A 144,179-nucleotide genomic window follows, 5' to 3' on the forward strand; every position below is an offset into this window, starting at 1 on the left:
TTAATTTTTGTACGAGTTTGATTTCTATGGACTAATTCCATCGAATAAATATCTAAGTAAATAGAAAAACGAGAGCTTAATCCTCACTGGGAGGAAGGGGTAATTCTTGTTAAAGGTGTGCCGCATTTCCTTGAAACAAGTGGGAAATATTTGTTGTTCGCACGAAATAATTGGCTTTATTGTGAAGCGTCAAGAAGCTATTCTGCTAAATTAGTTATTAATAAATACTAAGTAGGAAAGGAAATATAATTATTGAGGTAGATTCCATTTTTAAATTATTTTGCCTTCACTTCCTAATCAAGTTCAAATCTACAATCTGCCTTCTTAATTTTATCAATTTCAAACTCTAAATTCAACTACAAAATCAGGTGTTCAAGTATAAACTTATCTATTTAATTATTTAATTGTTCAATCTTCTAATTTATCTTAATTATGATAATGAACACCTAAATTTGAAAATGAAAGCCATATAATTTATCCTGCTTATTTAATTTAATATATTACACACACACACTATACAAAAATTTATCTCATTAATTTAAATTTAATAGTATCATGGTTGTATCGTAATCTGGTAGAGAGGCGATGAGAATTTTACCACAATAGTTATTATTAAATAAATAGCTAAATTATACACGCCATTTTATGTGTGATAATTGTGGTTTTGTTAGTTAGTTGCAATTATCGTTTTTCAAACAATACACAAATATGACTAATTATTATGGTTAATTCACTATAATATATACCTTTATTGTATTCCTATTTAAAAAATATGTATATATATTATATATATATAATAATATTAATACCTATTTTATACGATATTTTATTTCCTGCTACTTTCATTTATCATATGGGTTCACTAGATGAAAGATACCTGGAAAAAGGAAGGAAGGAAGGAAGGAAGGAAGGAAGGAAGGAAGGAAGGAAGGAAGGAAGGAAGGAAGGAAGGAAGGAAGGAAGGAAGGAAGGAAGGAAGGAAGGAAGGAAGGAAGATAGGAAAATAATTTTTATTTGTTTACCTTCCTCTGAGGAAAAGGAGTATTGCCCAAAATGCAACATATGTTAAATACGAACTGGTAAATTTTTTTTGTAGCATTGAACCCTAAACTAAAATTTTGATTTTCAAAATACTTTTGAATTTTGTTTACTTCAATTCCTAATTTTCTAAGAATTTTTTTTCTCCAAATATTTCTAAAATTTCATTTTCAGAAAAAAAATTTTTTTCCCTTTGAATATACCTGATCAAGTCTTTGAAATATACATTCAAAAAAGTTGCTTCCGTAGACCTATTTTCTTTAGGGTATTCAGAAAATAATCAACAAATGTAACGACAATCTTAATTTGGATATTATTGCTTACGTGTACCCTTTTCTAGAATTAACAAAGTTTAGATCTTTAGTCGAAAACAGTTTTCACACTGAATATCGATAATTGTGTACCATTAAACTATTATCTATTAAGTCTCACATTCAAAGTTATTAAAATGAATACCTCAAATCATTTAAGAACCTATAGATGGCCCATGTGTTACATGGACATTTGTCTTGCATGCACCCTTTCTAAAATTGACAAAGTTTTATAAGATCTTTGATTTCGTCAAAAAACAGTTTTCACACTGAATAACTATTACCTATTAAGTCTCACATTCAAAGTTATTTAAATGAATACCTCAAATCATTTAAGATCGACCTATAAATGGCCCATATGTTACATGGACATCTGTCTTGCATGTACCCTTTCTAAAATTGACAAAATTTTCTAAGATCTTTTATTTCGTCAAAAAACAGTTTTCACACTGAATAACTATTACCTATGAAGTCCAACATTTAAAGTTATCAAAATTAATGCCTCAAATCATTTAAGATCTACCTATAGATGGCCCATGTGTTAGATGGACATCTGTCTTGCATGTACCCTTTATAAAATTAACAAAGTTTTCTAAGATCATTGATTTCGTCTAAAACAGGTTGAATAACTATTACCTATGAAGTCCAACATTTAAAGTTATCAATGCCTCAAACCATTTAAGATCGCCCCATAGATGGCCCAGATGTTGTTAACGCTTTTTTCTCTTAACCTTAAATCGTTGCTTTCTTTAATTTCTACGCATTATTCTCTTCGAAAATCAGATATTCCTATACACGCAAAAAAAAAACATATTGGAAGCCTTTCCTCTCTAATTTACTCTAATCCAGCTAAATTTCAACAGCTGATCAAAATATATGAAATATTTTAATGAGATCGATGGGCAGGGTCATCGCTAACTTTAGCTCCCTTCACCCCCCCCCCCAACTATACCACCATGGCCTTCAGCCCGCTCTTACCCTGCCTTCGGTTAGGTTTATGTCCTTAGATTTGTAACTAGTGATAACAAATAGATTATATGCGATTTATTTTCATATAGGGGAGACCGGGGTAGTTGTGAGCCATAGGATTTTCTTCTAGAATATACTCAAAAACTCTCATGTTTAATTTTTTCTTTCAACCAAAATCTGTGCAACTACATTACGCATATGCGGCTATAAATTTTTTAATATCGGTTCATCGCACATAGAATTCGTATAACACAATGTACGTTTTATAATACCCTTCAAAAGTAACTGTATAAAGATTTTAGTTAATTTTTCCCAAATAACTATCTTACATATATATATAAAAGATTAAACCCTTATTCTATATAAAATTCAAATAAAAAATAAATTACGTTGAAACTACCATAAAAGTTTAATTTTTAAAGATATTCAGCAGGATACTGAGGCTACCTTTTTTGAGCAATATTTTTGAAAATATTTGAATTTTTTTGGCTTAACCAGTATTTAAATACGCTAGAAAATTATATTAGAAAACCTTGATTTGTTCATTTTGTAACCTACATTTGTTTATTGGAGAAGTATCCTAGCACCCGGCTGTCCAAGCCTGTCGGTGTCTTTGCACATCAGTCATGGAAGAAAAACCCGAAAATTTTTACGGTTCCTTACCAGGATCGAAGCTGAAACCTTCGGTTTTCCAAACATACGTCATAACCCACTAGGCCACCCCGAGAAGAAAAAAAGGAAAAAAAAAATACCAACAAATGATTGAAATCATTAATATAATATATTTAACGAAAATTCCATAAAAGAAAGAGAGAAAAGAAAGAAAAGAAAAGAAAAGAAAAGAAAAGAAAAGAAAAGAAAAGAAAAGAAAAGAAAAGAAAAGAAAATATCCGTTATGGAGAAAACACACTTAGATTACTGCAAGAGTGGAAAAGATAAAATATAAATCTAGATAAAAATGAAACAAACAAGATTTTTAAATTTGCCCACGTCAATCAAAAACAAATAGTCATGAAGGTGAAAAAGAAACTATATTATACAATTATCAAATCGATGCGGTAAGCGGAGAAAAAATATCCCAGGAAAAAACATTCCACGAGGATCTATTTTCCTGGGATTTTTTTTTCCAGCGGAATTATTTTCCAAGATTCAATTAAATGCATATAAAATGTTATTTTTTGGGGGGAATCTTTGTTCCACCTAAACGCTCTTCATCTTGAGCACAGGGATCCTGTTGCAATTCTGTATCTCTTCCTTTATAATTGTTTAAAAATTATCGATACATTTCACCGATTTCTGTTTTTATTAAAATTAATTGTAATTATAGTTCGCAATTTTTTAAATAATTACATTTTTTTTAAAAATTCGTTTATTTTATAGTTATTTTCATTTTGCTAATTGGAATGATTTAATTTTTTTTTTTTCTTATTTAAACAACGAGACGGTTAATTTAAATTTAAATTGCATACAATTTATCTTGATATTGACAAATATACCCGCGTTTAATTACCTACCAACATTAGTCTATTCCGGTTGGTGTTGTTGAACGGCAACTCAATATTTTAGCCAGAAAAATATTGCCTAAGCATAGAGATTTCGATAGATTATGTCTAGACCTTCGTTCCTTCTATGAGCAAAATTTTCAGGCTTGCGTATTATTTTTCTGGATGAAATGCTGAGTTAGCCGTTCTTAATAATCGGCTCAAAACGAGCCCCTTAAACAACACTAATTCTGGTCTAATCGAAACCCACCATCCTAATCCCTACGAAAATTATTTTTCATTATGGCTTATTATCAATAGAAAGTAGTCGCGATAATATATATCATTTTTTTTAATATTATTTAAAAAGAATCAATATTTAGCAAAGTTCAAAAGGGTCTGTTTGGAAAGCTCATCTTTCATGTACAGCCTAAAGGTTAATTAAGTGGAATAAAATGGCGATATTATTTATTTAATATTATCAAGTTAAGTCTTAATTTTACTGACAAGGAAGAAGAAAGGAAGGAAGGAAGGAAGGAAGGAAGGAAGGAAGGAAGGAAGGAAGGAAGGAAGGAAGGAAGGAAGATTTTAGGACTCGCATTCTCCCCGATCACCCTATACTATATTTTCGATTTTTTTTAATACTATTTATGTTGTTTGTTCAAGGCGTGGGAGGGGAATTATATTATAAAAATGATTCATTACTCATAAGAAAAAATAATTATTTATTTAAAATAAGCCCCAAAAAATTCGCAATAAAGCTATTTAAATGTTAACATATTGGTTTAAATGGGTGCTAAGGCTAGTTTCAAACAAAAAAAAATAAGGCGCGAATTTAATTTTCAAAATTAGCGCCAATTTTTTGAAAATGACGGCGGTGCGTTAGAACCCAAAAGAGCCCGGATAACGATGCCACTTGTCAAAAGGTTTTATTTTATATACAGGGTAGCAGGTGTTTTATTTGGTGAAACATTAAAAACAAAACAAAGTTTCAAGTGTTTAAAGAAAGGAAAAAAATAGTTTAACTGAATTTTTTTTCTCAAACCTTATTTTAATTTTTTTTTTAAAAAAAAAAAATACTAGGATGAAATTTTTGAAAAATAAAATTTTTTTTTTAAAATAAATGTAAATGTCATTCTCTTCCTATTTTTTTCTCTATAGAATGGCGCCAATCGGAAGAACGAAATATAAAAATTAAAAAAAAACCCAATAAAGAAAATTTAGTTTACCAATCCTAAACCAATCGATGACGATATTTTCTTTGATTTATGGAAACATAAATTTCAAATATCTTTTTTTCTTTTTCAAATATTTGTCGAATATTTTGATTTGTATATTATAATATTATAATAATCTATCATTTACAAGTACAACGCAATAATAATAATTTACATTAGCGATCTGCATCGGACCCAATTTTTCAAACCCGGCCCGAAATTTTTTTTTCAAAAATATTTAGCCGACCCGGCCCGAACCCGAATATTTAAATTTTAAAAATTGTAATCTCGTTTAGTTTTGAGTTTGAGTGTTTTCCAAAATTGGCATCTTTTATTTTTATATAAATGAGAGGAAAAGATAAAAATATATTTAAAAATAATATTATATAAATTTGTATTACCCTTTAATTGATTGGTTGTCCCCGAAAAGCAAGTTTCCAAAAAAAAAATCATGCATATGATTATAAAAGTTTGTAAAATCGTACGGTAGGTACCGATTTGATATCGAAGTTACATTATTTAAGATTTGATCTCTACTGTTAGGCCCTGGTATAATAGACCTTATATTTGTTTTTCATGACCCCGAAAAAGAATTCAATAGGATTTAATTGAGGTGATGAATGGCGGAAGATATACGATTCCATTTTTATAGCTATCAATAAGATGAGACTTGTGTATTGCGGCATTATCCATAATGATAATTATCATTTGGAAGAATTGTTATTAGTTCTCTCAGATAACCAAGGTAAAAGCAACCCCATTATAGGGACCCTTCAATAATTCGATAGGTTTTATAAGGCCACCAATTCCTATTGTTATATATAAAATGCTATAATTCTTGCCTTCGGAAGGTGAAACTATCACAGTTGGTGTGACGTTGTAGGGGGCCCAAGCATACACAGATACAACATGTAGGTAATATGCCTGTTTCAACCAGAAATAACTTTTTCCCATAGGAATGTTTCACATTTTAAGGCTTATAAGCCTGGCGAATGCGAATTGCTCCTGGTGTATTTAGTCGACCGGGCTCTTTTCAAGCCCTTTTTTTTAGACCATCCTATTTTTTTTAAAATATTTTTGGAGGGTCCCCTCATTTTTTTGGGAAATCTGGAGACAAATTTTCTATGATATCCTTGATAGTAGACGTGTCGTTATCCATTTAAAAGATTTATAACCTTTATTTCGATTTCGGATGTATCTTTTTTTGTATCTGTATCACTTTTATTTGGATTTGATATTGCTTCAATGCCCCCCCCCCTATAAACTTCTGGAAAGGTTTATTGTCTTAGTTTGTTAACCGAGACTATTGACTTATCAATATGTTTGGTATTGTCCTTTATTTTCATTCTTTCCATTTCGGGCTGGGATAACAATTTGGTTATTATGTCAGTTTTCTCTTTATTCCAACAATTATATTTTCTATTTTGGGTTTTGAATGTGCCTGTGAGTTTGTAAGGTTTATTATAGTAGAATTGGCACTTATGGCAGATTGCGAAAATGATGTGGAAAAAGGAATGATTAGTTAAAAGGGAATTATTATTAAATAAAGAAGAATTTCTTAAACTATTATTGGGTATTTATTGGATAAAATATTTGTAAATAAATATTAAACATTTAAAATTTTAAAAAAAATTAATTTTTTTTGTGTAAGTTAAAAAGTTTTGTGATAAATTTTTATTTAATTAAATAAATATTTTTCCCAATTCATAAATGAGGTTTGTCTGTTTTTTAAGCACTTAAAACTTATTATACCACCCACTTAATAGTCTCTGTGTTTAATGTATCGACAAAATAAAACACCTGCAACCCTATATATATTAATTTTTATTAATTTCCAATCACTATGAAGTATCCAAGAATTCTTAATATTATTAGAGATGATATATCATTAAATTTCTTTTTTGTAAACTCAATAGGTATTCGAATCGTGTCTCATTATATCCGCTATAAATGCAGTTTAAAGCCACATTTAATTGTAGGTGCGTAAATACCGCCGCCATTTTTACTTAAGCCAAGTAAATTTAATCGCTAAAATAATGGCGGAGCTGTATATAATTCTAAACATGATTTATTTCGTAAATTACTCGTCGCTTAAAACGATATCATAGTATTTCTAGCCAAAAAAAAAATAAATGGGGGTCTTATTTTTGGAGGAATATCTTATGGAAATCCTCATATTCTTTCGTCCCTTATTATTTCAACCCTTTTAATAGCACTAATCCCTCACATTCACTTAGAGAGAGACCCATGGAATTACTTTTACACACTTATTTATATTTTTTTAGAGAATAAATTACTAATCAAACTGTGCCTTCCAAATCATCTAAATAATTATCAGTAGGCATCACAAGTCATAATGGCCACATCCATACTAAGCAAATGTCAAGCGTTTTGCTTCCTAAAAGAAATCGGGATGAAAGTCACAACACTTTCTTGGCAGTGTCGTAGTTAGCATCTTTCACTTAGGCGCGTTCCAAAGGAATACATATGGAATTATTGAGGAGAATCCTTTGATGTTGTTGATGCACCTGTTCAGCTTCCAGCCAATTTTGCTTGGTCGATAAAATTTACTACCCAATTTTTTTCTCAGGCCTGCTCTGAGCACGAATCCTGAGCACAGACCCTGGGTTCAGACCTTCAGACCCGCATACACAAAAGGGAGGAAGGTGAAGGCACGAAAATATGATTTAGTAAAATGATTGTTTTCTTGATACTTTTCTGTTTGATATCTTAGATTAAAAAAAATCCTGCTTTTAAAATTGACAAAAACCTCCTTAATCATTTTCTTAATTCAATAAAAATAATATATACCATTGAATTTCTTCTTCTATTTGTGAAAACGTGGATGAAAGGATCTTAAAAAAATTAACGGATAAGCAAGAAGACTACAGACACACATGTTAGAAAATTATATAATTTTTTTAAAGTGTGTATAGGATGGGCTTTTGGCCTTTTCTATTTTCATTTGTAATGTGTGTGCAAATTAGACTTTTACTAATCGGGCATTACTTATTGGCGCATCTAGATATTCAGTGCACAACCTTCCTTTTAGTATGATACCTTGCCGATAACGCATTTTTACTCACACTCACTATTAAACCTTACTAGTTGAAACGCTAAAATGAATTTAATACGCACTAAGGATCGATATGATATTCAGAGTTAATGCTTCTAGCTGCGCTTAAGACCTGATATTAATAGTTTTTTATTTTTTTTATTTGGGAGTCTTAATTCACTTCTTTAGCGGCTGAGCGAAATTGATTACTGAAGAAGAACGCAAACTAGAGATCCAGTTCTTCCATATTCTCCATTCCAAGAATGAAGACAATTTTGGGCAATCTTTTCTGTATTTTATCTAGTTCTTGTTAAAGGGCTCGAGTTGTAAACCGATTTTTAAAGAAGGGCTCTAAACTCAATATTTTATCCAGAATAATATTACTCAAGCCTGAAGATTGTGCTCATGGCATAGCATGGCACACAGGGTCTAGATATCAATTGGCGGAATTTATAGGCTTGGCCAATATTTTTTAGGCTAAAATATTGAAGTTAGCCGTTTTTAAAAAATCTGGCTCAAAACGTGCCGTTTAACAAGACTAATCTTATCAATAATTTTTTTCCCCTTGTACACTGTTCCTAGCAAAATGTATTTAAATTATTTATATAAACTAATCATTAAAACATAGATTAAAATTTGAGAAAAAATGTGTTTTCAGTCACCTTTTAAATCATATGGAGGTTGCTTCAAAGATTTTGTTGCTAATAATTACTTAACCACTGGTTACTACTGGTTAAAGCAATCATGGGCACCATATGAAGCCCGAAGCAAAAGAGTTTGCAGAATTGGACGTCAACAGAGATAATACAAATTCTATATATCTTAAAAATCAAAATAAACTCAGTAATATCTAAATTACAGATTTCCACAGGAGGAACTTGTTCGAAGGCCTGGCAAATGCATCCCTCGACAAATACTGTAGTTAGAAATCTTGAAATCTCTATTTCCCAACCTCATAAAATTTTCTATCTTAAAGCTTATCATTCCTTTCGGAGTTTGATTTGCAAATATAATAAAATTAATATTTGAAGCAAGATAATACAAATAAAAGAAAGAAAGAAAGAAAGAAAGAAAGAAAGAAAGAAAGAAAGAAAGAAAGAAAGAAAGAAAGAAAGAAAGAAAGAAAGAAAGAAAGAAAGAAAGAAAGAAAGAAAGAAAGAAAGAAAGAAAGAAAGAAAGAAAGAAATTTAAAAAACGATTTAGATACCTAATTTTATATATAGAAAGGAAAGCAAATATTTTATTTTATTATATGTAGGACTGAAATGAGAAATTTAGGCTAACCCAAGTAGGAGAAATAGATAAGCACTGGTTATCCTTATGTACCCCTACCAGAAGCCATAGCTCTCTGGTAGATACCCTTTTATTAGAACCTCGGGCTTAGTATATTCTTTAGATAATTTAAAAAAAATTTTTACTTATCCACTGCTCAATTTAGTCAAAAATATTTATCTTTAAAATATTTTATACGTAAGATTTTTAATAAACAATTTATTATATATAATTTATGAATGTTCTTAACAATTTCAAAAAAAAAAGAAGATTTTAAAAAATATTATAAAAAATTATAAAAAATTATAAATGTTTAAATAATAAATTTATTTGATTGGACGATTTTTACTTTCGATAATCACAATTAAAATCATATTTATTAATTGAAAATGTTTAAAATAATACATATATAATATTTCAATAATTTTCATTTTTCAAACAAATCTATCTGCAGTTTGACTTATTTAGCTTTCTGATAAAATGTCAAAGTAATACTAAAATTATTGGAATTAGTTAGCTACCTACTATTATCACTCATATTATCCTATTTTTTTGTCAAACTTTATTTAATTTTTTATATATATATCTCGCATCCATAATATGATAAATGCAAAAAAAAAGATATAATATTTGTCAATTTTCCTTAAATTGTAAATTGATTATTTATTTTATTTTTTGAACAAAATTACGGTATTTTTAAGTTATAATAATATCGCGTTTTAATATTATGAAAATTAAATTATTTTATTTTTTTTGGTGTGAAACCGTCAAATTAGTATTATAATCAGTTAAAACTTGTGTCTAAAAATTTTTGAAAACCGTTTATTTTTTCCTAAGAATTATTTTGTCAAATTTATGTGTCCTTTTTGTCAGGTTTTTTTGTAAAATTAATATAAAAATTAAACTAATTGTAACATAGGAAAGCCATCGTTATTAAACTGAAAAATAAAATGATAAAAGGGGCTCTCTGATTTTTATATACTGTAGTAGGCCTAATGTAGGGTTAAGTAAAAGTCCTTGCTTCCTTTTACTAAAGGCCCCCAGGTAAATTTGTCACTTTACCCCCATGCCATATAACCTAAGGAATAGTGGGGTTTTTGACTAAATGTCTCTAACAATTATTCTAGTTAGGCTACAATCCTATAAATTCCATATCATTCAAAAAGTACTCTTCCTTTCTTTCTTCTCTCTTCCCCCTTTCTTTCTTTCTTCTTTCTTTCTTTCTTTCTTCTTTCTTTCTTTCTCTTCTCTTTCTTTCTTTCTTTCTTTCTTTCTTTCTTTCTTTCTTTCTTTCTTTCTTCTCTTCCCCCCCCTCTGCAGAAACAAACACCGAATGAAAAAGTTGATGAAGAAGGAGTAATGAGTGTCTCTCAGTTCTGAATAAGCAAATTGTATAAATATGTATAGAAATTACATCTTTTGATCAAATTTGAAGCAATTCGTCCATGCCTTTCTACCCCATATGCCATATAACCCCGGTTTCCCCTATAGAGAAATTATTATTAAAAAAAAGAAAGCTTTTCAAATTTAAAAAAGAACCACAAGTTGTTATAGATGATTTAAGTTTCTTAAAATTTTACTTAAATCCTTGATCTATATGGAACATAACCAGGAATGTACTATTAAATTCTTATGATATGATGTTATTATATTGAAATACAGGAAATTATAATAGTTTTATCTCTATAATATATATAAATATATATTCATTCAACGCATATTATATTATAAGTTACAATACCGAACCTTGATAAAGTACACATCTTTAATGTTAAGTTTTGAAATAAAATGTAATCACATTTACGAAAAATTATAGCTGTTCCAACTTCTGAATTAGATCAAACTCAGACATCTGTCAGATTTGGAACAAAAATTTAGAAAACAAAAATATATTTCTTCTAAATGCTTGAATAAATTTTTTTTTTAATTTGCTTTCCGTAAGAACGTTACTTTTATCTCGATCCGATACTTTTCTTTAATCTTTTTTCCGGAAAGGAACAAAACTATTCCGATGGTAGGAATTAAGAATAAGATAAGAAAAAAAAATGGTCATTCTAGAGGAGTTGGACGAAAAAGAATTTCTCAGATTAGGTTTGGACCTAAAACACTTTACTACATTACACAAACATATTTTAATCATTAAAATGATCTTCATGATTGCCTTATTATGTCATAATTACAAAAAAAATCCGACATAATCATTTTGAGAAAACACAGCTGTGTGCCGATGATTTGCCGGCCGAAGCGATGTTTAACTAAAAGTGTACATCAATGAAAACAGCTGGGGAGGCCATTTTGGTTACCTATACCATTATCGAAAATTTTAAAACGAGAGGCCAATTTATTCCCTAACTCTAACGCAAACCTTTATTAAAGAGATGCCTGATCGTCGAGATAAATAAGGAAGCAAGTTATCAATTTAATAAGTAGTGTCTAACATGAGAATCATTACTATATTGGTTACCAAAATGTCGGCTCCAGCTGATTTGCATTCAACGACGCTTTCTGCATCGTCAGTCTAGGTATTATTGTCATTGGTCGGCGTAAAAGATATTTATTTTATTTTTTTGATTTAAGAAAAATGCTAATTATAATAAAATATATACATTTATTTATTGAACAATTTTTGTTAATTTTATTCAATGGTATAAAAATAATTTTATTGAAATTTGAGAGATATACGGAATAATCTCTTTGAATTCAATTGTTCAAAGCCAGTGAAAGAGAAATAATTTTTAAACTAGATGTGTGCTAGTTTGCTGTAACAGAAAAATAATCTCTTCTAAGGATCCATAGAATTCTCGTTCCAATTCATTCGTATTTAGAATCACTATTCCTATTTTGATATATCCGGCTAGTCCTTTATTTTCTTAATTGAATGTAATCACTTCTCTAAATACAGAAAATATTTTATAATAAATTCAGTCTATGATATATATTTTGATCGCAAAGTTTAATTTTCTTAAAAAAATGTCTAATAAAGAAAGTCAACACACCCACATAGTTTATGACGTGAGAAAGAGAATCAAAAAAATCTTAAAGTTAGTTTTATTATTATTTGTATTTTCCTTGAGGTAATATAAAATTGCGAACCCCGTGATCACGAGCATGTGCTAGAACAAAAAAAAAACTTTTTTTGGCGCAAGCGTGATTTAAATAATCGGTGCTGCACATTCTAGGTGATAAGTAAGCTGAACGGGAGCCAACGGCCAGCTGACTCACATCTCTCTACACAAAAATTTAAATCAATAATTTATTATACCTTACTTTTTTTATTTTTATAATATATATTATTAATTTTTTTGAAAATATATTTAATATAATATAAATATTTTATAATAAAAAACACGATAGCAAATAAAATGAATTTCGAAATGTTTTTTTTTAAAAAAAAAACGAAAAAAAGGCTAAAAAAACGAAAAAAACGGCATTAAAAAAACAAAATCAATGTTTTTTTATCTTCTCAAAATGGAAGATGAGGTAGCAGCAATGTTTGGTGGATGATAAGAAGAAATATAAACCTTTTCGTTATCTTTATATTAATAAATAATCCCTTTTTTTTTCATTCGCATTAATTATTAATTTTTTTGTATCTATTTATTAATTTATTTTATTTTATTTCTATTTTATATTCTCTCTTCTTTTTAGTTTTTCCCCCGCCGTAGATTATAAATAAATGTATTTATTGTATATATATATATATACAGATACAGATACACTATTACAAGTTTATAAATTTACTTCGTAACTGATTTTATGACTTTATGAACATAAAAAGTTATAGTGATAAAGATGAACTAGGAAAAAATGTAAAGGAAAGATGGTTGTTTAGGTGTTAGGTGTTATCGATTTATTATTGTTTAAAACACACACAAAATAAAATTTACATAAGGTCATCCTCAATGGATAGAAAATAACCGAAAAGGTATATATATATATATATATATATAAAATACAAACATTTTCCTTTTTTTTTGAAATTTATTTATATCAACCTACTATGTTTGTAAAAAAAGCTAACATTTTAAAGTTTTATTAAAATATATATATCAGAGACCCTGCAGGCCAGGCCCGTGTCCACGGGCAGTGCCGTATTTTATCGCTATCATTAGCTATAAAAAAAAATTAAAAATTAAATATAACATATTTTTAAAAAAAATCCGGACCGCGCCGGGTCGGGTTTGAAAATATTTTATAAAAAAAAATAAATATTCGGTCCGAGTCGGCATAAATATCCGGTCCGAGTCGGAATAAATATCCGGTCCGAGTCGGTATAAATATCCGGTCGGAGTGGGGCCATGTAAATGGCACCCCCCTGAAGGATCTCTGATATATATATGTATATATATATTATTATAATTATTATCTTATCGATATCGAATAGTCACACGAAATTTCTTTTCCACCGGAATCTTTTAAGTATACATAAATTTTACCGATATTTTGAGCACTAGGAAATTTTGGTTTAATTTAAACATTATATATATATATATAATTATATATATAATTATATATATTTTTAAAACTTTTATTAAAGGAGTTTATTGAATTAAATTTTTTTTTTTGGGGGGGGGGTGTTTAAATCGTAATTCCGATGAATGCCGTAATTTATAAATTTCGACGCGGATGCGGAACTAAATTTTCGCGTAGACGATAATCGTTAAAGTCGATGAGCGACGTGGATCTCAAAGGAACGCCTTTCTTATAACAACTTCTCCGAAAGCTGTGTCTAAAACTTCCCCCCTTTTTTCTACGCTGAGCGAATTTCTCGCGGCTTTTATCGTGGTCATCGAGAAAGGTACAGTATTCGTCGTGGTAAGGAGGCTGTATCGCGTCTTGGGGGCCATATTTATCAGCTGACACCCCACAACACAATTTTTCTACCCACTTTGGTCCTAACCGACAAATCATGGCGATTAGCTGTTTGTACCCATCTTTAAAATTGTCGGAAAGGAGGGAATACAAGATGGGATTGAGGCAGGAATTCATGTAAGCGAGACATTGAGTGACGGCTTGAATCATGAGTATCGTTTTATTGTGGTAACCTATCACGTGAATGACGAAGAATATGATGTGAATGGGAAACCAACAAGCGACAAAAGCTAGAACTATGATTATCACCATTTTGGTCACTTTTCTCCAGCTGATCGCTCTCTTTCTTCTCAATTTTTTGGTACTAACGTCGGGGGTCAATTTGCAATTCTTGCACCCTGGATACATTAAGGGTATCGTGGGAAGGATATGGCTGGGCGTATTCGCGAATTGACAAAACAAACTTCCGTGTTCGATGATATGGTCGATGGTACAATTATTGACACGCGTGGCATTAATTTTGTAAGTACCGCGATCGATAAAATTTGTCGCGGAATTTTTGTTCCATAAAACTTTCAACAGGCGTAGATATAAAAGGGAAATTATCAGCAGCGGTAGAGCCAATCCAAATACGAAAAAGGTTAGAAATAACACCTTTTCCTTCCACGGATCGAGCATCAAGCATATGGTTATATCTTCAAACTGAAGTATCTTAGATGATGCCGTATTTTTGAGTCGGTTACCGGAATATCTACCATCCATATTCGTAGAAAACTGCCGCTCCATATTCATGCTAGCACTAATAGGGGTAACCCTTTTATCGGATAAGGTTTGAACAGAATTCAAATAATCGTAATCGTATTCAATCGGTAAATAACCTTTATCGTCTAAACGAGTCGATCTATTCGAAAAAAACCGTTTGTCTCTACCCCTGACGAGATGATGTTCATGCGTGTGGAGATTTAAAAGCAAATCGAGGATGTTATCGACATAGTTATCCATGCCATCAGGGCCGCCGTATTTGAAGAACCTTTCAGTTATGGCTTGGTAGGACACCAAAACCTGGATATTACCGCATAGGATGAGGATCCAACACACCACTATGGCTATCAGAACATTTTTTTTGTTCCTGTACCTGACGGAGAGGGTGAAAGGATGCACGATGGCCAAGTACCTATCCATCGACATGAGAACCAAGGTGTATATGCTGGCGTACGCGGTGGCGTAGATCAGGTACTGCACTATTTTGCACGCCGGGCTTCCGAAGGGCCAATTCCCCAAATAGTAAGTGACAGCCGTCGCCGGCACGCATATCCCCAAAAACAGGATGTCCGTCAACGCCAAATTCAGGATGAGAATATTCGTGGGCGAATTTTTGGTGCCCGCGTTTTTGGGAAGATGGAAGTACAATTTCTTCTTCTCCCTTTTAAAATTTAATTCCTTCAAGTACACGACCGCCACAACCATCAGGTTCCCTATCAGGCCTACCAATATGATGATCCCGAAAATGATAGGCACCACGTAAGTCATAAATATTTCGAAGTGCGACATTGCTATAACCCCTTTTAACAGCGGATTGTAAAAATTGAGTAACTGATAGTGTTAATTTTTTTTTTACCTTATCGTTATGAATAGTATCCACAAATTTTTTTTTAAAATAATATATGAAAGGAAGAAGTAAAAAATAAATAAAATTAATTAAAACTTTTATCATTATCTATTTTTTAATATAATACAATATATAATATAGATAAAATAATATTTATTTTTTTTAAACAATATTGATTTTAACTTTTATTCAGATAAAAATAACATTATTTTTTAATAGGAATCATAGCATTTTCTTTCACAAATTTTGAAGATTTGTTCATTCTTATCTTTAATCCTACGTTGATCTTTATTAATAGTGTGTATATATAAAGCGATTAGATTTATTAAAATAATTTTATTAATTTAAAATATTATTTTTATAAATTTTTTTTTAAAAAAAATAAAAACAAATATTAATACCACATCATCCCAGATTAGAATCTTTGGATGGGGATTAACACGGAATTCTCAAGAATCCCTTAAAAAAAATATAGCAAATTGAATTTAAAAAAATTTTTTACCAAAAAATTCTTCTTTTATTGATTTATTTATATATATTTTTTAAACGTTTTTTTTATATATTAATCAATCATTTGAAACTAAATTATAGGTTGGTTTATATATTATATATATATATTAAACTTAAAAGTACAATTTATCATTGTCCAAAATTGAGAGTCCGGAAAAATATTTAGGTAAGCCTGAAAATTTTTTCTCATAGAAGGAACAAAGGTTCTAAGACATATATCATGGAAATCTCCAGACTTAAGGCAATATTTTTCTAGCTAAAATATTGAGTTAGCCCGTTGGAAAAAAATCGTCTCAAAAATAGTCCGTTTAACAACACTAAAAATTACTATCATTTGATAAAAAATTTGTATATTTTTAGGATGTATAATTCAACGTTTTTTAAGGTATCACTTTTCAAACTGGTTTAATCTCTTTTAATTTTTTCGGATTTTCTTTCTTTCTTTTTTACTTTCTTACTTTCTTTCTTTCTTTCTTTCATTCTTTCTTTCTTTCTTTCTTTCTTTCTTCAAATTATTAAAATCAAATCACATGTGTGTCGAATAACTTACCCACAATTTCGGATATTTTTCCATTGCGATTTTGAGAATATTTGAAGAAGTGTTTTTTGGTAAAAAAAGACGGAAATAATTTCCGAGATAACACATGATTTTGAGATAATACGGAATGATTTCCGAATCACGTGAACAATTTCTAAGAATTAGATCCACCCAATGAAAAAACTAAAATGTGTCGCAATAACTTTTTTTTTAAAAAAAAAATTATTTGCTTCGATGCCAATTTTCAAAGAAAGAAAGAAAGAAAGAAAGAAAGAAAGAAAGAAAGAAAGAAAGAAAGAAAGAAAGAATATTTTGAATCTCAATTTTTCCAATGGTATCAAAAGTTATTTGCTATTTGCCAAACATATATAAAAGAAATATCTATATAATAATATTAGTGTTGTTAAATTAACTCAATCCAGAAATGCCCTAACCCTTGAGATTTTGGATATTATATGTAGAGACCTTTGTTCCATCCTATGACCAAAATCTTCAGGATTGCGTAATATTTTTCTGGATAAAGTATTGAGTTAGAGCCGTTTAAACAACACTAAATAATAATATACCGCTTTGTAAAATATTGGTTTTTTATTACATTATTTACTTTTTGATAATCTATTTCTATATCAATATAATTATTAGTCAAATTATTTCCGTAAAAATTGGTAAGCATTATGACATTTATCATTTTATAGCTGGACAAGTGCTATTTTTAAAATATATAATAAATTATAGATGAATTTTGTTTTGGCGGAAAGCCCTGTCCTTCAGTTTCACTCATACTCATTTGATTTTAAAACGTTTTCAAAAGGGTTTATTTATATATATATATATTTATAGAAATAAATTAATAATAATGATTTTTTTTTACCTATTAATTTTTAATTTATGCTTAATCTAAATTTAACAACCAAAATTTTATTAATAATTAATCTAATAAATTAATTATTATATTTATATTATATATATACATATACACAGTATATATTATATATACTATTAATAACAAATAAAATATTTTTTGGCAATTTGACGAATATAAATAAATTATTTAAAGGGAATAAATTTTTTTTTTTTTGCTAAAATTGTGCCATTTACAGAGTGGGAATAGAATATAAAATACTTTGAGTTATCATGTTATGTTGGTGCGCCGAGTAGAGTTCGTAAAAATTTCCAGGGATCATAGGGGTCACAACAATTTTAGGGATTCAGGTCTGCTTCAGATTTATGGAAAATCCCATGATGGATCCTTTGTTTTCTGATAAGTTTTTATTTTCCAGTTTTTATAAATTTTCTCCTCCTACCTATATATTTTTCTTACTTTAAATATATATATATTATTGTGTGCGTCTCAGGAGTGTTGTGATATTCAAATGAATTCCCTTTATACAAAAAATGTCTTATGCCAATTAGAAGAATTATTACGACATTATTCGGGAATGTTGGTTAATTTCATATTATAGACTATGTAACTGACGATATTTCTAAGTTGTTAATCTTAAGAAAATTTTATATAGATATTGTTTATATAATTTTCACTTCTTTATTTTTGTAAAAAAAAATTTTTGGTTATTTTTATTTTTTTATTTTTTAACTTTAATTTTTTTTATAATGTTATTTAATATATTTTTACTTTTTTATTATTTTTTATTTATTGGAGATGAATAAAGGAAAACTTAAATTATTGTTATTAAGATTTTTGTTTCAATCTTCATACTCAACCCTTCATTATTCAATTTATCATCTTTTTTATTTTTATTCAAACTATGCATTCATTTTACACCCAGTTTTTAATTGTGATTGAGTTGATGATTGGATGTTCTAATTTTATTTTTGTCTGTAGTATATTTTTTTTTACATACATTTATTTTATAATTAAAATTTGAATAATTATTTAAAGTTCTATAATAAAGTTTTTAATTTAAATTTAAATAATGTGAATCAGACGATAGTTAATGATGCAATTTATAATTTTTGGTGTAATTGTTAAACAGACGATTGTTTTTATGCAATTTATAATTTTTGTAATCAGACGATTATTATTATTGCAATCTATAATTTTGTATAAATAGACATTTTTTTTTGTAATATGATAATATTTTCAGTTTTTTAAAAAAAAAATTATTTTTATTTTTCGGAAAAGAAAGAAAGAAAGAAAGAAAAGAAAGAAAGCAAATAAATAAATTTTGTAAATTAAAATTAAAAATTTTTACGAGGAAATCCAAAATAACACAAATTTATGTCAGATTATAAAGAAAATAAAGAAAATTAAAGATCGAAAAAAATCCCATTAAGTAAAGTGCATCATTATTCAATTAAAACGAAGTAATGTAATATATAAATAACAGTGAAATATATATTTATGATAAGTTTAATAATAATGATATGGCTGGTCTCTTGTTATTGAAGCGTATGTTTTTCTTTTTTTTACAAAAAATAAAGAAAGAAAGAAAGAAAGTAAGAAAAATAATAAATAGATTTTACTGATTAAATTTATTATTATTAATTATAACGTTTTCTTGTTTACAAAAATTTACAATTTAAAAAATACAAATTCAGATAAAATAATTGAAGAGTGACAAAGAAATAAAAAAAAAATCTCGTTCTTAAAATTCTTCCGAAATTAGTAGCGGCTTAAAATGTTGACGGGATCGTAGGCGTAGCCTAAGCGGCGAGAGAAACGGATCCAGCGGCTCCGCCTCCCCGTAAAGTTTTTGCGCAAATGAAAAAAGAAAAATTAATATACTCATTTCCCTCCGCCATCTTCCCTATCGCATAAAAAAATGATTATAAAAAAACGAACTATAAAATGGATACCAACTATTATGAATATTGATTACACCCCACGAGGTACTTCCCTCACCCCCTAAGATTTTAATGACGTAATTCCCTTCACCCACCACATCCCTTCCATGTGCATTGGCTGCGCCCATATTTTGGGATTAATTAGGGAATAAATGTTTATAAGAAATAGTTTAGGTGAAAGTTAATTTTAATTAAATAATATAATTAGCCGACTCTCACCTAGAATACAAATTATTGGCATTAACACAATCATCAACAAATAACGTTTTCGCGCAATTATAATAGTTATAATTATAATTAAGATAAAGAGAATTGAAAGTTAAAAAAAAATTCCCAAAAGAATTTCCATGTTCGATAATTAAAAACGGCGACATTTTTGCCAGTGAGATTTTAATTAAGAATATTATTCAATTAATCTTTGTTTTTTGCGAACTCTATTTTTTTTTAGTGTGGCTTCTTCCTTTTGGTTAATTGAAATATTTAGTTTGTATATATATATATATATATATATATATATATATATAAATATATATATAATAAAATATATTTATATTATTTATATGTAATTATAAATTTCGAATTTATAAAAAGCAAATAAATAATCAAATAATTCCGATAATTGACTTTTTTTTTGTAAAGTTAAAATATAAGTTTTAACTTTTTAGCCAGGAAAATATTCCCTGAGTGTCGAGATTTTGCCAACAGATGTTCGATCCTGTGTGCCATCAATGAGAAAAATCTTCAGGAGGCTTGCATATGATTTTTCTGGATAAAAAGGGGACAAGACGTGAGTCGGATCTAGAGAATAATCGGGAGAATTAATTATACTGGGATATATCTTCCTTATTTTTGGTACTGAGCTAAAATACTGTTTAAGTGATTATATTTTTTCTTAATCGTCTAATTACAATGTTGTAAAACGAAAATGTGACAATATTTTACCTTTACTCGACTGGGGAGATTTAGATCTTCTTCAGAGGATATACTACGACATAAATTTTAGGAAGCTCCTGTTACACGTCTGTGATAAATATTCCTCAAAACAGAGAGAAGAAATGAGCTCCTTACCTCCAACAAGATTAAAACTCCTAATTAATCTCTGTACCCCTTGAATGAAATACTGCATCTATCTTAGGGGGGAAATGAATTTGTTGTTAGCACAACGATAAATAATTCTAATTTCTTTCGGTGTATAAAATGAAAGCATACCACTTCATTTCGTTATTCAAAGATAAATTTGAAGGAGGATATTAGAGATTAGAGATCGAACTCATATTAGACCTAACCCGTCAAAAAAAATTTGCGCGGTTGTAAAAAAAACATTTTAGCGTTTGTGGCCCAACGTACCCCGGAGAAAAATCGTATATTTGAATCTCCAAACTTGATTTATATGTTACACGAATCTATTTGATATGTAAATATAGATTTTGAATTTTTTTTTTAAACCCTCAGTTTAACAATATAAAGTTACGCACTACCTTATTCTACGTTCACTAAAATGAAGTTTAAACGTAGCTTAAACTATTTTTTGTTCATAAAATGTCTCGAATTTAAGAGACGCGTAGTGATAGCGGCAATGTGCCCGGCAATGTTGATTCAATTTTTGAGCGTGTTTATTTAAATTTAACAAATCCGACGTTACCGGAAGTGTTTACCGTCATGTTTAAAATACCTACCCCTTATGATTTTCGTACAATTTATGCCATGAACATTTGGACTCAATAAAATTTATATTCGTTTCACCGTATGATTTGTTTAAATATAAATTATAAAATGACTCAAAAGTTAACTTCAAAAATTATCTACGAATCGAAGGAAAATGAATTTTTAACGTGCCCGCTAAATGCATTTCCGGTAAAATTTATGATTTTTTTCCCGCTCAAAATTATGATTTAAAAGTTGAAAAATAAAAAATAACACATTTGGCGATTAACGTACATTCAATAACGGATTAAATTTTCATCAATAACCTTTTTATAAAACAAAATTAGTGTTGTTAAATTAGCTAACTTTGACCATCTTTATAGTGTCTTAGTCAATCTTTTAGACTAAAAAATTAAGCTTCTAAGTCGAGCCCTCAACTTGAAGATCGATTAGAGTACTTCTGGATAAAAAAATATGGCTGCGCTTGTTTTATAGTCGAATAAAGGTAGGTTAGTTGTTTAACAACGACTAAACAAAATACACAGCTAAAATAAATAAAAATAATTGAATTATTCTTTTATATATAGAATTATTAGTAAATTGTAAAAATGAAGATAAGAAATTTAAAAAAAAAAAAATTCCCTCTAAAAAACGCCATCTAGCGGATATTAGTTTATACGTTTTTAATAAACATTTTTTTTGACAAATTTAGTTATGGAAATATATTTTCGATATTTAAATTTTGAAATTAATTAGATGCAACACTTTCGTATAATATATCCTTTTCATTAAAACTGGAATAAGACACATACCTTTAATCTTCTCGTCAACATTTTAAATTGCATTTCAAATCAATACTTAATACATACTAATAATTAAATTTTATTTAATAAAAAATTTACCCTTCCAAAAGATGAGCTTGGAAAAATATTCTTGGGAAACACCAATTTAAAAAAAAAATTTTTTAATAATTCTTTAAGAATATTTTCTTTCATCTTGAAATTTTGAAATAAAAAGAAATTTTTTTTCTAATTTTGTATATAATGGACTGATGGATAGAGATATGAACGGTTTTGGTAAAACACCACATACCAGTAGTACATGAGCAAATGGAATTTTTTATCATTTCTACAATTTTAGGAAATAATATTTCCTTAAGCACCTCAGTAACTTTGGATAAGTTGCGGCTAACTGTTGTAGCACAAGGGACGATCTTATTAATAACATCCAATTTACCATATGTTGCCCCTAAGTCGGCAAATCTTTGTAAAATATTTATAAATCCAGGTCCTTGAACTGCTTGAAATGGCCTAAAAAAAAGATAAAAGAATAATTTATTAAATTAAAATACATAATGTCTCTAGCGCAATATTCTACAAAATTCGCTATTAGACCAGATTTTATCGTTTTGTTTAATTGAGAATTGTCTTTTTCAAAATATCCAGTTATTTTTTTATTATCTATCAAATCTTCAAAATTTGCAGATGAACAATGATGCCGAAGGAAGATTTGCTATTATATTTAAAGATGGACTCGCAATCATTGCAGCAAATCCCATCTAGCTTTTTGTCATTTTCATCAAAAATAATTTTAAATTGTTTCCACATTGACAATTTAAGTTTATTATTATTATCTTCATTGTTTTTATGCTAGAAAGCATATCTGGATTAAATAATAATTTAATTAATAATGTTTTGAAAAGAATTGGGAAGCCCTTTCTCAAATCATGAATCTGATCTGGTAGAAGAACTATTAGCATTTCTTTCAAAATTTAAAGAAACTGTCGAATTTCTTTCAGTACTAAAAGGGCCTACTTTAAACTTGGCGTTACTTTTTAGAAGTGAAATTGAAACACATTTAATAGTAAATGATAGTGATAGTTCTGAAATTATTTCACTTAAGGAAAATATGCTAAAAAAACTTGCGTTACGATTTCCGGTTTGCAATCTGCAAGTAATATTATATAAGTATATTCTTTTATTTTTTATTTAAAAATATCTAGGTATTGGCTTCTCTTTTAGATACAAGATTTTAAAAATTGACAATTGTGTCAAAGTATTTAATAGAGCAAAATTGCTCTGCTTCAGAATTTATAATAAAACATCTTAAACTTATAGAAAATGATGATAATCAGGTAATAAATATAGCTAATGAGGATGAAGATGAATTATTAAATTCAAGTTATTTGACAAAATTGGCAAATAAACATTCAACAAATATAAATTATGATTCAAAGTTAGATGACTTAGAACAAGAATGCCACAATTTTTTTGGAAAACGACATTCACAAGATATGGACGTTCTAAATTTTTGGAGAGAAAAAAAGAGTGAACTTTCCAATCTTTCCAAGCTCGCCAAAAAAATTTTTGCATTCCGGCGACTAGCACACCTAGTGAAAGAGTTTTCTCTGCCTCTGGATTGACGTTAAATTCAAGGAGATATCATCATTATGTCCAAAAAAATTTTAAATAAAATAATTTTTATACATGATAATTAAATTTAGGAAATCGATTTTGGATACAATAAGTTTTATATTAAATGAACATTAAAAAAATATGCCGAGATATCTGTAGAAATAGCGTATATTTATTTGTTTTAAATTAATAAGCAATTAAAAAAGTTTATCTCGGCGGCTAAAATCGGCGAGCCGCTGGCCATTTATTAGAATTTTTAAAAATGGCGCCGACCGCTGATATTTCGTCGGCGCACAGTTCTAAGTTTATATGAACATTTATAAATATATAATAACTATATATAGGCATATCCCTTTTTTTTTTAATTAAAATTAGCAGTTGGCCAGTCAAGAATGACGGGTTAACTAAAAAAAAAACTTTAATTTATAAAAATAATGCGTTAAAATAATTTTATTCAAAATTTTTATTATTGAAAAAAATTATCCTAGTAAAATAATAAAGATGAATTTTAATAAAAAAAACCTATTAAATATCATTCAAGTGTCTAAATGGGAATTGAGCGGCTCATTAAATTCCATCATCTTGTTAACCTATTCCTTACAGGATGTTCTAAATAAAGTAAATTAATCGACATACTTTCTGCATTCACATATTTTACGATTCCCTTGGATTGGTTTCAAATCCAAAAGACGGACAATGCCCTAAACGCATATAGCCATTTCTTATGATAGTCTGCACAGATCGCGACATTTTCATTATTCGACTCGCAGATCATGTGATTTCTTACTGCGTCATGGCCATTTTTTTAAAAAATATGGCCCGCTATTATTCTTATTCTTTTTTAATTCAAGCGCGTAATTATTTTATAACTATGGCTACCTCCTTCGAACCCAACGTAACATTTTTATTATTCGACGCGCAGATCACGTGATTTCTTACTGCATATGATTTTGGCCATTTTTAAAAAAAATTAAATATGGCCATATATTCGCCCTTTTTCTTATTCTTTTCTAATTCAATCGCGCAATGATTTTATTACAATGGCTACCTCATTCGAACACATTGTCGCTCCCGTATCATCAGACACAGGCAATGTTATTCAATCATCCAACATGCCTTTAAATCAGCACAAATTCCGTCCATATTTGAACCCCAGGATCTTTTCAGATTTGATAGTAAACGACCAGACGGCATCACTCAAATTCCGTGGAGGAGAGGCCAATTATTGGTATGGGACTTTTATTGTATTGATCCCCTTGTCCCATCTAACCAGGCACTCAACATCATTGACCAGAAGGAATGAAATACACAGAAATTACTAATGACCATTGTTTCATTTCAATTATTTCAAACTTGCCACCTTGGGCAAATTTGCCTTAGCTTTTTTCAAAAATTTAGTATCTCAAATCAGCAAACACTCGGAAGAACCTCGAGAGGAGTTTTTTCTTCGACAAAGGGTCGCCATAGCAATCCTTAAAGCCAATTACATCAATGGCAGTCTAATAGCCAAAGAGCTATCCTAAATCCTTTTTTTTCCTCGCATTATACCATCCCCGTTCTTCATTGATATTTTTAAAAATTTTTAATTCATATTCCTTTTGTCGCATTTTAATATAGACCCTATTTATACGTTCATATATTCATTATTTGTTATCATATTTTATCATATACATTTGATTTGTAATTTAAATATATGTGATTTGAATTTGAAAATTCATATATATTTTTTAAAGTTTTTTTATATATTTAATATAATATTACAATATGTATTAAAATAAAAAATATATATATAATTTAAAAAAAAAGATTATTAAGGTATTGTAGACCTAAAGGGGCAATTCGATTCAAGCCCGCTACGGGTCTTATTCCACCTAATTCCCATTTTGGAATTTAGGATGATGGACTTTTCTTTCTCCTGACTTTTTTCTCAATATTTTTTTTTTAATATATTTATAATGGCCAAATTTATTTGTGTATATGAATTATAATAAATGTAAATGACTCGAGTGAAAATTTCAAATTAATTCAGAGACATGGTGATTCTTTTTCAGTATAGTTTTTCCTTTTCAATACCAATTAATTAATCAATTGACACTAAGTTTAAAAAAAAATTATATCACCGATTAAATGCACCGCGAATTACTCATTATCATTTAATTTTAGCATTATTTATTTATAAAACATTGTCCAAAAGTTATGCCAAAATAATATTTTTTTATTTTTATATAACTATTTATTAAATGAATGTTAAAATTATAATTAACATACTATATCTATATTTCTATATAAAAATATATAATTAAAAGATTTTTTTTAAAAAATAAGATTTTTTTCTCTAAAAAAATATATAAATATAAAGGGCCATCTAGCGGATATTAATTTATTCATTTTTATTAAACATTTTTTTTGCAATTTTGAGTTATAATGAAATATATTTTCGATATTTAATTAATAATAAAAAAATAATAAATTAAAAATAATTAAATGTAACACTTTCATATAATAAATAAAAAAAATTAGGCCTTCATAGGTGATAAAAGTAATATAAACATTTTTTAAATTTATATAATAACTAAATTACGGCATTTTCCATATTTTTTTTTAAACTAGCAGATAGCCAGTCAAGAATGACGGGTGAATCATAAAAACTTTTTAATTTATTTTCTAAGTAAAATAATTAAATTTTTTACGCAAATGTCAATCAATTCCTTAGAAATCTTGAATTCATTAGTAGCGCAGGCACGATTTAACAGCTGACATTTTTTTCTTTATTAAAATCATTATTTCTTAGATCATTATTTATGATTAATAAATATAAAATTAATTTGTAAAAAATGATCAGCTGATAAATCACGTTCGCAGTAGCGCCACCATAAATTCAAGGTAAAGATCGAAAAGATTGAAGATTTTTTTTTTTGAGAATTGCTCAATCAAGCACGATTTTTGATCAAATTTAAAATTCCAGACTTTCTTTATAAATAAGTCTGTCGCCATAGTTTTTGCATAAATATTTTAAAAAATCAATCTTTGATGATTAATCGTAAAGGTTAAATCTTCAATTTAGTCGATGATAGAAGATTTTTGATCAAAATTCGTTAAATTTTGTTCTGACTAAAAAATTAATGTTTCAAAAAATTAATATATGTGCAATTTTGTTTTCAACTTTAAAACATTATTCTGGGCGCGTTTTTTAAAATATCTATTCTACAGAAAATATATTCCAGCATGCTTAGAATTCCTATCTTATAAATTGTAAAAATATATTACAGTTAATTTTTGACTCATTTAAATAAAATGTTGTCCATAAATCATATTCTAAATCTAACGAGGGAACGAGGTTATTACGGTATCTCGTCCTATAAATCCCGCCAATGGAATACGCTGAAAATAATAGAGCTCTTAATGTGCGCGAAATTGCAGATTACATTTGCCTCAAAACTAATATGGGGGAAAATCATGGATGTGCTCACATTTTAACTTTGGGATCAAAGATTCCAACCGAACCTATTATAATGAATCGGTTATTATTCACCAAATCAAACCTAATCTTTTGTTGAGCATAAATAAAAATATTATTTTGACTTGTAAAGCTCATTCCAGCCAAAAATAAGAATCTGAAGACCCCAAAAATTTTAGCTTTCAACTTCCCAAATGGGTTAACTTGACTTGAGGCTATATATATAACTTAAGTAATTTATTACATTTTTGTATTTCAAATCTTTTTTTGAATCTTTATTTATAAATATGTACACATGATTGGCAAGATTTTATTTAAGAAAAAAATTATTCGAATGCAATTAATGTTGTGTATATTTTATAATTATAAAATGGAAATAATAGGTAATAAAAAGTATAATACATTTTCGATAAAATATCACGTGATTTGTGGAAGGCTTATATATTTATTATTTACAAGTAAATTACTATGGGGGGCGGATTATTACACCAGCGATGAAAAAAACAAAACGTTTATTTCGCGAAATTATCATATTTTTCGCGGAATTCTATATTTATTTCTTTCGTTATTCTTTACTCACAAATTATTACACAAAGTAAGTATTTTTCAATATACTATATAATAAAATATATTTTTTTTAAAAAAAATTAAATGATTTTTAACGAATATGGCATTTAAAAGGAGATTGCTTTAAAAAATAAAATAAATTAATACTTGAAAAGTAATTATATTATATTTTTTTTAAAAAAATAAATGGAATTATAAGTAAAAAATATAAATTGTTATTTCGCTTATATTAAATATATATTCTTTTTTAAAAAAAAGTAAGATAATAGGTAATATAAAATATATGTTATTCAAATAATATTTTTGAGCATTTGTTAGGAGGGAAAATATTGTATATTTTTTTTTCTTTATTATTTATAAAAATATTAATTTTTGAAAATCTTTGAAAATAAAAAAAAAATGATAAAAATATTAATTTATTAGAAAAAAATTATATATATATTCAATTTTATATAAAATTTATGCCAAAATTCTTTCGGAGCTTTTTTGAAACTAAGGAATGTTTGGGATATGAGAGATTTCTACGAAAGCCAAAATTCTTTCGGCGCTTATTTGAAACTAAGGAATGTTTGGGATATGAGAGATTTCTACGAAAGCCAAAATTCTTTCAGCGCTTATTTGAAACTAAGGAATGTTTGGGATATGAGAGATTTATACGAAAGATTCACTGAGATTCGGTGGAATGTAAAGTGTATAATGACGGTCCCTGGGTTTGTCGACGTTCGGATTTTGAGACGAATATTGATAGCCGGGGTTGGTGGCGGTGGCGACGTCCTGATCTATCGCCTCGGCATAGTCACCGCTCATACTTCTAGACATGCATATATTAAAATAAATTATTCTAAAAAAAGGCTCTCTTTTAAACACTAAAAAAAAGGACATCGTAGAACCTTTTCTCAGCCTCGAAATTCCTTCAATATAATTATATTAGCAATATACAAAATGGAAACTACCTGTAATACTGCGGATCAGTCTGAGCAGAGTAAGGATCATAGTAATCGTGGCCATCCACGATTCGCTCGCCGTCTAGGTAGTGATAGTGCGAGGGAGGAGAGGTAGCGTTACCCTCGAGACTAGTGAGCAACGAGCCGCTAACCGAGTTTAACGGACCACGTTGATCTAAGCGATAATTCGCGACATGTTGAGGATTGGCGAAGGCCTCGAATATTCCAGGCAAGAAAACCTTTAAAAACATTTTTTTTTTATTTAAAAAAAATACAATATTTTCTTTAATGTAAGATTTGCAACCTGATTTTTAAATAGTTAAACTTTTTAAAAGGGGGTATATATCATTAAATTATTTTTTCTGGCATCCCCTGGTTATTGTAATAACTTACACAGGTGGTATACTAATTTTATTTTTGTATGCATGCGGTTTGTCTCCAACCCCAATAACCAAGGTAAATAATAGATAAAGAAGTTCCTATATAGTTATTAAAGACTATTAAAATACCTATGATTGATAGTATCTCTATAAAAAAGGGAGTATATCATTAAATTATATTTTCTGGCATCCCCTGGTTATTGTAATAACTTACACAGGTGGTATACTAATTTTATTTTTGTATGCATGCGTTTTGTCTCCAACCCCAATAACCAAGGTAAATAATAGATAAAGAAGTTCCTATATAGTTATTAAAGACTATTAAAATACCTATGATTGATAGTATCTCTATAAAAAAGGGAGTATATCATTAAATTATTTTTCTGGCATCCCCTTCCTTTGCGATAAATGAAACGCGAATATTTTTTTAAAAACCTGGTCAACCCTGTAATGCTTGTCGGGATGTTTCGCGTATTCGATCAAAGTTTTATTTATTTCTTTGAACGTCGGTCTTATTTCTTTGTATTGTAACCAACCTATAAATTTAACGACACATGTTTAAAAAAAAATAATTTTAAGTCATTACGAAAAAAAGAAGTTTATCTCTTTTTTTTGGGCATAAAAGTTGGCGAAGAATCAAGTAATATAAAGCATAAATAAGGAAATCAAATCACCATGCACTAATGAAAAGATAAATTTGAATCTCGATATATATATAATTTTTTTCGGTAGTAATCTTATATTTTAATATGAGACATCGAATCATGAGTTGGTAAAGATTGACGCCACAGAATATGGGTTGAGGTAATCGATAACCGCCAGCGATTTCTTCGTTGTAGGCCTCCACGTTTTCCATGCCCAGGTAAGGAACTTGACCGAAGGATAAGATTTCCCAAATTGTCACCCCTATTTTTTTTTATAATTAAATTATTATTTTTAAGGTATCGTCACTACCACCACCCGAATCACTCATATATATTGCCTATTTTTTTTTTAAAAAAATGAAAATTGTAATGACCGACTTTGTGAAAACCTAGGATTCTAACAACCAATCCGCGGAGGTATAAGAAAATTAGACTAACCTAATCTACGAGCAAACATGTACAAAAATGGGTTGTGAACAACCAGCGGTTATGCTTGGTTAAAAAAAACAAGAGTTTGGGTTAAGACAATTTTCGGGTTCGTCAAATATTTTCCGGAAATTACTCGGTTTATTCTAGATTTTTTTTTGTGGCTAATGAATAAATTTTTAAATGTGCAAAAGTCATCTTTCAGCGCAAACAATAAATTTGCTTAATAGGATTTGTGATAAGGTTCTACCATGGTTGGCCGGTCACGTGACCGGAGGTATTTGACCTGAAAAAACGATATAAATACACGTGATCACAAAGCTGCTTATTTATTGGGTGCCCAATATCAAGAGGGGCATCTTATTAGTAGTGAGTTTATAAATGATGTGCGTGATATACATATACATAATACAAGAATTCGGCATTTTACGAAGGTTGCAATCAGGCGATGCCATAAATTTCAGAAGTAAAGGCGGCACCTTTAATTGCAGATTTTGTGAAAAAGCGGTAAATTCCATAAGAAGCAATCAGATTCCAAGCTCAAGTTAGTGGAATCGACTTTGCTCACCATTCCCATTAATAGAAGTGGCATTCTTCTAACGATTCCTATTTCTACATCTTCTTCAAGAAGGAAATTGGTTAATTTGGTTTAATATTCTCACTAAAACAATCGACTGAGGACCTCGACAAAATATTAAAGAAAATTATAATGTCGAATAAGAATCAGAACAATTCCCTGCCACAGAGAGCGAAGCATTACTTATCGAATGACAAGTTAATTTTCTTAAAAAAAAATTAAAAGGTTAATATTGTCTTTAAAAAAACATATATTTGAATTTGACCTGTCAAAAATTGGTCAATTGAAAGAATGGTTGATCGGTCAATACATTAACTCTGGGGTGCACATATAATTAGAGCGTTACAACTTGAAGAACGCCCCAAGTGCAAAATATTGATATTTCTTATTAAATTCGAATATAGTAAGTAAGGGTCCCAATAAGATTTCGGTTTTAGAAAATTTTCCAAATACCAGGGCTGGGATCGAAACGCGTTTTATATTATTACGCGTATACGTAGTGAGTGTCAATTAGATATCGACATTAGTCCATAAAATAAATATATTTTTATACTTGAAGCAAAGGGGAGATTGTTATTATTTAACTCTTTGTTTTCAATTTGTATAAAATAAAAAGAAAACCAAAATTTATTATTTTTAATTAATTGACCTTTTTCAGAGTTTTGAAAACTATTTTTTTATTTACTTATAATTTTCGATTTATAAAATTTTTTGGGGCTTTATAAACATTATTTATCATTCATATATATTTTAAGGGCGATGAAATTGATTAATGGGAATTTCGATATCGAAACCAACGAAATATATTGGAAAGTCATCTAAATTAACTCGACATTTTAAAACGTGAGATCATTTCCTACCTAAGATAAACTTCATAAAAAAAATCTCCCGCGAAAAAACTTTTTCTTTAATGAATGAATAACTAAATTACCAAAGGCCCAAACGTCGGACTCGTGGCTTAGATCGCATCCCGCCAAGCTCTCCATAGGTAGCCATCTGTAATATTCCTGTAAATTTTTTTTTACCAAAACATAATTAACCATTTAATTATTTCTAATTTTTTTTAAAAAAATCACCTAAAAAACGATAATAAAAATAAAATTATTCATCTTTTAAAAAGCCATGAAAAAAAAATTACAACATTTTTTTTTAGATATATATCAGTTCCAAAAAAATATAATAAACTTATCGTCGGCCTAGAATTGGAGTGTTCCACTTGCACAAATGTTTAAAAATGAGAAAATCAACATCAAAGTTTAAAAATCAAAATAATAGGAAAAGCTTAATTAATCAATTTTGAAACAGAGCTATTATTAACTTTGTTTGGTAAAAATTCAATATTTTTATTTTTAAAAATCTAGTTTTTACATTTATATAATAATATTGGGTTATAAATAAGTTATTTATCCACTTCTAGAGTGGATTATGAATATATAAAAGGAAAAATCATTTTGGTATAAACTTGTATATATTGATGACGAAGTTGAGAGGACTTAAAATCGACGAGAAGGTTGTAATAGTAATCATCGATTTTGATGTGGTCTACGTTATACACTTTTTTCGATTAGGTTTTGAAAACATGAAAAGATATATAAAAATTTAAAAATAAAATAAACTTTTAAATATCCGGCGACAAATTTGCAATATGTTTATAGAAGTTAATATTGGCCTGATTATTCAAGCCCGGCCCGATCCTACTTTTGCAGATCTTCAGTTATTATAATATCAAGACCTAGTGTGTTGCTAAACGGCTGGATTTTACCTAGAAAAAATTATTACGCTAGACCGAAGATTTTGCTTGTAGATGGTACAAAGGTCTAGAACCGTATTTTTTTTCTGGCTAAAAATATCGGGTTAAACGGGTGGTTTAACCGAGCGAGACTAAAAGCTAAACGAATATTTCCTAAATCTCGCCGGTTTGGCTAGAAGAGGGCCAAAATCTTTCCCCCATTATTTGGCGATATATCGGACTTGGTTAATATTTGTTTGAGCGGTGTTTGATAACATTAATAAAACTATAAAAGCAGCGTTAAAAACCAGAATCCTAGGGAACAAAGTCAAACCTAATAACAGGAAATAAAAAATCACCTAGAATTTCTAGAAACTGAAACGAGACCTCTCTTTTAATTCCAGGAACCGATCCTAGTTTGGAATCGGAATTAGGAAAAATTTAAGATCTGGAACCTTTTTAAAGAACAAGAAAAGTGTCTGGTTTATGATATACGTTATTTATTTTAAAAAATAAGTACTATTGACTGACTATTGTAAAAAAATATGTGCACGTGATACACTTCGTCGAGAATGTCTGTAATAACTAAAGTATATAGGAGACTCACTATAAATGCACTCGGCCCTCAAGCAACCGTGGATGATCCCTTTCCGAGCCAGGTACTCCATACCGGAGGCCAGTTGGGAGAACCACTTGGGCATGGGATCGGCTAAAACATCGCGGGCAGCGAGCTTCCGCATGTGGGAAGGATCGGTCGAGCGCGGCCCACTGCACAAACCGAACCGACGAAGAAAAGGTCCTAAGGCCGGTCCGTTTCCCTGGCAAACAAAGGTTATCGGGATTAGTGGGTCGAGTAATTTTTCCGCCAAATCAAGATTCCGAATCGATTTTGTGGAGCGGTCATGCTTACCTATTTTTTGATAGTTGCGCGAAAATAAAAAGGGGAACTCTTCATCAAGTTACAACCCAAGTAAATTTTAAGGTAACGTCCTTCAAATTTCAATATGGTGGTGGTGGGGGGGGGTAAATGTCGTTTTTCTTTCATTTTACTTTAGATCATCACATTCCTTAGAATTTTATATTAATGAAATAAATTTCAAAAAAATAAATAAATATGTGTTCCTCCCAAAAAAAACGGGAAATTCCATTTTGCGAGAATTTTGACTAAAGTTTTTTTTTTGATAGACGTATGTCATTACTCTTATTGGAGGTAAGAAGGGGTCCCTCGATTTAAGGTCGGGGAACCACGTGAATTATTTTGGTGTAAACGCTTCCGTAATTCTCCTATATTAAATATTAAACACAGAACACAACATATATGTATAACTATAATCATAAGGTACTGCAAAATGGAAAAATGGCGTAATAGGAACGCAATTTTTTTTTTGTAAGTTATCCATACAAAAATGCAAGAAAGGACTTTGTTATAATGCATCGTATATTTAAATATGCGAGAAAATTTCTTTCCGGCGCATGCTCGGGTTTGACCCATAGCTCACAAAGGCAGGAGTGATCAAAATGACAGACTTGAAATAGACGGGCACCCGTCACGACATCTCGGAATTTCTCACCGATATAAAGACAAATTTTTTTTTAGTTGTTTTAATTTTTATAATATTCTTACTTATGATATTTGAGCCTCATAAAATGTATATTTTTAGAGAGAGAAAAAAAATTGAAGGAATTCCTCCGTGGAAAAAAAAGTACTATTTGAAGGTTACCTTGAATTTCGCTATTTAACAGCTGATAGATTTTAAAAAATCTGTTTTATGAGACCAATTTTTTTTTCAATATTACTTTTTTATTTTAATTTCAATTCATAAATAATAAATCTAAGAAATACAGATTTTTTTTAAAAAAACTGTCAGCTGTTAAATCGCCCACACTATGAATTTAAGGTCACTCATAATGCCATCCATAAAAAAATGCTTAAACAAGATAAGATGGCGCTGCCTCAAAGTATTCTTTTTTTTTGGTAAATGACTTCAGCACTTTAAAATCAAGACACGGAATTTATAAAAATTATGCCAATAATTAATAAAATGATAATAAGCCATTTTATACAACGTATAATTATAAGAGACGGAATAAATAATTTATTTAAAAAAAAAATATCATACAAAATATAGATCGCATTTTATAAACTTTTATTTCCTTCTTTCTTTCTTTCCTCATCTCTATGTTAAACAGAACTAGCGAAAATTTACATTGCAATTGTAGGCTAAGATTTAATTTTTAATTTAAATGTTTAAAGTACATTATATTATTTCATGTATTTGTTAGTAAAAAAAAATATAAAACGATATGGCCATTTATTTAAAAAATTTACGGGGAACAGATATAAAAAAAAAATTAGTGTCAAGGCGGGAGCTTGCTCCTTTTGAGAAGGTAGGAACACAGCTAGCTACTTTTAAGAAGGAGGGTTAATAAGTCTGAAAATAATGTTTTTAATAGAAACCTCACCCAAAAAATGTTAAAACATTTTTGGGTTTCTTCGGTTTAATATCCGTTAAATTTGAGACTCGTAGGCGTAATTAACGCGATTAGCCGTCGATCCATTAAATTTCAATAAGTTTTAGATACATTACAATTTTGATAGTAAAAATTTATTAATGTAATAAACATATTTGGATGAGCGTGAGATATTTTCCGGGTTTGGGGCATGATGGAACCCATCCAGATGGTTGTTATAGTGCGTGGTCCCACTTACTCTTTACAGCTAAATTAAAAACATATATAATTTAGCATCTTTTATACCATTGACCATATTTTCTAAGGAAAATAGTGGTCTATCTCCGAGCCAAGTTGTATCCATGTAATAATTGCATAAAACTTAGTAGCAAAGTATCGTTAGCGCCCATTAGTCAAGCAAGCCGAATGCCTCGCGTACGACCCTGATAAGCCCAATGTTTGGCATTTGCGCCATAAAGCTTGTGGAGATAAAATTAGAACCTTTTATGGCCATTGTCGGAAATACATACTTAAGAGCAGAAATGGCTTCGATTTCAGAATCCGCCTGGGTCATAGAAGGATTGAGCCATGTATTATTGTCCGCACAAAATTATACGAGCACTCTTAATACCTTTGCATATGTCTCCTTAATTTTTGTTTGGCAAAAAGGGCATAAACAATAGGTATCATGACCTTGTGATACATTACACGAATAAGACTAGAGTTGATAATTAAAGGCTAGGAGCAGAATAAAATGTTATGTTCATATATACGTTATCAGCTCTCTCGGCTAATATCAACATACAAGCTGTTCCTAACATGATTAATTTATTGTTATCAGTGTGAATTAAAAATTGTTTCCCCCGGCTTAGTTAAAGTATATTTGAGGGTTAAATAAATATCCTCCATAGAATGAGGTTAATAAAACACGATATTTTTTTTAAAATCCAATCAATTGTTGGTTTTTAATAGAAACAAATGAAGGAATAGCTTTTGGATATTCTGCGATATCCACGCTATCCTAGCATTGAACTTCCATGGCCTTTTCATAAATCGTCACTCTCGTCTCTCCGGTGGGATTTTCTGCAACTACAGTTTTTTCGATAACCTCTCTAGTCCTAAGTTTTTCAAAAAAAAAATGTCACATGTTGATGCCACACCTTTTTCTACAAGTTAAATAGGCAGCATTCTTATCTTTCTAAAATGTCCTTTTTGAGTTTTCTAATTAAAATTGTCTTTAAAATTTTCTGCGACTGTTGGGATTTTCGTCGTAAAACTTAACGATTTTCGCTATAATCGTGGCCTGGCCGGATGTATACTATCACGTGAGGGTATTCTCATCAACATGAACATAATTTTTTTTTGAAAAATTTAGGACTTAGAGAGGTCATCGAAACTGTAATTTGCCGAAAATTCACTGGAGACGAGATTGACGATTCATGAAAAGGCCATGGAGATTCGATGCTCGTTGAGCTATATCGCAGAATATTCAGAAAGCTATTCCTTCGTTTGTTTCTATCAAAACGACAATTGATATGATTCTAAAAATATATCGTTCCTATATTACCTCATTCTGTGGAGGATATCCATTTAACCCCCGAATAATATACCTCACAGCGGGGAGAGCCGTTTTTAAATATATAATGATAATAATAAAATAATCATGTTTGGGACAGCGTGTATGTTAAGATTAGCGGAGAGAGCTGATAGCATATACATGGACGGAACATTTTATTCCGCTCCTAGTTTATATTATCAGCTCCATGTTATTCACGTGATGTATCACGAGGTGATGATTACCCATTGTGAATGCTCTTTTGCCAAAAACAAAAATAAGGATACATGCGCAAAGGTATTGAAAGTGCTTGCAGGATTTTGTGCCGACAACGGTATAAGGTTTAATCCTTCTATGGCGCAAACGGATTTTGAAATTGCGGCGATTTCTGCTCTCAAGGATGTATTTCCGGGTTCATTTAGTTTAATATATTAATATACATGTATTTTAGATGTTATTTTCACTATTCACAAGCTTTATGGCGCAAATGCCAAACATTGGGCTTATCAGGGCCGTACATGGGGCATTCGGATGTTCATAAAATAGTCCGAAGAATCAGCACCCGTCCATTCTGCAAGGAAGAAAATGTGGCAGTGGCGCGTTTTACTTGTTATCTAATGGGGCGCTAAAGATATGCTACTAAGTTTTGTGCAATACATGGATTACAACTTGGCTCGGGGATAGACCACCATTTTCCTTAGAAAAATTTGGTCAAAGGTATAAAATGTGGGAAATTATACATTTTTAATTTAGGCATAGTGTAAGTAGTACCACGCAATAATAGCCATTAACCGGAAAATATCCTACGTTCAACCAAATATTTATATATAAATAAATTTTAAATAAACTATCAAAATTGTAATGTATCTAAAGCCTATATTCAAATAAGTAATGGATCAACGTTTAATAGCGTCACTTATGCCTGCGAGATAAAGGGTTGGAAGATCGCAAATTTAACAGAAAAACCGAAGATGTATTTAACATTTTTGGGTGAGGTTTCTAAAATCGTTAAATTAAAATCTTAGAATTTTTTTTTTATATTTTATTTATAAACATTATTTTCCGTTATTAACGCTCCTTGTAGCTAGCTCTCGTTCTCCCTTCTCAAAAGGAGATAGCTCCCACTTCCGCTACTGAATCAGTCAGTTTTTGAAAAAGTGTAGCGGAGCGCCGCTCTTTAATAGCCCTGACTATTTTATATATATATATGTAAAATACGAATATATATTTCGCAATTTATCCAATTAAATATATTTTTTTTATGTGTGTGCCCGTGAATTTTTTTAAATAAATACCATCAATTATTAACAAATACATATAATATAATGTAAAATAGACCTTTAGACAATTAGCCAAAATAAAATCTATGCTTACAATCCAGATGTAAATATTCGATTGGTTTTCTATTAAACATCTTCATAAATATCGTTGTATACGCGATCTATTATTTTGTACGATTATTATTTAAAATAAATTACTTGTTCCGATTCTTAATTTGTACATTATAAAAACATCGCTATAATTATTTCATTATTAATGGCATAATTTTAAATATATATATATTTACTATGCAATAGAGATATGAATCATGTCTATTCGATGTTACCAATAGGAGGTCGCCAATTTATACCCTAGTTTTAGATATTATTCTGAGCACAATGGCCAACGAGACCTTCAGCATCTCACTCGTCCCCAGAGGCCCCTCCCAAACGTAGGGGAGCATGTGTCACCATAACTCCCCTTCCCCCTTCAACACTACCTGATCATTTGACCTTCTGTTAAATAATTTACAATATATATATACCACCACCCCCCAATAGACCAGTTGGCCCCTGTATCATAAATATTCGTTAATTATACATATACGTTTTCAAGGTTTAAATAAAATAAATATTGCCAAGGTTGGCGCCATATTACAAATAAAATTTTTAAAAGTATCAAACTCAATCAAAAATTGGCGCCAGAAAGAAAGTCCCACACATGAATATATACATGATATGATGCATAAAGACGTCCATTATTACCATTATTTTTATAGCTCACAAAAATCCGATCTATTCACATCCTTACTCCCATCGCACTTATATTATAATATTTTATGATTGTTATACATATATGTGCCATGCGTTTAATAAATGGAAGCCATGGAATGTTCACGCAAAAATACTCGGGGTACCCCACCTCCTTAAGATTAAAAATTTAAGATGAAAAAGGTTTAAGAAGATATTGATTTCTATGGAATCATCGTTTAAAAAAATTAGGAAATTCAAATTAAAACATATTTATTATTTTTTTAAAAAAATGAATTTCGACTTCTTAGGGAATGTAAAAAAAACGATATAAAAAACAAAACTGTTTTTTTTTTGGTCAAACGTAAAAATGAAACAGGTTTAAAATTTATTTTAACGAAATTTAACACTCAAATATAAAATTTTAAAAAAATTTTGGTGGATTATATTTTACATGAGGAGTGATATAAATATAATAATAAAAAAAATTTACACAAAAGAAAGTTTACTATTTCCATGAGGTTTTTAATTTGGCTCTACTACCAGCAATGACATATAATAATACCTAGACTGATCGATGCATTCGATAAAAGTGTACGTCAATGAAAAACAGCTGTGGACGCCATTCTGGTTACCCATATGATTATTAAAAAAAATTTTAAACGAGAGGCCAAATTTATTCCCATGTCTGACGCAAACTTTATTAAAGAATTGCCTGATCACAGAGAGATAATAAGGAAAGCAAGTTATCAATTTAGTAGTTAGTAGATTCTAACACGAGAATAATTGCTGTATGGGTTTACCGAAAATGGCGGGCCCAGCTGATTTGCATTTCAACTACGACGCTTCCAAATGCATCGTCAAGTCTAGGTATTATTATATCTCATTGACTATTGCCGATTATATTAATATATTTCTTTCTAAAAAACCTTTCTTAACCAATATTCCGTACACATGAACCAAGGAGGCCGATTGAGAGTTATTCGCGACATTTTGCTCCATTTTTTCGATAACTAAAATAACACGGTAAAAAAAAAAAATCATTAAATTATCATAAAAAATATCTTGTGGAAATATATCCCTTATCATAGAAAACTGGAAGTGATTTACTTGGTGTCAAAAAAACGAGATCACCTCATAAATATAAACAATCAAAAAAAAATTTCCTAGGTTTGCTAAACTTCTAAGGTATCCGCTGGGAACCCTGGCCAAGGTATCGTTTCTATCAGTGCCGTTGATTTGATTCAGGTTACCGTTGAAGTGGCCCCTTAAAAGACTTTTCAATGTCTTTAAAAAACGATATATAAAACAAATCAATTAAAATTTTTGGGGGTGACAAAAGTAAAGTTACTTAGCAAATTAAAATTACTGTAAACGATTATTACCTCCCTAAGCTATGGCCAAAAGAAGTAAAACACTTCTGACCTGTTTTGGTCAAATCTTTGGGGGTTAAGAATATTTATTTGGCACAAATTTTATATTAGCCGTGAGAATTTAAAAGCTACTTAAAATTATTAATACAAATATTTTTGATAAATCTTGGCACACTAAGAGGGTTAAAAAAAAATTTTCAAAAAATAATTATAAACCATCAATTCCGTTTTGAGATGAAGCGGGACCGTCTTGCGGAAAACTTTTACGCCAACTTTATGATGGCTTTTTACCAAGGAAGGATAATACCAAGTCGCCTTAAGTGAAAATATTCGTACAATCGCGTAAAATGAATTGGAGGTGGGAGGGGAAATGAGAGGCAAAATAGCGGAATAATGGGATGAATTATTAAACAATTTATAATTTTGCAACTCACTTTCTTTTGCAATACCTTTTAACTGGAATCTTTCATTTTCCCTGACATTTATAATTTCTTAATTTAACTTAGATTTTTCAATGTAGCGTCGTTTTCTTAGTGTCGTTTAAACGTCTCATTTTGAGCAGATTTTTTTTAAAATGCCTAACCCTCGAGATTCAGATAATATATATCTAGACCTTTGTTCCTTCCACAAGCAAAATCTTCAGGCTTGAGTAACATTTTTCTGAATGAAATATTGAGTTAGCCGTTTTAAAAAATCGGCTCAAAACGAGCCGTTTAAACAACACCAAATTTTCTTATTCTTATTTCTTTTACGAGGCAGTCTCTCTTATTTTATTTTATTTTCATTTTTTTTTCTTCTTTGAAATCTTATTTTTATTAATTTTTCTAGCAAAACAAAAAAAAAGTAAAAAAGTCCAACACATAATTTTTAGCGATCATTTATTATAATAAAAAAAAATAAACAAAAAACACATTTGTTTTTTATTATTCTATACAAAAACTCTTTCTTTTTTTTAACAACTATCAAAAACTCTTTTTTTTTAAGAATAAATAAGCGAGAAAAATAATCGTACATTGATAAGAAAAATAAATATATAAATCAAATTCCTGACAAGCCCTCCCCGAAAAAATCGACTGCGCCCAACAAGAAGCTCCTCCAAAGGACACCTCTTATGCAAGTTCCATTAATTAGGTAGAGATTTTTTTTTGCCAGATGGATTCTCGTTTACTAACGCATGGTTTGGAGGTCTCGCTGCTATGTTGCTTAACGGTTACGACTCCATTATGACCGCCTTCTCTAGATACTTTCTCGTCACTGCTTTGTCTACCGTTGTCAATCCGCTCTCGCTTGTTCGATAACAAGGACAGATGCCCAATATGCCCTGACCAGGGAGGTCCGTCGATAACGACAGATGCATAAAATTCCCCAAACAGGAAGACCATCTCAAGATATAAAAATGGCTACCATTGTCACGCGGATTACCATATAAACAAATAGTCCCATGCAGGGGAACAGAATAATAGGCAATGGCCCCAGCACGAGGGGTAATGGCCACACTGTAACAAATAGTTCCAGTACAAACAGGTAGGTGATGGACAGTTCATGACAAACGGCGCAAGTGCGAGCGACTGACAGCGATAGACAAGGCAGTGACGAGGATAGTATCGAGAGAGACGGTCATGATGGAATCGAAACCGGTAGACAACATAGTAGCAAGATCCCAAACAAGAATACCTCCGGTAAAAATCTCTACCGAATTAATGGAACTTGCATAAGAGGCGTCCTTGGAGTAGCTTCTTGTTGGGCGCAGGTGAATAAAAGTTTCTTTAAGGCTTGTCAGGAATTAGATAAATTATTTAATCATCGTAGATTTTTTTTTAACTTCTTTTCATGTAATTATTTTTCTCACTTATTTGTTGTAAAAAAAAAATAAAGTATTTGATAAGTGGTGAATATTTTTTTTTGTATAGAAAGAAAAACAAATGTGTTTTCTTTATCTGTTTTTTATAATACGAAACCCGATAGCAAAAAATTATGTGTCGTGACTTTTACTTTTTTGTTTCACGAGAAAAATTAATAAAAACAAAATTTAAAAAATATATAAATCAAATTCCTGACAGTATACTTTAAAAAATAAACATATTTAAAGTTTAATCACCTATATTATACTATGATGTGATTCTAACATAATATAATTTGACCTTGTAATTAATTTCAAACGTAACAGACATGTATAACTAATCTCTACCAAACCCAACGACATTAATACTAACCTAGATTGATGATTCATTCATTAAAATGCATTTAAAAAGTGTGCATACATTGAGGGAACCATAATTGAAAGGCATTTAGACGAAATGTCTTTCAATAGAAATAATACAGTCAATGACATTTTCTACAACTGATTTCAATGTACGTAACACGCTTAATGAATGATTTTTCAGTATATGTCAGTACTAATGTCATTTATCTAGACTATCTATTAACACCGACTAATCCTAAATCTTTACAAAAAAAAATGAGGTTTACTTTATAACAGTCAGCGAGAAGGTCGCGCGAAACAAATTTCATAGACTTGACGTGCTTCCTTAATATAGGACAGATGCAAACTTCCCGGGTCGGGTCTTGGGTAGGGGATTGAATTTTGTCCTTACGGCTAAGGTAGTCATCAACCGAATCAATTTCGTCCATCCCGTACGTAGCGGCGACTTTGTCCAGCATGAGCGCGTCCTCGTTTAAGAACGACTTTAGAAAATGAGAGTAAAATAATTCCATAATAATAGGATATAATAACAATAGCCTCCTTTTTTAAAGTCAAATACTGGAATAGGATTTGGATTAAAGATAATGTTAACGCTATAAAGTAACGCTATTAGAGTGTATAGACGTTTCTTTTTTTATCCGCGGAAAAAATATTAAGGGCAGACAGCCATGACAATTATATCGGTTATTCTGTCCAGCGCGGGTGGTATGGTAAAACTTCTCGATAAGAAAAGTTGTGAAATCGATTGATATACCCTAAACATGATAGTTAAATGCAAATAAATGGTCACCACAGTTAACAAGGTAAAACTGATAGATAAGGATGAATGTATTAGACATTTACGTCAATTTATAATCTCTGGGATATATATTAATCGACCTGCAAACATTTTCTAAATAAATAGTTTTTATGTTGCCAATACCTTTTTGTTAAGTAATTTCAATTACGTATAAAGGATATAGATAGTTTTTCAAAAAATTTCGAAACCGTTGCGAATCGGGGTAATTGACTCGTTTCAAAAAAAGAGTGACTTGCTGTTATTTGATTGATGGGATTATACAGCTGCAACTTTTAAACTTGTGATAGTAATTAAAACTTTTTCAATGTCGATATTCCTGCAAAGATTTGGTTCATTTTTCTTGACTACTTTTTTTGAGAGATATCACAAACTGATTCTCGATAAATCTCGGTCGAATTCATGTACATTTAAAAATCGATTGTTAAACAAATAATGTAAATTACTTCTTTGTTCATCAGACTGTCAGTTGTAATTCGTTTCTTATAACGTCTCCAGATGAAGCAAGTAATGAGAGTCAATATGAGGATGGTAAAGAGAACCGCAGCAGAGGAGTTCAGCAGAACGGTAGATGATCTGGCTTCGGCACTCCTATATTTTAATTATAAACATTTAATTTAATTTTAAAAAAAAAGAAGTAAAAATCACTATTTTGCAGGGAGCACTTTCGACAAATACGGCTGATAGAAATCCTTGTTTCCCCAACCTCATAGGATTTTCCATCCTAAGATTATCATTCTCTTCACCTACCTTGTTAAGAAACTTAAAGTGGAGGGGGGGGGAAATTTTGATATGCTAATGACAATTATTTTTAGTAGAATCCTTAATCCACATCTGTTTGTAATTTATTTTGCATAATATAATTTATTTTTTATTTTAGAAAAATTTTCGACACGTGTTATTCGATTCGCACGATACGAATAGAACAATTATTCGAATTATTCTTTTTGTTGTAGGCCAAGCCGTATAGACTTTCGGAAAACTTCAACGAGCACTATTCTTCTTAGAAAGAAATATAGAAGGAATTATGCTAGTGTTGTTAAAAGACTCTTGAAAAAGGGCTAACTCAATATTTCATTCAGGAAAATATTACGAAAGCCTAAAGATCTTGTTCCTAGAAGGAAAAAAAAGGTCCAGACATATACTATCGAAATCTCGAGGTCTTAGGCAATATTTTTCTAGCTCAAATATTGAGTCAGCCGTTTTTAAAAAATCGGCTCAAAACGAGCTGTTTAACAACACTTGGAATATCTATAATTTCCAGTAATTCTAAAGAAAACTTTTTTCTTCCTAACCAAAACACTGGCCTATAAAGATATGCCAATCTATTTTTTCCAAAATTTATTCATGGTTCTGTAGTTATTATATAAACTCATTTTCCTTTGTACTTTAAAAAAAATATAATTAACTGTCATATTTGTTAAGGTTAGTTGATTTTTTATAATTTTATTTATATTTTACGCAATCATTTGAAATTACAATTAGTAATTTTAATAAACTAATAAAGGTTAAACTGACAACGCCAAAAAACGTCTCAGGATTAAAGTATTTATATCATATCATTCAAGTAATATATGAGGGATACATGTTCGTAATAATAATGACTTACGATAATCGGCATATAAATCTATCGCCCAATGTTTCGATATCGTTCATCCAAGGAGGACAATCGGAAACGCATTCGTACTACAATTTCCAAAAAAAAAGAGAAGACATTCATAAAATAAATGAAATAGTAAGTATTAAAAAATCATTGGATTTGCATGGCTTTAGTTATAATTAAAAAAACTAACGAACACCCTTTCTTCTTATCATAACTAAGCTATAACTGATAAAAAGGAAGGTGAATCACTGATCAAACCTGCGAGCTGGGCTAATGGGCCCTGCAGGAACTTTAATCGGTGGTTCCGAGTACTGTATCGATGTCGGTTTGGGATTGGCATTCGATTAGGGTTAAGGTCAAACTCTATAACCCGATGATTCCGGAATATGGAAAGAGCTTAAAGTAATCATAAATCACGTTAATCTGACAAATGAAAACTCTCCATTGTCGATTGAAAACGTGATGGAAATTAATGATAAAAAAAATTATAATAGACTTTGTGTAGTGAGTATATAGCGGATTCATTTATTAATTGTATTTTATTATTAATATTCGTAACTAAAAATAATTAGCCAGCATAGATCAGTATCTTTCTGCAATATTAAATATGTATAACCTGAGCCATTGACTGTAGACTGAAATAATCGTCATAACTGGCACCAATGCCTTCATCCGATAAGCTCGTATTTGTATCGTTCTTCCTAAATATCCGCACCGAGAAATGGCTACAAGTCTGGCACTGTTTCGGGCTAGGGCCAGTACACACCTGGGTCCCGCACTCCTCGTGACAAGCGCACCGACTCAGCCTCTCGAGCTGGCGACGGGCTTCGTACCTAAATTGAGTATTCAAAAATTATGGGCCATAATATTAAGGGTACGTTACAACTTTACAGGTATATTTATGTCCGAAATTCCAATTAAACAAAATAACCAAACATAATTATTCGATTAGCAAATGGGTTCAATTTCGGAATAACATATATCGTCGTAAGCCATTTAGAGATTTGGAGAATCAAATAGTATATAAAAGTATAAATAACAATTGAATTTGAATTTAATCGCATCCCACTGGCATCGGAGTATTTCTTTATTTGCCTTACCTCCAATAACATTATAATAATAATAATACCTAGACTGACGATGCACTCGTTAAAAGTGTACATCAATGAAAACAGCTGGGGAATCCATTTTGATTACCCATATCATTATTAAAAATTTTGAACGAGAGGACAATTTATTCCTGTCTGGCGCAAACTTTATCAAAGAATTGCCTTATCATCGAGATAATAGGGAAGCAAGTTATCAATTTAAATGGCAGTTTTTAACATGAGAATAATTACTGTATGGGTTACCAAAAATGGCGGGACCAGCTGATTTGCATTCAACAACGACGCTTCCAAGTGCATTATTATGAATGCATCGCCGTCATTAGAGAACTGCATGGGCTGTCCGTAGCCCGACCCGACCCAAGCCTCGGGCCGGGTTCGGACATCAAAAAAAAATTTCTCGGGTTCGGGCTCGTCGGGTTGTAAAAGCTGTCTGACCCGAAAATAAATAATAATATTAATATCTTAAATAGTCAGTATAATTTATAATATTAATTATAAAATCATATTATTTAATATTTATCACATTTTAGGATTAAAATGTCAATCATATTAACATGTCATGTCATTATTAATTATTATTTTATAAACCTAACAACCGGATACCAAACTATTTTATCCCTAAATTGTGTGTTTCCCGTGAATTACAAGATAAGACATATTTTATGTACTAAAGATAAGTTTTATTCATTATTTATTATTTATCTAGCCTATACATTGTCTTTTTTAACATTTGTTTTAAAAAATTTCCATATAAAATTTAAGATTGGGATTTGATTCAGGGGAACTTATTTCTATAATTTAAATTTCACTACCATAAATGTTAATCATCCTAGAAATTAAAAAATATTATATAAAATTGGTAATGATATTCTAAGTTACATTTATATATAAAATATAATCTTTACTTATTTCGTTTTGGTATTATTATTTTTTTATCTATCTACCTTAATATGAGTTGTAAATTTTCCAGCTAATTTTGGTTGTCAATATTTTAAAATATGGCAGAAAAAATTTAGGAAATTAATACAAGATTCTCAAAGAAAATAAGATGTATAATGTGATATGTAAAATTTAAAACATGAATATTAAAAAGAATCTGTATTTGTATCTTTTGTCAAGAAAATGAAAAAGATACAAGATTCTTTTCAGAATTAATTAGTCTTTATTAGTAAAAATAAATGTTTGAATAGATATAAAAAATTATCTATTAAAGATTTTAGATTCAATACTTTTATAAAAAATTTCAATTTACTTATACCCTTTTTTTAAAATATTTATAAATGTAGAAAGATAATATTCTATCCGCTAGATGGCGTTTTTTTTGCATTTAAATTAAAAAAAATACCACGATATAATTATCCACGATAAACCCAAATAATTATGTTATTTTTAATATTGGTATTGGTATTGGTTAAAATTGTATATAAACAATATATCAAAACCAATATATTTAGGTAATTGGTATTGGTTGTAAAAGCAATACCAATATTTAAATATATATTGGTTTTGGTTTATATTGGTATTGTAAACCAATATTATATTGGTATTGGTCCCACCCCTACTGAGTACAAGATATAAAGGGATCTTGTATCATGTATCTTAGATACAAGTATTCGGCAGTACTGCCCAACTCTGTTTATTTCAATCTAATTGATTAAAGTCATTTTAAATATTTTTTTTAGATTTTAGACACAGCCATATTAAAAAAATTATCTCAATGGATGCAAAATTAAAAAGAATTGGTGAAAAGATTAAGACAAAAGAGTATGAAGTAAGGGAGAATCTTAATGGAAAATCCGATGTATGGAAGAAATTTTCATTTATATATGATGAAAATAAAGAAAAGCTTAATTATGTCATTTGTATTATATGCAAATTTATTTATGTATATAATTCAATAACAATAGGTTAGATATTTATACATAAAATATGATCTTATTAAATTATTTACAAATCAACTTAAAAGACATAAATGTGTATATACAAATACAAGTACAACAGCAGAGAGTAAAAAGACACAATTAACAATTGATAGTCTTTTTGGTACTGATCCGAAAAAACTCAAAAGTTGTACAAAATTGAAAAAAGAGTACACAAAGGTGCTTACTATGTTTTGTGGACGTGATTTGAGATCATTTGATACAATTCATGGGGAAGGCTTTGTTGATTGTTGCCAATATTTTGCCAAAATTGGTTCAATATATGGAAATATTGATGTTAAAAGCATCATTCCAAATCCTACGACAATTTCTAGAAATTTAGTAGATACTGCTGATGGTATCCGCAATAAATTATTTCCTATATTAAACTCATATATGAAAAAGGGTCGATGTGCTGGTAACAAATTTATGAAAATATGATTAAATTATTAATAATTTTTTATAGCCACCACAGACCTTTGGACTGATGATTATAAAAAAATATCATATGTAACTCTAACAATTCATTTTATAAATGATTCCTGGAAACTAAATAAAATTGTATTGTTTACATGCAAATTTGAAGAGGAAAAAAAGACAGGGGAAAATATCAAAAAGGAAATTATTAGAAATTTTACCTTGTTTAGGTATTGATTTCATTAAAAATATTTATAAAAATCCATGTATTCTTTGTATCAGGATACAGCAGGGCCTATTTATCGGAAATTCCAATTATTACCGACCAAGGAGCTAATATGGTTAAAGCTTTTGAAAATCATAAGCGTTTAAATTGTGCTTCTCATCTATTAAATACAGTATTGAGAAATACTTTTGATAACAAAAAAATTGAATCTTGTTCGTAGATAAATCAATGTTTTAATGACTGTAAAAGTTTAGTAACGTATATGAAACAGAGTGGGTATGTTAAATTAACTTTTTATTAAAATATATCATTACATTTTAGATTAGTTAATCGCCTCGATAAAACTCTCCACATGTGTGTTGAGACTAGGTGGAATAGTAGGTTGAATATGATTGAATCGATCTTTAATCAATTTAATGACATATTGGAAATCCTCAATTCCAGAGGAGAGTCGATTAGACTTGAAAATATTGATTTTGAAATGATGAGGGATCTGATCAAGTGTCTGACGCCTTTTAAAATTGCGAGTGATGAACTTGAGAGTGATTTAAAACCTACTATTCACAAAGTTATTTTATGTTATCATAAAATATTGAGTTTTTTAGCTAATCCTAGCTTTAACTATCAGCTAAACCAGCTTTCATTAAGATGCCGGGAAATATTGGTGGATAAATTTTAAATAGATTTATTCCACCAAATTTCGACGTTTTTGTGCCCAAAATTTGGGAATATGAAAATGTTATCCCGGGAACATTATAAAGATTTGTGTCAACATATCAACACGTTGATTAATGCAGAGAAAATCAACAGAGATGTGATTGAGCAAAAGTCTTTAAACAACTCACCATCTAACTCGTGCTCAAATAATAAAATTATTTATTAAAAAATAATAAAGTAAATATATATCTTAATATTATTAATGAATATTTTTTTCTCAAGAAACTACAGAGGTGGTAGATACGTTTTTGGACTTCTCTCTATGGGAGGCTGACAATGCGTATTCTGATGCTAGCGCCGAAGTTGACGAGCTAAAAAAATACCTAGATCCGAAATTATGTATTGATGACGATAATATTTTAAAATGGTGGAAAACAAACCATTATGAGTTTCCAAATTTAAGTATTTTAGCTCTTAAATTCCTGGCTATCCCTGCTTCGTCGGCTAGCAGTGAAAGGGCGTTTTCAGCTGCTGGTAGGGCCTTTGAGGAGAGAAGGACTCGTTTAAAGCCAGATAAACTGGACGCCTCTTTATTTATATATCATAATTATTCACTTTGTGATAATTTTGATAATGATATTGATGAGGTCAATATAATATAATATGTTCATTATATTTTGTATATATTTATTAACTTTTATATCATATCTATATTCGCATAAATGATGCTTATTGTATTATATAATAATTATAATTTTTAAATATACTTGTATATTAATCGTTTTATAATATTTTTTACAAATTTAATAAAATGCAACTTAATATATATCTTGAGTAGATTATGGCCGTCAAATAAACTTTTATTTAAGGTGGCTAAACTGAATAAATACACATAAATTTTTTTTTGGTTATTATAATATTAAAACTTAAATTGCAAAATTTTATTCGGGTCGGGCTCGGGTCGGGTTCAAGTTGCGAAAAAATTACTTTGCAGTTCTCTAGCCGTAATTGCTTGCCCCACAAATTTAATCACGAAGGTCGAAGCAAGCCACGCCAATCAAAGAATTTTTTTTTTAAAAACACGTGCGAAAATCTCCTACAAGCAATCATGGATCATGGTAAAAAAAAAACTCTTATCAAATTTACTTTAAAAAAAAAACCTCACGAAATACTTTGACCACCTATTTAGGACGCCATATTTTATCGATATTATGAATATTAAATTTAGGAAATATAATAAAATTCTGAGAAATATTAAGCTATCGTGCTTTCAAAAAATTGGACATAGCTTAAGTTAAAGCTAAAGTGGAGACGTTGGGTTAAAATGTGGGTAACGTTTGATGTTTCACGGAAAAAAAAATTCAATATGAGAATGAATTTTTACGAGTTTTTACCCTGTAGCCTGTTGGACCGTCTCAACGATATGCCGTTCTTTATCCGTTACATTAGGTAACCCGCTAACACCGTAAACGTTAAAGGGACAGCGTTTGGTGCAAAGAGCGTCATGGGGGTTGGTGTAGTAATCGCAAAGGTTGCAGGCGTAAGGACCAGGTCCACGACAAGTGGCGCAAACATCTTCACACGGGGTGCATACCTATCATGTTTAAATATAAACAAAAAAATGATTTATTTTAATCAGAAAATAGACATAGAATAAAAAAAAAAAAATTTTGTTACCCTAGGCTGTCTGTCATATTTTTCTACGGAATCGAGTATAACCTTGTCATAAAATCCATCGGGGCACAAATCCTTTATACATATCTTTCGAAAAAAAAAGTGTTAACAAATTATATTAGTCATTAACGCATTATTTACATGATTTATATTAAACATCATTGAAAAAAGATACATTCGAATAATGAATTTAATCTGTTTCAAAGAAAATGGGGGGTTTAAAAAGCATTTATACCGTATTATTATTAGGTAGGGTGTAGGCTAACGCACAAACGTGACATCCATTTTCACGCATTTGTGGCAATGATCCGTTGCATCTATTTATTTATTTTGCATTTTTGGATTTAAAAGTTTAAAACATTTTAAAATTTTATCATTAAATACTTGATGCAGGTTTCGTGACAGGGCAGGCACACATTTGACGGACCTAAATACGACCCAACCGGGCAGACCTGTACGCATTCACCACGCCAGTTAAAGTATTTGCAGCTAAAACAGGAATGCGGGCCTTGTCCGCTACACCCACCGGAGCATTGGCTGTGGCAAAGACGGCATACGTGACCATTTGCGGGGTCTAGTTATACGTTTCAATAAAATTATTTTCACATTTATAAATCAAGTCAAGGTTACTATTGAGAATGCATGTATCTCGTAGGGGGTTTTAAAAATATTTAAGTTTTGAATTTTTAAAATATCGGGGGTTATTTTTATTTTCGTAGACTAGATTCTGGCCAGATCACATAAATTCCCGCAAATTATGTTTTTTAAGTTTATTACAATTTAATCTGATATAAGGCATATTCCTGAAATCCCTACTTCCCAACCTCATAGGATTTACCATCCTAAGCTTATCACTGGATTCTTATTCCTAGTAATTAACAAAAAAAATTCCTCTCTTCCATATGCTAGTATCTGTAATTGTATAGGGCTCATGTTGAGCTATTTTAGCCGATATCAGTGGCCGACACCCAAAAATGATAATTAACAATCATAAATAAAAAATTGGAACATTAAGTTGTAATATTATTGAATGTACAGGATAGAGGTTCTGGGATTGACTGGTGGCCGAAATGTCCTCCCGTCCAGTGTTTAAAAAATGATATGATTGGTGTTGCTTGTGCGCCATTGTATATTTAAATACTTAAATAATTCAATTGTATATTTAAAGTTCAGTGAAATTTATTTGTATATCTCCAGGCAATTAAATATATATATATTAATATATATTTTCATTTTAACGAGCACTTGTTTTGCTTTTTGAATATATAAAAATATATTGTAAATTACTTGAATAAAAATCGTTCCAAATTTAATCTTCAAGACTATAATTTAATCTTTTGAATTCCTCCGTAACTTATTCAATACAATCACACATTTTATTCTATTCTTTATTACCACCATATCCATTAATTGGTATAGAACAGAAACTAGGTAACGATTCGTAACAGAATTCGTTTAAATAATATATCGTATCTTATATTTTTTTACCCATCAATTTCCGCGATGCCTTGGTATCCATGGCACTATTGTAATTCTTGAGGGTGGCATAGGTGTATATTTTGAGTTCGTCGGGAAACGTGCCGTCGTCTTGTATAAGGCCCAGATTTCGACCCAGAACTTCCTCTATGTGGTCTTGAATGTGGAGCTTCATGTCAGCGAATGTAAACTCTTCTCCTTTTTTGACGGTAACCGTATTAGTACATCATAATAAATTAATAATATCGATATTTACAAAGTATGGGTATTTATAAGTTTACCTAAACAGCTGGGTAATTAAGCAGTAAGCCTATTATCTTCGCCGCAAGCAAAAAATAAGGATAGAAAGCCTTTACACGGTAATTAACGCCACAAAAATAATTTGGTGGTCTTATTTACAAAATCGTTTTAAATTTTGAAGAAATGTTATAAGACAATTCTGGAATTTACTGAAATAAATACCTGGTCAAAATATAGAACTGTTCCATATTAAAACCTCCTCATTATATATCACATTAATATTACGAAACGAAGAACTTTAGGCAACATTTATTTTTAAAAAATTGTGAAAAGGGACAAAATTAAAACCTGATAAAGATGGCGAACCGGTCGGTTTTATCTGTTCTATAACGGTGAGAAGGGACCGATAAACGTTGAGCCATTGTTCGGTGACTCGATTTCGCTCAATGTGGTTGGCGTCGTAGTATCCTCGGTTATTAACGGAGAGGTCTCCACAATGCGGCACGCACACGTCCACAAAGAGCCCGTAAAAAGTGGGCTGCTCAAGCGCGGTCTCCAAATTTAGTAGGACGGTATTTTTATGAGCGTCAGGCGATGATTCGTTTAAAATGGAGCGAACGTGTCGAAAAAAGTTTGAAAGATGGGCTAAGGCGTAAAGGGCGTCGAGAGGTAGCTCCAGGCCTGGGGACATCGATTGATGGACTAACTCGGCCCTAAAAGGAATGGAAAGCACGCTATGGGTACATTTAACGCAGTTATGAGGTCCGGGGCCCCAACAACCTTTGGGTGTCCCTTTTGGATAATTCCCGACTTCTAATTGAAACGAACATTCGATATCGCAAATATGGTTCTCGCGAACGCAATCGGATGGCGGTTTATTGTCTATAAATTCCAGGGAGTTGGGTCGCCCATCCTGAGTAATGAAACGCGGCTCATTAGGGGTGGAGTTAAGAAGACCAGAATGCGCGTTTGTCAGGTAGGTCCAAACGTTTTTCGGGCTTGTTGCGTTTAGCGAGTAATCACCGACATCTAGATAACATAGATGCTCATTCTCCATAAACCTTACGCCACCTGCGGGCACACTCCGCAAGGATCGCAGACCGAGAGAAATCAATTCCGTTTTGAAGACAGAAATTGAGTACTTATCAAACGAGAGTTTGAACCGGCCTGCCACCACCTCCAAATTGTCAAAAAAATTTAAATCATGACCTGCTTCATCGGGTAAAAGCTGTAGTCGTAAGAAACCCGTAATAACCCGGATGGACCTAAGGGCGTCCAGCTCAGCCCGCGTAACGCGTCTAATCAGATAGCTATGAGTGTTGTTGTGCCGATGACGTCGGGCCGTAAAGGTCACACCGAGCAGGTTCAAATCGCCTTGGATGATCTCGCATCCGGCCAACTTGGCTAGGTTGTTGGACAAAACGTCCGTCACGGTTTGGCAGACCTTGGGACATTTGAGCGAACGCAAATGCGGATTAATCGAAGTATCGGAGCATTCGAGCGGTTCGCGTATGCAAGTGCCGGGCAAGTCCACCGAAGTTCCTTCGGTTTCGATAAACCCCGGGGAGCAAAAAGCTACACAAAAGTAACCTAGAAGAAATCAATAAAAAGAAAGGTAAAATAAGTAATGGTCTCTGTTGTGTTTAAAGAAATTCCTTTTGTTTTTGTATATCACTGTTCTTTACATTCTTTTTTTTTCTTTTCTTTTTTTTAAGAAAACTATTTTATTAAATTGAGAATGAATAATTACATCGGTGTTTTTTTATATATATATATCGAAAATTTCCACTTTATATAATATTATTTTAGAATATAAATGTGAAATATTTGGAACAGTGATCGTAGGAGGTTCAACCGCCGAGGAATGTAGGGGGGGGGGGGAAATCGACTGAGTTCGATGGTCCGGGATTTTCTGGGAGGGTGACATGGGGACAAGATTTGGCGAGGATTTTGTTCATCGTACTAAATACTACAAAAAAAAAGGAATTCATTATAAGGTGACCGCAGTCCTATCCACTTGAATAAAAAATCCCTCGCATTTTTTTTATAGTAATGTTAGCATTTACGAAATTAGGATTGTTTAAATTTTCTATACATGACCTGAAAAAAATATAAAATTTTAAAATAGACAGATGAATTCCAATTTCAATTCCCATTCTATTTTATTAATAAGGTAAGGAATAAGGATTGTATGCAACAATATATACAATAAATTTTGGAAAAAAATGCTTATATTTAAATTACAAAAGTCATAAGTATAGTACAGTTTTAGCCAAAATATAATTATGCAAGCTTCTAGATTTTACAGAGGTCTAGTATATTGTAACGTTTTCTAATAGAGCAGGAAAAAAAAGAAATAAAAATATAGCGTGGCCCAACCTTGATCGACCAAGTAATGTGGCGGGCACTGTTCTACGCACGCGAACCCCATGGCGTATGTGCGCGCGGACGTCCTGTTAACGCCTCTATCAAATGTATCTTCCGCCGGTAACCTAGAGCCCGCGAAAGAGCATCTTGGAAGGCAACGACCCCCATCTTCCGCGTGGTGACGACACATGAAGCAGTCTCGGTCAGTGGGTCCGGAGCAACCACCAGCGCATTCCAAGTGGCAGCAGTCCTTTAAATATGGCCCCATGCACCGGGGAGAGATGCGTCCAATTAGTGGGCAATCTTTGTGGCATTCAAGGCCAAAGACCGTTTGACAATTATTCCAATCCCAGCATTTGCTGCTCCTGCATTTCAGGGAGCAAGTCGAGGAGCAAGGAGGACCGGATATAAGAGCTTAATTTTTTTGGCGTATTTTAAAAAATAAATTATTTTGCAAAGTATAGATTGTAGGGGTGTACCGATACCACTTTTTGGAGGCCGATCCGATCCGATATTCCAGATATTAAATTGATATCGGCCGATAACCGATCCGATATCATATCTAATTTTGGTTATAATTTTTAATATACCTTTTAGTAAAACATCTATAATTTTACTATACCATAACATATGTCATTTAAATATATTATAATGGTCAGTTATAGTTTATATTCAATTCAATTGCAATTATTTATATAATAAGTAATAACAATAATCTATTTACATAATTAGTAATAAACAAATATATTGAAATTTAAAATTAATATATCGAAGATTTCTTTTTAGAAATACCAAAATTTTCAATTTATCAGAGATCGGTCTGCGATGATGGGGCTGTTAATATCACTAGCATCACTAAAAACAGATTCTGAAGAGATTAATGAACATTTTTTTAAACAGAATGCGAAAAAAAATAACTATTGCAGAATGTTTATTAACTAATTATTACTATTAAAAAAATTAAACAAAAATGTATTTCGATTTTATTTATAAAAATAAATGGTTTTTTAGATATAACTTTTATTAAATTTTGTTAAAAGCGCCATTTTATATCGGATTGGATCGGAAAATTTTATAAAATTTGCCGATAATCGATATTTTAAAATGGGCGAAATATCGGCCCGATCTGATCCGATATAAAATATCGGTACATCTCTAATAGATTGTGGTTCAGTCACCTTTTCCTCTCTCTGTATATGAAATTAACTCGCATATAAAATTTCCATGAATAAACCTTGTTCCGGAAATTGATCCTTGAAGATGTGCAAGGGCGAAATTTCCAGGTTACCAGTGACTATGTCGGACCAATTAACCGTCGTAGTCAGGTGACAAAGACCGGGATTGTTGCCTATGAACACCCCACCGCGAGCGATTTCTGTCAACGAGTAAAACTGAATGTATCGGAGAAAATTGGGACTCGCTGGCACCGAAGGAGTCGTGATGGATTGGGCCACCTTGGGAGACGGTTTGAGGATAGGGATAGCGCCGCCCACCCTTCGAATAATCTCCATCTCTCGCGTGTTGTTCGTTAGGTACGGGTCACGTTCAACTAAATTTACATCATACGCGGATAGATTTATGAGAGATGTTTTTTTTAAAAGGGTATGTTAACATGCGAAAGAAAGAAAGAAAGAAAGAAAGAAAGAAAGAAAGAAAGAAAGAAAGAAAGAAAGAAAGAAAGAAAGAAAGAAAGAAAGAAAAGAAAGAAATAAAGAACATTTAAAGTATGTCTAGTGAGAAGGGGAAGCATTTAAGGCCAATTTTTTCTTTGTCCTTTAGCTCAATCAATAGAATTTGTGTTTAAACCCGATACAGAATATGGGTTAGTAATTTGCAGAGTTTGAAAAAAAAACAAAATTTGCGATTATTTTAATGCATGAAAATTACAAAATATTTAGATTATAAATATTCACTATTCTTACTTTAAATTTTACCATTTCTAAGGCCTTTCTTAAATTTTGATCAAAAATCTTTCCCAAAATTCCCAATTTATTTTTTTTCCTGTAACAAATCTTTTATAAAGTAACTCTGGTATTTTATTATATTTTATTTTTGAATGATGGGTAAAAAAAAATTTTTTAAATATATTTTTTAAGCAGAATTGTCGGGATATACCATCATCATGGAAAGATACGAATAATTTTAATTTTAATATACAGTTTTTACTAAGACAGCTGTCTCCACTCTTTAGAAAAACTATGAGTCCCCCCTATTAATTCTAAAAGGTAGGAGATATATCCTAACCTAATACTAGCGCAAAAATCAAAACAAAAGTTAAGTATTACTTACCCAAATTTTAAAAAAAATTTAAACAGTATATTTATATATATAAAGTAATCCTAAACCATATCCGTCAAAATCTTAACCCGCACCACTCTCCTAAGTTATCGGGCCGATTGTCTCACGCTTAGGGGGTTTATTTCCCGAACAATTATATTTCATAAACCGATCATGCGTTTCGTATGATTTTTTTATTGAACGTGGACATCGCGTTCGACCTCATTCAAATGACAATCCAGGGGGAAAAAACGTAATAAAGGATATTACCTTCGGAAAAATCGTGGAATATATCCGACTCGCGACCATTGTAGACGTTGCCCTCTATGAAGAGGGCGAAACCCTTTCGCTTATCCTCGTACGGGTAGTAGAGATCGTTGCCCCTGATGACCTTCAAGTTGGTGAGCGGTATGACGGGTGCGCCGACGGAATGTATCGAAAGGTAGCCCTCTATGATGCGGATGGTGCTGAGGAAGGAGAGATCATCTCCGGGCTGGATTTTGACCAGGTTTAGGCTGCCCATGATGTGGGTGCAATTTACGAGATTTTTTTTGAGCAAAAAATACTGATTCGGGTAATTCCATTGAAGACCCTGGCATTCTATTTTTTTTTTATAAAAAAATGTTAAAATTCTTCTTCTAATAAGAGTTAACAGATAATTCTTACTAGAAGATTATTATCCCTAGTTTTAAAGTTCAGCAGGACATGGGATATCTTTAACTCTATATTGCAAGTGATATCAAAGAATAGAGTAAATAATACCTTTCAAATAGCCTCGTGCTAATTGGCAAAAATTACCGTTTGGCGTTAGCAACCATTTTTAAAAAAATGCAAACAGGTTTTGCTTTTTCAATACTTCATTTTATTCTTCGTTTTGTAATGTTAGATAAAAATGTAATATAAAATAACTTACTTATAATCCTTGAAAAAAAGGAATAATTAGAAATTAAAGAAAAATAAGAAGGCAGACGATAAATATAGTTTTCGAAGACAAATCCCTTTTTTTGTTAGAACTTATTTAAAATTTTGAATGACAGCCTCAATTTAAACAAAGGGACGCGTTACGTATTTTTTTTTAAATTTAAAAAATTAGGGCGATAACATAAACGCTCAATTTGTGCGCACATAAACGATGACAAAACTAACCATGAACAAATAATATATTTCAATTATTTAAATATATTATCATGAATGAATAATCATTCCAAATACAACCTTTAAAAATATTTACGAAAATTTACATTCGAATTCTGAAATACTATAGTAGCGTTTGCTAAATCTTAACTTTGACCATTCTCTATAGCGGCATGTAGCTAGAAAAAATTGAATTAAGCCTTTGAGTCACAACTTAAAGATTGTATAGAATATTTCTAGATAAAAACAATGGCTTCATTTTATGGTTGACTAAAGTTACGAAGTTTAACAACACGATACACAGTTTAAAATATATAATAATCTCTAATAGATACTTTTGTAAAACTTTTCCAGAAACACATAAAAGAATCTTAAGCCGCAAAGAACCATGGAATAGTAACAAGAACAAAAATTTAGTCCCTGAAAATTTTAATCAAATGAATTTTTAAATATGAAAAAACATTAAAAAAAATTAACATAATTATTAACAAAATATTATAAAAAAAATATCTCTCTCTTTTATGTAGTCAATTATAAAAAAAAAATTGAATAAATTATTTTAATTAATAATTAATAAATTAAAAGAAAGAAAGAAAAATTAAATTATGCATTATAATATTAAAAGAAAAATATTTAAAAATTTTTAAAAAAAGAAATTACAATAATAAATATATTAAATATGTATATAACTGGCGGGGATTAACGCTTCCATGATTTCTTAAAACAAATTATGTCTATTCTTCTCATTCATTAAAATAAAAGATGAATTCATTAATTCTTTTAATTTTTTTTTGTGTACTATAATACACCGATTCAATTAGTTATATTGTTTTTTTTAGATTCGGGGTTTAGAACCGAACCGAACCGCCAACCCGGACTAAACCGTTATAATTTTCTAAACCGTAACCGAACTGTTATAAACCGGGTTTCGAACAGTTAAGAATAGCGGTTCGGTTCGTTTTTTTTAGTTTGAAATTTAATAAATACTTTTTTATCGTGCTTAAGCAAGGGAAGAGGGGGGTGGGGATTCATGATAAAAAAAATCTTTAATAGAAAATACCAATTTTTATATACTACATTAACAATAAGGTGATCTCTATTCCAAATTAAATATACAATTATTAAAGTGCGAATTCGATTTTTTGAAGGTAAAACTATTCCATATTTTAAAAAGCATGTTTAGGAATAAATCTTAGCAGCTTTGTGGAATTTAGGGAAGATTCTCTTTTCCTTTCCAAGTTCCCGCTGATTTATATAGGCACCAATACTCAGTCAGGATTAACCAATCACTTTCCGTGACCACGATAATTCTAATTCAAAATGAATTGATAGTGTAATATATTCCTCAAGGATCGTGAGAGAATCTTTGTCGATATTGATGTATTCAACGAATCACGAAAAATCATTGCTATCATTCCAGGATCCAGGAATTTTCAACTCTCATTTAGAGGAAATTTGAATAACAAGAAAACTTAGTCGAAAACCGATTTTCTAAAAGGGGTCGAACCCGCCCCGGTAGTATTTTCTTCTTCTACGAGAAAAATGCCATAAATAAGATAATCGAGGCTTTCTGATAAGGAACTCCAACTTTAAATTATTGTAAGGCGTACAATTAAATTTAATTTATCAGGATAAAACAGCATGAGTTGCACAATATTATCGTAAATCGCTGACATAAATGACCTTCCCAAAAAGCCCCGGACAATAATACCCCCAATTTTAGAAAAAAAAATTATGAACGGATATTTTTTTTAAAAATTTTTGATTCTTTTCCTAAGAATTTGGTGTATAAATGTTAAATTTTTTATCTCAATTAATTTTCCACGACAAAATGTCACATATTTTACCCCCTTTTCCCGCAATTTAAATATTTTTTTGGCGCGCTATTAATAGTGTGGTTACACAGCTCGTTTTGAGCCGATTTTTAAAAAAAGGTTAACTCGATACATCCGCCAGATAAATATTGCCCAAGACTCGAGATCAAACCTGTTCCTTCCACAAACATAATCTTCAGGCTAGCGTAATATTATTTCTAGATGAAATGTTGAGTTAGCCATTTTAAAAAATCGGCTCAAAAACGAGGAGTATAACAACACTGGCTATTAGGAGTGAGAGGGGGAGGGGGCGTGAAAATGCAAACAATTTCATATAAATTTTTTTTTTAAACTATTAATAAATATATCTTATTTTTAATATACCGCTTTAAAATTCAAAAGAAGAAAATAAAACAACTTAATAAATTATATTTTATTTTTTTTTTAAAAGAAAAAGGATTTTTTCACGTGAATTCTTAAAAATTTGCCAAACCACCCCGATAATTATTTCCTTTTCTTTTCAAACGCGTTTTTTTTATAATAATCGCTTCATCGTGAATTTTCTTAGGATTTGGATAAAGAGAAGTCAAATAATTTTTTCTTCCTTTCTTTCCGTAATCCGCAAATTTGGGTATGCGATTAAAAAATTTTTCAAGTGTCAAAAATAAGCTTACGTTAACTATATAAAAAATGGGGCTAAATTCTAAATAAGAATAAACACAAAGAAAACTATCGAATTAAAGAGCTAAATTAAGACTTATAAAATAAAGGAAACACGAAACTGAAACTTGGATATATATATCTTATTAAGTCAAATATTCATCAAATTCATAAAAGTAAAAAGTAAAAATTCAAAAGTTTTATCAAAATTAAAAGTGTTTCTTTATCAAAAAAATCAACAATATATATTGATCTCTAATATAAAAAAATGACTGACATTTCTTTAATTATATACAAAAGATAAACAAATATATATAGATATATATATGAAAATTGATTGACATTATATTATAAAATGTATCATTTACGACATGCCAGGGCTGTGGCACGCCAAAAAAAAATATAAATTTAACAAGGGTCGGGATGCAGCGGATTTTGTGGGAGTCATCACGAGAGCAATTGATTCTCCCACAACTCCATATCATCGATACATGGGGCCTCCGCAGAAAAGGCGGACGTCGTCGAAGCAGGCCCGTGAATACTATCGACAGCTCGTTGAAGAATATTGTCGGTCGGGGGGTTTGATATGCTGTTAGAACTACCGCTGGAGATGCCACGGTCGCATAGGAGAAAATGGAGCTGGCCCTTGCGTTGAGTCCACCATTCTCCTTCGATAATGCTTGGTCGATCGTCCCATGGCATTGTCATTGATCGGGGCTAGAGGCGGTCGTCCATCTCTACCTAGATTCGGACACTGACTCCGAATGTGGTCATCGCTATGACAATGGAAGCATTTATTTTTACGGAGCCCCCCGGACATCATAGAATTATCCTGCGACACCGGTGCTTGTATCGTCATGCCGGTGTTTTTTGGTATTAAGGTTACTTGAATGTAACACGATCCCAGATCTATCAAGCGGCTGGTTGTCTCCATGTGACTGATAGTATGGAATATTTGGATATAAGATGCAACGGGAAATACAAAAAAAAACTTATTTTGATGCACACTATTTACGGCACAAAGCACATTATATCAAAAACAAAAAATATTTCTATGACCACATTCGGAGTCAGTGTCCGAATCTAGGTAGAGATGGACGACCGCCTCTAGCCCCGATCAATGACAATGCCATGGGACGATCAACCAAGCATTATCGAAGGAGAATGGTAAACTCAACGCAAGGGCCAGCTCCATTTTATCCTATGCGACCGGCTCCGTCGGCCAACAGGGGTGCGCTAATTGGCACTTCCAGCGGTAGTTCTAGCAGCATATCAAACCCCCCGACCGACAATATTCTTCAACGAGCTGTCGATAGTATTCAGGGGCCTGCTCCGACGACGTCCGCCTTTTCTGCGGAGGCCCCATGTATCGATGATATGGAGTTGTGGGAGAATCAATTGCTCTCGTGATGACTCCCACAAAATCCGCTGCATCCCGACCCTTGTTAAATTTATATTTTTTTTTGGCGTGCCACAGCCCTGGCATGTCGTAAATGATACATTTTATAATATAATGTCAATCAATTTTCATATATATATCTATATATATTTGTTTATCTTTTGTATATAATTAAAGAAATGTCAGTCATTTTTTTTATATTAGAGATCAATATATATTGTTGATTTTTTTGATAAAGAAACACTTTTAATTTTGATAAAACTTTTGAATTTTTATTTTTTACTTTTATGAATTTGATGAATATTTGACTCAATAAAGATATATATCCAAGTTTCAGTTTCGTGTTTCCTTTATTTTATAAGTCTTAATTTAGCTCTTTAATTCGATAGTTTTCTTTCTGTGTTTATTCTTATTTTAGAATTTAGCCCCATTTTTTATATAGTTAACGTTAAGCTTATTTTTGACAGTTTATGGCTACATGTCCCGGTTTGTTACATTTAAAACACAAACGGGATTTGTCATAATTCGATCGCAACGACTCAACTTTATTTAAATCTAGGCCTGAAATTTTCCTTACGTTAGAATTTTCTCCACTAGATCTTTGCAGTGGAAAACCCATTCTAAAATTCTGTTCCTTAACAACACAGGTTTTAGAATAATGTCCTTTGTATCCGCACCGATTACAAGTTATGTCAGCAACAATCTTTGGAAAATTCTTTCCATTCGAAATAATTCTATCACCGAGTTGTTTCTTGTCCCCTTGATTACTCATATTAATCAATTTAGATAACTCACTGTAAATATCTTTAATAGATTCTTTTATATCTTTTAATTCCTGGAGGTCAACTACTGACTTTTCCACTAATTCCGAACGATCATCGTTATATTCTTTCATCGTTTCCACCCTTTCAGGTCTGCCGTTCTTGATTTCATTTAAAATTCCATTTAAACTACTTTCCAAGACCGAAATCTTTTTCCAACAATCTGCCGACACCGGAGTGTCTATTTTCCAATTATCATATACTTTAATCGCAACCAGAGTACATTTTCCAAACAAAAATTTTATTACAATATATATAACATACAGTATGACCAACAATAACATGGTCACTAATGCATTATTCACATCAAATTTATCAACCATTTGATACAAATCTTGATAATTAATACTCGGATACTCCGAAATTTTATTAAAGAAGCTAAGCTAGGCTCACTATCAAAATTAAATATAAAGCCCATCTCATTATATGAAAAATTTATATTATTTTAAAACGGCCGTGTTAAATTTCTAAAAATTTACACAAAAAGGTGATTGCGTAGTGTTCTGAGTAGAGATACAAAATATAAAATAAAATATTTTTTACCTTAAAATACCGAATAACACTGGAATCGAAACTATCCTGGTAGTCGCGGTCAACAACTGTCAAAAATAAGCTTAACGTTAACTATATAAAAAATGGGGCTAAATTCTAAAATAAGAATAAACACAGAAAGAAAACTATCGAATTAAAGAGCTAAATTAAGACTTATAAAATAAAGGAAACACGAAACTGAAACTTGGATATATATCTTTATTAAGTTAAATATTCATCAAATTCATAAAAGTAAAAAGTAAAAATTCAAAAGTTTTATCAAAATTAAAAGTGTTTCTTTATCAAAAAAATCAACAATGTATATTGATCTCTAATATAAAAAAATGACTGACATTTCTTTAATTATATACAAAAGATAAACAAATATATATAGATATATATATATATGAAAATTGACTGACATCATATTATAAAATATATCATTTACGACATCAAGGAATTACGTTCATTGCCTTATTCAAGCTACAAAACTATAAATTCATCCAAAAACCTAAAGGATGACTTGAACACTTGCTGGCGGACATTTTTATAGCGATGTCTCACTCAGCTGAGATGATTTAAGTAGTAACCCCGCAGACTCGGTTACTCGAGCCCGACGGTATTTTAAGTTTTTTTAAATATACCCGGGTGTATTTTTTTTTAAAAAACCGAATATTTTGAAACGCCACATTTAGCTATTAAAAAAAAAAGATTTTTTTTTTAAATATGGGCAGATCCGCGCAATTCGTGACCGGCAGATGTCAAAATTTGATGGCTGAGGATTTTCAAATTCATACTACATTTCTGCCGGATTTGGGCGGGATTTTTGTCATTGCGGGTCCCTAGATTAAGAAGACTTCATTGGGCGGGTTTTTGGCCCGTCGGCCCATATTTTGTAGGCATAGTCGGGTGGCGGTCGGGTCGAAGATTTTTTTTAGAGTAAGGCGTGGGCGGATAAATTTTTGATATTTTTCTAGCGAAATGAGCAGAAACAGACTTAAATTTATTAAAAAAAATAAGTTTCATTTCCATAATATTGCATATTGTATATGAATAATTAAAAAAAAATACATTTAAAATAAAGAGCCAAACAAGCCCATTGCGGGCGGGTGGGTGGTAAAACAAATTTTGAAACATCGAGTGAGCTGGCCTTTCGGCCGAAAACCGCGCCCATTGCAGACCTCTACCCGATAATCCTATTACACGTGTCTACGAATTAATCGAGTCAAGCCGCGAAAAACCGACTTTTCAATCAACGTCACCGACTCGAGGAAGTTCTTCAAAGGGTAAATATTGTATATTTAAAAAAATGCGAAAAATGTGGACTAATTATTTGTGTTTCTAAGAAAAAAAACGTTTTTTTTTAATAAATAATAATTTTTGAAAACAAAATTTTTGTTTTTTAAAATCCAAAAACGCGTCTACTTTGTGTATATATTTCATTTTTTTTAAAAAAAAATTTATGTTAAGTTTTTTTAAAGATGTGAAGTGATAACCAATTCCTAACAGTTAAACATTTAGCTAAGAAAAAAAAAGAGAAGATATTTATAAAAAGATTTCGATAGATGGTTAAATATCTGTATCTAGATAATTTTGGACGGTGTATCTGTATCTAGATCCATTTAAAAGTATCTTTTAACAGCTCTGATTAGCAACGACGCTTCTAGGTTTACAAATGTTTACAAAGTAGTTCGACATTTTGAAATGACAAAATTTTTGTAAAAAAAAATATTCTTTTCATCTCAAATCCTGGCACACTACTATAATCTTATGAAAAAGTTAACTTTAATTCTTAAATCTATCGTAAAAATTACGACGATACAAAATTGTAAAATAATTTTTTTTTGGAACCAATTGAGATATTTCGACAAAATTTTTTTTATTGCAAAAATAAAAATTTAATTTATAAAAAATCACATAATGCATTCATGGCATCGCGATGCTTGGTTTGGGCAGTACCCACATTGTTGTGGTCATAAGCCTCAATTTTGATTGGACAAAACTTGCAAATAGTACGAATAGATTTGGGGGGATTTTTTCCCTTTTCTTCCAATAGGTATTTTCCTTAGAATATTTCCGATCACGACCCGTTTATAGCGTCTCAAAGTGCTGTTTATTGTATTTTCGTGTAATTTTATGCAAAATGATCTTCTCGATAATGGAATTAGATTTTTATTTTATTTACATATCATTTACTTTTACATGTAATCTTAAGAATCTAAAAGGACATTATTGATGAACCCATGAGATGTACATGATGGCCCATCTCACCCGTTTTTCCACGGTAACAAATAATTGGGCAATTTGACTCAATGTGTTAACTCCACGTTTAGTGGATTTGTTTTAGAAATTTGATCTGCGACTCCCAGTAATAGTTATATGAAAAAAAATGCATTGCCTTATTTAGGAAAACGGATCCGATACATTCAGACTAGTGTTGTTAAACGGCTAACTCACTAATTTAGACAGGAAAATATTGTCTAAGCCTCGAAACTCCGCTGATAGATGTCTAGACCTTTGTGCCATCTATGTGCAAAATCTTAAGGCTTGCGTAATATTATTCTGAATAAAATGTTGAGCTAGCCGTTTAACAACACTAATTTGGACCCTCCATTTGGGATAATTTTTGGGTGAAAGAGCTGGCAAAGCCCATTATATGGGTCCAAAAGAAATGTTGCGATGGACCATGATTGGTTTACATCCATCAAAGTGGCCAAATGATTTACTAAAGAGCCCTTATAATTTAACAATTGTGCGAAACCCTAAGGAAAAATACAAGAGAAATTAGTCCCCGATGCTTTTAGAAAATAAAAGGGAAGTAGAAAAATCGATTCTTCTATTTGTTTATATGACCGGAAATTGTCATTGCTATCCTACAACCCGAAGGGAAACAAAAATAGTTTCATTATTATCGATGACAACTTCATGAATAAAATGAAATAATTCCAACACAAATAAAATCCTACAATCCCACTAGATGTGGAGTTGACACATTGGATCAATTATGTTCAATTATTTGTTGCCATAGAAAAACGGGTGAGATGGTCATTATGTATATATTTTATGGGTTCATTAATATTGTCCTTGTAAATTCTCGGATTATATATAAAGGTAAGAATGAATAAAATAAAAATGTAATTCCATTATTTTAAGAAGATCATTTTGCTTAAAATTATTGGAAAAATTTAATAAATCCGTTGTTACAAATACAATCTATTTGCACTATGTGCTACTCAATGGCATATGGTGACAACAATCCATGGGGGCACTGCCAAAAAAAGGTGTCCTCTGTTCGACTCACCTAGCATTTAGATGCTATGAATGCGATTTTTATAATTAAAATTTGGTTTTCTACCACCATTTTGAATATGAAAATTTGAATGCAATGGTGAACCAAATATTTTTTTATACTTCAGAATTTATTTTTTTTATTTTAAGTGTGCATAGTTAGAAAAGGAAGTGAGTTCATCGCTTCAAAATTTGGAATGTTCTAGGAAATTGACCGTTTTGATCTAATATTTTTTTAAAAAAGTTCAATAATTGTAACTAGACATCCTATAAAATTTATGGGGATAAGATACTTCCTTCTTCCTCTTTAAAAAAAAATAGTCTTTTTATTTCTAAAACAACTAAAGGTGCCTTATTTAAAATATTTTTGATCACATTTATAAAAATAGAGGCAATGTTTGTGGCTAAATGGCTCAATCTTAATAATGCTTTTGGGCTAGGCCAGGCTTTGCAGATCTCTCTATCAGAACTACTTTTATTCTTATACTTGGCCATAAATGTATATAAGCATATATAATCAATCTTTAATTTTACTTTAGAGAACACTTAATTTATTATATTATTTGTATAAATTTTAAAAAATTGTAAAGATTTCATGACATAATTGTAACGATTTCATTATTTAAAATTTATAGGGTAAAAATAGTCATATTTTGGAATGCATTTATGGTAAATTGGATTGAAAATATGCCAATATGACATATTTAAACAGTCTAATTTTTTTTTCTTAATTGTATTAACTTTTTATATTTATAAATTTGCATAACCATATGAGAATTTTAAATATATTTATGCTTATTCAAATTTTATAATCCTTTCATATTTATTTTTGCTATAACATTTTTTTCCAAGTATCCTGATAGACCGACCAATTTACAAAAATAAGAAAGAAATCCACTATTTATATTTTAAAATCACTTTTTGCATAAAATTTATAACAAGTTATTTAATCTTAATAAATTTCTATATAATATGTAAAAATATACCAACATTAATATTTAGATAGGTTAATAAAAATGAGTTAACCTTTTTTAGGCATTGAGGAGTTTATATTGTTTATTTTAAGGTTGTGATATAATAATGTGAAGAAAATGGTTTTCCATGATAACCAATGCATGCTTTTTATGGGGTGTAACTAAACTAAGAATTGACAGGTAAACTGCGAATGGACAGGTAAACTTAGAATAGACAGGTATAAATGTATTTATGGCCTATCAATTATTTTTTAAAAATATAAATAATTTATTTGTATTATGTAAATCGAATTTATTTTCAAAATTAAAATTATCTAAAAAAATAAAATAGAATATAGAAGAAAGAGTAGTTCATAAATTTAAAATATGTATAGAATGTGGTAAAGATGTAAATTTTAGGGTATATGATTATTATAAAAAATATTATAAAAATTATATATTAGAAAAATTGTACATTAGAAAATTTATAACATTAGATGATTGTTTTTTTTCGATATATTATTATTAAAAAATATATCAGAAAATAATATAATAATTAATTTATTGTTGTTTTTTTTTATATTATTATTATGAAAATATTTATATAGCTTGTGATATAGAAAATTACGATTATTATTATTATTATTATTAATATATTATAATCGTTGAAGAAAAAATAAAGTTGTTTACAAAAAAAAAATTTTATTGTTGTTAAGAAAAAAGATAAGTGGATATGGAAAGAAAAAGACTTTATTGAGAAGAATATTGGTCACGTAAGATCAATTTAAATTAATAATAAGTTTTGTATTAAAAGCTGATTTTTATTATTAGGCAAAGTTGAAAGTGGTGGCCAAGACAGTTTGAATAAGCAAATTATTTACCAGTGGGGCAGAAGTTTAATTGGAATAATTAATTACCTGTGGAGCGGACGTTTACGGTGATATATTTGTTAAGTTGAGGTTTTGGCTTACCGGTTGATCGGAAGTTTTAATTAAAGTATCAGTTACACTCTGAATATAAACCTGATAGAAATTCGCTCAAATTTTTACTAAATAATCCTAGTACACGAAAGTGCTGCCCAAATTTTTCCAAAGTTAGACGAAGTCACCCAAAATTTTATAAAATTAGCTAGATACACGGAAGTGCTGCCAAAAATTTTGGAATTATGTTAGACAAATTTATCAAAAATTTTAGGAAGTGCTGCCCAAATATTTTTAAACATAAATCTGTTATAAGAAATTTACAAGAATTTGTCATCCATTAACCTATTAAGTGTGCATGTATATGTGCATCATTGGCTTATTTACGTTACTTATAATATCTTACTTGTTGACATTACAGATAACCAAGATTTTTATTTTGAGCATCATAAATTTTTTATAACGCCGTGATGAAAAGTTTAAAATTTGTTAAATACAGAGAGATTCAGTATAATATTTTTGGAGCGTTGGTAATATTATTAATATGGATATGTAGTTTAGTTTGTGGTAGGAGAATGAGAAGGAGTCGCAGCGTTAGAATTAAAGGACAAACTGTGACTATTGAGGGACATAATGGAGAGGATATGATGGGTAAGGTTACTTGGTTACCGGTTCAGGAGTTAATTAAAGGGTGGACGGATAGCGGTATAAACAGTAATATATATAGCTCTGATAAACAAAATATTGGAAATAATCAAATGTTGCGACCGTATAGAGAGCTTAGAGAAAATTGTCGGGGAAGGAGAGTAGAAATTAGACAAAATTTTAAATCGCGGGTAAGAGGGGTAATGAGTTGTCATAATTGCGATAAACCAGGTCATAGACGTAGCCAGGGGGGGACAAGGGGAAATTCCCCCCCCCCTTCAAAAATTTATCACTTTTTGTAAATATCATTTTTAGATAATAAAAAATATCCCCCTTAGTCCTCCCTCCACTCTACTGACCCTCAAATATGAATGCATATATCTTAAATAATAATTTAAAAGAAAGAATGTAAAAGTTGATATTTTATTATAAAACTATTCATCATAATTTATACATTTTTGAGAAAATAAATTTATAAATATTTAAAATGAACCAAAAATGTTTTTTAATAAGTGGAATATAAGCCAAAGATAAGTCTTAAGACAGAAGTGAAATGTATTATATTTATTAATAATAGATCCATGAAATTAATAAATAATATAATATATCAAATATAATTTTTTATAAAGTGAGTAATTTTGATTTATTAATCTTAATAAAAGTTAAATATAGTTTTAAAACTATTGATAAAATTAAACCATAAATTAAAAAAATATTAAAGCACAATACAAACAGTGGAATATTATATGTCGTAGATTTACAGTATATTTAATTATCAAATGACAATCAAGTAATTTTTACCTATATAGCGAATAATCTATTTTACAGATAACTATAAAATATTGATAAGTACATCAGAAAATATCTTTTAAAGACATTGTGGGATAAATAATATAAAAATTAAATTCAAATATCATTTTTCTTAAAATAAATAGATGGCGTTAAATAATTGAATGCAAGTTGTTGCATATTTAATATCAAGAGCATTGATTAGTAAAATTTGTTAAATTATTAACTGTAATATATTCTCTAACTGTCAAATATGTCTGTAAAAGAATTTTACCTAGTATTTTATAACTAATTCTATATAATAGAGTAAAATCAACTATATTTTCTACTTATTTTTTATAAATAAATTACTTATAATTGTTTGGAATAAATTATTACCATGCTTTTATATTAAGGTATATACACTACAAGTAATTTATTATATTTTTATTTTATATAAACTAATAATTTCATATAAACTAATAATTTCATATAAACTAATAATTTTATATAAACTAATAAAAATATATTTCATATAAACTAATAAAAATATATTTCATATAAACTAATAAAAATATATTTCATATAAACTAATAAAAATATATTTCATATTTGTTCCAGGCTTATATTAAAATTTGTAAAAATATTTATGACTATATATAGACTAAAGTAACCCAAGGCCGGGGAAAAGCGGGCCGAAGGCCCGCCCAAAAGGGGTCTGGGGGCGAAGCCCCCAGTAATTTTTTAATTTCCCCTCTAAATGAAAATCCTGGCTACGCCTATGAACCAGGTCATCTGCTCAGAGATTCCCGGGAGGCGAAGTGTTTTGGTTGTGGAAAATTAGGACATATAGCCCCTTATTGTACGGGTAGACAAGAGAGATTAAGATGTGCTGGTTGTGGTAGGTTTGGGCATAATAAGGATAATGGCGTCGTTAGGGGGGGGGCGCAGGGGCTCAAGCCCCCTAAAAAATTTGAATAGCCCCCTGAAGTAAAAATATTTTTTTTTAATGGCTCCTTAATATTCCCTTGAACTTAAAATAATTGTTTTGATTGCCCACTGAATGATTTCTTTTATAATTCCATTAAGTAATATATATAGATATAATTTTATAATTTAGAAATTAATAAGACTATTTAAATTTTTATTAAATGAATATTTTTTTAATTATTAGATTAGATTAATACATATAAATTATATTTTCACTATGTCAGCTTGCAATCAAATTCTATATCCAAAATATAATATCAATAACTCACTAAATTGGAGAGTTAGAGGGGAAAAATAGGGAATGTTTTAGATGCCGAATGGTTGGGCATGTGGCGAGGGATTGTGAGTATTTGTGACTATATGATAGTGAAAAAATGGCAGTACAGGTCAGGGCGAGATGGTTAGGAGGTACGAAGGAGGGATTTAATCAGCGAAAAACAAATAAAGAGGGATGCGTAAATATGTTACAAGAGGGGATAGTAAATATGCTACAAGAGGGGATAGTCCATGATCCTTGTCCTAGGGTCATGATAAATTTGGGGGGAAGAATGGTTCCTATGTTATTTGATACAGGAGCTGCCATTTCGGTAATTGGTTATAATGGATATCAAAGTATTTGGCCTGGGGAAAGGATAGAGAATGAGGGGTTGAGAATAAGGCAGTTTGATGGAACCTTGTTGGCAGCCATGGGTAGGGTAGAGATAGTTGCGACATCGGAGTAAAGGGTTGAAATATTGGATTTATGGATTATTAATCGGAATATAGAAACGATGATGGGTTGGGATTGAATCACTAGAATTGGTCCATGGTGTATTTTTTGGGGAGTATTTTCATGGTGGGGAATATTTGTACCAATAACGAGTGAGGAATATGCCGTTATGAACTTAAGAGAGAATGTGTTGCCTGGAATTGAGACCATGTTTAATAAGGGAACCAGCGAAATTCTTCCTAGAAGCAAAACAAGGAGCGATAATTTAAGAAACGAAACAAGGAAGAACAACTACAAGATCGAAAATAATTCAAGGAGCGTTAATTCAAGGAGCGATAATTCAAGGAGCGATAATTCAAGGAGCGATAATTCCAGGAGCGAACTAAGGAAAAATAATTCCAGGAACGTAACAAGGAGTGATAATTTAATGAGCGGAATAGAAAATGATTCGAGGATCAAAATAAAGGGAGGTAATGATAGAACGGAAATAAAAGAGAGTAACCCCAAGGGCGAAATAGGGAAGAAAAATTCTAAAGGTAAAATGGGGGAAAGAAATTCAGGGGAAGCCTCAAATAATGATTCAAAAGAAGAAGTAGGTAGAAATTACCCAAGGTTACGCTGGAGCCAATGAAAGGGGTCGTGATATTACGAGGAAGGAGGAGGAAGGAAAGGTAAAAGAAAGGAAGGAGGTATCACAGAAAGAAAATAGAGTGGTGATGAATACCACCACGCAGAAAAATCAAGAAATGACGAATACAAAGATGAGAGGAAATCGGGCGGAAATGGAGGAAGAAACAATGCCTAGAGAAGAAGAGTTGATAATTAAAGAAGATGAGGGGAGGAAATGAACTATGATCAGAGTGCAAGGAGTACGGAGATTAGTACAAAGTTATCGGGAGATCTTCAACGAATACTTAGGTTGCCTCAGAGATTATGTAGTAGACATTAAATTAAAGGATGGTTGCGTTCCGAAGTTTTGTGCGTTACGGAGGATACCGTTTGAATGGAGAAAGGAATTGGAATTGGAGTTGGATCGATGGGTACGAAAAGGTACTGTATATCCGTTGGAGTACAGTGAATGGGCGACTCCGTTAGTGCCTGTGAAGAAAGCCAATGGGAAACTTCGTTTATGCGCAGATTTTCGAGTTACAGTAAATCCGTGGGTATTGGAGGTTAAATATCCCTTGCCAAGAATTGAGGAAATACTGGCGAGTCTTAAAAGGCAGTGTTTATTTTTCAAAAGTGGATTTCTCTAATGCATATCTGCAACTACGCGTAAGGCCGGAGGTAAGGAAGTTATTAAGGATTACTACGCCAAAAGGATTATTTGCGTTTTGTAGATTACCATTTGGACTTAGTGTTTCAGCTCCCATTTCAGCGTACGATGGCTACGGTTTTCCAGGGAATGGGAGTTTTCTACTATATAGATGATGTCTTGGCGATGGGGAAAAATCCCGAACAACATGAACAGAGATTGGAGGGAGTATTTCGAAGAATTAAGGAGAAAGGGTTGAGAGCCAGCGAAAGGAAAAGCGTGTTGGGGGTGACCGAAGTGACTTATCTGGGGCACAAGATCACAGGAAAGGAGGTGCGGCCTGTGGATAGAAATATGACTGGAATTAATAATATAATAAGACGCAGTAATAAAGCAGAGGTGCAGGCATTTTTGGGGATGGTAAATTATTATCATCGGTTCGTGGAAGGATTGGCTCAAATAGCAGCGCCCTTATATCAATTATTAAAGAAAGGGAGAAAATTTGAGTAGACAAATGAACAAGAGGAGTTCTTCGAAGAATTAAAAGGTCAAATAGGAAAGGACCCGTTTTGGTGTGCTTTAATAATGAATTGAAGTGATCTTGGCGGTAGATGCATCCAATAAAGGTGTGGGGGGAGCGTTGTTGCATTTTATTGATGGGTTAGAGAGACCGGTGTTATTATTCTCAAGATAGAGCGGCAGAGACCAGGTATTCAGTGATTGAGCAAAAAGCATTGGCCGTTATTTTCGGGTTAACGAAATGCCGTGAATATCTGATCGGGCGCAGATTTATTATTTACACCGATCACAAGCAGTTGGCGCATCTATTCCGGAAGGACATAGGCTGTAGAGATGGTTATTGCTAGTAGGCAGTCTTGATGTACAAGTGAAATATCGACGATGGAGGGAAAAATTTTTACCCGACATTTTATCTAGATGCGGAGCTGGAGAAGATGTGGAGGAGAAAGAACAAGAGGAAAGGGAGGAAGAATTTTAACAAGGGCTGAATCGGACCATGACAGGAGTATCTAGAGGCTAGCCGGTAACATGGGAAGAGATTAAAAGTGTGACTTTGAAAGATAAGGAATTGAGACGGATCAAAGCTTGCCTCAAGGAACAGAAAACGTGGCGGGATGGAGACAAGACCTATAAATATGTACAGAGGGAATCAGCATTATTAGATGAATGTTTGGTGTGAGGAAATAGGAGTGATATACCAATCAAACTAAGAGAAGCGGTAATGGCGATGATTCATGTTGGGCATCAAGGAATGGAAAGAATGAAACAGTGGGGACGAGAATATGTTTAGTGGCCAGGAATGAACCAAGACATTGAAAATATCAGTCGAACCTGTGTTAGATGTAATTCTTGGGCTCCGATGCCCCGAAAAGATAAAGAAAGTGTGTGGCCGAAGACAGCGCAGCCTTGGGAGAGCATCCATTTGGATTTCTTTGACTTCGAAAATAAAATATACATATTAGTGGGAGATGATAGACTTAAGCCAAATGGCGTATTAGCAAGAAATAAAAATTATATTTTTTCTTATTTATACGCCTTTTCCGAATCGATAAAAAAGTTACGAAAATTTAACGAATCATTTAAAATTTGTATTTGTAATAAAATGGATGTATAAATAATATCGAGGACGAAATTTAGTAAACTATAAAGCAATATAAAAATTTAAAATACATAAATCTTTATATATCAGATTTTAATTTTTTGATTTATTTTGAGGATCACAGTCCAACAATTTCTTAAATCAAGTTGTTCACAAAAAAAAAAAGAAAGAAAATTTATTGTTGTTAAGAAATAAGATAAGTGGATATCGAAAGAAAAAGACTTTATAAAGAAGAATATTGGTCTCGTAAGATCAATTTTAATTAATAATAAGTTTTGTATTAAAAAGCTGATTTTTATTATTAAGCAAAGTTGAAAGAGAACAGATATGTTACAAAATTATAAAACCCATAATAAATATAAAAAATCATAAATATATATCCGTTAGATGGCGTAATAGACTAAAAATTTAGTTTTAAATTATAAAAAATATGAATTATAAGAGCATAATTTTTTTTATTTTGGATTAATTTATTTGGTACAAGTTATATAATCATATAATAAAAAAAATATTAAGTTTCCGTCATTATTTTGTCAATTCTCAGTTTAGTCAATTTTTTATATATTTTTGGGATTTCAAAAATATTTTATTTATTTGACTCATTTAGTGTAAACATATTCATATAAACATAAAATGAAAAAAATTTCAAGTTTCCGTCATTATTTTTTGAGTTATGATGTCAATTCTCAGTTTAGTCAATTTTTTATATATTTTTGGGATTTCAAAAATATTTTATTTTTTGACTCATTTAGGGTAAACATACTCATATAAATATAAAATGCGAAAAATTTCAAGTTTCCATCATTATATTTTGAGTTATGATGTCAATTCTCAGTTTAGTCAATTTTTTTTAGATTTTTGGGATTTAAAAAAAAAAAAACTCTTATAAGTAACACTAAATGCGATAAAAAAAATTGAGACTTATATATTTGAAGACAATTAAAAGTATCACTAAGAGAAGTCATATAAAAACTAAACGTCTTCATCCTAGAATAATACTCAAGGATGTGATGAAGAGATCTCTTTCTAAAAATTTGAGGCTCAAAAAATTATTTTTTACTAAAAGCAATCTTATGAATAATTATTATTTCTAAATACTTTTTAAATTAAAAAATAAGGGCATAAAGTTTAAATTTCTGAAGAGATAGATGGATGTACAGACGTACATATCATCTTTTATTTAAAAAAATGCATAATATAATATTGATTTTTTAAAGGAAAAAACACGCGGAATTAAAAAATAAATGATATATTTATAAAACGCAAAATTGAGAAGCCTAAAACGCATAATATAATATAAGATAAAAATAAAACGTGACCAATTATTTATTTTATTTCTATTCAATATTTGATAAATTTATTCTGATCAATTATTCTTAATCAAATTCGTTATTCGTTAAATTAATTCTATTTCATTTACTCGACGAATCTTATTCTATAACGACGTTATTCAATAATTTCTACATTCTAAAATCATTCAAAATATTTATATATATTTAATAACAAATAATGATAATAACAATTTTAAAAAAATTGATAATAATAACCATTGAGATGATTGAAACAAGCCAACGATTAAGACGACATATGCAACAACTTGACAATCAAAATGATAAATCATTTGGACGACAAGCTTGCTATGACAGCTCAGATGGATTGTGGGAATGCTTTTCAGAAGAAGGGGAATGTTGATCTATTGATTTTTTATTTAACTTAAATTGTTTTTTATAGCCTTTAACTATGTATTTCGTTTAAATTCTTTTTTTATAATACACATATATATATATATATATCTTATTTTATATTTATTTTTAGTAACGTTTTAGTTTTAGAATAAAATTATTGTAAATTAAAATCTCCACCGTTATCTTTCACCACTTTTATCACCTATATAACAGAAAGAAAGTGTTAAGTTTTTTGTATTTTATCTTAAACTAGTTCTTGTTTTTTGTTGTCCCTCAATCGCCTAAAACACATCTTTAGTTTAGCCTTAAAAGCATAAATGGTTTTTCTGTCCCTCTTTTGTCTGTTTTAATTACATGTAAACGAAACATTTTGTGTTTTCTTTTAATTAGGAGGTTTTCGTACTTTTGGATTCTGTAGTAAGGTATTGAGTATTTATAACATATAGATATTTAGATCCCGAAGATTCTCCTGAATCCGGAATTATAATTTGAGTTCCGATAGGTATAGGGGAGTGGGTTGATTTTATCCCCAAGTATACAATACTAACAACTCATTTTAACGCTAAAGTTCTTTTTTTTTACTTTGCGCCAATTTTATTTTAATTTCTAAATGCGCTTTTTATTTTCCCTTTTGTTGATATTCAAATGAGTTAAAGAAAAATGAATAAAAAGGATTTATTATTTTAAATAAAGTTCAAGATTATTTAAGTTTGTTGTTTAAACAGTCTTTCTTTCTTTCTTTCTTTCTTTCTTTCTTTCTTTCTTTCTTTCTTTCTTTCTTTCTTTCTTTCTTTCTTTCTTTCTTTCTTTCTTTCTTTCTTTCTTTCTTTCTTTCTTTCTTTCTTTCTTTCTTTCTTTCTTTCTTTCTTTCTTTCTTTCTTTCTTTCTTTCTTTCTTTCTTTCTTTCTTTTCTTTCTTTCTTTCTTAGAAAAGTATATATAATCGAATATATTTTACTTGAAAAAAACGATATAATTATTATGAATTTGCGAACATAATTTTTAATGTTTATATTATTTTAATTTTTTTTATTTTAGTTATGATTATGTAATTCAATTTATATTGAAATAAAGTATTAGTAATTATTTTATTTATACTAGTTATTTGTATTCTCTTTAATTCTCAACTACAACATTTGTTACCGAAACATTATGTTCTATGGGCATATTCAGTCTAATTAATTTTCATTATTTTACACCTATGAAAATAATTAATTTATATATTTATGTGGTTCTTTTATTTTTTGATAATCTTATTGTTGACCTGATTAATTTATTTTATATATTTCTTTTTCGTTATTAACTTATTACTAACTTTTAAATTGATTTTTTGTTTATATATTATTAAATTGATAAATCGTTTATGTAAATTATATTGATTTTTCGTTTATAAAAATTGTGATTTGCAAACTGAAACTATATTAAGCATGAAAATATAATACATTTTTAGTAAAAAATTAATTTTTAAAATAAAATAAATAAAATATATTTTAAGATATCTTATACGATTGTAATTTAAAATGATGAATAAAATCTCCAAAATTTGTTATACTTATTACCAGTAAACATTATGGACAATTAGTATTAAAATTAGAAAACTTCACTTATATTTTAAGTTTATAAATTTGATAATTAATTAATTTGTTATACTTGCTGAAATAAGTATCAGCTTAATATTTAATAATCTGCGTTTTATTTATGAGGATTTCTTAATTAACTTAATTTGTTGTAATTCATTGTATATTTAAATACTTCTTAAATATTTCGCTTATTCAATTTGTTATAATTGTATATTTAAATATGTTCATATATTATCTTTTTATTCAATGAAATTAACATGTATATAAATACATCTCAAGGCGATTAAACATATATATATTGATATATATTTTCATTTTCTAATACCACCTGTTTTCTTTTGTATAACCATATTATTAAATAAAAAGAACCACTTGTTTTCTTTTGTATAACCATATTTAATTAAAAAGACCACTTGTTTTCTTTTGTATAACCATATTATCAAATAAAAGGACCACACACAATTTATTCTATAGTATTTATTCTTGTTCAATATTCCTCCTTAATTCTGCAATACAATAACACACAATTTATTCCATAGTATTTATTCTTTTTCAATATTCCTCCTTAATTATGCAATACAATCACACACAATTTATTCTATACTATTTATTCTTGTTCAAAAGTTTTACTTGCTGAAATAAGATCAGCTTAATATTTAATAATCTGCGTTTTATTCATGAGGTTTTCTTAATTAAACTATATGGCTTGTACACGCTAACACGGACTTACTGGCGAGGTGCCACCTACTAGACAACCCTTAACTTAAACTCCGTCACTTTAGAAAGAAAGAAAGTGTTGTGATATTCCTATAAACACTATTATAAAAAAAAAATGTTTTATACAAATGAGAAGAATTATTACAATATTATATGGGAGGATGAGTTATTTCATATTATAGACTATGTAAATGAGGATATTTTGAATATGTTAATTTTAAATAAAAAATTATATATAGATATTGTTTATAGAATTTTGACTTTGTAATTTTTGTAAAAGAATTTTTGTTACTTTTAGTTATTTTTTTTATTTTTAACTTTAATATTTCTTGATTTTTTACTATAGTTAATTTAGTATATTTACTTTATAATTTATTATTTTATATTTATATGAATAAAGGAAACCATAATTTATGTTATTAACAATTTTGTTTTAATCTTATTATTCAATCTATCATCATTACAATATGATTTTCTTTTTACATTGGGCCGAAGAGCGAAAACAAAGTTGGACCAGGTTCTCTTAATTATTCAGTCTAATGGTAGTCAATGGTTAAATTGATTACAAGTTGTGGTATCCAACTGTATTCTAATGCTAGAATTCTTTTAGAATTAAAATATAATTTACAAGCCAAATTTTAAAGACGTATCATTGAAAAAGAAAGAAATAATTTTAAGGTAACTCAGTTAGATCTCAGGTAGCATTCATAGTTGACAACGAGAGCGTCATAATCTTTGGGGGCTCAACTAAGATTTTTTTATGAGAACAAAGCCCCTATACCCCCTAATAGCCGCGCCCCGGCCTTCTACAGGGTTTTCTTTTAATATATTCTACAAATGAATTTTGTAAATCCCGAATATCATATTTAGTCATTTATTATGCTACATACTCATACTGGCATACAAATTATGAAAGTAAGCAATGCAAGACATTTGGTAAGCTGAGGAGATTATTTTTATTTTATTTTTTTAATACAAAATATTTATTTATTTTTTTACGGTAATAAGTATTCATTATTGAAGAATAGATATATCGGAATTTAATAATTAAGATTTATGAATATATTTGCAGGTAAAGAATTACAAAAAGTGAAAAATAAGTTTCCCTACAATGCCTTACTACAGTATTAAATATTTGGATTGCTATATATAAAAAAAATTGACACCTCAGGAATTACGTAATTAATAAAATATGTTTATTTATTCCTATAAGCAACTCACATAGACAAAAAGTCAATCAAATAATGTAACAATCTGTAACCATTGTTTTATATCTCTATGATCATTACGAATCTTCATTCTTCAAAAAACTTACATAAGATTAATTTTAAAGCGTATTTTATTTAATGTATTTTGCTTTGAAACCAACTCTTTCATTATCCAATATACTTTTATATTTATTGTTGCTCCCAACAATAAGACCATCTCCCTGCCTATATTTAATTTTATCTTTAAATATGAAAAAACTATTACTATCATAGTTCTTATCCCCAGATTAAATCTCACAAATAGATTCTATTGTTTTTAAATAAAATATCTTATATATAAATTGATTTATTTATTTTATTTATACATTATTTATATCTCTTGCAGGCGCATTTATAATTAATTATCTTTCATCATTATCCAAAAAAAATGTAAATATAATTAGTTTAAACGCCTGTTTGAATATTACTGCAACCTTTACCCAATATACCTATGGATCTTTGCTACCATGCATCAGACTTGGCTTCATCAGATTGCATGCCTATCTAATTTTATCTTTAATTATATTAAAAAAATTAAAATTATAATAGTTCACATCTCTAGATTCAACCTCGCATATAGCTATAATCGTTTTTATAAATAAAATATTTAATATATAAATTAATTTACTTATTTTCTTTCTCTTAACTTTTGCTTTCATTATTTATATCTCTCAGAACTATAATCAATCTTCTTTTATTATCTAAAGAATAGTTTGATATTGAAAAATTATATTTTATGTGAATTCTACTGATCTCCAACTCCTTCATTGTCTCCTCTTCTTCCGTCTAAAATATCTTCAACATCAAATTGTTTCTAGTTCCAACATTAAAAAACATTCATCTCAAACTCATTATCTCTTCTTTCTTCATTATCTTATAAATATAAAATAAACGAATAAAATGTTTTAATCCAAGAGTTTTAACAGATCGTTTTAATGATTATTTTATAATCTGTTGGGTCTAGAATAAGCTTTGAACCAAGAAACATATAATACAGGCAAAATGTTATGATTTGGATGGATCGTACGTTATCGCTTAAAGATTCATATTTTTTTGTTATGGTATTGTGAGTCATTTATGTTTAGTTTTGACATTAATCGCAATGAGTGTAATTCTACGGCGTATAGAGAGTCAAATTTGATTATTTGGACTAGATTAGCAAGAGGGTAACCAAGATGGACCGCGATAATCAATTGCACATCAGCGCATGAAGGTGTTCTTCTGTAATCTCTCGATGCAAATTATTTGATATGAACATGTTTTACATGTAATACACATCTTAAAGTGCTTCTTAAACTAGCATCTAGGCTTGGCTAATTAGAATTTCGGGTTTCACTGAAGCATTAAGAGTACGTTTATAATTTATGGTTTCATAGGCTTTTATTAATTGATTATTTGAGTTTGATTTAAAACTTTGAAATTCAACCTGACTACTAGTAGATTTTGGTTAAGATTAATCATACAAGCCAGAATTTCATTTTTGGTTATAGACGGGATTCAAATTTTTTGAAATTGGTGATAGCATAAATTTCAACTGTAAAAGCGATGTTTAATAGCAAATTATGTGGTAAGCATTATCTTCCATAAGAAAAAATAAAATTCAGGTTTGTGGAATTAGAATAGACTTAACACACCATGCCCTTTAAGAGAAATGACATTTTACTAACAATTCCTAGTCCTACTTAATTTTTTTTTAAAAAGAAAATTAGTCGATTTGGGGTATTATTTTTACTAAAACCGAAATCAATTGAAGATCTAGACAACGGGAAAATTGATTAAAAAAGATTAAAGAAAATGATACTATTGAATATGAATCAGAAGAGGACTGCCATGGAAAGTAAAACATTAGTTATTGAATTACAACGAATTATAAAAATATTATAGATTTTCTTTACTATTACAAACAAAATAAAGTTAATATTAATTTTTTTTAAAAAAAAACACTTATTTAAATTTGACCAAATATGACCGGTTAAATAATCGGTCAATTGACCGTATACCGATATATGATCGGTCAAATACACAGCCCTGATAGTGTTCAACTGTTAAAATATGAAACGCTTGATAAAAACTTAAAAATAATAGCGAAATTTCTGATAATCACACAAAAAAAAAATAAATTCTAAAAGATATTAACTATTTTATTTCTATGTGTATATATATATATACAATATAATATTTAATGATTTTTACTATAAAATATATCTATTATAATAATCAACCTTATAATTATGAAATACTACAACCTAAGATAAATTATTAATAAATTATTAACAGGATACTCATAGTTTTATTATATCAAATAATAAATATTACAATCGAGTATCTCTTTAAATTAGAACTTCAAGATTGAAACTGATTTAATACTTTTTTGGACATATTTTACAAGGATAGAAAATTAGTTTATTGAAGAACATATGATTCTAATGTCAATGACAGGTTAATGTAATAAATTCGGAAATCAGAGGATGATAACGAAATAACAACATCCACGCTTACCCTAATTTATAAATAATATTCAAATTAATAAACTATATCACTATAGGACAAAAATAGTGGCTAGTTAAAAAAAAATTAAAGAAAACAGCTGAAAGAATCCCATTTTCTTGTAAGATTTTCTAAAATTGAACGAACGCAAAAAAAAACTAACGCGTTCTTCGAAAAAGTGGGGAACGCGTTCATGTTCGAAATTCGTCAAAAATAAAGGGTTCATCATATTTATTCTCTTTTCAAACAAAATATTACACGCAAATATAAAATAATATTGATAAATTATAACATCCCATTGCTCCTCCATTAATATATGATATCGATATTACTAATATACTAACATTATGTAATAAATACTAATTCTATATTAGTATATAAAGATATCATGACCCATAATATGGATACTAATATCGATAAGAACTTTTTGAAAATATATTATATCATGAATATTCCTTCCCTTAATATTAAAAGAGGACTTCCATTAAATTTTCATAATAATTTCTATTTTGGGGAAGGAAGAATTTATTAAACTTATAAATTATTTTCTATTTGCTGCGATCCGTAATCTTATTTCAATCTTCTAACCTTATAAAAACATTTATCGTAATTGGCAGGTTAACACAACATTGTTCTCAAACTATTGATTGTGATTTTATTTCTAGTTTTAATCCTGATTTTTTTTATAATCTTATTTTAATTCTTCACACTGATAAGAACCCTTGAACATTTTGTTGTAATTGGCAAGAGAACACAACATTGTTCTCAAACTCAAAGTATATATATAGCCATTGTGATTTTATTTCTAGTTTTAATTTTAATCCTGATTTTTTTAATACATAATCTTATTTCAATTCTTCACACTGATAAGAAGCCTTGAACATTTTTTTGTAATTGGCAAGAGAACACAACATAGTTCTCAAACTCAAAGTATATATATATAGCCATTGTGATTTTATTTCTAGTTTTAATTTTAATCCTGATTTTTTTAATACATAATCTTATTTCAATTCTTCACACTGATAAGAAGCCTTGAACATTTTTTTGTAATTGGCAAGAGAAAACAACATTGTTCTCAAACTCAAAGTATATATAGCCATTGTGATTTAATATATATTTATTAAAAAAATAAAAGAATATGATAGTAAAAACATTTATTCCAACCAAATCAACAACAATGTCCTTGAATAACTTTTGAAATTTTAATTTGAAATTTTTAAATATGAAATTATTCGTATTGTGTTTTGGATTTGTCTTATTCAATTCTAATAGGTAAACTAAATAAATTGATATAAAATAATTTTTTTCTGTTATATTTTAGGCATTCCCAATTAAGTTTATTTTAAAAAATATTTTTAAATTTTAATAATATTTTATTCCTTTTTGTTTTACAATAATTACTTAAACTTTATATAATATACCTTTCCACACCTCATGAACCTTGTACGTAAAAAAATTGTTAAATTTGAAGATAGATTCATCCGAATATATTTGGAATAAATATAAGAATCTTCCATGAAAAATTTTATGTAAAAAATGATAATACTCATTTTATCGGTTTAAAACGTATTTTATCCTGAACAAAAACATCAAAAACTCTAACAACCATGAAGGAGACGATGATATGACGAGGAGAGGTGTCACTCCAATAAATAAATTTTTAGCCTTCTCTCTGTTGTAACTATTTTTTTGGAAAATTATATAAGTTAAGGGAAATTTCAAAATAAATTCATATGGTATTTGCAGAGTTTGGAAGTATCGATGATATTTGTATCAAGATACTTCCGTATCTTTGATCTTATTAAAATTTTTCCAAAGTCTCTAGTATCTTCTATATTAAATACGAAATTTTATAAAAGTCTCCAACCCTGGTTATTTGTGAATAAGAATGTTTTCAATTACAATTATCTATTACATGTACTTTAAAATAAAATTAATCTCATTATTTCACCCTTTTTCGTGCTCTCTAAAAATTTTAACGAATTTTAATTCTTGTTGACTAGTGTTATCTAGATTTTAGCCACATGGTGGTGCTATATAATCCTCGATACTTTTGGAAAAAAATATGGAACAATGGCAGAATGATCTCGCCATTTTTTTGACAAAATCCCGAATAATTAATTTTATAATCAGTGTCGTGGTTTTATTTACTATATTTAAAGCTTATCCCAATTCCATATAGAGGTGTTATTCATAAAATATAAGACCACGCTATTTCCCACCAAACTATGTAAAAAGATATTTATTTCGACAAAGTGTCCTTAAAAATAATTTGTTATCTGCCGAACATCCACACTTTTTGCTTGTTTGAACAATAATTCTTATTTTTAAAGGCAATCCCACCTCAAAAACCTTGACTTGGAACTCAATGAGCAGGAAATCAGCTTTGCTTTGACTAGTCGTTTTGAACTTCAGTTTAATCAAACAACATAAATGAGCTAGTAACAAGTAGCCTATTAAGGTTGACATTGTCTTCAACGCATCAGAGGTAAAGGGTAAGCTTTCCGGCGCAGTATATGCAACCCGGTTTAAGTTTGCTTTAAATTTTGTTAGAATTCCTTCCAGGAACTAATTGGATTATTTTCTTACAATACATGACTGGATGGAGTTACTAGATTAAATCAGAGAGATGTCATATTCCTAGTTTGGAATGATTTGCATCGACCTATTGCTCCATCAAACTTGAGAGAAGATACAAGTGTGGCTACAGAAAAATGAAATATTTCCGCTTTTCATGACTCATTTTACAACCTTCATTCCGAAAGCTTAATATTTAATATTAAAAAAAAATTGGTCAGACTAATTTCTGCCAAAACAAAAGACCGGAAGTAAGTGGTTCAGCCTTCGCCGAGAAGTCCAGGTCATCAAATCAATCCACTGTTCGATTAACTTGTTTCCTTTTATAATAATAAAATACTAAACGACGGTAAAAAAAAGGTTTAGTATGAGTTTTAATAATAGATTTTTCAATATTTTTTTTTAAAATTATGCATACAAAAGTATCATTTCCCACATTTTCAAAAAACATAACTTGATTTATAACTTTATTTCTGAGGATATGGTTTATCTAGGCTTTTAACATAACTTATTTATATATTAATTTAAGGTCATGAATGAAATCCTTATCATGCTATGATTCTTTTAAAACATAGTCATCATCTAGCCAATAAAAAACAACTTTTCTTTATTTTTTAAAATTGATCCAATCAGAGGCCAGTAATCGATAATTATAAGTTCATCATAAAAAGAATGATACTTTTCATATACACTTTAAAAAAAATAATAATTGGTAATCCAAAGACATGTAAACGCTATTTGTGAATGCCGAAATCTTCCAATTAAGTGTTCTACGCCTGAGCCTACCAATTGCACGTACGGCGGCACAATTGACGACGAATGTGGATGTTGCAGAGTTTGCGCGAAAGTAAAATTGAATTAAATTAAACCGCATTTAGAACTTGAACGAATTATTATTTTTTTTTAGAGGGATTAAATATTCCAATATATTAAACTTTCTAAAGTGTAGATAAATAATTTCATATTCATATATCATCAAGATTTAACATAATTCTGACAGAATGTGTCGTTAACCAAACTATTTTTTTAAAAAAAAAAATTAGTAATATACCGAACCCTCAAAAGGTAATTTATCGAAAATAAAGCGAATAACACGATAACACTTGTTTGGCTTAAAATTAATTTTAGGCTACTAACAAATCAACCATATTAGAAATATCAAAACGGTTTTTCTAATCGTAATAAGAGAATCATCAGGTTTGGATTGTTATATAGCCAAAAGTGTCGGGTAGTGTTGTTAAACGGCTCGTTTTGAGCCGATTTTTAAAAACCAGCCAACTCAATATTTTAGCCAGATAAATATTGCCTGAGCCTCGAGATCTCGCTGATAGATGTCCAATCCTTTGTTCCCTTCTACAAACAAAATCTTCAGGGCTTGCGTAATACTATTCTGGATGAAAATATTGAGTTAGCCCTTTTTAAAAATCGGCTCGAAAGTGAGTCATTTAACAAGTGCTGGGTAATAACCACCTATCCAAGATGGTGGTTTATATTTTCCTAATACAGAACCCATATTATAATAAACCTTCCCCCCCCCCCACTACCTTATTTTCCTTTTCCCTTGTAATATCATTTTTCCAAAAAAAAAACGAAAAAGAAAGAATAAATACGAAAAAGGTCGTCAGAACCTTTTTATCGTTCAAAATATATATTTAACATTTTCCTCTAAGTGCCTTCTTCCTTCAGCTTCTTCTTTTACCCATTAGCTAATTGTTTATCGATTGCTCCATCCGGTCATTTGTTAGTACGGCTTGATTATGTTTGTTTTGTTTGACTATCGAATTATCGTTTGTTGAATCGTTGTTTGATTATCATTTGTGAAATATCGTTGGTTGAACATTGCTTGTTGATTTGCTGTTTGTTATTGATCATACCATTTCCATTTAGCTTTCAAAATTAATATATATATATTTTTATTATCTTTTTTTAAAAAGAAATATTAATATATTTAGGGAGATGGAGTGCATTGTGGTTTTGTTTTGGAAGAGTTCCATTGCCAAGGTAATCTTGCTTGTCTTCAACCAAATCCGTATTGCTTAGGGAAATGTGTCACAAAAGATTTTCATGATAATTTCTTAAAAACAAAGCAACAAAAGTATAGATAAAAATATTGACAAAAATAAATTATTTCTTCGGATTTTTCCTTATTAAAAAAAAATTATTAATAATAAATTTTAAGTATAAATTCTATTTATTTTTTTTAAAAAAAACTTTTCTTAGATAAAAAAACAGTGAGATTAAAAAAAAACTGGCGAAAAAAACAAAACTAAACGTAATAAAAAACAAGCCAAATAAATCATTTTAACATATCCCTTAAAAAAATTAATATTTTTTTTTAATAATAAATAACACTATATAACAAAATGAGCAAATTGTAAAATGTATAATTTTAATTAAAAAATAAATATTGGTAGTTGGATTATCAAGAAAGGGTAAGGCGCTAAGTGCCAAGAATACTAGGAAGATTAAATGTAGTATAATACCTATTAAGAACTAAAATAATGGTTGAACAGACTTAGGTGGTATGGGCACACAATGAGAAGGCCTATAATAAACTATATAGGAAAATAAGGTTAAGAGTTTTGGAAGTGACGGGAAAATGTGAAAGAGGAAGGCCAAATCTTCAATGGAGTGCCTTAAAGTTGTAGAGCCAATATGAAAAAATATAAATAACATAATAGTGGAGAGAGATATTGAAGGAGCTTACATCCAGAAAAAAAAGGATGAAAGCTAAAATTATTTAAGATGGCTATAATAATAAAATGTCTATTGGATTTTACATTTTCCTAGTGTTGTTTCTATTGTTTCTTAGTCAAACTTTCAGACTAAAAAAATTGTATTAAGCTTCTAAGTCGAGCCCTCAACATGAAGATTGATTAGAATATTTCTGGATAAAAATATGGCTAAGCTGCTGTTGGCTAAAGCTAGGGAAGTTTAACGATACTACATTTTCCACGAGGATAAAAATAAAAAAACATGTATTTTTTTTTAGTAAGTTTATTTTTTTCATGCTTAAATGTCATAGTGAACATTATAAATTAAAAGAAGAATATTTTAAATTAATTCTCAAAAAGAATCCTGTGGGACGAAATTATTATACACAAAAAAGTATTAGGTTACAAAGAATTTAAGAAAGAAAGAAAGAAAGAAAGAAAGAAAGAAAGAAAGAAAGAAAGAAAGAAAGAAAGAAAGAAAGAAAGAAAGAATGAAAGAAAGAAAGAAAGAAAGAAAGATTAGACTATTTAAGATCTTTCAAAATTTTGGGATATAGGCCAGTTTAAACTGATTTCCAAAATTAAACTATTTAAAGTCTCCCTAGGCCAGTTTAAACGGGTTGCCAAAATTAGCGTATATTTTTTTTTGATAGGAAGGGGGATAATATCGATATAAATTTATTTGCTTAGATCTTAGGATAAGAATCAGATTTTTTGTAACGGCTACTCACTTTATTTTGAGATTGGGGCCCACCCGTCCGCCAAAAGTTTTAGCGGTGCCTTGCATTAATCGATTCAAAAAAAATTATTTTTAGCTGAAAATAAAAAGAATAAGTTTTGAAATCGTTTTTAAAAAACTGATCATTCGTCGAGACAATGCAATTATCTAGAAAAATATAAAAAATGTTCAAGAAGACGTTATTAGGGAACAATAGGAGAAGATATTTAGTGATATCATGAGAGAGATGATGATATCCATGATTTATACCAGAAATTTGACGAAGCCTTTAGCCCTTTAAAATAGGCATTTAAAAAATTCTTGATATAAAATAAAATTTTAAGCGGATATTCATTCTTCTATATAAGTCTTATAAAGTGCTGCATAATAATTTCTCTTCTGCTCTGCTGACCTCGATGTAGGGTTTAATGATAAACATTGAGTAAATCCTAGTGCCGCAAACATAGCTAAAAAAATAGAACGCGTTCGCGTTCAATCACGTTCGTTTAAAACTTTATTAATAAATTTTTTCTAAAAATTTTTTTATTTTAACACAATATATTAGACATATTCGAAAATCAATAGTTTTAAAAGTCGATTAAAAACATTTATAATAATAATGATAGATATTAAACGAAAAAAAAGAAATGTTTAGTTCACCAATGAGCTTTAGCAAATTATATTTTCAATTATTTTTTTTAATTATGCGCATATCTCATATATAACTTGATTTTAACTTTATTTTGATGATATGGCTATCTAAGCTTTTAACATAACTAAATTTATGTATTAATTTAAGGTTTATAAGTTGTCGGCTGAATGAAATCCTTGCTATAACTCTTTTAATTCAGTTGTCAATCATCTAGCCAAAAATAAAATTGATCCAATCAGAGGCCATTAATCGATAATTATAAGTTAATCATAAAAAAATATACATAAAAAAAAAAAATAATTGGTACGAAAGACCTGCAATCTCTTTTTGTGAATGTCATATACTTCCGGTTAAGTGTTCCACGCCTAAGCCCACCAATTGCGAGCAGGGCACAATTAAGGACGGTTGCGGATGTTGCGAAGTTTGCGCGAAAGTAAAATTGAATTAAATTAAACTGCATTTATAACTTGAACGAATTATTTTTTTTAGAGGAATTTAAATATTCCAATACATTAAACTTCTAAAGTGTAGAGAAATAGTTTCACTCATATCATTAAGGTTTATCGGATTTCTTACCGAGCCCTCAAAAGGTGGTAATCATTAAAAATAAAGTAAATATCATGGTGATAACACCACTTAACCAAAATTAAGAGTAGAGTAAACAGTAAATGCTCAGGTTGGATTGTTATATAACCAAAAGTGTTGGGTATAACCAAAATAACATAAAAACGACCTATATACTTAACACTATCTAAGATGGTGGTTTTTATTTTCCTAATACAGAATCCATTATTCCCCCCCCCCCCCTATAATATCATTTTTCAAAAAAATGGAAATATATTTTTCTAAATTTTATCAAGAAAAATTTTAAAACTATTTTTAGGATATAATATTTGAAAAAATTTTTTTATCTTTTTTAAAAAAATTATTTATATATTTAGGGAGAAGGAGCACCATGTGGAAGAATTTCTGAAAATTTCGAATGCCCTGATAATCTTCCTGCATGTCTTCAGCTAGATGGTCACTGCTTAGGGAGATGTGTTACAATTGAATTTCACAATGATATATTAAAAAAAATGGGACAAAATTAAACAAATATTATTGAAAAAAGAATTTTTTTTTTCTTCAGATTTTTCCTGCAAAAAATTACTAATAAATTTTAGTTATATATTGTTTATGATATAGTTTTTTTTTTTTTAAAAAACAATGAAATTATTTCTGTTTTTAACTATTGTCATCATCAAATAAAAGATATATATAATAATTATGTGGTTGTCAGAATATTTCTTATAGTACATAGATGTAATGTATATTTAAAAAAAAAATACTATGGAAAAATACAAAAGTAAGATTAAAAACAAAGCTTAAAAAAATTTAGCATTTTTTTAAACAAATAATTTGTTTAGATATTAATGATAAGATTAGAAGTTAATTTATAAAATGGATTTGTGATAATGAATAATTTACCAAAAAAAATATATTGGTAGATTATATTTATTAGGAGTCAACGTAAAAGGGGGATGCGAGGTATCCCTACACATGACCAGAATGTATCTACAAACAGACCCCAGTGACGGTATCCTAATTAAGATAGATTTTTCAAACGCTTTTAACTCTCTAAAACGTACAGCGTTTCTTAATCCCATCCTTACCCTTTACCCAGAATACTCGCAATTCATCTTCGATTGTTATGCTAGTCCATCGCATCTTCAATTTGGAGATAGATTGATTCCTTCTAGTAGTGGAATACAACAAGGTGACCCTCTAGGCTCCTTCTTATTCAGTCTGGGCATTAATAGCCTAATACAAAGCATAAATGACCAATGTAAACTAAACCTTCATAACTGGTATATCGACGATGGTATACTAGGCGGCTCACCCAGCGAAGTTATGAAGGCGGTCGAAATAATAAAATCCAGCGAGAGCAGTTTGGGACTGCGAATCAATCAAGACAAGAGCGAATATTGTCCTCTTGGAATCATCGACCTTAACTATGATCCTATGTTCAATCATACACCATTGAACTTCTTAACACATCTCGGATCTCCAATGGGTAAAGACGAGTCCTTTGTCAAGTTCTTCGCCGACACTCTACTAGAGATTACCCTTATGCGCGGTACACTATCTCGCCTCCCAGCCCACCAAGCGTTCTTTCTATTAAAGAACTACCTCCTAATCCCAAAAATTCTATATACACTCCGATCATCACGTATCTTCCAATACGACGTCAACCTCGCTGCACACGAGCTAGAGATTAAACACCTCACAGAGGATATACTCAATCTCAAATTTGGAGACCTATCTTGGCTACAAGCTACCTTGCCAACCAAATCCGGCGGCATTGGCATACGATCGCCTTCCATACTCTCTGTTAGTGTTCATATCCTCTCGCCTGACCTGCGAGCCCATCATACATGCACTCACAAAACATCCTGACCCTTTACTTCCCCAGGCAATTGATCTATGGAAATCTCTTTCATTAGTCGATCCTCCCTCATCGACACTGCAGAAGGACTGGGATAAGCCTCTAGTTGGCAACTCCGTTGCATACCTTAAATCGAGGAGCCAACCCGAGGACCATTCTCTACTCTTCTCCATTTCCGCAGACAGCGGGTATGAATTTCTCGAAGCTTTTCCATCGCGAAACCTTGACCAGCTCCTAAGCAATGATGAGCTACGTCACGCCATCGGTCTAAGACTTAATTGTGATATGGTAATACCCTATCACTGCATCCTTTGTCAAACGCCGGTCAAATCCAAAGGCCGTCACTCTTTACACTGCAAGCGCTGTAGAGGCAGATTCATTAGACATTCAAAATGCAATGATACTATTGCCAGGGCCCTAAAATCTGCCGGTATCCCATCAACCCTCGAACCTACTGGACTCTACAATTCTGATGGTAAGCATCCCGATGGCTCTACCATGATCCCTTGGAAGAGGGCAGAATTCCTAACCTGGGATTTCTCATGCATCGATCCCCTTGCCCCTTCCAATATAAATAGAGATGCTCTAGTAGACGCCGAGACGAATAAATTCGCTAAATATTCGCCATCGCTTCCGGCCAATTACACATTCCTACCACTAATCGCAACGACTCTAACATCGTTCGGCTCACACGCCCTTGCCTTCTTTAAAGAGCTGGGGAAACGGATCTCTACTAGGACCGAAGATCCCAACGAGGGTTACTACCTACGCCAAAGATTAGCCCTCAATATAATAAAATCCAATTACCTCAGCTTCATATTCTCAATGACTGATACCCACTAATTACTTACAATTTATATCTAAATTTTATTCATTAATTAATATTGAATTTATGATTTTATTTTTATATTTAGTATTACATATATATATTTAATTAATATTTATATATTCTTTTTTATATATAAGTTTTAATATTTTACATATAATACTTATTATACATTTATAATCTATATTTATCCTGAATCAGAGAACGAAGTTATATTAAATCTTACAAGAAAATATATTTTATTAATCATTTATTTAAAATATAGCTATTTAAGATTAATTATAATAATAATAATAAAAATTTAAATAGTTTAATTTGCTAATCATCTTGTGGTATGTATCGCATTTTTTAAAGATTATATTTTAAATTACTATAATTAATATGAAAATTTATTTTAATTATTATTTAAATTTATTTTACTACCTTTTTTTTAATAGGTTTAAATGGAAAAGAACTAAATTTCAAATAATGCCATAATTTTCAAAAATAATATATATTATATATTTTACGCGATAAAAGCGTTTCGCCCTCTGGTTGTGGATACAACAGAGCTACGCTAGGTTTTCCTCAAAAATCCATCAAACTGTATAGTTAATTAAGGGGAGAAAAAATGAGGAGCCCTTCACACGTTTGTGGGCAAGCCGCACTACGCGCAACAGTCCGAGAACTGTTGCTTAAACGTCTATAGGCTAATTGACAAAAAGAAATGGGCAAAACAAAAGCCTATACCCAAGAACTGCAAAAATAATTTAATTACTTTAAGGGTGGGTGGTGGCTAAGTTTAAGTTTAACATCTTTAATGTAAGCCTTGATAATTATACTATCAATAATTGAGAATGTGTTCATATCAATTGAAATTAGAATTTTTTCATGAAAATAAGAAAAAGCTAATGGGTTTACCGCTAATTGTTTAAATAGGTAAAAATTCCAGCGAATAGGCAAAAACTAGTCAGTAATAGGTTTATGACTATCCAGCAACAAACACCACACAACAAAGGTTTTTTTTTCAGTTTCTTTATTGATCTCTTATTCTTATTTAGCCTTAGAAACTGTTTAGTGTTTAAGTTATATCCATGATGTCTTTCATTGCCCTAAAGTACCATAATCTTTTAAACTTTCCATAGGATTTGCCGTTGATGGAGTATAGCCAATTTATAACATCAAGGACTAGGCTGTTATTGGTATGATTTCTCAGATATGCGCGAAGAAGATTATACGCTTTTTCTTTAGAGTTACATGTACCGGAGTATGTTTAGACCTTCTCCAAAGGTTGTCGTTCGAAATGATGTTGGGGTAAAAGAGGCCATTGATTACTCTTGAGCATTTATTAACAAACGTTTGCAATCTCTTTGTCTCCGTCTTAGTTATCTCCCATGTATCACCCCCGTAAAGGAGGATTGGAATGATAGAGGAGTTGAAAATTCTTAGCCTAGTGAACACCAATATCTCCCTAGTTCTCCATAGCTTAAAATATTTGTAGAAAGCAGCTCTAGCATTTTGAATTCGGAATTTCAGTTCATCTTTATAACTGCCTTTATTGTCGATGTTCACTCCAAGATATTTATAGATACTTTGACAACTTTTCCTCCAACTAACCAATCTCCCAGAGGGGGAGCATGAGACGATGGCATGATTACAGTCTTATCGAAGTTAATATCTAATCCAACCTTAAGACTAAAAGTGTTAAGTATCAAGACCAAATTGTTAGCCTCCTCCAAGTATTTTGCAATCAAGACCAAGTCATCGGCATAACTAATCGCCCTGCTTTCTAAAAACCACGGCTGATTGGATTCAAGTTCTAGAGGATTGGCTGCCCCTAATGTATCAGTAATTACTCTATTCATTACTATATTGAACAGTAGTGGAGAGGCGACACAGCCTTGCTTAACTCCTTTTTTTGTCCTGAAAGGAGGTGAACTTTATTTAAGATTTTAAATGAAGCCATGAGATTACTATAATGCATCCCTAAAATCTTGATAATATTGGCTTCTATACCGCATCTCGCTAGGATAGCCCACAAGGTATCATGAGTGATGCTGTCGAAAGCGCGTTTGAAATCAATGAATATAAAATAAAAAGGTAATTTATATTTTTCACACTTTTGTACAATTATCTTCAGCGCCAAGATTGGCTGGTTTATATTTATGTTTGGGCGATATGTACAAATGTATTTGGATAATAGGTTAGGGGAGGATGCTAGGATTCGGTTTTTTGAAAGGATCATAAAGACTTTTGATACTATGGAGGTAAGGGCAATCGCTCTATAATCTTTGAATTTAGTAGGGTTAGGAATTTTAGGGAAATTGTAATAGATAGTTAAGTTCCAATCTCCCGGCATTTTCCTTGTATGCCAAATCTTATTAAACAACCCCAGCAAAAGCTGGGAGACCTCTGATGGGGCCGCTTTTAGGTGTTCTCCCAATATGTTGTCGTGACCTGGGAATTTATTGTTCCTAAGCCTATTAATGGCTTTAGTTATTTCTGCCACAGTAAAGTTTGCGTCAGGTGGTTCTATGTTGTGACTAGAGAACGGGAATAAGGATGGCCTCCTGGAATCAAAGATTTTCATATAATGATCCAACCAAAGGGCGATCTGTTCATCTGGGTCTGTAATCAGGAAGTTATTGTCTAGTTTGATAGACGGGAGAGGTTTAAACACTTTAGCGCTACAGAAGTGTTTAAGCTTTTTTATAAACATCAAAGGTCCTGTTGTCCTTCATGTCTCTATCGATCTCAAATGCTTTTTTTGCAATGTAGATCCTTCTATCTTTCCTAATAAGCCTATGAATCGTAGTTCAAAGGTTACCATCCCGTCTTTCACTTGACTTTAGTTCCGCTATCATCAGAATGGTGTCTTCGGATGGCCACTCATGTCTTTGGAAGGACCTGTTAATGCTTGGGAGATCGTTGCAAGCTCCAAATAAAATATTTTTAAAGGACAACCAACATTCTTTGAATTCTGATTCCGATGAACCTTAATTTAACGCCATCCTAGCTCTTAAGTTTTCGACTAAAAGGAGCTTAACTTCTGAACACTGTAGATTCCTTGCTTTTACTATCCAGGGGGGAGGACTAGGTTGATTTGAGATGGCTAGCCGTCTAGAGTTGCCCCATAAATTTCTTATGGTGATGCCTCCTCTGACTAGCTTATGATCAGAAATATTAATGTTTAGCAAGGCCCTAACATCGGTAAACCAGCTATGAATGTTGGAAATAAAGAAATCTATTTGAGAGGTGATATCATTTCTCCTATAGATTAATGTGTTTCTTTCACTATGGGGGAAAAAGGTGTTTTTGATTTTAAGGTTTAGGCTCTTACACAGATCCAAAAGCTTCCTGCTATCCTCACCATTTGGCTGTGGGATGGCCGCATTTCCAATTACTCCATCAGTTATAAAGGACTCCTCCTTCCCAATTTTGATACTTAAATCGCCCAAGATTATCAGATTGCGGCTCCTAGGGAGTGAGCATACAATGTTTTCAAGATGGTCTAGAAAGGAGAGCCTATCGCTTCTGTGAGGAGGGGCGTAGACATTGATTAGGATCGTTCGTTTAAACCAGGTGTTTAGATACAGCAAACCACATCTATCGAAAATGGGTACAAATTTATCTACAAATTTGTGTAATCTATTACTAATCAAAAAGGCGATCCCTGACCAGCTATTTAAAGTAGTGCCCGAACTGTATAATATGAAATTACTAAAATTGGAGAGTGGGTTTTTTGTATCGCAATTATATCCATTTTCTCTTCCACCATCAGTCTAAGAGGATTCGTTAGTTTGCTTTTTAAGCCATTTATATTGAGCGAAGATAAAAGTAAATTTCCTTTTAAACCAATTTGACGCTCCATACAAACTACTTCCAGTTATAGTATATCGAGAAATAAAAATAATGGCCGCTCAATTTGAATAAAAATTTAAATAAGCAATTTGACGTGAGGGAAGGAAAAGTTTTTCTATTATATATTTTAACAAACATATATTGAATGTTTTAAAAATAATCATCTTGTGAGATGATTGCTATCCCATAAAGCTATTGTAATTAGCCTAGTGAATAGCTATGGCGAGTCATTGTTTCAAGAAAAAGCCTCAACAAGATTCGTACATAATTACCAGTATGAGAATCAAGTTCTCTGGATAAGGATATAGCGCGATTGGCAATATGGGCCGCCAATTACAGTATATGGATGTCTACAATTAATAGGATAAGGTATTCATAAACAAGTTTTAGAAAAAAATTTCCACTTAAAATAATATTTTTTAAATTTAAAAAAAGACGCACTGCCGCTATAACATTTATACTTAAAAAAAATTAATAAAATTATTATTGAAAAAAATTTATCATTGGGAGAAACTACTTACGGACAAGGTATTTGAGATAAAGGTTTGAACTTATCAGCAACCCAGCGTCATCAGCCATTGAAAAATGTGTGAAAGTTACATGAAGATAAGTATGAAAAGAAGCGTTCAAAGAAATATTCACAATATATCAATTTATAATCATTTGTTTCTAGTATTTAAAGATTATATTTCAAAATGTATAATTGTATAAGATAAGTCATTTTAAAACATTTTGATTGAAACTATTTTCATTTAACAAATTTGATGATGAAGTAGAAGGAATATATTTTATTGAAAGTTCATGATGTTGGAAAACGACTCGACGAAATTATCATCGTCATTATTTATATATTATTAATTAAGTTTCGAAAGGTTATGTTGATTGAGAATATATTCTTCGATTTGTGTGTTAATATAAATTTGGGGGGTCAAAATTGTTTAAATTTTAAAATTTTATTTTCTAAGAAGAAGAAAAAAAATGTTTGATAACCTTAAAAATCACGTGATAAAATAAATAAAAGTAAATAACGGAGTCTATAATATTTCTAAGTGAAAGCAAACTGGAATTTAATACAGAAAGAATACATATTTATGAATAAGCCATTTAATAAAAAATCATAGGTATAATCAGCTGGGTACCAAAGATTTTGCCGAGATTAGGCTCTACTTTACTCTCCATAAATTTTATTGGATGTCTTTAGATACACTTATTGTAGGCTGTTGGACACCTAAAAAAATTTGAAATTATAATAGTCATATTTTTTAAAAATCATTCCTTCTTTATTAATTTTTTTCTTCTTTTCTTGGAGGATGTAGGGAAATTATTTTTTCTCTCATCAGCTATGACAGACACATTTCAGAAATAACTGTTTTATTTAAGTTAAAGGTTTCGTAACAGTTGTGGCGTTCCCGGCACTACTGTCACGTTCCCCCGTTTCTTCAGGGTTCTATAATTTTTTCAAAATTTTATTCCAAGAACATGCCCAGAACTCCGTTTCACGTATCCGGTTTAGAAATCTAATTGAGGGCGGGTCTATGACGCTAGGAGGGTCAGGCTTTTTTTACATCGTTTTAATTGGTCTAAGCCAGCTGTAGTTTGAAAGGTAGGGAAGGGTGGGTGGGGGGGGGGGGTGGTTAAGATCGTCTTTCGAACTTTTTATAGCGTAAAATTTTTTTATATAAAATACAAATGGAAATTTTATTTACTTGATTAATAAAGTCATTATTTGAATTTGTCAGAATTATTTCTCTAAAAAAAAACTTTTTACCATAAAATATTTGGCAAATGTTAATGAGATTTTAAAAAAATAATGGTTACCAGGTTTAAAGTGGCAATTGAAAGAAGTAAAATTTTTTTGTAAAATAAAAGCGTTCAAAAATTATTTTAATCTTCTCTATGATCTAACGAGTTACTATCATCGTCATTTCCAACAATATATAGTTGTAATTTTAGTACTCAAAGCAATTATATCCAAAACTCTAAGCAATTGTATCCAATACTAAGAGCCCGACTGTTTTTTAAGATTGTTTAAAATAATTCAGGGAACTTGAATTAACTGAACTAAATGACAGATAATATCAATTACAATATTTTTTACAAAATTCGAAAGATAATAATATTGCGAAAACCGTTTATTAAAATTAGCTAATCTGAAAACTTGAAAAGATTAAATATTTGAAAGCTTTAAAAAAAACAATTTTAAAAAATATCAACATTAACATTCTCGGGTGGTATTCTATCAATTATGAGTTATATGCTTAAAATGCCTTCTTTAAGAAAAAAATAAAAAACAAATAAAAAACAAATAAAAAACAAATAAAAAACAAATAAAAAACAAATAAAAAACAAATAAAAAACAAATAAAAAACGTGGATTAAAAAACATAAAATAAAATAAGGGCCTTTCTAAGTGTTTTTATTTTTCCTGAAAAGCTTTGCGTTATATTCAGATTTAAGTGCCGAAACTAAGATGAGAGTGGACGCAACCCTATAATAACTTAATTATATAGGAATGTCTTCCATTTAAATAAATTAGAATATTCGTTTTTTTTAAATTGGTTTTTTTTAAATGAATTTTAGTTCCTCTAGGGATTTTTTCCCCCTCAACTTTTCCTAACTAAAGTCCAAAGAAAAAGAAACTTCTACTTGAAATATTTTTATCAACACGAAATATCGATTTGGGTATCAAATAAAAATTCCTTAGCTAAAAACACGATATTTTCTCTTAAAAGCTGCGTCTTACAAGATAAAAAATTAATTGTATTTGCAAAAAAAGGCGTATGTTTTATAATGGAAGATTATGCTCAAATGATATAACTAGGAGAGAGAGGACATTTTAGGGTAAGGTTCAACCACCATAATACGATATTAAACTTGTATTCTTATGCCTCTCCCACAGTATTTCCCCACTTGATGTACAGTATAATTACCGAATCTAATTTAGTAATTTTATAACAATTAATATCTTGACCTCTTTCTATTCCCCATATGTGATATAGAAAAATCTCTAACAGCTGTTCAACCGGGGTCGAACCGTGATTTCCCCCAAGAGTGAAGCCTAAATATTTAAAACGCCCTTCTCATTTAACCAGTGACAAGGGATGTGGCTACCCTTCCCTATGAAATAAGCTTCACTTAAATTTTAATGACGCAATTGTAAACGCCACCACCTTATATTTTAGATTCTATGATATATGTTCGAAATTTAAGAATACAGAATTCAACCTAGAACCCAGCTTTATGGTGTTGTAAAACAAAATCTTTCATATAGAATTCATCTATTCCAAAATATTTTTTTATATCGAAATAACGATCGATAATCGTTTTCTTATAACGATAAGAATTTCTAAAAACTCATGCCCTTATCTTAAAAAAAATATATACTCAAAAAAATGTTAGTTTTAATTTATTAAAGTTTGCAAACAGTGTTTAATTCTTAATAACATTTATAAAGAAATCATTGATTTGTAGAAAAAAAAACAATATTTCTGGAATATAAAGTAAAATCTTTGTCTATATTAGCATTTAAGTAATTTGTATCGTACATAATAATATGAGAACAGATCTTTAAAAATATCCTGTTAATCCAAAATTTTATATTATCATTTGAGATGATAGATTTCGATATCTAGAAAACTATTGCTAATTTTATTTCTAACCACTTTTAAAATAAGTGAAATAAAATAAGATTTATCATTTATATAACCTAAAGTGTTTATAATAAAAAATTAACATAGATTTATATTGTTTATTAGCAAGTTAACGTTTTTTTTAAACTATATTTAAATATAAGTTACATATACGAAGGTACATACTTATTTTCCTTTAAAAAATAAAAAATATTTGAAATTATCATGTTTAAAGCCAGAACTTTGATGTATACAGGAATTCTGTTGGGTTTCTCAACCAGGTTAAGTATACTTTATAAAGAATTATTTTGATAAAAATTTCGCGTGTTACTTTAATTTTGACAAATTTTTTTTTTACTTTATTCTATTGCTTATAATTAATTCAGGAAAAAGGTATTGATACAAGTGGAATTGATTCTAATTCTAATTTTAATTTATATATTATAGTTATGTAAAGATATTTTTCTTATTTAAATTATTTATCCGTATAAAATCTAATGGTGTTAAACTGTTCGATCAGAACCGATCTCTGAATATATTATCCAGAAAAATATTGCGCTACCCTGGAATATTCTGATCGTACATTGCACGAATGTTTGGACACTATCAGCGAAATTTCGAGGTTTAGGTCAATATATTTTTCTGACTTAAAATATTAAGTTTGTCGCCGTCTTTCAAAAACCGGCTTCAAATAGAAGCCGTTTAAAAACAATAGTTTTAAAAAATATATATGTTAATTATTTATGAATTTAAAAAATTGTGTTTTAAGTGTCTAAATAAAAATACTTTTCTCTTCCTCGGTGAAATTGTCTAATTTTACCGCCAAGACTTTTTAAAGACCCGAAGTATTATAGATACAAAAAAAAAAGGATCGTCAGTGGATGTGACAATGGTATGAATATAATTATCATTTTAGTTTCAGCCCAGAGTAGTGTTGCTAAATTGCCTATCATTGACCATGGCTATTGTGGCTTAATCAAGCTATTAGCCTAAAAAATTGAATTAAGTCTCCAAGTTTAGTCTCAGCTTGAAGATTGATTCCAATATTTTTAAATAAAAACATGGATACGCTATTATAATATATTCCTTCAATTTTAATTTTATCTCCCTGATTATATTTTAGAGGGAAAATTTATTTTTTATTAATTATTTTTATCAAAAAAAAATATTAGATTAATAATGGCTTTGGATTGCTCTTGCCAACGACTTCCGGTAAACTGCGGCAAGCCTCCGCCTATTAATTGCAAAGCGGGCCTCGTCAAGGATGCCTGCGATTGTTGTTTTGTATGCGCTAAAGTAAAAGAAAGTATATATATTAGGACATTTTGGGACAAATAAATATTTTTATGCCTTCATAAATGTAAAAAAAAATGTTGACCCTAAGCACAACTCTTAAATTTCTCGAATATAAAAATGTTCCCCAGATGATTTTAAATTGAGAGATTTTCCAAATTCACGTTAAAGATTTGGAATAAGTCGTTATTCCGGTAGAGGGACGACATAATATATTTTTTTTTCATCAAATGATCTTATGCGGTAGGTTAAAGGTGAACTGTGCGGTGGGCCGTCTTTTACGAAGGGTCGATGCGCCAATGGTTTGATCTGTTACATGAGTTTCGAGCAGTCTATCCAATCAGAAGGAAGATGCGTATTAGCAGCTCGTAGAGTAATCACGCATGCACAAAAATACTATATATATATCTAAAGCCAAGGGGGGGGGGGTGCAATAACCACCCTCTCCCCACCCTCACTCCTTTAGAAATTTGTAACTGTTCTGTGAATATAATTTTGTTAATAAAAATAATTATAAGTGTGCCGAACCGCCAAAAGGTTTCTGGGTGGTTGTTAATTTATTCCCCTCCCCTACACTTAGGAAAATTCTGGTTTATGCCTATGATTTATTTATATATATTTTATATTGATTAGATTTCAGGTGAACCTTGCGGGGATGCTTGGCAGCAAGGAGATTGTACATTCGGATTAATATGTTCGCAAATCACGCCAGGAAAAGTCGGGAGATGCACTCGAAAAAAAAACAGCTGATAAAATTTAGTGTAAATGTCTAGCCAAATTTTTTAAGAAAGCAAGCGTTTCAATCGTATTTAACTAAAATATATTAACACAAAATCATGCGCTAAGTTTTAATATTTATAAAAATAATATTGATCTTGTGGAAATAAATATAATTTTAATAAATTAAATTTTAATTTTCGATGGAGAATATTTAATAACTTCCTCAGTTGTGATGATTGCAAACGTTTATAATCAATTTTTTTTAAATGTATTTAATCTAGAAAATGAAGGTTTTGAAGTGTATAATTTTCCTAATAAAATATAAAAATGAAATATATTATTATTATTATAATGATCTCTAGAATTTATTTACCTCAAAGTATCTCCATAGTATCTTTATATATACCTAAACACCCATTTTGGAAAATATAATCATTTTTTGACGATTTATTATAAAATTTGAAAATAAAAAAATATTTAGGAGGATATAGAATTATAAATTAGTTCGAAAAGCAAATGTATATGTTTTAGAAGGGTTATTTTTTGGTACTGTATATATTAATACAGTAAACGATTAGATCCTAACTATTAATTAACTTATATCTATTCTGCATTTTGTGGTAGGGTGGCTAAGTGCCTGCTCAAATTAGAAGGGTATTAAAAAGATTGACATGAGTGTTTTTCTTTAATAAATCGACGAACCTGTTCTAACTGAAGTTACTATTGGTCAAAATTAATTCTACGAAATGTCTTGTTGTAACTAGTTTATTTTTGATTTTTTATTATTATGAATTTTTATCACAATAAACTATAAAATTTCATAATTGTGTTCCCGAAAAGGAACCGTCATTATATCTAAAAAAATTTATCTGAATTTTTTTTAACGTATATATAAAATTTTTTTTAGCTTCGTTTGTAAAAAAGTAGGATTTTTGAGGCCAAGATTTTTAGAAAAAACTTCTAGGCTACTCGCTAAAAATGGCCGTTTGAAAGTCATTAGTGAAGTAAATAGAAAGTCTCTTGATCTTTTTTGTTTCTGCTTGTGTTAGTGGATTGATATTGATGTTAGAGGGGAATATTGTAATCATATTCTTTCTTTTTATTAAATCCTTACAATAAATTTTTCGTTTGTCACTACGATTTCAATTGGCTTAACTTGCACAGTTATTTTTGCCTTCTTACTCTTGATTGGCTAAGATGTTTAATGAGGGTAAAATATATCACAAAAATATTATTTACAAGAAATTAATTAATTCAATCAATCATGAAAGGACATCTCGAATCGAAAAAAAAGGTGTAATATTTTTAATTCTCCAATAATTTTTATTAATGTTGTCAACTCACCTAATTTTGACCAATTCCAAAATGACTCTGTCAATTTTTATCCTAAAGAATTAGTTCCAATCCTAGAGGGTTTTAGTCTATTTTTAAAGGTAAGAGGCTTGGCTAAGCTTCTATTGGAATTGGATAAAGTTACGCGACACAACAACACTAATTTCTATTGAAGAAGAGAGATAAAGGTCTTTATAGTTATAAAATAATATAACACTGTCAGACATTAGTATCAAATTTAAACTGATTTTTAAAACAATTTGAATAAACATATACTTTTATACCATTATTAGATGAATATTCTCAAAGTCTTTCCTGCCTGCTATAAACTATGATTTTATTTATTCGGTATCTTCCCATTGATCGAATTTGTTCTAAGGGTTCGTTTAAAGCAGAAAAAAAGTCTAATTTTGTTAAAAATAAAATTAAATGCAGGTAAAACACTGTGCCTTTTGAGTATAGTCAACAGAACAATCTATTTATCTTTACATATACAATAACAATACTGTTGTAAATGTTATATTTAATTTGCATAAAGAATTCTTTTGGATTTTGTTGTAAATAGTAGATTCGTTAAATTTGTACTTTATATTTAATTTGCATAAAGAATTCTTTTGGATTTATTATTATAACGCGTGATAAAAATATTATATTTGAATAGTTATGAATATTAGTTATAAAGAAGATTGAAAAGAGTATAAAAAGGCCAATTTTTACCATACAAAAACATCATATATAATTATTAACTTTTTTGTATTTTTATTTTTATTAATCTTTTTTATTATTTTTACTTTTATAATTTTGTTAATTTGATAATGTTATAATTTTGAATAAAGGATTAAATTATGATTTTACGAACTTATTTTTTTTTAAATCTTTAATCTTTAATCTTTAATCTTTAATTTTTAATTTTTAATTTTTAATTTTTAATTTTTAATTTTTAATTTTTAATTTTTAATTTTTAATTTTTAATTTTTAATTTTTAATTTTTAATTTTTAATTTTTAATTTTAATTTATATTAATTTATTTTGATTATGTTATCTTTGTTCTTTGTAGAATCAACTTTCTCTTCAATAATTTCTTCAATATTCATGTTGTAATCATTATTGTATTGTATTTGCTTTCTATTATTTTCGTCGCCACTTCTATAATTATTTGAGTTGTTATTATATTGTATTTGCTTTCTCTGAATATTATCATTACCTCTATAATTATTTGAGTTGTTGTTATATTGTATTTGCTTTCTCTGATACTTATCATTACCTCTATAATTATCTGAGTTGTTGTAATAAGATTGGTAATTGTTGCGATTTCCGTCACCGTATTGGATTTGTTTTCTTTGATTATAATCATACCATGTATTATTTCTACCAAAATTCGATTGATTATTATTATTATAGCGATAATTGTTATAGTTATAATTGTTATAATTATCGTGGTATCGCGAATTATTATTACCATAATTGTATCTAAAATTATTATTGTAATTCCCATTTCTATATCTATTATCATAATTATTTCTAAAATTATTTCGAAAATTATTATCATTTCTACTGCAAAAATTTTTATCTTTATCGGATTTTTTATCATTATTTATATAACTTATATCATTATCCTCAGACTTAATATTACTAGAGTCCAGTTTCACCCCTAATTCCAACATCTGATTCAATGTAAGGTCAAAATTTTTGGAGAATTTATATTTTTATCGTTTAAAGTAGATGTCCGTAATTTCTCTTTTAATCTACTATCGTCCAAAAAATTACATTTCTTATGAAGTTTCGATACTCTAATGTACCACAGCATAAAACTCTCTGATGAGTTTTGTTGAAGAAGATTAAATTTATTAATTAAAGTATTTAAATTTAGCGCTGGTAAAAGATAGTTTAACTTTTTAATCACAATTTTAAGATCTAAAATATCGGTATCAGAACAAATTGCCTTAATGTCATCAAAAACTTCGTCTGATAAATTATTAAGCAAAGTATTAATTTTAATAGAGTCCGATAATGTACTGGTCGAAAAGTAATTTAATATTCTGTCTAAATAAATTTCAGTAAGAGGACCCACTAACTTAGGGATCTTATGTGTAAATTCTTGTTTAATTTCCATATTTAATTAATAAGACACATAAATAAGCAATTATAACATTTATTATTTTATCAATTCAAATTTTTGGTATAGCTATTCATGTTTTGGTAAATATACAGATTAATTCAATGAAATCATTGTCACCATAAATGTAATGTTTCCCATTTAACAATTCGAAACAATTAATCATATCTCTTAAGTTCATAAATTCAAACAACACGTCCTCCGTACCGTCTATCCTATAAAAGGTGACATCGGAATTATAGGTTAACTCAAACAAAATATCGTATATGGAGATTTGATGGGGTACATTAATTAGTTTGAAGGCGAACATAATTGATGAAAATAATTTTGAAATGACTTACCCTTTTTTTATCCATCTTATATAGAATTGTTTGTACCATTTTATAATTTTTTTTATTAACCATATTTACAAAGGAAAAAAAAAAAATTTTATTTTTAAAAAAATTTTCCATGAGGCGAGTTTCTTATGCCAACACTGGAGGCACCATGTAAAATAACATGAATATGTGCCGGTGAATAATAAATAAGTTTTATTAACTTTATTAAATAAAAAATATATTTTATTAACTAACTTTTTCATTTCATACTTCAATTATATACATTTTTTATAGGTCCAAATTAGAATATAAACGAAATATAAAAAAGTAAAATAATATATAAAAAAGTAAGGTTACGCCGTTTATAAAATTAGATTATAACAAAATAATAAAAGTTCAAATGCAAAAAACAAAAAATAAGATAAAGGAATAACGCAACATCTTATTATTTAATAAAGATTTAGTATCATTTTAGTTTTAACCTTTCTTTATTTGACAACGGTTCTAATCTCCCAATCCTTAAAAAACATCACATTGTGACAATGGTGTTGGAGAGAGGAGGCGACAGGGCAATTACGACTTTCAGTCTAATGCAAATCAAGATATACGGTGGGACAACAAGGAGATGTGTCAAACTGTATTCTAATAATAAAAAAAAAAATTTCAGAAGAACGTAAGAAAAATATGTAAATAAAAGTGAAAAGGAAAAATTATTTTGTTAAGATTATGTTTATGTAGAATATAAAATCTAAAATTAAAAACAAAGAATTATATAGGTAACATTCATAGTAGATATGATATAAAGAAGTTTGTGTTTAGTTATTTAAAGGTGATAATTAGGAATTTTATATTTAGAAGTTACTGGTAAACTAAAACCATTTGAATTTTGAAACTAATAGAGACAATGATATTTTGGATTTTAGAATTATTATCAATTGATCACTAGAAATAACTATGACAAAAAAATAGAAACATAAATTGCGAAAGTTAATATTTAACTAATAGTTTGCTAAGATATAATAATTAAAAAATTCGGTGAATAAGATTAGAATGTAACTTTATTGTTAGGAAATAGTTGATTAAATTCTTATTGAAGATTTACGTTTAACTTTTATTTTAAGGGCTGCGAGAGATAAAACAGCCTCAAGGATTAATGTGAATGTAGTATATTAGGTTGTAGATTAACCAAAAATTTTCATAAAGAGAAACGGCTTTCGTCATTAGAAAATTTATGCCGCAATCGAGCTCAATTAGAGATCGGATTTTTATTTTTTTGAATCATAAATAAGATTTGAGATCAATTATGCAACATTATTCTAATAATAATAGAAAGAAAAACATGCTTTAGAAATATACATATCAGTTTTCAACAACGGTTGTTTGAAAAATTATAATGATTAGATTTCATAAGTTCTTCAAAGACGTGGGGTGAAAACCATAGTGTATAGAGTTAATAGGTTGTTCATAAACGTGAGTATGAAAACTTTTATGATTAAATGTTGATTTCTCGACAACGTATGTATGAAAAGAGATTTATATATTTCAGCAGTTTATTTTTAAAGACTTGAGTAAAAGAAAGATTTTAATATATATTGTAGAATAGGATTTTTAGATATAAATTTAGTATAGACAGGTCTGAGAAGATGAGGATCAATAGCTAAAAGATGAGTACAAGTAAATTTTTCAATGAAAATATGGGTCTAGGCTTCATTAAGGGGAAAGGGGTGATAGAATGTGATATATTTTTATAATTTATTATATATATTTTTGTTACGTATTATAAATGTAAGATTTAGTATAATTTACGCCATTTATTAAAGGCAGAATTAGATTAGAGGAGATAAATGTAGACATTAGGATGAAGTTGGTATATTTATATATTTTATTAGTATATTTGTATTAGGTAGTTTATATTTGAGAATAAATATAAAAAAGTGATAAAATATTTCAGAAGTTATTTAAATAGATTATTTTAGGTAGAAGTAGATAAGATGTGATTACCTGAAAACTTAAGATAAAGTCGATATCTCAGCAAGGGCAAACTGTCGGAGAAGACCCGGAAGTCTAAAAGATAGATACGATTACAAGAATTGGAGGCAACAACCAATCAATTACAAGAGAAAATGGAAAACAAGAGAATTGATAGAAAGTAGGGTCAAGACGTTGCTGCAATCGTTAATCGCTGACCACTTTAGTCTAAGATACGGAAATCGACAATCATAGGAACAAGAATTCGTGAAAACAATCGTTTAACGCAGACCAATCAATTGTTTATCGAGATAAAGAGCTAATCGTGGATTACAAGAGAATGATAGAAAACAAGCTACGATAAATTGTAAAAAAATTAAGACAGACTAGCAAAAAACAAGAGATGAAAAAGAAACTGGATGTCATCGATAATCGTTCATCAATCGTGGATAGTGGAAAACAGGCGTATATCAAGTTCGTCAGTGGCCTACAAAGATAAAGAGCTGATCGTTTCACAGGGTGACAAGCGACAGAAGATGGAATTCAAAAATTTCAAGCGACAATCGGATACAAACGGTCGTTCGAAACTAAGAATACTAGACAAGGGTCAGCCTTCGTTAGAACTTAGAAGAAGCAAAGATTAAGAAGAATAAGTCGAGATCGAAAGAAGATTGATTATTCGCAGAATGTTGGGTCTAATTTAACTAGAGAGGTGTTGTAAATGTTATATTTAATTTGCATAAAGAATTCTTTTGGATTTTGTTGTAAATAGTAGATTCGTTAAATTTGTACTTTATATTTAATTTGCATAAAGAATTCTTTTGGATTTATTATTATAACGCGTGATAAAAATATTATATTTGAATAGTTATGAATATTAGTTATAAAGAAGATTGAAAAGAGTATAAAAAGGCCAATTTTTACCATACAAAAAGATCTTTTATAATTATTAACTTTTTTGTATTTTATTTTTATTTTTATTTTTATTTGTATTTTTATTTTTTTATTATTTTTACCTTTATAAATTTGTTAATTTGATAATGTTATAATTTTGAATAAAGAATTAAATTGATTTCGTGGTTCCTAATTATTATTAATTTCTTTTATATATATATATATATATTTGTTTTCTATTTTTATTTTTAGGTTCTGATTTCCAATGTCAAATTTCACATTGTGACAAATACCATTCAATTAATCATCCTTATCCCTTCTTCGATGGTGTGTGTGTGTTCAATGGTAAAAAAAAACAAATTTCCGTTCATTCGTTTCTTAATAATTAAACATATTTTTATCTTAAGCTAATGATAAATGAACTCATTAAAAAAATTGATGGTTTGTCAGCTGTCTCGTCAAATCATAAATGTGGCATTCCGCAACGCTAAACAATAGCAATACCAGTTTAAAAAAAACCGTCACGTTTTATAATCTTAATAAGTATATCCATTTTCGAAAAAAAAAGATTGTCGAGTCTCTTGGGTCATTATTTGTCAAATTTTAATATTCTTAAATTCTAGATTAAGTTGAATTATACTCTTTTAATAAAATAAAAAGTTTCATAAAATAAGGGTGACAGACAAGTTTTGGATTTATACAGATTTGAATTAGAGATTTTTTTTTTGTTTTTCTTGAAACTCAATTTACTGAATAGCTCTCCGGAACAACATTAATTAAATAATGCCTGGCGCAGCATTCTTCGACAGTAATTCGTTTCATATTATAAATCGTATTTGTCAGGACTATAGAGATGTGGGGGGGGGGCTCCTTTATAAATTAGAACCGGCATTAACCGTTCAACCGAACTCGTCGGGTAAGTCGAACACGGATAGACAATTTCTCGGAATTGGTCGGATGGACCTGACTCGTAAACTGGACAAAATTTCAAATTATTTCGTTTTACAAATGTTTCCATACGAATACTATTTTTAAAGAATAATAATAAATTTAAATTCATTATCTTTGAAAGCTCATAAAATTTTTCCGATTTCTTTGAAATACCGTATATTACAGTTCAATATAAAAATACTGTTAGAACTTCGATTTTCTAAGTAAAATTTTGTTGGATTGAGTCGAATTTGGAAAAAAAATCTAATATTAAATAAATATTAGAAACCATAATCTATCTTTTACTCTATCTTATAGCCTTCAGAGATAAACAACAATTAAAATATTATTATCTTATATAGATATAGTGTAGTAAGTATTCTTGGCCAATAATTACAAAGATCGGTAAAAAGGATATATCTTTGGCTGATAAAATATTATAGGGTAACCATATTTACCCACAAATGTAGAGGATAGTTTATCATGTTTAGATTTATGACTGAATTAGAGGTTTTAATATTATAAAATTCCTTCACTATAAAGATATTCATACGTTTTGCCATAGGAATTATTTATAAATCACCAAGATGGTATCTTCAATTTCAAAGATTTATGGTTGGTTCATTGACGTCTAGGTTAAAATCAATATTAATATATCGGCATATGGTTCATTCAGCCGTTAAGAATATTTGAGAGAAAGCAAAGGTCTAATTACATGGACAAAACATATTTATTATAGTTAAAATTACTTAAATACATGTTATTGAAAACTGAATTAGGAATATAGGAATAGTTTTATTGAATAAATTGAATATTAAGGCACTAAAATTTAAAGATTATTTTTTTTAAAAAAAGAATTTTGGTATAAATCAAGTATTTCTTCTCTTTGTGATAAAAAAAAATAAATCTTTAGGAATCTTTGACGCATTTTCCCATCAAGGACGGATGCCTGCGATGGCACTTCAATCCCTTTTTGCAATTGCCTTGCATATGTTCCTCACTGCACGGTTCTCCTTCCTCCTAGTAAACGACAATAAAAACATCAAATGAATCAAAATTATCATCCATACAAATCAATTAAATGTGATTTTTCCAATAAACATTAAAAAAAAACAAGAAAGGGAATTTATTATAAATCCTCTTTATAAGTCCACTATTGCTTTTAAAGATTTTATAGGGGATGGGTGTGAGGGGGGGGTGGTCTGAGTGGGAATTTTTTTACTGTAAGTTCTACGGAAGTTATATTAGATCTTCTCCTATCTGAAAAAATTTAGCAGAATTACACTAAAATATAATACGAAGAGGGGAATTCGCTCTTCCCTCTTTCCATTTAACTCTCATGCGCGCATCGCGTTGATAGCTCTTATAATTTGGGGCGTTGTTCAAATTTAAATGAAGGGGTAGGAGGGAGCTAGAGTTTGAACTTCCCGCCTCCGCTTATTAATTCAGGCTTTTTCTTACGAATTTTATATTGTTGGCTTAGAGTTTTAAAAAAACAATTGAAAATAACCCTTGGGTATTCCGTCATGCATATCCCTTTTGATTGGAGAGGGTCCTCTGTGTTATTTAGTATACAGAGTAATCCGCTAGAACATTGGCTCAACGGTAGATACGGCCCCAAACACAATTCGCCTTTCACCTAAAGGATATTCAACGATGAAATAAGAATAATCATATGTAAACAAAAAATCATCCATCTACATTCTACATACGATGTTCAAGAATTAAATGCGGTTTATTTAATTCAAGATACTTTGGCGCAAACATAGCAGCACCCACATTGGTCCAAAGCTAGGTCGCCTTTGCAATCCGTGGGCGGAGTCCATATGCATTTACGCGTTAAATTCCTACAAGGACAATAGGAATCAAAACCATCCGCGACAAATCTTATATATTGAATATTTTTTGTTTATGAAGTTTTTTTTTAAGTATTTTTTTAAGTAAAGATATTAGGTCAGTATCGGATCCCTGAAAAAAATTGGAGCTCAGCGGGGACCCTAAGGATTTGACCCTTTGCAAGTTTCCCGAGATAATATCGATTACGAAAGCGGAATATTAATTAATATCGGAGAGGGATTTTTACAAAAATTATATTCACAAATGACCAATATTTTGGCCAAAAAAAAAATTATTACACATAAACCTTGAAATTTAGTCAAGAGATGGTCAAACCTTTCTTCCCCGTTCCAATCAATACGCATTTTTTTAAAAGTCGGTTTAAATTAAGATCCCTGGATAACACTTAATCACGAAGGAGGAATTTCTTCAATTCTACAAGACTGAATCCACCGAAGGATCAGAGAATAATCAGGTGGTTGATTTTTTCAAAAAAAATATTTATATTCCCAAATAATAATATATGATCGTGAAGTAATTTATTTTTAAGTATTGAAAATGAATTTATTTTTTGAAATCTCTCTCAACTTTTAATAGTTTTCGAGAGAGAGAGAAAAAAAAAGGATTTAAATAGATGTTGGAACGGGGAGAAGAACTAAATGATTATTTTATTGAACTTCCTCCTAGCATCGTTCCAGCATCTTCGAAGCTTTAGTTCAAAGGAGTGTTCTAAACCTATGGAAGATGATTGATTCTTTCAAAATTGACCAAAATGACATTAAAACCAACAAGAACAACATAAGCCTAATGACCATATGAGAATGATCTTCAATTTGTTAGTATACTCTTTTTTTTTTGTAATTTTATATGGATTTTCAAATTTAATTATTTTTCACATATTATCAATTACGATAGTTATATAGCTAAAATAATTATAAAGATTCAGGTTGTGTACCATAAATCCCCTAAACCGATAAGCCCCTTTGGGCCGACTAGGCCTGGTCTCCCCCATTTGTATTAAAGTTTTTCTGATATGTCCTCATGAGCTATATGTTATAATCAAATTCTTTCTTCTTATAAATCCTTAAATGATCTTTCGGCTGTCTCCGTGATTTCGAACACGTGATTTTTTAACTTCTTACTCCTTGATTGGCTAAGATGTTAAATAAGGTATTAAATGTATTCCATGATAATAACGACGTAGCCGGCAAAAAATATATCGCATGACATCTTTAATATAAAAAAAAAAGTTTTTCGATTGAAGAGATCAAGTTCTTTAGATAGAAAATAATATGTAAGACAATGGTTTAATATGAGCCGATTTTAAAACAATCAAAAATACTTTTATAGGCGGATACGCAGCGGAGGGAGGAAGCGGGAAAACAAATTCCCGCCCATCGCTACAATAACAACCTATTCAAATATCAAGATGATTAATCTCAAGTCTTTCGTGGCTATATTTATTTTCAGGTCTGGTTAACCCTCCTTCCAGAAAAATAGGTTCGGTTTTGGGTTATAGAAATGAATGTTGATACATTGAATAATTTATAATTTAATGATTTATGTGTTCCCCATCAAATTACATAAGCTATAGCAACCTCTTTCCTGATCTATAGTTAATAGGAACGTCATTTTTTTCCAAAATGTCAATTATCTTTTAATTCTATTTTCCCAATTTACCGGTCAATTGACCGAATTTGATTGGTCAATTGACCGTCTCGTCCAACCCTGATTTGGGTAAATAATATAGAAAATTAATCGCTTAGAAAATCGTAGTAAATTTTTATCAATGCGCGTATTTAAAGTGCGCGAATATATGTTAGGACCAATCACGCCCGTTTATACTGTTTACAAAAATACGCGAAAATAAAAAATTGCGAGAGCATGCGCATTTTAAATTTGCTAGCGAACATACGCGTATAAAATGTTGTTAAACGACTCGATCTGATCCAAATATTAAACGGCTAACTCAATATTTTAGCCGGAAAAATAGACCTAAGGCACGATACTTAGCTGACAGATTCCCAAACCTTGGTGCCACCCCATGAGAGAAAAATCTTTAGGGCTGCATAATATTTTCTCTGGACAAAATGTTTCATAGCCCGCGTTTTCTAATAAAGTTTTGATAAATAAATAGCGCCAAAACATTTACTGGCGCGTTTGTTGTATCGGTAATTTTATCGGGGGAATAACGCACATATTCATGGTTCCTGAGAAGAGTTGTGAACAGATTAAACCTGGTTTACAGTATCCTTGCTGTAAGGCATCTCCGCAAGGTTCTTGTAAGTTCTAATATAAAATATGAAAATATATATATTCTGTAAAGTTTATTAATATCATAGGTTTCAGATATAATGATTTATATGTGTGAGCAAGTGTTGTAAAAGCATGATTACTCTGGGAAATTCGAGCACACATGTTCCATCCGATTCACTAGACTTTAAATCGATAAGGCATATCAAACCATTCGCACATTTACCCTTTTCGAAATACGGTGCCCCACACACTTCCCCTACAACCTATCCAATAAAAAACCATTAAATATTAAAAAATATACGTTGTTTATCATTAATTCATAAAAAATATTAGATGAAAACTTTTTTGGGGAATAACGACAATATCCTGAATCTTAATCGAGAATTCGATAGCCAATCACCCACGTGGAAAATTTTTTTCTTAAATATGGAGATTTACTAGTATGTTATGTCGCGTAACGTATTCGGCCAATTCCTACAAAGCTGAGCCAAGCCTTTAACCTTAAAAAAAATAGACTGAAACCTTAGAGTTGAACCTAAACTTAAATATTGGAATTAATTCTTTAGGATAAAAACTTGACAGAGTCATTTTAGAATTGGTCATAGTTAGGTGATTTAAGAACACTAATGACTAGCTATAAATCTTTAGATAATTTCGCTGTAATATTTCTTTTAAAAAATTATACTCTAAATTGAATAGTTGTACTGTGTTCAACGCTGAGTTTGTCTAAATTTCACAAAATAATACTCTAGGCATTCTGGAATACAATTTCGCTAAAAATTAAACCCTAATGGAATCTAAAAATTAAGATATTCCTAAATCCTCACTTGATGATCTTGGATAAGTTCGTTATTCCCAGAAAGATCTTATCATACATATTTATCTTATTTTTTTTACTTTAGCGCAAACGTGGCAGCAATCACAAGCATCTTTGACGACCTCTGCCTTGCAATTAGTAGGTGGAGGTGTCGCACATTTTACCGGAAGTTGTTGACAAGGACAATCCAATGCCTCATCTGGTATTTCGAAAAGATTTATTGCTAATCTATATATCATTTTTTTAAAGTCCCTCAATAAATTAGTAGATAAAAAAATCAATTTTTTTTAATAAAAATTACTAATAAAAAATCTATCGAGTTTCTCTATTGTTACGAGTCAAATAGAGGAAGAAATGAACAATAATGTTTGCAAAAACTTTTAATCAATTAAAACTGTATTTTTGGGAGAGAAAGACGAATCTATTATCCTCATTTTGATATAAGAAGTTCTTGAGCTCAAATTTATCTGAGCGCCAAGAATAATAAAAATAAGGTAACAGCTTGGAATATGCAATACAGTAAGCATTTGCTGCAGTGTTTTAAGCACCTCAAAAAATTGAACACTTTAACGTTAAATCACAAAATAAAAAGGAACTTGTTTAATTTGGGCATTCAAATTTTTATATTTATATTATATGAATTTTAAAAAAGCATGATTTTCTTTTTATTTAACAAAGATAGAATAAAAAAAAATATTGAGAAAAGATGAATAGATCAGAAAAATAAAGATTAGAAAATGAATTGAAAAGAGATTGAAAAGGTTGTGTAAAAGATTACAATTATAAGGAGGAAATAAAAAATCATAAAAAATCAAAATAATTGTAATGTAGAATGAAAAAAAAAGAGGAAAGAATTGTTGAAAAAATGAGAATTCTTAAGAAAAAAATTAAAAAAATAACGATTTTCCCTTTCTTGAATGAGAATTTTGATTGACACCTTTAATTTTGTGTTTGACACTTTTCCTTTTTAGTGATCTGACTTTTTTCCTAAACCTTTGGGACTTTTCCTTTTTTGATTGGCAACTTTTACTTTTTTGATTGGTCCTTTTCATTTTTTGTTCGGACTTTTTCTTAAAACCTTTAAGACTTTTTATGATTGACACTTTTCCGTTTTTTGATTAAAACTTTTCCTTTTTTTAAATGGGAAGCTCTATAAGTCAGTATCGGATCTATTCTCAAAAAATTTAATTTTAGCTGGAGGAAGACAGCTGATCAATTGGATTTAATTAGTCCCGACAACTTTCCGTTCGAACATTAAATAAGCTTAAAATTTGATGAATCATTAATGATTCACTTTCGATTTTTTCTTTTTCAAAATCGAATAACAAATGCACCGGGCCGGTTTCTAAAAAACTTCTGGGGCTAAGCCAGGACCCTAACGATTTGACCCTTTGCAAGTTTCTGAGATAAATATCGATTACAAAAAGCGGAATATTTAATAATATTGGAGCTGGTTTTTCTACAAATTATATTCACAAATGACAAATATTTTGGTCAATAAAAAATTATTTAGCCTTGTAATTTAGTCAAGAGAGGGTCAAACCTTTCTTTCCCCATGCCATCAATATGCTATAATATTTAGGTTTTCACTAAAATATTATGTTTGGATAAGATCCTAGATTTTGCCGTTTTCCTTAATTTGCTAATCATGAAGATAGAATTTCTTCAATTCTAACAAGAATGTTCTCCAGAAAGATCTGAGAATAATTTTTGAAATGTTTCTTAACTTTTATAGTTTTCTAAGAAAGAAAAAGAAAAGATTTTAAATAGATGTTGGAACATAGAGAGTAGGACTAAATGATTATTTTATTGGACTTCATCCTATAACCATTCCAATTATTGGATAGCATCTTCGATGATTTGGTTTAAGAATAAAGGGTGTTCTAAACCTACGCAAGATGGATTCTTTAAAAGTTGACCAAATGGTATATCTATCAATATTTAAACTATTAAACTAAGCCTAGTATCAGAGAATGAACTTCAGATGGCATATACTAAAAGATTTTTTTTGTATCAATTTTTAAGGGAGATTTTTATATTTTATTATTAAATTTAACTATTTTTCACGTATACAAACATAATAGATATATATATATAAAGAGATATGAAAAATTATGATTTTGGTAATTAAATTATGTCACGAATCACGAATGGGGAGAAAATATTAGAAAGTTTTATATTATTTTAACCTAGTCGATTTTGGCGCTGAATATTTCTCAATTAAATTAATTAAACAAATTTTAAAGAAAAACTTGATTGCAAATATTTTAAAAAAATGTAGAGGTAAATTTCTATCGATTTTATCAAACTTACATATACCTATTAGAATTGAATAAAACTAATACAATTCCGAAACACAATTTTACAGCGAATTCCATATTATTAAGATTAAAAAAAAAATTTTTAAATGAAATTTTTCAAAGCTTTTCCACAAGGACGTTTTTATAACCATTGTTAGTATGATAAATGTTTTTAAATATTTTGTTCCTTTCTTTCAAAATTGTTAAGATGACGATGGCTATATATTTCGAGTTTGAGAACATTGTTATCATCTTACAAAATAAATGTTGTTGTGAGATGGAAAGTTTGATATATTTAAAAACGGCTAACTATATTTTAGCCTTTAAAATATTTGCCTAAGTCTCGAGATTTCACTGATAGATGTCCATTCCTGTGTTCCTTCTACAGACAAAATCTTCAGGATTGCATAATGTTATTCTAGAAGAAATATTGAGTTATCCGTTTTAAAAATCGGCTCAAAACGAGCCATTTAACACACTGCAATAGATAAATCAAGCTTATTTTTTTTAAAAAAAACGAAGAATGGTCAAGATGGCTAAAATTATAATATTCTGCAGGATAGAAAAGACCGGGGTTAGATCGGTGCATCGGTCTTCAGTTTATTTTATTTCTGTAAACCGTTTTGATCTCCAAATTTTATTGTTACATAAAACATTCTATCGTAACTGAAATTTTTTTTTAAATTTGTTTATTTTAAAACTTGAGGTTCAAAATTAAAATATTTTTTTAGCATCGCAATTTCGAAATTTATAATAAGTTTAGGAGTCATATGGATAAGAGAAGAGAAGAGAAGAGAAGAGAAGAGAAGAGAAGAGAAGAGAAGAGAAGAGAAGAGAAGAGAAGAGAAGAGAAGAGGAGAGAAGAGCAAAAATAAATTCAATATCCTATCTTAAATATATATTTGTTTTAATCAATTTATAATAATTTTATTAAAATGTGCCCACTAATACGTTATCTTGGATATTAAATTTAAAAAAAAAATTTTTTTTATAATTATAAGAGAAAATAATAAAATATGTAGTAAATTTTTAAAAACTATTCGTTTGAAACCCATTACAAAAAAAAGGTAAATAAAAATATTTGATTTAAATTTTAACTGTCAAACACATTGACATGTATAATTCCTAGACTGACGGTTCATTCGTTAAAATGCATTTTTAAGCGTCGTTAAAAGCAGATCAGCTGGACCCGCCATTTTGGTAACACATGTTAGGAATTATTCTCATGTTAAAAACTACTATTAAATTGATAACTTGCTTCCTTATTATCTCGATGATCCGGTAATTCTTTAATAAAGTTTGCATCAGATAAAGGAATAAATTAGACTCTCGTTTAAAATTTTAATAATGATTAGTGTAACCAAGATGGCGTCTCCAGCTGATTTGCATTGATGTACACTTTTAATGAATGAATTCTCAGTCTAGGTATTTGATATGTCATTGGGGTCAAACATTATGGATTTCTCGGAGTATTTGGAGGGAAAATTGATATGAAATTGTCGTAATCACTATTTATTAATAAATATCAAGATTTTTTTAAGGATTTTAAAGAAGTGATGATTTAAACAATCAATTTAGGAATCCTCTTATTCTGTTAAAGTTTTAAAAGAAATTTGATTGGATAAGAAGTACTTAGTATACCACCTTATTCGTGATTGGGTAGGATAAGCTAGCAATTAATCTGATATCAAAATATGGAACTCTTTTTATGACGAAAATATTTGATAAGGGATAAAAATCTGATTAAACTATATATATATTTTTTCGAATTGAGAGATTGCCACAGCTGTGAAATATTTTAATTTTAAATATGTGGATCTGGGCCTGGGCCGGCTATTCCCCGAGGGTGGGCAGATTCGCTTAAATATTTTAAAACATGCTGGGGGGAGAAGGGGGTTAAAATAAATTAGGCTATATAAGGGTCCCCAAAATTTTGGCTTAAATTTTCTCATTTTTTTGTGGCTAATCATGATTTGGATTTCTTGCTTAGGGTTAGGAAAATTGAGTCTATATATATTTTGGACTCCACCAAAAGTCTCAGGTTTTGCATTCATATCGCTTCCCCCTAATTTTGCATTTATATCATAATAGAATTTATTAGTCATTACGCATAATATAGATATAGATACTAATATCACTAATAACTTTTATAAAATTGATTTTTAAACGTGAACTTCTCTTCTCCATATGACTCCTGAAACTTTATTATAAATTCCTAAATTGCGATGCATAAAAAATATTTCCAATTTTGATCTCAAAGAACACATTTTTTTTAATTTCCCCATAATTTAATAAACATAATTTTTAAAAATTATTGATACAAGTTTACAAATAGAATTTTATTCTAACAATAAAATTTGAAGATCAAAACGGTTTACAAGAAATAAAATAAACTGAAGCTCAATGCACCGACTTAACATCCCGGTCTTTTCTATTTTGCGGATTAGTATAATTTTAAACATCTCAATCCTACTTGAAAACTTCCCTTTCCCTCATAAACAACATTTATTGTAATTGCAAGATGACAACATTGTTCTCAAACTGGGAATATATATAGCCATTGTCATTTTTCGTAATTTTAAGAGAAAGGAACAAAATTTTCAAAACATTTATTATACTAACAATGGTTAGAAACGTCCTTGAAATTATTTTAAAAATTTTGTTTCAATTTATTTCTATTTTCATTGCAAAAAAAAATTTTTTATCTTAAAATATGCAATTCGCTGCAAAATTGTGTTTCGGGATTGTATTAGTTTTATTCAATTCTAATAAGTAAGTTTGATAAAATAGATATAAATTTTCCTCTATATTATTTTTAAAGAATTTTCAATCAAGTTTTTTTTGTAAAATTTGTTTAATGAATTAAATGGGGAACCAATTATCAACTAAGAAAACTTTCTAATATTTCATCCACTTGTGACATAATAACTAAAACCATAATTTTCACATCTTGGCGAAAAATAATTAAATTTGAAAATTAGATATATTATATAGAATAAATATAAAAAATCTCCCATGAAAATTTATACAAAAAAATCTTTAAGTATATGTCACCGAACAAATTGAAGCTCATTTCTCACATGGAATTAGGCCCCTAACCCTAATCCTATACCCTAATCCTATACCCTAACCCTTTGGACTGGTGCAGCCATTATAGATGTCATATGAAAGAATCTATCTTCCATATGTAGGAAAACTCTTTTGATCAAAAGCTTCGAAGAACGCCGGAAGGTGATAGGATGAAGTGCTATAAAATAATCATTTAGTTCTTCTCTCCGTTCCAACATCTGTTTTAAATTTTCTTTTTTTTCTCTCTCGAAAACTATAAAAGTTAAGAAACATTTCAAAAAATAAATTCATATTCATTATTTTAAATTTAATTTACGACAATCATATATTTTTATTTCGGAATAAAAAATATGTGTATTTACAATTGTTAATATTTAAAAAAAAAATTAACCTCATTATTCTCAGATCTTTCCAGGGATCTTCTTGTTAAAATTGAAGAAATTCCTTCTTTATGATCAGGGTTATCGAAGGATCTTATAAGAATTTATCCAAAGATAATATTTAGTGAAGGCCTCCAATTGATGGAACGGAGAAAAAAGGTTTGGCCCTCTCTTGATTAAATTTCGAGGCTTATGTAATACTCTATTGGCTAAAATATTTATTCATTTCCGATACTATCTAATAAACCTGCAAAGGGTCAAATTGTTAGGTCCCCTTTAGCCTCCATTTTTAGAACTTTGCCGGTCCGGCCCGGACCTGTTTTTTAATAATATTATTATCTTAAATTTTGGTTCTATAACAGTTATATTCGCTTTTGAAAAATGAGTAAATGGAAAATACGAACGGTAAAGTGAATATTTAATGATTCTTCATAAATTTTTTGAGATCCGATCCTGACTTATATCCATACTTTGAAACTTAATCGATTTGGAAAATTTTATTTTTTTACATACTTTTTAAAAACAAAAATATCAAATATAAAAGATCTGTGGATGCTGATGATTCCTATTGTGCTTGTGCCAAAAGTACGCCTTATTGTTTAACGGCTCCGCCCTCGGATTGCAAAGGCGACCTAACTATCGACGAATGTGGATGCTGCTACGTTTGCGCCAAAGTATCTCGAAATTAAATAAACAGCATTTAATTCCTTGAACATATCTAGAATGTAGAAATATAAAGAAAATATTTTGGATGATTATGTTTATATATGATTGTACTTATTCAATCGTTAAATATCCTTAGGTGAAAGGCGAAGTGTGTTGGGGACCATATCTAGCAATGAACAAATGTTCCAGCGGATTAATATGTATACTAGATAACTACAAGGACGAATTTTTAGCAAAAGGGATCTGTACAACGGAATACGCAAGAGTTATTTTTTTTCTATTGTTTTTAACTGCACCAACAATATCATATTTGTAAAGGAAAGCCCGAATTTAAGTGAAACAAGAATTATAAAAACAAATTAAAAAATATTCTTGCATATATTTGGCTTGATCATTTATACCATATAATCAGTCGTAGCATTGCTAATTAAATATTCGACCAAAAAATAATAATAATTCCCTCATCATAGGATATTATAATCAGTATCGAAAAATGATTTTAATTTTAAAAGGATTTTTTATGTATAAAATTTTAAGTTTCGTTTAAAAAATAACAGATATATTTTATATCTATCTTTATTTTTTTTTTTAAATACACCCTAACATATCCGTTATGATCCGAATATCAATAATTCGAGCTTAACCCGTAAATATATAACCAGAACCGGGCCGGTTGAAATATCCGGTTTAGGTAAAGCAAATGGTTTCTTTGCAGATCTCTGATATATATTGACTGAAAATTTTTTTAAGAAGAAGTCGCTAAAATGGTGCGACAAAAAAAAAGTTGATATAATAAAAGAACTTACTAAATGACATTTATTAAAAATGGGGGTATATAATTATAGGGGGGGGGGGAGTGAGAGTATCAGGAAATTAGATAGGCAGATTTCTAAAGAGATTCTCTGTCTTAGAGGTCTTAAATGAATCCACAGAGTTATTTCTTAAAAAAACTTTTAATTAATTGAAAACTTAGCCATGATTTCTAAGATAATGTGCCATAAATTTTTATTTATAAGGTCAAATATTTATCCTTTTTTTTACGTGGGACAGGATATCATCATTAGGGTGGAGAAATAAAAAAGAAAATATTTGTCCAAAACATAAATATGTTAGCTAAAAGATGATAAAATAAATATATGGCCATAAGATTATTTTCCTTATTCTAATATTGTATTATAACTGAACCTTGCCTTTAGCTTGAAAACTTTTATATTCATGAACTCCTGGTCAAAAATAATTGATTTTTGCAGTACTTCTGATCCATACACTCAAAACTTTCAAAAAAAATTTGTGGCATCAATCTAAGTTTATTTCAAAAAAAAATTAATAGCTATATATAAAAAATAAATAATTCTTATTAGGCGGAAGGAGAAGCGTGCGGCGTAGGTCATATGCAAGGGAATTGCAAAAAGGGATTGAAATGTGAACATCCTCATCCGTCGATGATGGGAAAATGCGTCAAAGATTCATAGATAATAATTGTCGTCTTATTCCAAAATTTTTTTTAAAATAATCTTCAAATTTTAGTGTTTAATATTAATTAATGTATATATATATATACAAGCTTTCAATAAATATTGCATAAACACTATTTTATCATTCTTATACAGTTTTCATTAATCTGTAGAAACAATTGTGATCACATTTTGAATATTTGGTTACAAATAATTTCAGCTAGAAAGGTTTACTGTATTGGTAACATTAACAATAATTAAATGTAATATATTCTAATATTAAAACATGTTTTTTTAATAAATAGATAAAAAATAAATACATCATTATGTTGGTATTAATTTATCAATTTTATGTTTATGGATAGAGTTTTTTGATTAAAGATCACCATTCAATCACAGTAGGAATTTCTTATTGCCCAAATCAAAATAATCTGAAACTTTAATTATTCTACTATGAAATCAAAATTCACTAAAATTATTAATCTCTTTATAAAATTGTATTCTTGTTTCATTTCCCAATATAATTTTTTTAAAAAACTATTAACTACATTAGGGAATAATTAATAAATTTTATGAACAGTGTTTGGCATTAAGACTCTATAAATTCAAATCATTTTTGTAAAAAATATTTTATAAGTTAATCTCTATAAAGTTAAAAGTACATGAAATAAAATTTTTAAACTTAAAACTTATCAAAATTCACTAAAATATATATTTTATCATTTTGTTATAAATTTAAAAACTATCTTCTCATCTACATTTTAGGATAATTTATACATTGTATGGGGAATTCGTAAAAAAATATTATATAAGTAATTCTGTATAAACCTCTGAACTATTGTTAAATAACATTTTAAAATATTGTTTATATACAACAATCAAACTTTATTTATATATATTATACATTAAATTCTGATTTGATAAATTATAGGATATAATTTTGACGTATATTATACTGACTAACCTATTTATTGCTCTTTATGGTTAAATGTTATAATAATATTTAATTTATTAAATAGAAAGTCAGCTTTTGGTATATATAATATTTCTGAATAAGAAAGCATTGGAAAACAAAGCCAAAGTTTACCCACATCAAATTCTAAGAGGAGGGCGGAAAAATGTAGATATATGGAAACATTATATTTACAAAGCATCAATAGAAACAGTTAGATGTAAGATTTGTCGGGCTGAAATTAAGTGTTAAAAAAAAACTACCATAGCTCTAATTAATCATAACAAACGATTATGTCAGAAAACCTTTAATATAAATTTATTGAGTCATATAACAGAATTCCTGTAAATATCAAAGTTTTGGTGATAAACATAATTAAATTTTTTTTTTTGAAGTTTTAATGGTAAAATAATATTTTAATTATAGTGTTTCGCGGGTATTTAACTTATATATATATTTATAAATAAATATTTTGTAAATGTTTTGGAAACACTTTTGGCCATATAAATAGAAATTGAGTTTCATATCAACCATTTTAAATTAGTGTTAAGAACTAATAGAATAAGAAGATATATAGTTCTTTAGAGGATTTTTAAAACCTACCAATCATGCTGTTTTTTTTATTTAAAATGCCTATAAATTTTCTGAAATGGTCATAAAATTCAAGATTTTCGAGATATCTAATCTATCAACAACGATATAAAATTGCTTAAACTCAAAGAAAATTACAATGTTTTAAATAAAACGTTTTAGAGTTGTAATTTTTTTTTGTAGTGTAATTATGATTTTTATCAAATTTTTATTGATATTTTAAGAAATATTAAACTAAGAAACATGTAAAAAAAATAGAGCAGATATATTTCTCCCCTATATATTAAGACTGATAAATATTTTATTTTATATTGGATATACAGGGAAAATTTGTTCTAAAAAAATCAATTGATTTATCTATTATTATGGCTCAAAATGAAAAAGAGTGAGACAACTATCGTCGTCTGGATATAAGAAATTGAATTTAATTGAGCGAAAATAATTTTAAAAAGAGATTCGTAAATAGTCAGTCTTGGAATATGCAATAGGTGACATTTGCTAAACATTTCAATTATATTTGCAAATTTTATATGTCAAGGTCCTCAATTTTCATTATAATCATAGGGAAATAAAGAGAAAAATCTTAGGAGACCCCAAGGAAGGATTTTTTTTTGTTAGCAGAGTTCCCTGGAAATTATCCGGTGCAATATTTTAAGTATTGGCTCTTCTCTAAGGTGATGTGCATCCTTTTTGTACAAATAATTTTTCTTTCTTTCTCTTAGTTCTATTTAATTATTTCTCTACATAGATTTATGTAAGAATATATTTATTTTATAGTTTAATTTTTAATATATATTTTTAAATCAATGGTGTATATACAACTTTTATAAGCAGAATGCGCAAAAAAATATAACATGTTTATTAATTAATTATTATGATTAAAAAATTAAATGGATTTCAATATTTATAAAAATTATATAAATGTTCATTTTGATTTAAATCAAAATTTTTTTTAAAATTTTTTAAAATTATAAATAAATTTTCTTTTTTCAATACACGTATTTGACAGTATAAATTTTTTTTTAAAGTATATCTGTATATCTTTTCCCTTGTTTATACAGCACTAGACTAGATAAAAATAAATAAAATATATTTTCTCTGTGAAAAATTATTTTTTTACTACATTTTATTACAAAACCAATATGGACCAAATAAATTAGAGCAAGATTGGCTTGGATGCCATTCCTTGCCAACTTCCTTCTTAATTTATAAAAGTTAATTTAAGTAAATATTTTATTAGACGCTTATTGATATTGATAAATAAATACAATAAAAATGTTTTATATAATAAAAACATAACCGTTTCTTTAGAGACAGTTCAAAAAGGATTCCTCAATCGTATCCTTATTTATAAGCATAAAAAATTTACTACATATAATCTACGTCTTAGAGGGAAATTAAAAAAAATATTATTAATGTTTGGCAGCCCTTTTAGCATTGTGGTACATAATTTTAAAACTACTAGTTCAGTGTCAAGTAATAACAATGCTCATTTTGTTAAAAATAATGCCTTTTTATTAAAAATAATGCCTTTTTATTAATACGCGTAAAAACGAAATTTTTCAATCATATACATAATTTTTTATAAATAACATGTATAAAAAACATAGAAATAGAGAAAGATTTTGTAGTTATCAATCATATAAAATTTTTTTTAAAAAAGGATATGAAATACCTTTGAGAATTATTTTTTTTCCAGCTAAATTCTATTAATGATAAAAGTACAAATTTGTTATCAAATTTTTACTTACAACATTAAAGTTTTTTTTTGATTATTGTTTTATTTTTTTTTCTTTCTTTAAAGTTTTGATATATTAGCCAAACATGGTCGTGGCATTAGTATTTTTTTCGGGGGGAATAACGCATCTACCGATATTTCCTGGAGTACTTTGTAAACAGAAAAACCCGGTTTACAAGTTCCTTAATGCCAAGCATCTCCGCAAGGGTCAACCGGTTCTAATAAAAATTAGATATAAATATAATCTCTACCATTTGATACCAAAATAACTTTATTAATATCGTGGATTGTGAGATATCATAATAATTTATATGTATTTAGCAAGTGTGGTAAGAGCATGATTACTCTAGGAAATCCGAGCACACATTTTCCGTCCGATTGAATAGGCTATTGGTAAATATTGAAGAGGCATATCAAACCATTTGAACAAATTGTCTGAATTTCCCAAAAATAATACAATCAACCTAAATCTAAAACTCAGATATTGCTATAAACCTCGATCGATGAGAGTAAGTCGCTCCCAGAAAGATCTATCATGCATATTTTTTTTTACTTTAGCGCAAACGTGGCAGCAATCACAAGCATCTTTGATGACCTCTCCCTTGCAATTAGTAGGTAAAGGTGTTGAGCATTTTACCGGAAGTTGTTGACAAGGACAATCCAACGCCACTAATAATCTGGTATTTTGAAAAGATTTTATGTTAATCAATATATATTTTTTTAAAGTCCCTCAATAAATTAGTAGATAAAAATCAATTCTTTTTATAAAAAATACTAATAAAAAAATCTATTGAGTTTCTCTATTGTTATAATTCAAATAGAGGAAGAAATGAACAATAATGTTACCAAAAACTTTTAATTAATTAAAACTGTATTTTTGAGAGAGAAAGACAAATCTATTATCCTCAATTAGCCATTCTCAATTCCAAGCCCTCGATTTCCTCCAGAAGCTTGGAACTGAATTAGAGCACTCTATCCGTCGAAGAACGCACAAATAATCAATGGGATTGGAATCTTCGTTTTTCTAATCTTATTGGGAAATGCGAAGTGGCTACGAAAAAAATTGCAGAGTTGTAATACCCAGATTAGGTTAAAGAAACTTTGCGAGGAATACCGCGCTGGGGTGCGAAGCCTTCCAGATCTGATAAGAGCGATTATTTACTTCCAATATTCGATGTCAATCAATATAATTATTATTCTAAGTTGTTAAATTTGTATACACATAATCAAGATTTAGTAATAAAATATTATATTTTATTACAAAAATTTGTCAAATTTAGTGTACTTTTATGAAAATGACAAATATATGGTTTATTTTATTAGGGTGTTTTTTTTCCCAGTACCAATTTGAGCTTCAGCAGTGTATCTTTTTTAAGCATTTTTTTTATGGAAGGGTATATGGAGTAATCTTTAAATAATGCATTAGGGCCTAAAAAAAATTTAGCTTAATTAATGTATTATTTTTTTCTTTCTAAAATACTAATTTTATCTATTACATTATAAATATGAGAGTATATCCATTATAATCCAAATAAAAATATACCTATATTATTAGGTCTTTTAAATAAATTCTATAAATATGAAGAAAAAAATTTTGGAAGTTTTTTCCTGGGGGTTTATTCCAGTTTTCCTGGGGGTTTTTTCCAGTTTTCCTGGGGAGGGGAAGGGTTTCCCAAGGGTTTTATCCTGAGGTTTTAACCGGGCGTATTTTTCAGGGATTCGTTTAATAATAATATTATATTAAATTTTGGTTCTATAGTTATATTCACTCTTTGAAAAAAGAAAAACCGAAAATATTAACGGCAAAGTGAATCTTTAATAATTCATCGCCGGTTTACTGATATGCATACTTAAAACATATACAAATTAAACTTAATATAAATATCTTTTATTAAAAAATCGAGGGGTATCATTATTAAGGGACGAGTAGGATACTTCAGGAAATTAGATCTGCAGCTTTCCCAACAGATCCTCTGTCTTAGATAGAAGCCCCAACAGTTATCGAGGCTTTTAATTTATTAAGCTTAGCCACCCCCCTTTCCCCCCCCCCCCCTTACAAAGATTCTTAAGTTAATATTATAACTTATGCCATAAAAATTTCATCTGTAAGGTCAAGTATTTGTCCGTTTTTTTTACTTGAGGTAGGATATCATCATTAGGGGATGGAGAAGGAAAAAAGAAAATATCTGTTCCAAAACTTATGCACGTTAGAGAAAAGGTGATAAAAATAAATATATGGCGGGAGATTATTTTTTAGTATTTTCACCCTTTGCTTGAGTTTTGAAAAAAGGCTTTATTTATTTTTTTATTCTTGGGACTCCAGGTCAAAAATAATAGATTTTTGCAGTACTTTTAATCCTTACACTCGAAACATTTTATTACAATCTAAGTTTATTAAAAATAAATAAATTAATGCTATTAATTTGGATGCAAGGCTATTGCAATAAATAGGGATTGAAATGCCTACACACGCATTCCGTTCCATGATAGGAAAACGGGTCAAAGATTCATAAAGATTTATTTTTTTCCCAAAAAAAATAAGAAATGAAAGGTGGTTTACAAAATATTGGTGCATAATAAATTCAACCTACTTGTAACTCATAAATGACCATGAATTAATTACTAAAATCATTAAATTATAAACATGCTAAATTGTGCTAAAATATTTTTATAATCTATATTTAACAGTTACTTACGTGTCAAAGAGACCCAACAGAATTCCTGTATATATCAAAGTTTTAAACATAGTTTAAAAAAAATAATAAATTTTTTTGAAGTAATATTTGAATAATATTGTTATCTAGTTATATTTAATATAGTTAAATTTGTAAAAAAAAATTATTATTTGAATAATATTATTATCTAGTTATATTTAATATAGTTAAATTTGTATATATCTATAACACATTATCCGCTTATAAAGAGAGTTTTATCGGTTTCAACATTGGATTAATTACTACGTATCCTACCCAATCACAAATAAGTATAAATATATTATATAATTCTATAAAAAATTTTTTACTCTTTAAAATAATTAGGGCTAAATTATCATAAAATTTTGTTAACACCTTGAAAACAACTTAATAAATAGTGATGACAAACAGTGGCCCCTATACACTTTTTGAGCGAATGAAGCCCCCATGAAAAGTATCCCCCCCCCCTCGAAAAAATGATAATTATGACACCCATAAATTTCAAAATATAATTTATATTGCATCAATTTTTAATATATAAAATTAATAAAATGCAAAAAATATATACTTTATAAATATTATTTTTAAATTAATAATTTAGATAAATTAGATGAAGAGAAAGCGAAAGAATATATAATTTCATCAGTATTTAATTGTTTAAATAAAAATTTTTCCATTGAAAATATGGTTAAATTATTGAGAAAAGTATCTTTCATGGCACTGCGAAGTCTTGTTTTAATTAATTTATTTTACTCATGACTGTTTCGGCAGTACATGAGGTTTTTAGAATGGTTAATAAATATTTATATAAAGTTCTTAAATTAGGGAAAGCAGAAAAATTTATAAGTAAACGATAAGGTAAAATAAATGAAGAGTTTTTCCAATCTGAATCGTAAGTCCCTGAATTATCATCATCATCATCAGAAGAAGCTAAAATGTATTGGTAAAAATATTTTAATTAAATAAATTTACAATTCTCAGAATCTGACAAATCTTTAGATTATTGAACCTCTAGGTCATGAGTAATAATTACATTCCCCATTTTGGCCATCTTATAAATATTTGTAAACTTCAACATTCCTTCTAAAATTTGACTTGAATTTAAATTGTAAAATTCACAGATATCCTCCATATCTTCTTTAATAATTGATTTTTCTGCCATTCCCTTTGGCGTAAAAAATGATGTTTGTAAAAATTTCATGGAATCATCATTAAATCTTTCGTTAAACTGCATAATAATTAAATCAAGTGCACTTATTATTACATTTATAAACCAGAAATCACATGATCATAATAGATGTAAAAAAAAAAAGTACACCCACTCAAATTTACTGAAGCAGTTGCTTTGGACCCTGCCGATGTAGGATGCTGATGACAAACAATTTTTATCGAATCAATTTCCCTCCCCCCAAATACTATGAGAAATTCAAAATGTTTGATAGTGAAACTGAAATCTAAAATTACATATTTACTTTATTTACCATTCCCCCAAAAAATGCATTCATAATAAACAGCATGAGCTTTGAGCACAACATGATTTTTATTCTTACAACATCCACCACTAAATTTGTTGAATAAACCGGTTCCAAAAAAAAAGTTTTTTAAAAAATACTACATATTTTTACCATCTTTTCAAAATAGTAAATATGGACAAATTATAATTAAAATTATCATAAATTGATTAAAAAAAATATATATTTAACATGATATTTTGATTTATGAATGCTTTTTTATATAATATACAGCATATATAATATTCACGTAACCTTGACACATTTCCCATAGTTGAAGATGGCATATTGATGGAAAGTTAATTTCGTATCGCAAGTTCCCTGTCCATAGTATAATCCACATGGTTCTCCTAATACCTAAAAATTTTCAATTATTATTTGTATATTTATTTATTTTTTTGTATAAAGAAATATATATATAATTACCAGAGTTTTTAAAGGATCTAGATATAAATGTGGTATCTGTATCTAAATAGATTTTTTTTAAAAATATATGTATCTAGATATTATTGTATCTAGATACATTTTAAAAGAATCTTTTAACATTTAGAGAATTACAAATTATATATCTAATACAGAAATTATTTAGTATATTATTAAACAAAATATATATATAATTGAATTTTTAAATATTAAAAAGGGTAATTATTTTTATAAATTAAGCTTTCTTAAATTATATGTACAACGATTAGATTGGTTAAAAATTATGTCTTTATGCGTATTCTAAGAAAGTTTTTACTATATATTGATATTTTTTAAAAAGTGTTATTAATGTCAACATAATTAGCAGCTCAATGAAAATCAAAAAATTTTTTGAAATAGAAACAAAATTGAACTTAAATATAAAAATTAATTTAATTATTTATGATTTTATTATAAATTTAAATCAATTATTTTAAAAAATCTGATTGATTCAAATCAGTTTATCTGATCGATTAAAATCAAATAATCTGAGTGATTAATATAATTTAATAAAGGATATATTATAAATTTAATTTTTTTTTTTAATATTCAAAAGGAGAAAAAAAGTTACAAATTTTTATTTGTATGATCATATAAGTTGAAGTTGTTAAATCATCTAACTTTAGCAAACTTAAAACGGCTAGGCCAATTTTTTATCCTAAACAATAATTTTATCTCCATCTTTTGAGACTTAACTTAGAGGTTTGAGTCAATTTTTTAGTCTAAAATCTAGGCCCAAGCCGTATTGAAATTAACCAGAGTTAGGTGATCTAACATAACAACGTTGGATATTAGTAAAGAATTAGATTCTACCATTGATATGGAGGATTACTCTCGGAAACCCTAGAATGCATATTCCCTCCGAGTTTTGGGGATCCTGGTAATCCTGTAACTTGCATATCAACTCTTTCGAACAAGTTCCTTTGGAAAATGCATCATTCTGCACCTAGAGCCTTTATAAATTTATATTTATAGTATATAATTCATATTAAGCTAAATTGAGGGTGGGGTAGAGATATTAAACATTATAGACTTTGATTAGTATACAAGAACACTGAGAAAATAGTTCAGATTCCGATGACCCTTATTATATTAGATTTATTCGTATAGATTTATTTTTTTTAATTTAAGGAAGTTAAGTAAAAATAATAAAAAATATATTTCACTTTATTGCACGATCTATCACAAAAGCAAAGATCCCTTGGAGCGGTTCCTCCGCAACAAGTACCAGTTGAATGCAAAGGGCACTGATTTACTACGAATCTTTAGTTTTCTTGAAACATCTACTAAAGGTTTAGAGCCCAAAACATTTAACTCAAAATTTATAACTATCTAATATGAGCCTCAACGTGGAAGGAATTATTTCAAGGCTAACACTTGTCTAAACAATTTGTTTTTTATTTGGGAAGATAGGTAAATTATAAATATTCCACAGTGGAAAAACCGAAAAAAACAATTTTAGTTTGATAATAATAGTGTAGTGCGCATTTGTGGAGGCGTTGTTGAGAAAAGATTCAAAGATTAGGAATATAATCTTATATCAGGATAAAACATCATTCAAATAAATTTATTAATAATGAGAATTTAGTTATCAGATCTAATATATATATACTTACGTCATTAAGAAACACAAGAAAATAATCCCTGAACATATTAAAGTCATAGCGGTAAACATTACGTGATACGTGATATTAAGCGCACTAGCCCTAAAATGTCATATATATATATCAAAGATATATAAAGATATATATACAACAGAGCAACGCTTGGTTCTCTCATAAGAGCCCATCTAACTGGGATAAAAGAATGGGAAATAATTAAATAAATAAGAGGACCATCCACGTTTTTTGGGCAGGCCACAGTTACCTGTGCGCGCAAGAGGCAAAGCCCCTTACTTAAACGCCCATGGGAAGATAAAAAGAGAGGTAAAAAGCCCATGCCCGAAAAAAGCCCATGCCCGAAAAAAGCCCATACCCGAAAAAAGCCCATGCTAGCAAACGGTAAACGTTAAATATTATTTTTTTGGGGGAGGTTTAAAAAAGTTTCTATTTATTTTTAAAAATATTTAAATTTTAAAATGTAAAATAAATATATTATAATTATATATATCAATAGTAATAAATTCTATTAACTTTTATAGCCGAAAGACAAAAATAAAAAAAAATTAAGCTTATTTTATATGAAGACCTCTTTCAAATTAGTATTATTTTTTTTTCCCACAAATAAATAAATATTTAATCTTCATGAAATGGTGGGGTAATAAAATATTTTAGCTTACAAAATAATTAAGCAAATATTTTTTAAAAAATTTTTCCTTAAACAACAGAAATTTAATATAAAAGAATCACCTTTAAGACAATGAAAAACACTAATAGCAGCATAATACTAAAATGGATAAATTTAAGAAATAATTTTTTTTTTTGGTAAAATTTAAGCATTTATTTGCATCGGTGTATAAACTTTATTTATCTGGGGTTTGTTTAATATTAGTTAATTATCAAAGGCATTTGTTAAACTAATGGCTATTTTATCTCTATTTTGTTTGGGAGCGACACCGCCCACATTCAATTGTAATATATTTATATATATATATTTAAAGGTCTTTCTCGAAAATCGGCTGTAGATTAGTGTTGCGTGGTTTAGTAATCCGACATGATCTTTATTTGGATCCAGCAGCACCAGTGTTGTTAAAAGGCTAGCTTAGAGTCAATATTTTACGGCTAACCTATCATTTTAGGCCGAAAAATATTATCTAACCCTTGAGGTTTCGCTAATAGATGTCTAGGCCTTTGTGACTTCTATGATGAACAGTATCTTCAGGCGTGAGCAATATTTTTGCTGAATAAAATATTGAGCGAGCCGTTTAGCAATACTACTTGTAACTATGTATCAAACCTCTAGCACATGTGGAGAAAAAAAACGTTCTTAGCTGGATTCAAATCTCCAGATCCGATGGATTACTAAACCATAAGTAGCTTACCGAAAAAAAATACCTTTAAATAATATATAAGTATATATTATAATTGAATGTGGGCAGTGTCTCTCCCAAACAAAAATAAAATTAAAATAAGCGTTTCGTTTAACAATGCCTTTGGTAGGAGTAACCAACCCGAGATAATAAAATTTATAAACTGATGCAAATAAATGTTTAAAGTTTACCAGAAAAATAATTTCTAAAATGATCCATTGTTAGTATTAAGCTGCAATTAGTTTTATTGTGGTGAAGGTAATTCTTTTATATTTAATTTATTTCTAAGGAATAGGCTAGTCTTTTTAAAATATTTGCTTAATTATAGTATTTTATTACCCCATTCATGGAGTATAAAATTTTACTATTTTGTGGGAAAAATACAAATTTGAAAGAGGTCTTCATATAAGCTTAATTTTTTATATTTTTTTAGCCCTCGGCTAAATGTTAATAGAATTTATTACATTGAATTATTTTGTATTTTACATTTTAAAATTGATTTATTTTAATTTTTAAAAAATAGAAACTTTTTTAAAATCTCTCCAAAAAAAATTATATTCGATGTTTATCGCTAAAACTTTAATATGTTCAGGGATTATTTTCTCGTGTTTCTTAATGACGTAAGTATATCTGATAACTATATTCTCATAATTAATAAATTTATTTGAACAATCTATTTTCCTAACTTTTAAGTTTTTCTTAACAACGCCTCCACAAATGCGTACTATTATAATTAATTAAAAATAATTTTTTGGTTGTTTAACTGTGGAATATTTTTAATTCACCTATCTTCCCAAATAAAGAAAAAAACTCTTTTCGACAAGTTTTAGCCTTGAAATAATTCGTTTCACGTTTAAGCTCAAATTAGATAGTCAAAGTCACTTTTTTTGAGTAAAAAGTTTTGGCTAAACCTTGCTTGGAAGTAGTAGATGTTTCAAGAAAACTTAGATCTGTTATTATAAATTAATATTAATCTTAAACCATAATTCCCTCAATATAATACAAAATATTCATTATTATTTTTTTTATAAATAAGATTCGTAACAAATCAGGTTTGTCCTTGTCAAAGAGTTCCAGCTTGCGTAGTTAGTTCATCAAGTACTTGTATTGGAGGATCCCCTCCAAAGGAACTTTGCTTTTGTGCTAATTCGTGCACTAAAGTGAGTGACATCTTTAAAATTTATATACAAATAATTTTAATTTAAACATCGGCATCTCAACTATTTTTCGGCGCTATAATACTAATCAAAGCAATGTTTAATACCCCCCCCCCTCCCCATCTTAGACAACCTCATATTATATCAAAATCTCTTTATATAGACTCTAGGACAAGTGTGCCATGGACCTGTATTTTCAAAAGGAACTTGTTCGAAAGAGTTGATATGCAAGTTACACGATTACCAGGATCCCTTCAACTCAGAGGGAATATGCATTCCAGGGTTTCCGAGAGTAATCCCTCACTCATATTTTTTTTTTAAAATATATATTAATCTCACTGGTAGAATCTAATTCTTTACTTATATCCACCGTTGTTATGTTAGATCAACTAACTCTAGTCAATTTCAATACGGCTTGGGGCCAAGATTTTAGACTAAAAAATAGACTGACTTGAACTTCTAGGTTAGGACTCAAAGAGATAAGATTATTTTTTAGGATAACAAATTGGCTAAAGCCTTTTTAAGTTCGCTAAAGTAAGATGATTTAGCAACTTCAACTTATAATGATCACACGAAACAAATTTTGTAACTTTCTTTCTCCTTATAAATATTTTAAAAAAAATAAATTTATAATATACCCCACTCTTTATTGAATTTATATATTAAAAATCATAAAAAAATTTTTTTAATCAATTAGATAAACCGATTTTAATCAATCAGATGAACTTGATTTTTACAATTTTTTAAAATACTTGATTTAAATTCAAAATAAAATCTTAAATAATTTGATTAATTTTTATATATTTAAATTTTCTTTTTCAAAAAATAATTTTTTTGATTTTCATTGAGCTGCTAATTATGTTGACATTAATAACACTTTTAAAAACTGTATATAGAAATGTCATAACTCTCTCAGAATACTCACAAAAAGACAAGATTTTTGACCAATCTAAACGTTATATATATATAATTTTAAAAAGCTTAATTTATAAAAATTTATAAAAATAATTACCCTTTATAATATTTAAAAACTTCAATTTATATATATTTGGTTTAATAATATATAAATAATTTTGTATCGTAAATAGTTTGTAATTATATATCATCTAAATAGGATAAAAAAAAAATAATGATAATAATTGAAAATTATCATAGGCACTAGGAGAGCCATGTGGGGTAACTTATGGACAGGGTACTTGCGATACTGGGTTAACTTGCCAGCAACCTGGAGTGATCAGCATTGGAAAATGTGTCAAAGTTACATGAAGATTATATAAACATTAAATAAAGAACCATTCAAAAATAAAAAATATCATGTTAAATATATTTTTTTTAATCAATCTATAATCATTTTAATTATAATTTGTTAGTATATACTATTTCGGAAAGATAATAAAATGTAGTGTTTGAAACCTTTCATCTCAGGGCTCATGATATTTATTATGAATGCATTCTTGGGGTTAGAGGTAAATAAAGTAAATACGTAATTTTAGATTTCACTATCAAACATTTTGAATTTCTCGGGTGGAAACTGATTGGATTAAATTGTTTGTTAACATTATTTATTTATTAAGTTTTTCAAGATGCTTTTAGAGATGAAAATTTTCGTGATAATTTAAATCAATCAATGGAAGAATGAAAGCTCTAAATAATTTTAAAGAGTTTATTAAAGAAAAATTTGATTGGATAAAAGAATAATTTAATATATTTTATATAATTTGTGATTGGGTAGGATACCCAGTAATTAATCCAATGTTGAAACGATAGAACTCTTTTTATAAGCGGAAAAATCTAAATGTTCGGATCGGCGGTGATTCATCTTCCTGGCGTGGCCGGGTTTTTAAAATATTTTGAACACAATTTATAAGATAGAAGAATTTCCTATTTTTTTCCCAATTAAATAAAGAATAAAATTCTGATAACACCCGTCAATCTTTGAAGGGCTGCCTGTCATCTTATAATATATATTTTATTTTTATATAATACAAATAAAAGGATATAGTATAAAGCAAAATAAATAATTATGTCAAATAGTAACAGTAATACATTTATCTAGGCACATGTGAATGAACCGTTAAATTTAACTTGCATACAGGAAGGTTTTGTACAGGAACTAACCCCGATCTTTTTCTATATTAAAAGAAAGTGCCCAATTTTTTAGTCATCTTGGCACTTCCTCTTTTATCCTAATCCTATGTTCGAACATCACCTTTAATATGATCATTTGTTGTAATTGCAAGATAACAACATTATATAACAACATTGTCATCAGACTCGAAATATATGGCCATTGTCATTCGCATAATTTTTTAAATTTAAAAGAACAAAATATTCAAATACATTTATATTACTTAACAATGGTTAAGAAAAGTTCTTGAAAAGTTTTTAAAATTTTTTTTATTTATTGTATTTTTTTTAAATCTAATTTATAAAATAAGTTATTATCCACATCTAACTCATTCAAATGTTGAGATGGAACACTTCAATTCTAGACCGAGGATTTTTAACTGATCCATTATCTCCTATGTCCTATGTGATTAGAAGGTGTGCCTGTAGAGCTAAGTGGGTCAGCTTCATCTTTTATGATATTGGTCCCTCCATTACTTCCGCATTGACGATATGTGAAAATCACTTAATTTTAAAGATATAATTTTTTTTGAATGGAATACAAAAATCTTTCTTGAAAATTTATATAGAAAAACAATCTTTAAGCATATGTTGTCTGACAAATTGAAGCTCATTCTCACATGGCATTAGGCTTGATATTTTTTTTTTGGTTTAATATTAAAGGATATATAATCTATCTTCCATAGGTTAAAACATACTATATTTTGAACAAAAGTCTTTCAAAAGACGTTATCCAATAAAAAAAGGAATAGGTGATAGGATGAAGTCCCAGTAAAATAATCATTTAGTTCTTCTCTCTGTTCCAGCAACAATTAAGATCTTTCTTTTGCATTCCAATACTTATAAAAGTTAAGCGAGATTTCAAAAAATAAATTCATTCAATATTTCGTGAATTCCCAGCAATTCATTTGTTATTATTATTTACGAAAAATATTTGAATTTACAATTATTTATATATTTTTTCTAAAAATATCAATATAATCATTCTAAGGTCTTTCTGGAGAATCTTCTTATTAAAATCGAAGAAATTCCTCATTCATGATTAAGTGTTATCGAAGGACCCTCAATTTAAACACCGATTTAAGGATAAACGGAAAAATCTAAGATTTTAATCCTAAATAAATATTTAACGAAGGCTTCAAATAGATGGCACGGGTAAAAGAAAGGTTTCTTGACTAAATATCAAGGCTTATGTAACAATTTTTGGCAAAAATATTGGTCATTTGTGAATATAATTTGTAGAAACCAGCTCCGATATTATTAATACTCCACTTTTGTAATCGATATTTATCTCAGAAACCTGCAAAGGGTCAAATCGTAGGGCCCCTGGCTTAGTCCCAAAATATTTTAGAAACCGGTCCGGTCCGGCCCGGTTCGGTTCATATGGTTAATTATTTTTATTATATAGTTTTATTCGCTTTCGAAAATGATAAAACCGAAAATGATAAAACCGAAAATGATAAAACCGAAAATATAAACGGCAAAGTGTTATCTTTAATGATTCGATCAAATTTTGAGCTTATTTAATTGGCATTACGTTCATACGGAAACTTGTCGGGATCAACGAAATCCAATCAATCAGCTGTCTTCCTCCAGCTACAATAAATTTTCTAGATCCTGATTTATTATCGATACTCAAAAAATTGATCCAATTGGAAAAATTTTATTTATTTTTTTCATTAAAAGATTTGGACGCTCGTGGTTCCTATTGTGCTTGTAACAAACGTACGCCTCCATGTTTAACGGCTCCGCCCTCAGATTGCAAAGGTGACCTAATTTTGGACGAATGTGGATGCTGCTACGTTTGCGCCAAAGTATCTTAAATAAACCGCATTTAATATCCTTGTAAAGAGAATATTTTGTGATTATTTTTATACATGTGATTTGTTTAAATATCGTTAGGTGAAAGGCGAAGTGTGTTTGGAACAATATGGACCAATGAAAAAATGTTCCAGCGGATTAATATGTATACTAGATAACTAAAACGACCAATTTTTTGCAAAAGGGATCTGCACAACGGAATACCCTAGAGTAATTTTTTTCTGCTGTTTTTATTAACTATGCCAACAATATCATATTTGTAAAGGTAAGAACCCCGAATTTAAGTGAAACAAGAATTTAAAACACAAATTAAAAATATTCTTGCATATATTTGGCTTGATCATTTATACCCTATAAGCAGTCGTAGCTTCGCTAATTAAATATTGAACCCTTCTCGAAAAATAATAATTTATTTTATTTTCCCTTTACAAGATACTAAATTAGTATCGAATGTTTAACTCTCGAAAACGATTTTAATTTTAAAAAGAATTTTTAGTGTACTTTTCGGTTAAAAAATAACAGAAATATTTTATATATATCAGATATCTTTATTATTTTTTTTTAAATTAAACACCCTAACATACCCGTCATGATACGAATATCAATAATTCTTGCATATATTTGGCTTGATCATTTATACCCTATAAGCAGTCGTAGCTTCGCTAATTAAATATTGAACCCTTCTCGAAAAATAATAATTTTTTTATTTTCCCTTTATAAGATACTAAATTAGTATCGAATGTTTAACTCTCGAAAACGATTTTAATTTTAAAAAGAATTTTTAGTGTACTTTTCGGTTAAAAAATAACAGAAATATAAATATATATCAGATATCTTTATTATTTTTTTTAAATTAAACACCCTAACATACCCGTCATGATACGAATATCAATAATTCTTGCATATATTTGGCTTGATCATTTATACCCTATAAGCAGTCGTAGCTTCGCTAATTTTGAACCCTTCTCGAAAAATAATAATTTATTTTATTTTCCCTTTATAAGATACTAAATTAGTATCGAATGTTTAACTCTCAAAAACGATTTTAATTTTAAAAAGAATTTTTAGTGTACTTTTCGGTTAAAAAATAACAGAAATATTTTATATATATCAGATATCTTTATTATTTTTTTTTAAATTAAACACCCTAACATACCCGTCATGATACGAATATCAATAATTCTTGCATATATTTGGCTTGATCATTTATACCCTATAAGCAGTCGTAGCTTCGCTAATTAAATATTGAACCCTTCTCGAAAAATAATAATTTATTTTATTTTCCCTTTATAAGATACTAAATTAGTATCGAATGTTTAACTCTCAAAAACGATTTTAATTTTAAAAAGAATTTTTAGTGTACTTTTCGGTTAAAAAATAACAGAAATATAAATATATATCAGATATCTTTATTATTTTTTTTAAAACTAAACACCCTAACATACCCGTCATGATACGAATATCAATAATTTTCGACCCGTAAATATGAAACCCGAACCGGACGGTTGGAAAATCTGGGTTAGGTTATGCAAATGGTTAATTTTCAGATCTCTGGTATTACATATTTTTTAAGAAGGAGTCGCTAAAATGATGTGACAAAATAAAGTTATATAATTTTTTTTTTAAACTTACTAAATAACATCTATTAAAAATGGAGGGTATAACTATAGGAAGGGGGGGGGGAGTGGAAATTAGATAGGAAGATCTCTAAAGAGATTCTCTGTCTAATATAGAATCCACAAAGTTATTTCTTTAAAAAACTTTTAATCAATTGAAAACTTAGCCATAATTCTTAAGATAATGATAACTTATGCCATAAAAATTTTATTAATAAGTTCAAATATTTATCCTTTTTTTTTACGTGGGACAGGATATCATCATTAGGGTGTAGAAATAAAAAGAAAATATTTGTCCAAAACATAAATATGTTAGCTAAAAGATGATATAATAAATATATGGCGTAAGATTATTTTCTTTATTCTAATATTGTATTATAATTGAACCTTGAGCTTGAAAACTTTTTTAATTATGGACTCCTGGTCAAAAATAATTGATTTTTGCAGTACTTCAGATCCATACACTCAAAACTTTTATAGATTAAAAAAAATTGCACCAATCTAAGTTTAAAAAAATTAATAGCTATATATTAAAAAAATAAATTATTATTATTAGGAGGAAGGAGAAGCATGCAGTGTAGGTCATATGCAAGGGAATTGCAAAAAGGGATTGAAATGTGAACATTATCATCCATCCATGATGGGTAAATGCGTCAAAAATTCATAGATAATAAATGTGTTATTCCAAAAAAAATTTTAAATAAATAATCTTCAAATTTTAGTGTTTAATATTAATTAATGTATGTTTATATATATACAAGCTTTCAATAAATATTGCATAAAAACTATTCCAACATTCTTATACAGTTTTCATTAACCTGTAGAAACATGTGTGTTCTCTTTTTAATCTTTGGTTATAAATAATTTCAACTAGAAAGGCATTAATTTGGGCATAATTTATCAATTTTATGATTATGGATAGAGTTTTTGATTAAAGATCACCATTCAATCACAGTAGGAATTTCTTATTGCCCAAATCAAAATAATCTGAAACTTTAATTATTCTACTATAAAATCAAAATTCACTAAAATTATTAATCTCTTTATAAAATTGTATTATTGTTTCATTTCCTAATATAATTTTGACTAACCTATTACCCTTATTATTATTATGGTGTAAATTTTATAATAATATTTTATTTATTAAATAGATATTAGGCGCATTGGTATAATAAATATTTTTCTGAATCAGAAATCATTGGAGAACAAAGCCAAAGTTCACCCGCATCAAATTATGGAGGAGGACGAATGTAGATAAAAAACTATCTCAGCTTTAATTAATCATAACAAACGATTGTCAGGAAACCTATAATATAAATTTATTGAGTCATATTTTGATAATAAAATCATTAATAATTATAGCATAGATATAAGGTCAACAACTATTACACGTTACCAACAAACATTTCTTTTATAAATATCTTAAAAATAAAAATCCCAGATTAAAAGATTGCTCAGAATCGTTGTTTTGCACATGTTTTAGCTGTTCAAAAGCAAATAGACCTAATACCATTCAAACCATTCACGCCCATTAAAAACTTTTTAAAAAGAAAATTATTTTTAGGTTTGTATATATAAATTTAAAATAAATGAGTGTCCAGAACGATTAAATGAATTATATGTACAAAGATTGAAAAAATTTGGGTCGATAGTAAAATTAAAAATGCGCATGCGCATGCTTCTACATTTTTTTTTTGCATATTCTTTGTATACAATATAAACTGGCGTGACGCATTAACAAAAATTTAATACGATTTTCTAAGCGATTAATTTCTGAATATTTATTCAATCTACGATTGGGCAAGTCGGTCAGTTGACATATCCAGTTCGACCAATTGACGGTTAATTAATGTTACTTACACGGCTGATTGTTTATTGGATCCTCATTAGGTGGATGATGAGGCACGAAATACAATGTAAGAATTAGGCATTTTACAAGATGATTTGATTGATATAAGTTCCAAATATTTTAAGTGATATCATAAAATTCAGAAGTAAAAGCGGCCATATTTAATAAAAATATGTGAAAAATTATTTAAAAAATCATCTAACACAAAATAATAATCAAAGGATATATCAGAAATAAAAGGTATACGTCAAAAATGTATAAAAAAATCGTTTTAAAAAAAAAATTGAAACAATCTTAAAAAAATATTGTTTATAAAATATATATAACAAAATCTATAAATTATAGAAATAAATTCATATTAATAACTTAATATTAAATAAATAAATAAATTATTTAACTTGTAATAAAATAGAATACATTGCCGAAAAATTCCGACGTTGTAGCTACAATCTTCCAAAATTATATATTCTTTTTATCCTATGAAATATAACTTTATCAAAATCCTTACAGCTCTTAATGGCCTTAATACTAATAAGCAATTGAATTATACATCACTCAATTAAAAAAAAAACCCTTATAAACTAATTTGATAAATCTGATTAATAAACATTCAAATATTTAATATCTGAGTACAAAATAATTGTCCAATATTCAAAAACTCTGAAGTATCAAATCAGATTCATAAACCTAAACTTGGCAATAATAAGACTCTCAAATTATAATAAGGATCTATAAAATTATGACTTTAACGAAAAGGCTACATATAATAAGGCAAAATTCTGTTCCTGACTTTTTCATTTATATTCTTTAAAAGATATTTTCTGATACCCTTATCAATATTTTATAGTCTTCTGTAAATTTATAACTATTGATATCAAGATTATTATGACCTCAAGACAAATCAAATCTATAAATTAATTTCTTATTGTAAAAGAATCAACTTTTGATCATCATGTTCACCAAGTAACAATAAATTTTAGAAATAGAAACAAAACAATCGATCAAATAATATCTGTAAAAAATCTTTCATCTGACGCCATATTGGAACTCTTAAAAACAAAAAATGCGGTGGAATCGATCAAGACCCAAATATAGCACCCTACAATTATTGTGACAAAAAACCCATATTTGAAGATAAAAATAATATCCAACATTTTTACTCTTAAACTGATAAAAAATTTTAATTCATGAGCTTACAAGACCTCAGCACAGCTTCTACCAAATCTAACTGCCCTTTATGTAATAAACTCGTTAAAGTAACCAAATTGGGGCTATTGCCATCTCATCGAAACCAGAGGATAAAATGTCCTCAATCTGGGCATCCCATCTTATCACCAGCTATCCCTCGAACCCTAAATGCCTTTTCTGCCCTTGCCCTCGCACAACCTATAGTTACCATTCCCACGTTGACTGATGTGCCTACTAGCCCAATAGTCCCCACCTCAACCGCCGAAAATGCTCTCACTTTCAATCCAACCGACTCCACAGATGTAGAAATATTTTTAGTCACACCAAAACCATTTGTGATTTCTCGAATACTTAAGGGAGCAAGACTTCAAGTTGCCAGACACCTCTCAAAGAACTTGACTTTCTTGATAAATAATTATTCTTCCATAAAACACTGGCTAGACACCCTGTCATTTGCCTTTACTACCTTGCAAGTTCCTGATCCTGCCAGCAAAAAATCTCTGACACAGCAAATCAAGGATGCTACTACCTCTTACCCATCAGTCAATTTTCCACATCTTTTAAAGGTGATGACACCGATAAAAATAAAAATCACAAAAATGACCTACTCACCAAGGCCAAGCTTATATCTAAAAAGCTGGATAACCTGAATGTTAAATCCGCCATTCGACTGGCAACATCTGACAATAAGCTAGCTCCCTACGATCAAACAACTTATCAAGCTCTTCTCCTAAAACACCACCCACACGATCTTAAGGACGAAATACCGTCTTACCCCGAAGCTCCTCTAATTGCAACCACTTTTACCTCAAGCGAGGTTAGAAAGGCTATTCTCTCCTTCAAACGCGATTCTTCACCGGGGGTTGATGGGTTTCGCCCAATATTCCTACAGGATCTAACCGCACCTTACATCACACAACATGCGATGCTTTGGAAAAAATTACTCAACTCATCAACCGTATGCTTGCTGGAGGCTTACCACCCGCCATTATTCCACTCCTTTATGGAGCTAAACTCATCGCCCTCCATAAACCTAATAAAGATATTCGCCCTATCGCTATTGGGACCACTTGGCGCCGATTAACCGCAAAGCTAGAAGTGAGCAGAATATTGTTCACAGTATCCAATCACCTGTGCCCTAATCAATTAGGAGTCAACGTAAAAGGGGGATGTGAGGTATCCCTACACATGACCAGAATGTATCTACAAACAGACCCCAGTGACGATATCCTAATTAAAATAGATTTTTCAAACGCTTTTAACTCTCTAAAACGTTCAGCGTTTCTTAATCCCATCCTTACCCTTTACCCAGAATACTCGCAATTCATCTTCGATTGTTATGCTAGTCCATCGCATCTTCAATTTGGAGATAGATTGATTCCTTCTAGTAGTGGAATACAACAAGGTGACCCTCTAGGCTCCTTTTTATTCTGTCTGGGCATTAATAGCCTAATACAAGGCATAAATGACCAATGTAAACTAAACCTTCATAACTGGTATATCGACGATAGTATACTAGGCGGCTCACCCAGCGAAGTTATGAAGGCGGTCGAAATAATAAAATCCAGCGAGAGCAGTTTGGGACTGCGAATCAATCAAGACAAGAGCGAATATTGTCCTCTTGGAATCATCGACCTTAACTATGATCCTTCGTTCAATCATACACCATTGAACTTCTTAACACATCTTGGATCTCCAGTGGGTAAAGACGAGTCCTTTGTCAAGTTCTTCGCCACTCTACTAGAGATATCCCTTATGCGCGGTACACTATCTCGCCTCCCAGCCCACCAAGCGTTCTTTCTATTAA

The 144,179-nt window shown here is 29.3% G+C and overlaps 6 protein-coding genes and 1 long non-coding RNA gene across 9 annotated transcripts; 4 read left to right on the forward strand and 3 right to left on the reverse strand.

Annotated features, from left to right (window-relative positions):
* Window positions 1-13,928: 13,928 nt before the first annotated feature.
* LOC135927106 (uncharacterized) lies at window positions 13,929-24,869 on the reverse strand. The gene is made up of 4 exons (XM_065463044.1): window positions 24,788-24,869; window positions 22,613-22,688; window positions 22,433-22,571; window positions 13,929-15,748 (listed from the first exon to the last, which is right to left on the reverse strand). The coding sequence occupies exons 1-4, from the start codon at window positions 24,867-24,869 to the stop codon at window positions 13,952-13,954; spliced, it is 2,094 nt and encodes a 697-aa protein (XP_065319116.1). The 3' UTR covers window positions 13,929-13,951.
* Window positions 24,870-27,993: 3,124 nt separating this feature from the next.
* Window positions 27,994-67,550, reverse strand: LOC135927421 (uncharacterized). The gene is made up of 24 exons (XM_065463399.1): window positions 67,425-67,550; window positions 57,022-57,351; window positions 55,709-56,023; window positions 54,487-54,888; window positions 52,456-53,697; window positions 51,880-52,065; window positions 50,776-50,965; window positions 50,627-50,708; window positions 50,395-50,478; window positions 50,112-50,311; window positions 45,006-45,222; window positions 44,396-44,472; window positions 43,233-43,377; window positions 42,257-42,472; window positions 40,004-40,102; window positions 39,596-39,701; window positions 39,344-39,427; window positions 33,007-33,309; window positions 32,133-32,224; window positions 31,602-31,677; window positions 29,780-29,929; window positions 29,459-29,559; window positions 28,653-28,882; window positions 27,994-28,510 (listed from the first exon to the last, which is right to left on the reverse strand). The coding sequence occupies exons 1-24, from the start codon at window positions 67,513-67,515 to the stop codon at window positions 28,351-28,353; spliced, it is 5,178 nt and encodes a 1,725-aa protein (XP_065319471.1). The 5' UTR covers window positions 67,516-67,550; the 3' UTR covers window positions 27,994-28,350.
* Window positions 67,551-83,106: 15,556 nt separating this feature from the next.
* On the forward strand, window positions 83,107-89,896 carry LOC135926014 (uncharacterized). Of its 2 annotated transcripts, none has more exons than XM_065461652.1 (5): window positions 83,107-83,243; window positions 85,272-85,395; window positions 86,501-86,643; window positions 88,945-89,065; window positions 89,574-89,896. In XM_065461652.1, the coding sequence occupies exons 1-5, from the start codon at window positions 83,194-83,196 to the stop codon at window positions 89,721-89,723; spliced, it is 588 nt and encodes a 195-aa protein (XP_065317724.1). In that variant the 5' UTR covers window positions 83,107-83,193; the 3' UTR covers window positions 89,724-89,896. The 2 variants fall into 2 exon arrangements, with proteins under 2 accessions (XP_065317724.1, XP_065317725.1); XM_065461653.1 differs by having other exon boundaries at window positions 86,501-86,549.
* A 10,634-nt stretch (window positions 89,897-100,530) lies between these two features.
* LOC135927107 (venom protein 302-like) lies at window positions 100,531-101,394 on the forward strand. Its single transcript, XM_065463045.1, has 3 exons — window positions 100,531-100,647; window positions 100,892-101,017; window positions 101,278-101,394. The coding sequence occupies exons 1-3, from the start codon at window positions 100,531-100,533 to the stop codon at window positions 101,392-101,394; spliced, it is 360 nt and encodes a 119-aa protein (XP_065319117.1).
* An 8,302-nt stretch (window positions 101,395-109,696) lies between these two features.
* Window positions 109,697-116,273, reverse strand: LOC135925937 (CCN family member 2-like). 2 transcript variants are annotated; one of them, XM_065461534.1, is made up of 7 exons: window positions 116,150-116,273; window positions 113,911-114,058; window positions 113,154-113,276; window positions 112,910-113,046; window positions 110,675-110,807; window positions 110,432-110,560; window positions 109,697-109,941 (listed from the first exon to the last, which is right to left on the reverse strand). In XM_065461534.1, exons 1-7 carry the CDS (start codon window positions 116,206-116,208, stop codon window positions 109,831-109,833), a joined length of 840 nt encoding a protein of 279 aa, XP_065317606.1. In that variant the 5' UTR covers window positions 116,209-116,273; the 3' UTR covers window positions 109,697-109,830. The 2 variants fall into 2 exon arrangements, with proteins under 2 accessions (XP_065317606.1, XP_065317605.1); XM_065461533.1 differs by having other exon boundaries at window positions 116,144-116,224.
* Window positions 116,274-118,753: 2,480 nt separating this feature from the next.
* Window positions 118,754-121,836, forward strand: LOC135927669 (endothelial cell-specific molecule 1-like). Its single transcript, XM_065463811.1, has 4 exons — window positions 118,754-118,902; window positions 120,124-120,253; window positions 120,382-120,510; window positions 121,607-121,836. Exons 1-4 carry the CDS (start codon window positions 118,844-118,846, stop codon window positions 121,715-121,717), a joined length of 429 nt encoding a protein of 142 aa, XP_065319883.1. The 5' UTR covers window positions 118,754-118,843; the 3' UTR covers window positions 121,718-121,836.
* A 15,750-nt stretch (window positions 121,837-137,586) lies between these two features.
* On the forward strand, window positions 137,587-140,066 carry LOC135927427 (uncharacterized). Its single transcript, XR_010572083.1, has 3 exons — window positions 137,587-137,712; window positions 137,801-137,929; window positions 139,892-140,066. It is a non-coding gene; the product is annotated as an uncharacterized LOC135927427 (long non-coding RNA).
* Window positions 140,067-144,179: the final 4,113 nt, after the last annotated feature.

This window comes from Gordionus sp. m RMFG-2023, chromosome 3 (genome assembly GCF_954871325.1).
Source record: "Gordionus sp. m RMFG-2023 chromosome 3, tfGorSpeb1-WG-v2, whole genome shotgun sequence".
NCBI classification, from domain to species: Eukaryota; Metazoa; Nematomorpha; class Gordioida; order Chordodea; family Parachordodidae; genus Gordionus; species Gordionus sp. m RMFG-2023.

What these genes read in the sequence shown, in the direction of transcription:
- LOC135927107 (XM_065463045.1), top strand. Translation starts at nt 100,531, where the DNA reads ATGGCTTTGGATTGCTCTTGCCAACGACTTCCGGTAAACTGCGGCAAG. An exon ending in GTTGTTTTGTATGCGCTAAA is followed by an intron (nt 100,648 to 100,891) that starts GTAAAAGAAAGT and finishes CTTATGCGGTAG; the next exon opens with GTTAAAGGTGAACTGTGCGG. An exon ending in GCGTATTAGCAGCTCGTAGA is followed by an intron (nt 101,018 to 101,277) that starts GTAATCACGCAT and finishes TATATTGATTAG; the next exon opens with ATTTCAGGTGAACCTTGCGG.
- LOC135927421 (XM_065463399.1), bottom strand. Translation starts at nt 67,515, where the DNA reads ATGCATTGGTTATCATGGAAAACCATTTTCTTCACATTATTATATCAC. An exon ending in CCCTACCTAATAATAATACG is followed by an intron (nt 50,479 to 50,626) that starts GTATAAATGCTT and finishes TTTTTTCGAAAG; the next exon opens with ATATGTATAAAGGATTTGTG. An exon ending in AGATTTATATGCCGATTATC is followed by an intron (nt 43,378 to 44,395) that starts GTAAGTCATTAT and finishes ATTAAAATATAG; the next exon opens with GAGTGCCGAAGCCAGATCAT.
- LOC135927106 (XM_065463044.1), bottom strand. Translation starts at nt 24,869, where the DNA reads ATGCCGTCTGGTCGTTTACTATCAAATCTGAAAAGATCCTGGGGTTCA. An exon ending in TTGTGCTGATTTAAAGGCAT is followed by an intron (nt 22,689 to 24,787) that starts GTTGGATGATTG and finishes ATTTTGAAAAAG; the next exon opens with ACAATTCTCAATTAAACAAA. An exon ending in TATTGCGCTAGAGACATTAT is followed by an intron (nt 22,572 to 22,612) that starts GTATTTTAATTT and finishes TCTTTTTTTTAG; the next exon opens with GCCATTTCAAGCAGTTCAAG.
- LOC135926014 (XM_065461652.1), top strand. Translation starts at nt 83,194, where the DNA reads ATGAAATTATTCGTATTGTGTTTTGGATTTGTCTTATTCAATTCTAAT. An exon ending in GTCTTATTCAATTCTAATAG is followed by an intron (nt 83,244 to 85,271) that starts GTAAACTAAATA and finishes GGTAATCCAAAG; the next exon opens with ACATGTAAACGCTATTTGTG. An exon ending in GTTGCAGAGTTTGCGCGAAA is followed by an intron (nt 85,396 to 86,500) that starts GTAAAATTGAAT and finishes TAATATATTTAG; the next exon opens with GGAGATGGAGTGCATTGTGG.
- LOC135925937 (XM_065461533.1), bottom strand. Translation starts at nt 116,208, where the DNA reads ATGGAATTCGCTGTAAAATTGTGTTTCGGAATTGTATTAGTTTTATTC. An exon ending in GCTGCCACGTTTGCGCTAAA is followed by an intron (nt 113,277 to 113,910) that starts GTAAAAAAAATA and finishes TTTATTGGATAG; the next exon opens with GTTGTAGGGGAAGTGTGTGG. An exon ending in GCATGACGGAATACCCAAGG is followed by an intron (nt 109,942 to 110,431) that starts GTTATTTTCAAT and finishes GTCGTTTACTAG; the next exon opens with GAGGAAGGAGAACCGTGCAG.
- LOC135927669 (XM_065463811.1), top strand. Translation starts at nt 118,844, where the DNA reads ATGCAATTCGCTGCAAAATTGTGTTTCGGGATTGTATTAGTTTTATTC. An exon ending in GTTTTATTCAATTCTAATAA is followed by an intron (nt 118,903 to 120,123) that starts GTAAGTTTGATA and finishes CAAATATAAAAG; the next exon opens with ATCTGTGGATGCTGATGATT. An exon ending in GTACAACGGAATACGCAAGA is followed by an intron (nt 120,511 to 121,606) that starts GTTATTTTTTTT and finishes AATTCTTATTAG; the next exon opens with GCGGAAGGAGAAGCGTGCGG.